General features: G+C 47.7%; 2 protein-coding genes across 7 annotated transcripts; one reads left to right on the plus strand and one right to left on the minus strand.

Annotated features, from left to right (window-relative positions):
• Positions 1-61,029: 61,029 nt before the first annotated feature.
• LOC119944472 (NACHT, LRR and PYD domains-containing protein 3-like) lies at positions 61,030-90,779 on the plus strand. The gene is made up of 10 exons (XM_038765422.1): positions 61,030-61,312; positions 68,221-68,319; positions 70,321-72,004; positions 78,553-78,723; positions 80,064-80,234; positions 83,471-83,641; positions 83,681-83,694; positions 85,242-85,246; positions 85,867-86,150; positions 90,611-90,779. The coding sequence occupies exons 1-10, from the start codon at positions 61,030-61,032 to the stop codon at positions 90,777-90,779; spliced, it is 3,051 nt and encodes a 1,016-aa protein (XP_038621350.1).
• On the minus strand, positions 71,585-108,886 carry CLEC2L (C-type lectin domain family 2 member L). 6 transcript variants are annotated; one of them, XR_005448447.1, is made up of 8 exons: positions 108,458-108,886; positions 103,257-103,331; positions 101,945-102,111; positions 101,209-101,309; positions 98,447-99,083; positions 85,842-86,079; positions 83,440-83,570; positions 82,117-82,713 (listed from the first exon to the last, which is right to left on the minus strand). XR_005448447.1 is itself a non-coding variant. In XM_038741216.1 (5 exons), the coding sequence occupies exons 1-5, from the start codon at positions 108,639-108,641 to the stop codon at positions 98,972-98,974; spliced, it is 639 nt and encodes a 212-aa protein (XP_038597144.1). In that variant the 5' UTR covers positions 108,642-108,886; the 3' UTR covers positions 97,886-98,971. The 6 variants fall into 6 exon arrangements, 1 of the variants encoding a protein (XP_038597144.1); XR_005448446.1 differs by lacking the exon at positions 82,117-82,713 and having other exon boundaries at positions 83,399-83,570; XR_005448449.1 differs by lacking the exons at positions 82,117-82,713; positions 83,440-83,570; positions 85,842-86,079 and adding an exon at positions 71,585-71,603.
• Between the last annotated feature and the right edge of the window lie 11,803 nt (positions 108,887-120,689).

A 120,689-nucleotide genomic window follows, 5' to 3' on the forward strand; every position in this document is an offset into this window, starting at 1 on the left:
CCTTAGCTGGTTTGCTTGTCTGCTTCCTGGCCAGTTTTCTCTTTGAAGGCTGCCCATTCCCAGGGCCCAAGACTCCTGCTTGCTCCCAGCCCCCATGTGCCCACCATTCTTGATGCTTCCAGTTCCCACACACCCACAACCCCTGCCTGCCCCTCCCTAGTGAGCGGTGGTCCCTGAGGCTGACAAATGTCCACGAGCTCCGGAGTACCAGCTGAGCCTCCCCAGCGGACCGCCTCCCGGCCAGTATCATCATCTCCGCCCAGTGCCTAGGGCACAGACCAGGCACACGGTCTCTGTGCCTCTCTTGGTCTGGGCTCCTTCATTCTGTACTCGGGGGACAGAGACCCCAATCACTCTCTAGACTGTGAGTTCATTGTTGGCAGGGAATGTGTGAAGCAGAGAAGCAGTGTGGCTTAATGAGAAAGAGCGTGGCTTAGTGAGAAACAGTGTGGCTTGGTGGAAAAAGCACGGGACTAGAAGTCAGAAGACATGGGTTCTAATTCTGACTCTGCCGCTCATCTGCTGTGTGATCTTGGACTAGTCACTTCTCAGCACTTAGAACAGTGCGTCAGCGCTTAGAACAATGCTTTGCACATAGTAAGTGCTTAATAAATGCCATCATTATCATTATTATTCTCTGTGCCTCAGTTACCTCATCTGTAAAATGGAGATTGAGACTGTGAACTCCACGTGGAACAACGTGGTTACCTTGAATCTACCCCAGTGCTTAGAATAGTATTTGGCACATAGTAAGCACTTAACAAATACCATGATTATTATTATTAGTCTGTTGTTGCATTTTACTCTCCAAAGTGCTTAGTATAGTGCTTTTCACACAGTAAGCACTTAAAAATGCAATTTAATGAATCACACTCCCCACCTGGCAGCTCCCAGCTCATTAATGAGGAGTATAGTTATGGAACACATGCTGAAGGCAGAGCACTGAACTGAGCCCTTCAACAAAGGGCTCAACAAACAAGACTGAGGGTCTTCAACAAAGAAGGTCCATGTTCCCTGCCCTCAGCCTGCAGAACACCAAGGAGAGGATCAGTCCCTTGCACTTCACTGATTGATTGATTGATTCATTCATTCATTCAATTGTATTTATTGAGTGCTTACTGTGTGCAGAGCACTGTACTGAGCGCTTGGAAAGTACAATTTGGCAATAGATGGAGACAGTCCCTTCCAAACAACAGGCTCATAGTCTAGAAGGGGGAGACAGCAAAACAAAGTGAGTAGACAGGTGTCAGTACCATCAGAATAGATAAATAGAATTATAGCTATATACAAATCACTAATAAAATAAATAGAATAATAAATATTTACAAATATACACAACTGCTGTGGGGAGGGGAAGTGGGTAGGGCAGAGGGAGGGAGTAGGGGGGATGTGGAGGGGAGGAGGAACAGAAGAAAAGGGGGGCTTAGTCTGGGAAGGCCTCCTGGAGGAGGTGAGCTCTCAGTAGGGCTTTGAAGCGAGGAAGAGAGCTAGTTTGGCGGATGGATGAGTGGAGGGAGAGCATTCCAGGCCAGAGGTAGGACATGAGCCAGAGGTCGATGGCAGGACAGGTGAAAACGAGGCACAGTGAGGAGGTTAGCAGCAGGGGAGTGGAGTTTGTGGGCTGGGCTGTATAAGGAGAGAAGGGAGGTGAGGTAGGAGGGGGCAAGGTGATAGAGACTGGCCTCAGAGCAAGAGGGGTGGAAACTGTTGACCATAATCGGCCTCATGCACAGGAGAGTGAAGTCACAGACCCCCTGGCACCAGAAGGAAAAACGGATCACTACCAGGTTCCTCGCTGATTCCACCCCACTCTGGTGGCTGGCCGGGACTGGACACCATCTTGGACATCTGGAGGAACTCAGCCGGGTAAGTCCACGGTGAGGGGAGGAGAGGAGCTCAGAGAGGGGTTGGGCTGGGGGACTAAGGGGCTGGGGGTTAGGGGCTGGGACACTGTGGGTCTGGAGATCTGTGAGGTTGTGGGGCTGGGCCTTTTGGACTTGGGTCTGCTAGGCTGGGAGACTAAGAGGCTGAGGAGCTGGGGAGCTGGGGAAACTGGATAATCTCAGGGGATGAGAAGCAGTGTTGCCTAGTGGAAAGAGCACAGACCTGGAAGTCAGAGAACATGGTTTCTGATCCTGTCTCTGCTATTTTCCTGCTTTATGAACACGGGCAATTCACTTAACTGCCTTGTGGTTCAATGTCCTCAACTGTAAAATGGGGATTCAATAAGTGTTCTCCTTCCTACTTAGCCTGTGAGCCCTGTGTGGGACAGGGATGGTTTCTGATCTGATTCGCTTGTATTTACCCCAGTGCTTGCCACATGCCATAAGAACTAAAATAATGAAGAGGGGTGTGGGGACAGTGGGGATGAAGAATCAGGCCTGGGTCCAGGAGCTCAGGAACCTGTGAGAGGTCAGAGTGGGGAGTGGCCCAGGGACCGGGGATAGATCACTGGACTGGGTGAACAAGTGAATGCTAGGTTCCAGAGGTCACCGGCCCCAGTTGGGGGAAGGGCTGAGACTCTGGTCTCAAGGGGTCGGGGGATGAGGACCCAGTCTTATTATTATTATTATTATTATGACATTTGTTAAGAGCTTAGCATAAGCTAGACACTGTACTAAGCACAGGGCTAGGTAGGAGATTATGAAGTTGGACCCTTTCTCTGTCCTATTCATTCATTCATTCATTCAATAGTGTTTATTGAGCACTTACTGTGTGCAGAGTACTGTACTAAGCACTTGGGAGAGTGAAATACAACAATAAACATACACATTCCCTGCCCTCAACGAGCTTACAGTCTCCCGTGGGATTTACAGTCTTAATCCCCATTTTACAGATGAGGTAACTGAGGCATAGAGAATTGAAGTGACTTGCCCAAGGTCACACAGGAGACAAGTGGTGGAGCCATGATTAGAACCCAGATCCTTCTGACATCCAGGCCCATACTCTATCCTCTAGGCCACAGTGCTTCTCTGTCTCCCCCTTCTAGACTGTGAGCCCACTGTTGGGTAGGGACCGTCTCTATATGTTGCCAACTTGTACTTCCCAAGCGCTTAGTACAGTGCTCTGCACACAGTAAGCACTCAATAAATGTGATTGAATGGATGAATGAATGAATGTCCTGAACAGGGAATGAGTGTACTGTTTGCGGGGCAGGAGATGAGTGTCCCTTTTGGGGGATATTTATTCATTCATTCAATCATATTTATTGAATGCTAACTAAGTGCAGAGCACTGTACAAAGCGCTTGAGAGAGTACAGTACAACAGTGAACAGACACATTCCAAGCCCACAATGAGTTTACAGTCTAGAGGGAAAAACAGACATTAATATAAATAAATAAATTACAGTCATGTACATCAGTGTTGTGGAGCAGGGTTGGGGTATGAATAAAGGGAGTAAGTCAGGGCAATGCAGTTGGGAGGGGAGAACGGGAAAGGAGGGCTTAGTCAGGGAAGGCCTCTTGGTGGAGATATGCCATCAAAAAGGCTTTAAAAGGGGAGAAAGTGATTGTCAGATTTGAGGTGGAATAGCATTCCAGGCTAGAAGCAGAAGACAGGTGAGACGTTGGTGGCAAGATAGATGAGATCGAGGTACAGTGAGAAGAATAGTATTAGAGGAGTGAACTGTGCGGGCTGGATTGTAGTAGGAGAGTAGCAAGGTATGGTAGGAGGAGGCCATGTGATAGAGTACTTTAAAGCCAACTGTGAGGAGTTTCTGTTTGATGCAGAGGTGAATGGGCAACCATTGGAGTTTCTTGAGGAGTTGGGAAAGATGGCCTGAACATTAGTAAAATAATGATACTGAGAGCTCACCTCCTCCAGGAGGCCTTCCCAGACTGAGCCCCTTCCTTCCTCTCCCCCTCATCCCCCTCGTCCCCCTCTCCATCCCCCCATCTTACCTTCTTCCCTTCCCCACAGCACCTGTATATATGTATATATGTTTGTACATATTTATTACTCTATTTATTTATTTATTTTACTTGTACATATCTATTCTATTTATTTTATTTTGTTGGTATGTTTGGTTTTGTTCTCTGTCTCCCCCTTTTAGACTGTGAGCCCACTGCTGGGTAGGGACTGTCTCTATATGTTACCAACTTGTACTTCCCAAGCGCTTAGTACAGTGCTCTGCACACTGTAAGCGCTCAATAAATACGATTGATGATGATGATGATGATGATGATTTGGGCAGCAGAGTGAAGAATGAACTGGAGTGGGGAGAGACAAGAGGCAGGGAGGTCAACAAGGAGGCTGGTACAGTATTCAAGGTGGGGTAGGATAAGTGATTGGATTAACATGGTAGCAGTTTGGATGGAGAGGAAAGGGTGGATTTTAGCGATGTTGTGAAGGTGCAACCAAAAGGATTTAGTGATGGATTGAATATGTGAGTTGAAGGAGAGAGAGGAGTCAAAGATAACACCAAGGTTACGGGCTTGTGGTGCCATCTAGTGATGGGAAAGCCAGGGGAAAGGCAGTGTTTGGATGGTAAAATAAGAAGTTCTGCTTCAGACATGTTAGGTTTGAGGTGACCGGAGGACATCCAAGTTGAGATGTCTCGAAGGCAGGAGGAAATGTGAGACTGCAGGAGAGATCAGGGCTGGAGAGATAGATTTTGTTGTCATCTGCATAGAGATGGTAGTTGAATGCATCTCAGTCTCTTTTGCAGGCTCCTCCTCCCCCTCCCATCCTCTTACTATGGGGGTTCCCCAAGGTTCAGTGCTTGGTCCCCTTAAATTCTCAATCTACACTCACTCCCTTGGTGACCTCATTCGCTCCCACGGCTTCAACTATCATCTCTACGCTGATGACACCCAGATCTCTGCCCCTGCTCTCTCCCCCTCCCTCCAGGCTCGCATCTCCTCCTGCCTTCAGGACATCTCCATCTGGATGTCCGCCCGCCACCTAAAGCTCAACATGTCGAAGACTGAGCTCCTTGTCTTCCCTCCCAAACCTTGTCCTCTCCCTGACTTTCCCATCTCTGTTGACGGCACTACCATCCTTCCCGTCTCACAAGCCCGCAAACTTGGTGTCATCCTCGACTCCGCTCTCTCATTCACCCCTCACATCCAAGCCGTCACCAAAACCTGCCGGTCTCAGCTCCGCAACATTGCCAAGATCCGCCCTTTCCTCTCCATCCAAACTGCTACCCTGCTCATTCAAGCTCTCATCCTATCCCGTCTGGACTACTGCACCAGCCTTCTCTCTGATCTCCCATCCTTGTGTCTCTCTCCACTTCAATCCATACTTCATGCTGCTGCCTGGATTATCTTTGTCCAGAAACGCTCTGGGCATATTACTCCCCTCCTCAAAAATCTCCAGTGGCTACCAATCAATCTGCGCATCAGGCAGAAACTCCTCACCCTGGGCTTCAAGACTCTCCATCACCTCGCCCCCTCCTACCTCACCTCCCTTCTCTCCTTCTACTGCCCAGCCCGCAACCTCCGCTCCTCCACTGCTAGTCTCCTCACTGTACCTCGTTCTCGCCTGTCCCGCCGTCGACCCCCAGCCCACGTCATCCCCCGGGCCTGGAATGCCCTCCCTCTCCCCCTCCACCAAGCTAGCTCTCTTCGTCCCTTCAAGGCCCTACTGAGAGCTCACCTCCTCCAGGAGGCCTTCCCAGACTGAGCCCCTTCCCTCCTCTCCCCCTCGTCCCCCTCTCCATCCCCCCATCTTACCTCCTTCCCTTCCCCACAGCACCTGTATATATGTATATATGGTTGTACATATTTATTACTCTATTTATTTATTTATTTATTTTACTTGTACATTTCTATCCTATTTATTTTATTTTGTTGGTATGTTTGGTTCTGTTCTCTGTCTCCACCTTTTAGACTGTGAGCCCACTGTTGGGTAGGGACTGTCTCTATGTGTTGCCAATTTGTACTTCCCAAGCGCATAGTACAGTGCTCTGCACATAGTAAGCGCTCAATAAATACGATTGATTGATTGATTGATTGATTGAATGAGTTCTCCCAGGAAGTGGGTGTAGATGGAGAATAGAAGGCGACCCAGAACTTAACCTTGAGGGACCTTCACAGTAAGGGAGTGGGAAGCAGAGGAGGAGCCTGTGAAAGAGACTTAGAATGAATGACCATAGAGATAGGAGGAGAACTAAGAGAGGGCCATGTCAGTGAAACCAAGGTCAGATATTTTTTCCAGGAGAAGAGGGTGGTCGACAGTGTCGAAGGCAGCTTAGTGGTCTAGGAGGATTAGACTGGAGTAGAGACCATTGGATTTGACAAGAAGGAGATCATTGGTGACCTTTGAGTCAGTCGTTTCTGTAAAGTGAAGGGGATGGAATTCAGATTAGAGGGAGTCAAGGCGGGAATTGGAGGAAAGGAACTTGAGGCAGCAGGTTTGGTTTATGAGCGCCGGATCTGGAGGGGTTGGGGGAGGGGCAACTGTTGAAAGAAGCCATGAGCAGGGTGGTGTCTCAGCCTGCAGTGGGGCCCAATGTGTGCTGGGCCGGGTAGTGTGTGTGTGTGTGTGGGGGGGCACTGTGCAGCTCTTCTGCAGGTCAGAGGGGTTGCGGGGGAGGGAACCCAGTCCTGGACCTGCAGGGAGCTGAGGGGTCAGGAGTAGGAACAAAGGGGAGGGGCTGGAGGGGCAGAGCAGAGAGGGGAGTGGGGAGAGGCTGGAGGGGAGGAACAAGGAGAGAGTTGGGGGAGGAGGCAGGAGAAGAGTTAGGGAGAGGTTAGAGGGAAGGAGCGGGAAAGGGGTAAGCCCCCAGCCAGATCCAATCCCCGGGGTCTCCGCTAGCAGTGAGCTGTGATAATGGGGTGTCTCTGCGCCCTCAGATCTCCCAGACCCAAGACCCTGCTCCTGGTGGTTCACATCGCAGTGACACTGACCACTAAGCTGCTGATGTCGATACTGGCCCTCGTTTTCGTTCTCAGTGAGTATGGACTCTGCCCGGCCCACCTTGGGGTGCCAGACCCTTACTCAGGTCACTGAGGGCTCAGGGCAGCTCCTCTCCCCAGTTGCCAGAGCCCAGGATATGCCCCATGCTCCATGGCCTGGAGCTGTGACTCTGACCCTGGGGCTGGGCCCTCATACACGTGGCCACGATTCTTGCCTTGGGGAGTTTCCCAAGGTCCTGTATGCTTCCTGGGGTCCTGGTGAAGTGTCTATCCCTGAGTTTCTGCCCTATGGGACACTCGCCAAACCTCTCTCCACTCCTCCCCTCCAGCCTCTCCCCACTCCTCAAGAACCTCCAGCAGTCTCTTCAAGAACCTCTAATGGTTGCCCATCCATCTCCGCATCCAACAAAAACTCCTTACTTTTGGCTTTAAAGTACTCAATCAACTTGCTCCCTCCTAACTCACCTTGCTACTTTCCTAATACAACCCAGCCCGTACACTTTGCTCATCCAATTCTAACTTTCTCACTGGATCTCTGTCTCATCTATCTTGCTGGTGAACGTATGCCCACATCCTGCCTCTGGCCTGCAGTGTCCTCCCTTTTCATATCTGACAGACAATTACTCTCCCTCCCTTCAACACCTAATTGAAAGCACAGCTCCTCCAAGTGGCCTTCCCTGACTAAGCTCTCCTTTCCTCTTCCCCTACTTCCTTCTGTGTAGCCCTGATTTATTCCTTCTACTCATCCCTGCTCCCAGCCCCACAGCACTTCCATACATATCTGTAATTTATTCATTTATATCAATGTCTGTCAGTCAGTCAATCTTATTTATTGATAATAATGATTATTATTAATAATAATGATAATAATTGTATTTATTAAGTGCTTACTTTGTGCCAGGCACTGTACTAAACACTGGGGCAGATACAAGCAAATTGGGTTGAACACAGTCCTTGTCCCTCGTGGGGATCACAATCTCCCTCCCCATTGTAAAGATGAGGTAACTGAAGCCCAGAGAAGTGAAGTGACTTGCCCAAGATCACACAGCGGACAGCTGGCTACCTGTATATATGTATATATGTTTGTGCATATTTATTACTCTATTTATTTTACTTGTACATATCTATTCTATTTATTTTATTTTGTTAGTGTGTTTGGTTTTGTTCTCTGTCTCCCCCTTTTAGACTGTGAGCCCACTGTTGGGTAGGGACTGTCTCTACATGTTGCCAACCTGTACTTCCCAAGCACTTAGTACAGTGCTCTGCACACAGTAAGCGCTCAATAGATACGATTTTTGATGATGAACTGGCAGAGCCAGGATTAGAACTCAAGACCTTCTGACTCCCAGGCCCGTGATCTATCCACTATGCCATGCTATCAATCAATCAATCAATCAATCGTATTTATTGAGTGCTTACTATGTGCAGAGCACTGTACTAAGCGCTTGGGAAGTACAAATTGGCATCACATAGAGACAGTCCCTACCCAACAGTGGGCTCACAGTCTAAAAGGGGGAGACAGAGAACAGAACCAAACATACCAACAAAATAAAATAAGTAGGATAGAAATGTACAAGTAAAATAAATAAATAAATAAATAAATAGAGTAATAAATATGTACAACCATATATACATATATACAGGTGCTGTGGGGAAGGGAAGGAGGTAAGACGGGGGGATGGAGAGGGGGACGAGGGGGAGAGGAAAGAAGGGGCTCAGTCTGGGAAGGCCTCCTGGAGGAGGTGAGCTCTCAGCAGGGCCTTGAAGGGAGGAAGAGAGCTAGCTTGTGCTACTTCTCTGTGCTTCTTTGCATACTTACTGTGTGCAGAACAATGTACTAAGCACTTGGGAGAGTACAGTAGAACAATAAAGCAGATATATTCCCTGCCCACAGCAAGCTTACAGTCTAGAGGGGGAGACAGACAGACATCCTCAGTGTCCCTGAAATGGGAGCATGAGGGGACCTGAGCTGATTCAGAGCTGGGGCAGAGCAGATCCCAGCCAGGAGTCCCGCTCTATCATAGAAATGAAGACTTCTCCTCCTCGAGCGCTTGGGCACAGAAAAGGGAAAATTCTCTGCAAATCCCATTCCGATGATGTGTCCTTCTCTCCTGTTCCTCTCTGCAACTCTACCAAACTCCCAGACCCAGACAGCTGCCACCAACCCCAACTCCACCAATATGACCACCCTGCCCTTCTGGACTCCCCAAACCAGCTAGACCTACTGGACCTCCCAGCCCCTCCAGACCACCCAGACCTCAGACTCCACCCCAGAAGGTAACTGTGGGAATCTCACTAAGAATCTGGTTTTAGCTAGAAGCCTAGAAATTTCTGACCAATCTGGAAATGTGATACCAGAGGCTGGACATCAGGAGCCTGAGGTCCCTATCTTGGTGGGGGTTTCTCTGTGGAGGGGAAGTATCTCCTAGGGCCGGAGGTTGCTCTGAATCCTGTTCCTGCCATGGCTCTCTCCTTCCTGCTCCTTTCTACGGTGCCAGGCCCCTCCCAGCACCCTGCAGATGTCAAGATACCCACACCCTCCGTGGCCACCTCAGGGAGTTTTCCTCGGAATGTGATTCGGTAGAGCAAGCAGGAGACTTAGACTATGTCAGTGTTCCAGATGAGGGTTTGGGTGACTGACTCAGGCTGATGGGGAATAATAATAATATTAATAATAATAATAATAATAATAGTATTTGTTAAACATGTAATATGTGCCAGGCACTGTACTAAGCTATGGGTTGGATAATTGGTTTGGTCACAGTCAGTCAGTCAGTTGTATTTATTGAATGCTTACCGTGTACAGAGAACTGTACTAAGCAGTGGGGAGAGACTGTGAGACCACTGTTGGGCAGGGACTGTCTCTATATGTTGCCAATTTGTACTTCCCAAGCGCTTAGTACAGTGCTCTGCACACAGTAAGCGCTCAATAAATACGATTGATGATGATGATGATGAGTGTACAATACAATAATAAATCAACACGTTCCCTTCCTGCAATGAGCTTACAGTCTTTAGGGGAAGACAGACATCAATATAAATAAATAAATTACAGATACAGACATGAGTGCTGTCAGCTGGTAGAGGGTATGAATAAATGGTACTTCTTAAGCACTTAATGTGTGCCAAGCACAGTTCTAAACACTGGGGTAGTTACAAGTTAATCAGGTTGGACACAGTCCCTGGCCCACATTGGACTCACACTCTTAATCCCCATTTTTCACAGATGAGGCAACTGAGGAGCAGAGAAGTTAAGGGACTTGCCCAAGTCACCCAGTAGACAAATGGCAGAGCTGGGATTATTAGAACCCATGACGTGTCTTAATGGAAAGAACATGGGCTTGGGAGTCAGAGATCGTGGGTTCTAATCCCGGCTCCACCACTTGTCAGCTTTGTAACTTTGGGCAAGTAACTTCACTTCTCTGTGCCTCAGTTATCTCATCTGTAAAATGGGGATTAAGACTGTGAGCCCCATGTGGGACAACTTGATAAACTTGCATCTACCCAGTGCTTAGAACAGTGCTTGGCAGTTAGTAAGCGCTTAACAAATACGATCATCATTATTATTATTATTATTATTATTGTCATTATTATTATTCTGACTCTCAGGCCAGTGCTCTATCCACTACGCCATGCTGCTTCTCTAATAAAGTGAGCAAGTCAGGGCAACTCAGAAGGGAGTGAGAGAAGAGGAAAAGAGAGCTTAGTCAGGGATGGCCACTTGGAGTAGATGTGCCTTCAATAAGGCTATGTAGGGGGAGAGAGTAATTGTCTTTAGGATTTGAGGAGAGAGGGTGTTCCCAGCCCGAAACATGAGGTAGGAAAGAGGTCGGTGGTGAGATAGACGAGATCAAGGAAAAGTGATAAGGTTAGCATTAAGACTGTGAGCCCTAAGTGCAACAGGGGCTGTGTCCAACCCGGTTTGTTTGTAGAATACTAGAATTATTATTATAGAAACATAGTGTGTGGGCTGGGTTGTAGTATTCATTCATTCATTCAATTGTATTTATTGAGCACTTACTGTGTGCAGAGCACTGTACCAAGCCCTTGGAAAGTATAATTCAACAATAACGAGAGACAATCCCTGCCCACACTGGGCTTACAGTCCATAAGGGGGGGAGAAAGACATCAAAACAAGTGAACAGGGATCAATATAAATAAATAGAATTATATACACCTCAAAACAAGTAAACAGGCATTAATATAAATAAATTGAATTATGGATGTGTACATATATATACAAGTGCTTTGGGGAAGGGGGGGTTAGAGCAAAGGGAGTGAGTCAGGGTGACGGGGAGGGGAGGGGAGCTGAGGAAAAGGGGGCTTAGTCTGGGAAGGCCTCTTGGAGGAGGTGAGCCTTCAGTAGGGCTTTCAAGGGGGGACGTGTGATTGTTTGGCAGATTTGAGGAGGGAGGGCATTCCAGGCCAGAGGTATGACGTGGGCCAGCTGTCGACGGGGGGACAGGGGAGAACAAGCCCAGTGAGGTTAGCATGAGAGGAGCGGCGTGTGCAGACTGGGATGTAGAAGGAGAGAAGAGAGGTGAGGTAAGAAGGGGCAAGGCGATAGCTTTGAAGCCAATAGTGAGAAGTTTTTACTAATACGGAGGGCAAGAACGAGGCACAGTGAGAAGGTTAGCACCAGAGGAGCAGAGTGTGCAGGCTGGGATGTAGAAGGAGAATAGCTAGGTGAGTTAGAAGGGGGCAAGGTGATTGAGTGCTTTAAAGCCACTGGTGAGGAAATTCTGTTTGATGCAGGGGTGGATGGGCAACCGCTGAAAGTTCTTTAAGAGTGGGGAAACATGGCCTGAACTTTTTTGTAGAAAAATGATTGGGGCAGCAGAGTGAAGTATGGCCCGGAGAGAGGAGAGACAGGAAGCAGGGAGGTCAGCAAGGAGGCTGATACAGTAATCAAGGTGAGATAGGATAAGTGATTAGATTAATGGTAGCAGTCTGGATGGAGAGGAAAGGGCAGATTTTGGTGATGTTGTGAAGGTGGAACGACAGGATTTAGTGATGGATTGAATATGTGGATTGAATGAGAATGAGGAGTCAAGGATAATACCAAGGTAATGTGCTTGTGAGACAGAAAGGATGGTGGTGCCATATACAGTGATGGGAAAGTCAGGGGGAGAGCAGTGTTTGGGTGGTAAAATAAGAAGTTCTGTTTTAGGCATATTAAGTTTGAGGTGATGGAAATGACAGAGAAGTCCCACATAGGGTTCACAGTCTTAATCACCATTTTGCAAATGAGATAGAAAAGTCACACAGCAGACAAGTGGTAGAACTTGGTTTAGAACCCAGGTCCTCTGACTCCCAGGCCTGAGCTCTTTCCACTAGGCCATGCTGCTTCCCAGAATGGTGGGGGTGGGGAGGCCCACAGATGCCACAGGCTTCTCTCAGGCTCTGACAGGGTGGAGAGGAGACGCTCACAATCCTGGGATCCAGTTCACTGGTCAAACATCAATTATTAGTATTTATTGAGTGTTTACTGTTTACAAAGCACTGTATTAAGTGCTTGAGAAAGTACAGTCCAACAGAGTAGGTGGATATGATCCCTGTCCATAAGGAGCTTTTAGTCTAGACCGGAGAAGAACATTAAAATAAATCACAGGTGGATATGTAGATAAGTGCTCTGTGGGGGGAAGGTAAAAATCAAAGTGCTTAAGAATTACAAAACCAAGTGAAAAAGCAACACAGAAGTGAAGGCAGATAGGGGAAATGTTGCAGAAGGGAGGGCAAATGGGGAAATGAGGACGTAGTCAGGGAAGGCCTCGCCTAGGAAGTGTGATTTTAGTAGGGCTTTTAAGGTGGGGAGAGTGGTGGATTGTCAAATATGAAGCAGGAGGATGTTTCAAGCCAGAGGGAGGGTGTGGGCAAGGGGTCACCAGCAAAACAGATGAGAAAGAGCTACAGAGAGTATGTTTGGCATTAGAGGAGTGAAGTGGGTGGGTTGGGTTGTAGCAGGAAATCAGCAAGGTAAGATAGATGGGGAGAGCAGATTAAATGTCTCAAAGGTGATGGTAAGGAATTTCTGTTTGTTGCTACTTATTGCAATAAGATGTGGAGATGTGGAGAAGGATGGGTAGCCATTCGAGGTGTCTGAGGAGTGGGGAGATGTGGGCTGAACAGTTTTTTAGAAAAATGATCAGTGAGCACAGTAAGGCAGGGAGGTCAGCGAGGAGGCTGATGCATAGTCAATCAATCAATCAATCATATTTATTGAGTGCTTACAGTGTGCAGAGCACTGTACTAAGCGCTTGGGAAGTACAAGTTGGCAACATATAGAGACGGTCCCTACCGAACAGTGGGCTCACAGTCTAGAAGGGGAAGACAGAGAATGAAACCAAACATATTAACAAAATAAAATAAATAGAATAGATATGTACAAATAAAATAAATAAATAGAGTAAGAAATATGTACAAACATATATACATATATACAGGTGCTGTGGGGAAGGGAAGGAGGTAAGGCGGGGGGGATGGAGGGGGGGGGGAGGGGGGATGGAGAGGGGGAGGAGCGGGCAAGGCAGATTAGGAGAAGTGCTTGGAGGAGCAGGAGCCAGAGATCCCAGGCATCACATTTCTTGGCCTAGAGGCCTGATGATGATGATAGTGGCATTTGTTAAGCACTTACTATGTACCAGGCCCTGTACTTAGTGCTGGGGTGGAGACAAGAATATTGAGTTATTAAGCCTGGTGTGGGCAGGGATTGTCTCTCTTTATTGCTGAATTGTACTTTCCAAGCGCTTAGTAAACTCTGCACACAGTAAGTGCTCAATAAATACAATTGAATGAATGAACGAATTTATGGAGTGCTTTCTGTGTGCAAAGCACTGTACTAAGTGCTTGGTAGAATACAATATAACAGTAAACAGACATATTCCCTGCCCACAACAAGCTTACAGACTAGAAGGAGAGACAGGCATTAATATGAATAAATAAATGAATAAATTACAGATACGTACATAAGTTCTGTGGGTCTGACACCGTCCCTGTCCCACAACTGGCTCACAGTCTCGATCCCCATTTTACAGATGCAGGAACTGAGGCACAGAGAAGTGATATGACTTGCCCAAGGTCCAACAGCAGACAAGTGGCAGAGCGGGGATTAGAACCCAGATCCTTCCGACTCCCAGGCCCATGATCTATATACTAGGCCATGGTGCTTCTTTACTGTAACTTCCATTTCTATTCATTCAGTCATATTTATTGAGCACTTACTGTGTGCAGAGCACTGCACTAAGCACTTGGGAAGTACAAGTTGGCAACATATAGAGACGGTCCCTATCTAACAGCGGGCTCACAGTCTAGAAGAGGGAGACAGACAACAAAACAAAACACATTAACAAAATAAAATAAATAGAATAAATATGTACAAGTAAAATAAATAAATAGAATAATAAATACGTACAAACATATATACATATATATAGGTGCTGTGGGGAGGGGAAGGAGGTAAGGCAGGGGGATGGGAAGGGGGAGGAGGGGGAGAGGAAGGAGGGGGCTCAGTCTGGGCAGGCCTCCAGGAGGAGGTGAACTCTCATTTGGGCTTTGAAGGGAGGAAGAGAGCTAGCTTGGCAGATGTGCGGAGGGAGGGCATTCCAGGCCAGGGGGAGGACGTAGGCCAGGGGGAGGACGTGGGCCTGGGGTTGATGGCGGGACAGGCGAGAACAAGGCACAGTGAGGAGATTAGCGGCAGAGGAGTGGAGGGTGCGGGCCGAGCTGTAGAAGGAGAGAAGGGAGGTGAGGTAGGAGGGGGCGAGGTGATGGAGAGCCTTGAAGCCAAGGGTGAGGAGTTTTTGCCTGATTCATTCATTCATTCATTCAATTGTATTTATTGAGTGCTTACTGTGTGCAGAGCACTGTACTAAGCACTTGGGAAGTACAAGTTGGCAACATATAGAGACGATCCCTACCCAACAGTAGGCTCACGGTCTAGAAGGGGAGGACAGACAACAGAACAAAACATATTAACAAAATAAAATAAATAGAATAAATATTTACAAGTAAAATAAATAAATAGAGTAATAAATACATACAAACATATATACATATATACAGGTGCTGTGGGGTGGGGAAGGAGGTAAGGCAGGGGGGGATGGAGAGGGGGAGGAGGGGGAACACATAGAGCCGGTCCCTACCCAACAGTGGGCTCACAGTCTAGAAGGGGAGGACAGACAACAAAACAAAACATATTAACAAAATAAAATAAATAGACTAAATATGTACAAGTAAAATAAATAAATAAATAAATAGAGTAATTAATACATACAAACAAATATACATATATACAGATGCTGTGGGGAGGGGAAGGAGGTAAGGCCGGGGGGGATGGGGAGGAGGGGGGGAACATAGTCATTCATTCAGTCATTCAATCGTATTTATTTATTTATTTATTTATGTATTGACTTCCCACTAACTACAAGGCACTGTGGGAAATGAAATGCAGTGACAAGAAGTGACAAGATCCCTGCCTTCAAGGTACTGTCCTTCTAAAGAAGGAAGCAGACATGAAAATACTTACAACTAATCAAATGTATAATTGACGAAGCCAGTACATTTGTACTGAGGCAGGCTAGAGCATGGCCTGGAAGCCAAAAGGTCACGGGTTCTAATCCCAGATCCACCACATGTCTGCCGTGTGACTTTGAGTAAGTCAGTTAACTTTTCTGGGCCTCAATTCCATCATCTGTAAAATGTGGATTAAAACTGTGAACCCTATGTGGGAAAGGGACTGTGTTCACCCCAATTGTCTTGTATTGACCCCAGTACTTAGAAGAGTGCCCCGTACATAGTAGATGCCTAACAAATACCACTGTCTTGCTTTATGCTGTGGAGTCATCTCCGACTCATACAGACACCATGGACACATCTCTTCCAGTAAGAGATACAGGTGTCCCACTTCCATCTGCAGTCGTTCTGGTAGTGGATCCAGAGAGTTTCCGTGGAAAAATATGCAAAAGTGGTTTACCATTGTCTCCTTCTGCAGAGTAAGCTTGAGTCTCCACCCTCGATTCTCTCCCATGCTGCTGCTGCCCAACACAGGTGAGTTTATTATTATTGTTGTTGTTATTAATAATAATAATAATAATAAATACAATTGAATGAATGAATGCAAGGTTCTGGAAGTCACTGGTCTCAGAAGGTAGAAGGGCTGAGCCTCCAGTCTAGGGGGGTTTGGGGAAGAGTACCCAATCCAGGAGCTGGGGGATTATCATTATTATTAACATGGTTTTTGTTAAGTGCTTACTGTATGCCAGGCACTTTAACTAAGCACCAAGGTAGATACAAGATAATCAGGTTGGAGACAATCCCTGTCCTACATGGGGTTCACAGTCTAATTCCCCATTTTAGGGTCAGTTCTTGGGCCCCTTCTGTTCTCTATCTACACTGACTCCCTTGGTGAACTCATTCACTCCCACGGCTTCAACTATCATCTCTACGCTGATGACACCCAAATCTACATCTCCACTCCTGCTCTCTCTCCTCCCTCCAGGCTTGTATCTCCTCCTGCCTTCAGGATATCTCCATCTGGATGTCTGCCCACCATCTAAAACTCAATATGTCCAAGACTGAACTCCTTAACTTCCCTCCCAAATCCTGTCCTCTCCCTGACTTTCCTGTCATTGTAGATGGCACTGCCATCCTTCCTATCTCACAGACCCGCAACCCTGGGGTCATCCTCGACTCTGCTCTCTCATTCACCCCACATATCCAATCCGTCACCAAAACTTGCCGGTCTCCTCTCCACAGCATCACCAAGATCTGTCCTTTCCTCTCCATCCAAATCGCTACCTTTCTGGTTCAATCTCTCATCCTAGCCCCACTGGATTACTGCATCAGCCGCCTCTCTGATCTCCCATCGTCCTGTCTCTCCCCACTTCAGTCTCTACTTCACTCTGCTGCCCAGATTATCTTTGTACAGAAACTCTCTGGGCATGTCACTCCCCTCCTCAAAAATCTCCAGTGATTACCTGTCAACATACGAATCAAGCAAAAACTCCTCACTCTTGGCTTCAAGGCTTTCCATCACCTCACCCCCTCCTACCTCACCTCCCTTCTCTCCTTCTACAGCCCAGCCCGCACCCTCCGCTCCTCTGCCGCTAACCTCCTTACTGTGCCTCTTTCTCGTCTGTCCGGCTGTCGACCACCGGCCCACATCCTTCCCCTGGCCTGGAATGCCCTCCCTCCCCAGATCCACCAAATTAGCCCTCTTCCTCCCTTCAAAGCCCTACTGAGAGCTCACCTCCTCCAGGGCGCCTTCCCAGACTGAGCCCCCTTTTTCCTCTCCTCCTCTCCATCCCCCCACCACCCTACCTCCTTCCCCTCCCCACAACACTTGTACATATTTGTATAGATTTATTACTCTATTTATTTTACTTGTACATATTTACTATTCTATTTATTTTGTTAATGATGTGCATATAGCTATAATTCTATTTCTTCTGACGATTTTGACACCTGCCTACATGTTTCGTTTTGTTGTCTGTCTTCCCCTTCTAGACTGTGAGCCCACTGTTGGGTAGGGACCATCTCTATATGTTGTTGACTTGTACTTCCCAAACGCTTCGTACAGTGCTCTGCACACAGTAAGCGTTCAATAAATACGATTGAATGAATGAATCTACCAGTCCTGCAGAGGAAACCATGAAAGTTTAAGGACCCCAGTGGCCAGCTCCAGTGGTTAAGAAGCTGTTTTGTTGTTGTTCTTGAAAATAATAATAATAATAACAATAATGGTATTTGTTAAGCACTTTACTATGTGCAAAACACTGTATTGAGTGCTGGGGTAAGTACAAAAAAACAGGTCTCATATGGGGCTTACAGTCTAAGTAGAAGGGAGAACAGGCATTGAATCCCCACTTTGCTGATGAGGGAACAAAGACTGTGAGAAGTTAAATTACTCGCCCAAGGTCACAAAGCAGTTAAGTAATGAAGCCGATATTTGAACCCAGGTCCTTTGACTCCCAGGCCTGTGCTCTTTCAACAAGGCCATGCTGCTTGACGGACCGCTGACCACGATGCACTGTGAGAAATGCAACACACTGGGGAAATTACACAAAGAAGAAGTGACAAGATCCCTGCCTTTAAGGAACCGATACTCTAAAGGAGGAAGCTGCTATAAAAATACTTACAACTGGAGCAATCAAACGTAAAATTGATTAAGCCATTACACCAGGGCTGAGGCTGGCTATAAATTAATAGATCAATGCTGGAAAGGGCTAGTGTACTCTTGAAGCACTTTATATTCACCCCTCCCTCAACTCCACAGTATCCTAATTCTCTCTCATTTCCCCTATCAATCAATCAATCAATCAATCGTATTTATTGAGCGCTTACTATGTGCAGAGCACTGTACTAAGCGCTTGGGAAGTACTATCTTTATTTTACTCCCGTCTTCTCTAGACTGTGAGTTTCTTGTGGATAGAGAGCATATCTACAGTGCTCTGCACATAGTAAGTGCTCAGCATGGCTCAGTGGGAAGAGCGAGGCTTGGGAGTATATATTATTAATTATTAATATAATTATATTAATATAATATACAGTGGGCTCACAGTCTAGAGTAGGAAGACAGACAACAAAATGAAACATGCAGGCAGGTGTCAAAATCGTCAGAACAAATAGAATTATAGCTATATGCACATATAATATAATAATATATTAATTATTAATATATTATTAATACATATATACCTGTATATATGTTTGTGCATATTTGTTACTCTATTTATTTATTTATTTTACTTGTACATATCTATTCTATTTATTTTATTTTGTTAGTGTGTTTGGTTTTGTTCTCTGTCTCCCCCTTTTAGACTGTGAGCCCACTGTTGGGTAGGGACTGTCTCTATATGTTGCCAACTTGTACTTCCCAAGCGCTTAGTACAGTGCTCTGCACACAGTAAGCACTCAATAAATACGATTGATGATGATGATGAGTCAGAGATCTGGGTTCGAATCCCCGCTCCGCCACTTGTCAGCTGTGTGACCTTGGGCAAGCCACTTAACTTCTCTGTGCCTCTGTTACCTGATCTGTAAAATGGGGATTAAGATGATGAGCCCCATGTGGGACAACCTGATCACCTTGTATCCCCCCAGTGCTTAGAACAGTGCTTCACACATAGTAAGTGCTTAACAAATACCATCATTATTATTAATGATTAGACAGTGAGTCCCATATGGGACAGGGACTGTGTCCGACCTGATTATCAACATACCAACAAAATAAAATAAGTAGGATAGAAATGTACAAGTAAAATAAATAAACAAATAAATAGAGTAATAAATATGTACAAACATATATACATATATACAGGTGCTGTGGGGAAGGAAAGGAGGTAAGACGGGGGGATGGAGAGGGGGACGAGGGGGAGGAAAAGAAGGGGCTCAGTCTGGGAAGGCCTCCTGGAGAAGGTGAGCTCTCAGCAGGGCCTTGAAGGGAGGAAGAGAGCTAGCTTGGCGGAGGGGCAGAGGGAGGGCATTCCAGGTCCAGGGGATGACGTGGGCCGGGGGTCGACGGCGGGACAGGCGAGAACGAGGCACAGTGAGGAGATTAGCGGTGGAGGAGCGGAGGGTGCGGGCTGGGCAGTAGAAGGAGAGAAGGGAGGTGAAGTAGGAGGGGGCGAGGTGATGGAGAGCCTTGAAGCCCAGGGTGAGGAGTTTCTGCCTGATGCGCAGATTGATCGGTAGCCATTGGAGGTTTTTGAGGAGGGGAGTAATATGTCCAGAGCATTTCTGGACAAAGATAATCCGAGCAGCAGCATGAAGTATGGATTGAAGTGGAGAGAGACACAAGGATGGGAGATCAGAGGGAAGGCTGGTGCAGTAGTCCAGACGGGATAGGATGAGAGCTTGAATGAGCAGGGTAGTGGTATGGATGGAGAGGAAAGGGCGGATCTTGGCAATGTTGCGGAGCTGAGCCCGGTAGGTTTTGGTGACGGCTTGGATGTGAGGGGTGAATGAGAGAGCTGAGTCGAGGATGACACCAAGGTTGCTGGCTTGTGAGATGGGAAGGATGGTAGTGCCGTCAACAGAGATGGGAAAGTCAGGGAGAGGGCAGGCTTTGGGAGGGAAGACAAGGAGTTCAGTCTTCGACATGTTGAGCTTTAGGTGGTGGACATCCAGATGGAGATGTCCTGAAGGCAGGAGGAGATGCGAGCTTGGAGGGAGGGGGAGAGAGCAGGGGCAGAGATGTAGATCTGGGTGTGTATCTACCCCAGTACTTAATACAGTGCTTGGCACATAGTAAGCGCTGTTGTATTCTGTTGTATTGTACTCTCCCATGCATTTAGAGCAGTGCTTTGCACATAGTAGGTGCTCAATAAATACCACTGATTGATTGATTTGTTAGTGGGCTTGTACAGCTGGGCCTTTGTGGATTGAATGAGGAAGGATTAATGCAGGAGGTGGGATTGTAGTGACACTGGGGATCTAGAGAGGGCTTCCTCCTACTTGAAACTGATTTCATTGTCTCTCTCCCATTTAGGTTGTAGGCCCCTGAAGGCAGAAATCCTGCTTACTAGCCCTATCAAACTTTCCCAATCACTTAATTCACTGGCTCTGGACACTGTAGGTACTCCATACTATTAATTGATAGATTAATTGGTACTTTTACCTGGGAGAAGAAAACATTGGTGCCCTTAATAAGATTCTTCTCCATTGCATGACAGTGTCCACCCCAAAATCTGGTCCACAGAAGCCCCTGGAACCGTGCCCATTCAACGGGAAGTCCCCAAATGTCATAATAATAATAATAGTACTTATTAAGCAATTACTATTGTTGGGCAGATCCGGCTGAGCCACTGTCCACAACTGAAATCAGAGGCTCCATTTTGAGAGGCTCTGCTCCTCTCAGGTGGGCTAGGGTGATGAAATGGAGGCAGCAACTGCCTAATAAGGGTATCAATCGCTGGTTGGACTAGGTTTTGCACAAGCGGGAACAGTCGGGTGTCAAGTGAGAAGAGAAGCAGCGTGGCTCAGTGGAAAGAGCCCGGGCTTTGGAGTCAGAGGTCATGGGTTCAAATCCCAGCTCTGCCACTTGTCAGCTGTGTGACTTTGGGCAAGTCACTTCACTTCTCTGAGCCTCAGTTCCCTCATCTGGAAAATGGGGATGAAGACTGTGAGCCCCCACGTGGGACAACCTGATCACCCTGTAACCTCCGCAGCGCTTAGAACAGTGCTTTGCACATAGTAAGCGCTTAACAAATGTCATCATTATTATTATTAAGTGATGTATTCGGGTGTTACCAAATAAGGGAAAACTACCTCATAACACCATCTCATTGGCTGCTCGGTGCTCCTTACCTCTAATAAAGCCCAGAAGTGAGCGAAGCTCCGGGCTGTTTTATCACTCGTACTGCATCCTGGGGTGAAGGAGCAGGCAGCCACCTTTCCTGCTTTTGTTGATCTACGACTCACTGTTTTCGAGTCGTTTCTGATGCAATCATGAGTACGAACCCTTGCCTCATTCCGTAGTTATCACCCAGCTACGGTTGGTCTTGCAGACCTTTTATTCCCAACACTATGTGCCAAACACTATTCTAGGTGCTGGGGTTGATACAAACTAATCAGGTTGGATACAGCCCCTGTCCCACAATGGGCTTATACTCTTTAATCCCCATTTTACAGACGAGGTAATTGAGGCCCATAATAATAATAATAATAATAATAATAATAATGGCATTTGTTAAGCGCTTACTATGTTCAAAGCACTGGCTGTTCTAAGCGCTGGGAGGATACAAGGTGATCAGGTTGTCCCACGTGGGGCTCACAGTCATCATCCCCATTTTACAGATGAGGTAACTGAGGCTTCGAGAAGTGAAGTGACTTGCCCAAGGTCACACAGCAGACATGTGGTGGTGCTGGGATTCGAACCCATGACCTCTGACTCCAGAGCCTGAGCTCTTTCCACTGAGCCACGCTGCTTCTCTGCTTCTCTGCTTCTCTTCTGCTTCTCAGAAGTTAAGTGACTTACTCCAGGTCACACAGGAGACATGTGGCATTGCTGGGATTGTAACCCAGGCCCTTCTGACTCCCAGGCCAGTGCTCTATCCATTACGCCACACTGCTTTTCCAAACAGGGGACCCATCTCTAACCCCAACGAGCCCCTGTTTGAAGAACCAGATGCAGTCAATTCCTTGTGAGGAAGTTATGACCAGAACCTGACCACAGAGCCACAGGGGTGGAAATTCTAGAACAAATTTGTCCTCGTGCCCAGGACAGGGAAGCCACAGATGCCCGGCTATCGGACAGGTAAAAAGATCACCCCAAGACTCACTGCTGATTCCACCTCATCCTGCCATCTGGACACCAGCTCAGACAGCTGGAGGGACCCAGAGAGTGAGTCCAAGGGGAGGGGATGAGCACTCAGAGAAGGGTTGGGAGGCTGAGGGGTGAGGGGTGGCAAGCAGGCAGGGGCGGAGGGCTGTGGGGCTGGGGTCTAGAGAACTGGCGGATTAGTCCGGGGGGCTGGAGGCGTGGGGACTGGGGGACTTGGAGGCTGGGGGAATTGACTGATCTGAGGGAATGAGAAGCCTAGTGGAAAGACAACAGGCCTGGGAGTCAGTGGACCTGGGTTCTAATCCAGTTCTGCCAATTGCCTGCTTTGAGCTCTTGGGTATACCACTTCACTTCTCTGTGCCTCAGTTTCCTCAACTGTAAAATGGGGCTTCAATAACAGTTCTCATTCACTCATTCATTCAATCGTATTTATTGAGCACTTACTGTGCAGAGCACTGTAATAAATAATTGGGAAGTACAATTCAGCAACAAAGAGAGACACTCCCTGCCACAATGGGCTTACAGTCTAGCAGGGGGGAGACAGACATCAAAACAAGTAAACAGGCATTAGTAGAATCATTACAAATAAACAGAATTAGAATTATTCCTATTTAGACTGTGAGCCCCATGTGGGACAGGAACTGTATCTGATTTTATTAACTTGTTTTTACCCCATTGCTTAGAACTGTGCTTGACATAATTGTAATATTATTAATGAGGGGCTTGGGGACAGCAGGAGGAGTGGTGTTAGGCCACTCCAGCAGGAGTTAGGCCTGGGCCCTGGAGCTAAGGAACCTGAGAGAGGGAAGTGGTCCAAGGACTGAGGACAGATCACTGGACCAGGTGGACAAGGGATTTCAGGGTTCCAAGAAATCACTGGCCTCAGGATAGAGAGAGAGCTGAGCCTCTGCTCTGCGAGGGTCCCCATCCTAAAAAAGCCCTCTCTTGACCCCACTGCCCCTTCCAGTTATCACCCTATCTCCCTCCCTATCTGCCCACTGAGAGTCATCTACACTCCCTGCCTCTAATTCCTCAACTCCAACTCTCTCCTGGACCCCCTCCAATCTGGCTTCCATCCCCTCCAGTCCACCGAAACTGCCCTCTGAAGGGTCACCAATGACCTCCTTGCCAAATCCAATGACTCCTACTCTATCCTAATCCTCCTCGACCTCTCAGCTGCCTTTGACACTGTCGACCATCCCCTTCTCCTCAAAATGTTGTCCAACCTTGGCTTAACGAACTCCATCTTCTCCTGGATTTCCTATCTCTCTGGCCGTACATTCTCAGTCTCCTTTGTGGGCTCCTCCTCACCCTCCCATCCCCTAACTATAGGGGTTGCTCAAGGGTCAGTTCTTGGTCCCCTTCTGTTCTCCATCTATACTCACTCCCTTGGTGAACTCATTCACTCCCACGGCTTCAACTATCATCTCTACACAGATGACACCCAAATCTACATCTCCTCCCCTGTTCTCCCTCCGTCCAGGCACATATCTCCTCCTGCCTTCAGGACATCTCCACCTGGATTCATTCATTCATTCAATTGTATTTATTGAGTGCTTACTGTGTGCAGAGCACTGTACTAAGCGCTTGGGAAGTACAAATTGGATGTCCTCCCACCACCTAAAACTCAACATGTCCAAGACTGAGCTCCTTATCTTCTCTCCCAAACCCTGTCCTCTCCCTGACTTTCCCGTCACTGTGGATGACACTACCATCCTTCCCGTGTCACAAGACTGCAACGTTGGTGTCATCCTTGACTCTACTCTGTCATTCACCCCACATATCCAATCTGTCACCCAAACCTGCCAGTCTCACCTTCACAACATCACCAAAATCTGCCCTTCCCTCTCCATCCAAACCACTGCCTTGTTGGTACAATCTCTCATCCTATCCCATCTGGATTACTGCATCAGCCTCCTTTCTGATCTCCCATCCTCCTGTCTCTCCCTGCTTCAGTCTATACTTCACTCTGCTGCCCGGATTGTCTTTCTAAAGAAGCACTCTAGGCATGTCACGCCCCTCCTCAAAAATCAGCACTTAGAACAGTGCTTTGCACATAGTATGTGCTTAATAAATGCCATTATTATTATTATTATTTTTATCTCCAGTGGTTGCCTGTCAACCTTTGTATAAAGCAAAAACTCCTCACTTCAAAGCTCACTTCACTACTCCTCATTTGACTTCAAAGCTCTCCATCACCTTGCCCCCTTCTACCTCACCTCCCTTCTCTCCATCTACAGCCCAGCCCGCATACTACACTCCTCTGCTGGTAACCTCCTCACTGTGCCTCGTTCTCACCTGTTCCGCTGTCGACCCCTGGCCCACGTCCTACCTCTGGTCTGCCCTCCCTTCTCACATCAACCAAACTAGCTCTCCTCCCCTTTCCAAAGTCCTACTGAGAGCTCACTTCCTCCAGGAGGCCTTCCCAGACTGAGTCCCCCCCTTTCCTCCGCTCCTCCTCCCCTCCCCATTCCCCCAACACCCTCCCTCTGCTCTACCCCCTTCCCCTCCCCACAGCACTTGTGTATATTTGTACATATTTATTACACTATTTATTAATGATGTGTATAAAGCTATAATTCTATTTTGATGGTGTTGACGCCTGTCTACTTGTTTTGTTGTCTGCCCCTTCTAGACTGTGAGCTTGTTGTTGGGTAGGGATTGTCTCTATCTGTTGCCAAATTGTACTTTCCAAGCGCTTAGTGCAGTGCTCTGCACATAGTAAGCATTCAGTAAATACGATTGAATGAATGAGTGAATGAGCAGAGGGAAGAGTGGGGAGAGGCTGGAGTGTAGGAAGTGGGAGAAGAGTGGGGAGAGACTGGAGGGAGGAGAGGGAGGAGAAGTGAGGAGACGCTGGATGATGATGGCATTTAATAAAATGCTGGAGGGGAGAAGCAGCGAAAGGAGTGGGATGAGGGTGGAGGGGAGGAGCCAGAAACAGATAGGCCTGAGCAGGAGTGGTTCCTGGGGGCCCTTCCAGTCCCACAGAGAGCCCAGGCTCCGTGGATACATATCACCATGGTAACAGAATGTTTCTGCCTCCCCCTATTCTCTAGATATCCGTGAACCATGACTGTGCACCTGGTGGTTTACATTTCGGTGACATTGACCATTAAGCTGTTGATGTCCACGCTACTGGTCTGTAACTGTGAGTATGGCCCTGGCCAGACTTGCCCCTCTGTGTTGGATACTACGGGACATCAAGGGCTCAGGGTGGCTCCTCTCCCCAGCTGCCAGACCCCAGGATCCGCCCTGTGCTCCAAAGCCTGGGGCTGTGACCTCTGACCTTGGGGCTGGGCCCTCACACACATGGCCATGATTCCTGTTTCAGGATATTACCCAAGGTCCTAGGCTTCCTCTGGCCATGGGGTCCCGGGAAGGTGTTTTTCCCTGAGTTTCTGTCCCTCCTTGTGGGACACGGCCATACTCCTCTATCCTCTCCTCCCTTCCAGCCTCTCCCCACTCTATGCTAAGCACTAAGTACACTAGGAAGCATAAGGCACCCTCAGCCCTGCCTTCCTTGAGATTGTAGTCCAGCAGGGGACTCGGGCAGAAACAACATGAGAAGCAACATGGGCTAGTGCTTAGAGCATGGGCCTTGGAGTCAGAATGACCTGGCTTCTAATCCCAGCTCCAATACTTGTCTGCTGTGTAACCTTGGACAAGTCACTGAATTTCTCTGTGCCTCAGTTGCCTCATCTGTAAAATAAGGATTTAGACTGTGAGCCCCATTTGGCACATGGACTGTGACCAACCTGGTAAGCTTCTATGTTTTCCAATGCTTAGTTCAATGCCTAGTACATAATAAGAGCTGAATTTATTCTGCCCCTCCTGAAAAAAAAATCTGATTTAGGAGGAAAACGAAAGCAGCAATATGTACAAGTGAACGAATGATAATAACAATAATGATGATAATAATGGTATTAAGCACTTACTATGTATTAGGCACCATTCTAAGTGCTGGGGTAGATATATGGTAATCGGGTTGGATACAGTCCCTGTCCCACATAGGTCTCACAATCTTAATCTTCTAGACTGTGAGCCCACTGTTGGGCAGGGACTGTCTCTATATGTTGCCAACTTGTACTTCCCAAGCGCTTAGTACAGTGCTCTGCACACAGTAAGCGCTCAATAAATACGATTGATTGATTAATCCCCATTTTACAAATGAGGGAACTGAGACACAGAGAAGTTAAGTGACTTTCCTAAAGTTACACAGCAGACAAGTGGTGGAGCCTGGATTAGAAGCCATGACTTTCTGACCCCCTCCTTCCTCTCCCCCTCCCCCCTCCTTCCTCTCCCCCTCCCCCCTCCTTCCTCTCCCCCTCCTCCCCCCTCCATCTCCCCCACCTTACCTCCTTCCCTTCCCCACAGCACCTGTATATATGTATATATGTTTGTACGTATTTATTACTCTATTTATTTATTTTACTTGTATATATCTGTTCTATTTATTTTATTTTGTTAATATGTTTTGTTTTGTTCTCTGTCTCCCCCCTTCTAGACTGTGAGCCCACTGTTGGGTAGGGACCGTCTCTATATGTTGCCAACTTGTACTTCCCAAGCGCTTAGTACAGTGCTCTGCACACAGTAAGCACTCAATAAATACAATTGATTGATTGATTGATTGATTCTGACTCCCAAGCCCATGCTCTATCCACTAGGCAATGAAGAGATGGAAAAGGGAATAATAATAATAATAATAATGATGGTATTTGTTAAGCACTTACTATGTGCAAAGCACTGTTCTAAGCACTGGGGGGATCAGATTGTCTCGTGGGGCTCACAGTCGTAATCCCCATTTTGCAGATGAGGGAACTGAGGCACAGAGAAGTTAAGTGACTTACCCGAAGTCACACAGCTGACAATTGGTGGTAGGGATTTGAACCCATGACCTCTGACTCCAAAACCTGTGCTCTTTCCACTGAGCCACACTGCTTCTGTAATAGATAAGATTATAGGTGTTTATAAGGCACGGAGTGTAATAAACAATACATTCATGAATACTACCTATGGTTGTGAGTGAAAATGTCATGAGTGGGAAGTTGGAAGAATGTGCCCGGTCAAAGTCCAGTGTGGGCAGGGATTGCCTCTCTTTACTGCTGAATTGTACTTTCCTAGCACTTAGTACAGTGCTCTGCATACAGTAAGCACTCAATAAACAGGTAGGAAGGAAGGAAGGAAGGCAGGGAAGGAAGGAAGGAAGACAGGGAGGGAAGAACAGAAGGAAGGAGGGAAGGAAGGAAGACATAATCAGGGAAGGCCTCTTGGTGTGGGTGGGTTTTCAGGAGTCTTTGAAGATGTGGAGAGCTGTAGTCTGGTGATTAGGGAGAGTGGCCCAGTGATCCAGGCTCAGGGAAACGGTGGGCAGGGGGGTAGGGAGGTTGATGGGATAGGTGAGAGTGAGGTCAGGGTAGGGAGGTTTGTGGGATAGGTGAGAGTGAGGTCAGGGTGAGGATTTGGAGGAGGGGAGAGCAGAGGCTGGGAAGAGAGGGTCAAGGGGCAGGTGAGAAAGCAGAAGGGAGCAGGTGGAGCTGGAGCTGTCCCTGCCCCTGGATTGCCCTGTTCCCCTCATCCTCTGTGTCGGCAGCAGGACCAGACACCCCGCTGTTCCCCACTCCCCCATCCGCCCTCCAACTTCCCCCCTCCTGCCTCTATCAATTAATCATATTTATTGAGCACTTACTGTATGCAGAGCACTGTTCTAAGTGCTTGGGAGAGTGTAATATAACAGGGTTGGTAGACAGGTTCCCTGCCCACAAGGAGCTTCCAGCCTCCCCCCACCATTGTCTCTCCACCCTTTTTCTTCCCCCCTTCACCCTCTAGCCTTTTCTCTTCAGCCTCAACCTCCAGCCTCCAGTCTCCACCTTTCCTCTCAAATCTCCATTGTCCCCGCCCTCCCACTTCCATCCTCTCCACTCCACCTCCACCATATAAACATAATAATGATGGCATTTGTTAAGTGCTTACTATGCGCAAAGCACTGTTCTAAGCGCTGAAAAACGTTGGTATTTGTTAAGTGCTTACTATGTGCCAAGCACTGTTCTAAGTGCTAGGGAAGTTACAGGGTGATCAGGTTGTCCCACGGGGGGCTAACAGTCTTCACCCCCATTTTACAGATGAGGTAATTGAGGCACAGAGAAGTTAAGTGACTTGCTCAAGGTCACACAGCTGACAAGCGGTGGACCTGGGATTAGAACCCATGACTTCTGACTTCCAAGCCCGGGCTCTTTCCACTAAGCATGCTCCAGGCTCAAGTCCTAGAACAGAGTTCTGAATTTCCTTTCAGACTATCTACAACTGAGAAATAGTAATGGAATGGGTGTATTTATATGAGTGACTGTGTAGGTTTGTAGTCTTGTAGGTTTGGAACAGGAGGGGCCCCAGGCTGACTCTAGGCTGGGACAGAGCGGATCCCAGCCAGGAGCCCCACTCTCTCAGGAGACAAAGACGTTCCCTCTGGAGCATCCCCTCAGGAGGAGGAAAGGGAAAATTATCTTCAAATCCCATTTCATTCATTCATTCAATTGTATTTATTGAGCACTTACTATGTGCAGATCACTGTATTAAGCACTTGGAAAGTACAGTTCGGCAACAAATAGAGACAATCCTTACCCAACAAGGGGCTCACAGTCTAGAACAATCACAGTTGGTTGATGTCTCTCTCTCTCTCTGGTTCCTCCCTGCAGTTCTCGGGAACTCTCACCACCTGACAGCTGCCACCAAGCCCAACACCACCAACCTGGCCACCCCGAATCCCTGGAGCGCCCTGACCACCTGGACCACCTGGACCTTCTGGCACCTCTCCACCACTCAGAAGCCCTGGACTCCCTGGCACCCCCAGACCACCCAGACCACCTGGACCTCCAGGAGCCCTTGGCTCCCCTCGACTACTCAGATCCCTGGATCCCCTCATACCCCCAGATAACCTGGAGCCCCTCGTAACCGCAGACCACCCGAACACCTGAACTCCCTGAATCACCTGACACCTTCAGACCACCCAGATCACCCAGAGTCCCTGGCACATCTGGCACCACCAGACCAAATAACAGCCACTACCTTCAACTCCTCCAATCTGACTACCCCATCCACCTGAATCACCCCAATGACCTGGTCCCCCAGACCACCTGAACCCCCTTGAGTCCCTGGCACCCCCAGATCTCCCAGGCCACCTGGACCCCCTGGAATCCCCAGACCACCTGGAGCCTCTGAAGCCCTTGGCACTCCTAGATCACTCAGACCACCTGAACTCCCTGGAGCCCCTGGCACCCCAGGACCACCCTGACCACTTGGATCCCCTGGAGCCCCTGGAACACCTGGGCCATCCAGACCTCCTGGACCCCCTGGAGCCTCTTGACCACCCAAACAACAGCTACCAACATGAAGTCCACCAATCTGACCACACCAGCCACCTGAATCACTCTGATGACCCAGGCTCCCAGAACACGCAGATCACCCGGAAAACATCCACCCAAAATCTAAACCCAACTCCAATAATCAGATCACCCAAACCATCTGCACCACCCCGACCACCCGGGCCCCCTGGACCACCCAGATCACCTGTCCCCCTGGACCTCCCAGACAACAGCCACCACTCCAGGAGGTAACTGGGAGATTCTCTCTCAGGATCCAGTTTCAGTCCAAAGCTCAGAAATTTCTGACCAATCTAGAAATTTGATTCATGGGGCTGGACATCAAGAGCCAAAGGTCCTTCTATGTGGGGGGACACTGTGCCCCAGGAAGAGTGCCCTTGGGCTGGAAGTTGCACTGAATCCCAGTCCCATTGTGTCTCTCTCCTTCTGGCTCCTCTCTGCAGTTCCTAGTCCCTCCCAGCCCCCAATTGATGTCAAGACCCCCACATTGCCCGTGGCCACCTCAAGGAGTCTCCCATGGAGCCTGACCTCAGCAGAGTGAACAGGAGGCTCAGACCATGACAGTGCTGTGGATGAGGGTTTGGATGACTGACGGGCTGATGGGGGATGGTTAGGGCCCCTTCCGCCTCCCCAAAATGGGGAGCGCTTACTGTGTGCAGAGCACTGTGCTAAGCACTTGGGAAGGACAAGTTGGCAACATATCATTACTGTCTGCAATGTGTTGTACTAAACGCTTGAGAACAGTACGACTCAACCTTGCAGGAGAGACCCCCCAAAGGAGCAGGTATCGTACTCATGTGTGGGATTCAGTCCTCCAGGGGAGAAACCAAAGGAGTGGGTATCTTACCCTTATCTGGGACTCCATCCTTTCCTTGTCCTTCCTGGGGCTCAGTGCTGCCACTCACAGTCCCTGGCATCTAGACTCTTGTCCCTGTTCCCTCCCCCCAGCTCCTCCTCCTTTTCCTCAGCCCAGCAGAGTTCCACCACCCAGCCCCTCCAGCCCTTCAACCCCTCAGCCTGACCTTGCTCGACTTGAAGTACAGTGCTCCGCACACAGTAAGCACTCAATAAATACGATTGAATAAATGACTCCCCACAGCACATATGTATCTATCTGTAGATATCTGTAATTGATTGTTTTATCTATTTGTATTAATGTCTGTCTCCCCCTCTAGACCGTGAGCTCATTGTTGGGTAGGGACCGTCTCTATATGTTGCCAACTTGTACTTCCCAAGCACTTCGTACAGTGCTCCACACACAGTAAGTACTCAATAAATATGATTGAATGAAAGAATTTTCCAACTTGTACTTCCCAAGCGCTTAGTACAGTGCTCTGCACACAGTAAGCGCTCAATAAAAACGATTGAATGAATGAATGGAGTTGGTAGATATGATCCCTGCTTACAAGGTGCTGGGGAGAAAGACTTTAAAATAAATTATGCATGGATATGTTCATAAGTGACAAGGAAGTAGGGTGAAAATCAAAGTGCTTAAGAGTTACAAAAACCAAGTGCCTCAGCAAAGCAGAAGAAAAGGCAGATAGAGGAAAGGGCTTCGAAGGTAGGGAGAGTGGTGTTTGGTCAGCTAGGAAGGAGAGAGAGTTCCAGGCCAGATGGAAGATGTGGGCAAGGGGTCGATGGCAAAATAGATGAGATTGAGGTATAGTGCTACTCCTATTATCTGATTCCCCTATTTGTCTCCCCTCTCAGGGTACAAATTCTGAGCACTGTCTGTGGTGAGGCCACAACAAGCTGCCTTACTAGTGACTGTTTGTGATCTGGTGAACAACATGAAAGAGACTGTCAAAGGCACTGATGTGCTCGACTTGAGACAGGTGATTGTGGCCTGTAAGGTTAGAATATGGAGGGAGGCCTAGCCTTCTCTCCCTGCTCTACCAGGTAACGGGCTTGGACCAATCAGTGACTGCTAGAGCCACAGCTGCAATGCCTAAGGCAGATAAAAAGTGGTCACTTTGAATTGATAGGAAGTATGCGGAGAGCAGCAAGCAGAAGTAGCAAGCAAAAGCAGAAGTAACAAGCAAAAGCAGGAGAGACAGTTGAGCAGCACTTGAAAGCATGCAGAGGGCAAGCATTAAGGAAAGAAGCATGTGGAGAGAAGCACGGAGGGAGCAAGCATTGAAGGAGGAACACAAGGAAGCCAGTGAGGCAGGAACACCACTCGGAAGTAGAGTGGAAGCAGTGTTTGAGGGAAGTGGCGTGCAGAGGAGGGGGCTTGAAGCATCAGTAGTCCATGTCACCAGGAACTTCTCCAGACCTTCCACCATGGGATCGGCAGAACGGGCTCCATTGGTGGAGTGAGAGTGTGTATGTGGCATTCCCTTGCACGATGGTAAAAGTAAGAAACCTTTCCACTGTTACCTGGGTGGTGTGGTCTGACTCTACATGTCACTGAGGCTACCCCAGTCCAGGAAAAACCAGGTTGGTATGAGCCATAGTGGTCTAGTGACACTGTCATACTTAAAGCACTAGGGGATGACCTTCAGAGTCCGTCTCCTTCGCTCTTGTACACAAATCGCAGGGCACTACTGGTGGAAATCAAAATATCAGGGTGACTTTGTCCACTTCAAGTCTATCCATGTAAGCTATAACTGCTTTTTCCTCTCCCTGGCAAAATTATTTCTCCATCCTTATTGAAACCATGCCCATTGCCTTCACCAGTTGTCCAAACCCCTGTCCCTCCAAATCCCCCATCCCTTGCCCCTAATGGCCACCTATTTTATTAAGAAAATTGACACTATCAGGTGTGATTTCCCTAAAATCTCCCCTACTTCTCTCCAGTCCCTCCTGCTTCCTGACCCTTCTTCAACTCTCAACACTTCTGTCTTTCCCAGGAGTATCTCTAGAGGAGATCTCCTGCCTTCTCTAAAAATCCACCCCCTCCACCTGTACATCTGATCCCACTGAGCGCAGCTCAGTGGAAAGAGCATGGGCTTTGGAGTCAGGTTATGGGTTCAAATCCTGGCTCTGACGATTGTCAGCTGTGTGACTCTGGGCAAGTCACTTAACTTCTCTGGGACTCAGTTCCCTCATCTGTAAAATGGGGATGAAGACTGTGAGCCCCCCATGGGACAACCTGATCACCTTGTAACCTCCCCAGCACTTAGAACAGTGCTTTGCACATAGTAAGCACTTAATAAATGCCATCATCATCATCATCATCATTCCCTTGCCGCTTCTCAAAGCACTTGTCCCTTCCCTTCTTCCCTTCGTAACTGCCATCTTCAACTATTCACTCTCCAATAGCTTCTTCCCCATTTGCTTTCAAACATGCCCATGTCTTACTTATCCTAAAAACACCCTTCCATGAACCCACAGCTCCCTCCAGTTATCACCCCATTTCACTCCAACCATTACTCTCCAAACTACTTGAGCGAGTTGTCTACACCAGCTGTCTCAAGTTACTCTCCTCCAATTCTCTCCTTGACCCCCTCCAATCTGGCTTCCATCCCCTTCACTTCACAGAAACCACCCTCTCAAAGATCACTAATGATCTCCTTGCCAAATCCAACGTCCTCTACTCCGTCCTAATCCTCCTCGATCTTTCAGCTGCCTTTGACACTGTTGACCACCCCTTTCTTCTGGAAACATTATCCAACCTCGGCGTCACTGACTGTCTAGTGTGGCCGAATGAATAGAGCACAGGCCTAGGAGTCAGAAAGACCTGGATTCTAATCCTGGCTCCACCACTTGTCTGCTGTGTGACCCTGGACAAGTCATTTAACTTCTCTGGGCCTCAGTTCCCTCATCTGTAAAATGAGGATTCATTCATTCATTCAATTGTATTTATTCAGCGCTTACTGTGTGCAGAGCACTGTACTAAGGATTGAGACTGGGAGTCCCATGTGGGACAGGAACTGTATCCAACATGATTACTTTCTATATACCCCAACACTTAGTACAGTGCTTGGTACATAGTAAGTGCTTAACATGATTATTGTCATTATTATTATTCTCCGTGCCTCATTTATCTCATTTTTAAAATGGGCATTAAGACTGAGCCCCATGTGGGGACAGGGACTGTGTTTAACCTAATTAGCTTGTGTCTATCCAAGTTCTTAAAACAGTACTTGACTCATAGTGGGCACTTAATAAATAACATCATTATCATCATCTTGGTTCTCCTCACCTCTCTCTGGCCACTCATTCTCAGTCTTTCACATGCTCCTATTCTGTATCCCACCCCCTAACTGTGGTTGTCCCTCAAGGTTCAGTTCTGAGTCCCCTTCTCTTCTCCATCTACACCCACTCCTTTGGAGAACTCATTCGCTCACATGGCTACAACCACACCTATATGTGAATGATACCCAAATCTATATCTCCAGCCCTGTCTTCTCTCTCCCTCTCTCTCTGCAGTTTCACTCATTCATTCATTCAATCATATTTATTGAGCACTTACTGTGTGCAGAGCACTGTACTAAGCACTTGAGAAGTACAAGTTGGCAACATATAGAGACGGTCCCTACGCAACAGCAGGCTCACAGTCTAGAAGATTTCACATTTCATTCATTCATTCATTCATTCAATTGCATTTATTGAGTGCTTACTGTGTGCAGAGCACTGTACTAAGCGCTTGGGATGTAGAAGTTGGCAACATATAGAGACGGTCCCTACCCAACAGCGGGCTCACAGTCTAGAAGGGGGAGACAGACAACAAAACAAAACATATTAACAAAATAAAATAAATAGAATAAAAATGTACGAGTAAAATAGAGTAATAAATATGTACAAACATACATATATACAGGTGCTGTGGGGAAGGGAAGGAGGTAAGGCGGGGGGATGGGGATAGGGGGAGGAGGGGAATGGGGGATGGGAAGGAGAGGGAGAAGGAGGGGGCTCAGTCTGGGCAGGCCTCCTGGAGGAGGTGAGCTCTCAGTAGGGCTTTGAAGGGAGGAAGAAAGCTAGCTTGGCAGACGTGCAGAGGGAGGGCATTCCAGGCCAGGGGGATGACGTGGGCCAGGGGTTGACAGCGGGACAGGCGAGAACGAGGCACAGTGAGGAGATTAACAACAGAGGAGCGGAGGGTGCGGGCTGGGCTTGCCGGTAAACATGGCGCAGAAATAGTCATTGCGGGCTGCCAGCACAATCCGGTGAGCAGGGAAGTCTTTCTGCTCCACTCTCAATGTCACCTCACAGAGGGTGTTGCTCTTGTGGAGAGAGTTCCTCGAATTGAGGATGGACTTTGCACGGGAGTTGGTCATGATGTCTTTGGGGGCCACAGTGCCTCCTGCTAGGCTGGGGGAGACACAGTTGGTGGACACCCCAGGATTCTGAACCTCAGGAGAGCTGCCGAGCGCAGCCGGCGGGGCCTTGTCAGGGCGGTCCGAGGGCCCCAAACAGCCGCCGTCAGGAGCCCCAGACAGGGAACTGTAATTTTAGTTTAGGGTCCACCTCCCCTGGTAGCATGTAAGACGCTTTAAGGCAGGGATCATGTCTACCAGCCCTGTTGAAGACTCCCAAGCTCTTAGTATAGTGGTCTGCTCCGATCCTGCCGATTTCTTCCTCCCAGACCTGAGACTGATTTGTCTGGTAACAGACATGGTTCTCAGCTTTTTCCAGAGGGCAGGATGGGAGACCCAGGATCTCGGGATCGGTAATCCTGTCATCTCTCCAGATCAGTTCCATGGCTCTAGATGAGGATTCCTGCTGAAGCTGGTGGTGAGTCATGAGTTCTTCTCTTTCTCCCTGGGATTTCCTCCTGCCTAAGACATCTCTACTTGGATGTCCTCCCATCACCTCAAACTTAATATGTCTAAAATGGAATTTTTCTTCCCACCCAAACCCTCTCCTCCCCCTGACTTTCTCATTACTGAAGATGGCACCACCATCCTTCCTACTTCACAAGCCCATAACGTTGGCATTATCCTTGACTCCTCTCTCTCATTCAACCCATATATTCAATCCATCACTAAATTCTGGCAGTTCCACCGTCACATCACCAAAATGCACCTTTTTCTCTCCAACCAAACTGCTGCTATGTTAATCCAATCACTTTTCCTATCCCACCTTGATTACTGCATCAGCCTCCTTGCTGACCTCCGAACCTCCTGTCTCTTCCCACTCCAGTCCATACTTCACTCAGCTGCCAGATCATTTTTCTATAAAAAAAATCAGATCATGTTTTCCCACTCCTCAAGAACCTCCAGTGGTTGGTTGTCCATCCACCTCTGCATCAAATGAAAACTCCTCACCACTGGCTTTATAGCATTTAATCACCTTGCTCCCTCCTACCTCACCTCGCTACTCTCCTACTACATCCCAGCCTGCACACTGAACTCCTCTAATGCTTTCTCACTGTACCTCGATCTCATCTATCTCACCGCTGACCTCTTGCCCGTTTCCTGCCTCTGGTCTAGAATGCTCTCCCTCCTCATATATGACAGATAATTACTCTCCCCTCCTTCAAAGTCGTATTGAAAGCACATCTCCTCCAAGAGGTTTTTGCTAAGCCCTCCTTTCCTCTTCTCCCACTCCTTTCTGTGCCACCCTGCCTTGTTCTCTCTGTTCATCTTTCCCAGCCCCACGGCAGTACCCAGCACTTAAAACAGTGCTCGGCACATAGTAAGCATTTAACAAATACCATAATTATTATTATTATATGCATATCTGTAATTTATTTATTTGTATTCATGTCTATCCCCACCCAAACTGTAAACTTGTAAGCAGGGAATGTGTCTGTTATTGTATTGTGTTCTCCAAAGCGCTTAGTACAGTGTTCTGCACTCAATAAATATGATTGAATGAATGAATGATCCCTCACTCCACCTCTGAATCCATAACCCTTACCTCCTTAACAGATCTTCATACTCTATTTCTTACCCTTTCCTCTAATTTATGTTAGTGTCTGTCTCCCCTGCTGGATTCTAAACTTGTCCAATTTATAACCCTGTATCTGCCCAAATGCTTAGCATAGTGCTTGGTAAAGAGTAAGCACTTAACAAATACCACCATTAGTACTACTACTGAGGACAGGGATTATGTCCCCTGTCAATCAATCAATCAATCATATTTATTGAGCTCTTACTGTGTGCAGAGCACTGTACTAAGCGCTTGGGAAGTACAAGTTGGCAACATATAGAGACAGTCCCTACCCAACAGTGGGCTCACAGTCTAGAAGGGGGAGACAGCGAACAAAACAAAACATATTAACAAAATAAAATAAATAGAATAAATATATACAAATAAAATAAATAAATAAGTAGAGTAATAAGTACGTACAAACATATATACATATATACAGGTGCCGTGGGGAGGGGAAGGAGGTAAGGCGGTAGGGATGGGGAGGGAGAGAATGGGGAGAGGAAGGATGGGGCTCAGTCTGGGAAGGCCTTCTGGAGGAGGTGAGCTCTCAGTAGGGCTTTGAAGGGAGGAAGAGAGCTAATGGATAAGCCTGGGCCAGGGAAGGACACTGGGTTCTAATCCCAGCTCCACCACTTGTCTGCTGTGGGTACTTGGGAAAGTCACTTCACTTCTCTGTGCTTCAGTTCCCTCATCAAAAAACTGTTATCTTCATAGTACTTGTTTCCATATTTGTCTTCACCCACTAATGTACCGATCCACACATCATTTACCCTGAGCAGTTGCAGGAGTTATCCTCAGAGCCCCCCGTGGCCGCCGACCTGCTGTTGCCCCCACCACAGAACCTGCACCAGCTCCATCTTGGAGCTTATTATTATCTTATAATAATAATTATTATATTATTAATTATTAATAATAATTATTATCTTATAATAATACTGTATCAGCCTCCTCTCCGATCTCCCATCCTCCTGTCTCTCCCCACTTCAATCCATACTTCACGCCACTGTCCGGATTGTCTTTGTCCAGAAACGCTCTGGGCATGTTACTCCCCTCCTCAAAAATCTCCAGTGGCTACCAATCAATCTGCGCATCAGGCAGAAACTCTTCACCCTGGGCTTCAAGGCTGTCCATCACCTCACCCCCTCCTACCTCACCTCCCTTCTCTCCTTCTACAGCCCAGCCCGCACCCTCCGCTCCTCTGCCGCTAATCTCCTCACCGTGCCTCGTTCTGGCCTGTCCCGCCGTCGACCCCCGGCCCACGTCATCCCCCGGGCCTGGAATGCCCTCCCTCCCAACATCCACCAAGCTAGCTCTCTTCCTCCCTTCAAGGCCCTACTGGGAGCTCACCTCCTCCAGGAGGCCTTCCCAGACTGAGCCCTCTCGTCCCCCCTCCACCCCCTGTCTTACCTCCTTCCCTTCCCCACAGCACCTGTATATATGTATATATGTTTGTACATATTCATTACTCTATTTTACTTGTACATATCTATTCTACTTATTTTATTTTGTTAATGTGTTTGGTTTTGTTCTCTGTCTCCCCCTTCTGGACTGTGAGCCCACTGTTGGGTAGGGACCATCTCTATATGTTGCCAACTTGTACTTCCCAAGCACTTAGTACAGTGCTCTGCACACAGTAAGCACTCAATAAATACAATTGATTGATTGATTAATAATAATGGCATTTATTAAGCACTTACTATGTGCAAAGCACTATTCTAAGCGTTCTGATGTTCTTTCCCAAGTGTCTTGGACAGTGTGTAATGCAAAATGGGATTTTGAGGTAAGGCAGGAGATCTACTTTTGAAAAACTACTGGGAATGACTGGAGAGTTGAACAAGTGGCAGAACAGGGGAGGGACAGGGGAGATTTTAGGGAGATAACATCTGATGGGTTTAATTTTCTCAATACAGTGTGGGGGCAAGGGATGGGAGAGGTGGGGGGACAGGACGTTTGATGAAGGAGGTAAACGTCTGGAGCAATGGGAGAGGGCAATGGGCGTGTGGGTCAATAAGGATGAAGAAATATTTTTTCCAGGCAGAGGAGAGGGCAGAGTTCATTCATTCATTCAATCGCATTTATTGAGTGCTTACTGTGTGCAGAGCACTGTACTAAGCGCTTGGGAAGTACAAGTTGGAAACATACAGAGATGGTCCCTACCCAACAACGAGCTCACAGTCTAGAGGGGGAGACAGACATTAATACAGATAGATAAAACAATCAATTACAGATATCTACAGATAGATACATATGTGCTGTGGGGAGTCATTCATTCAGTTGTATTTATCAAGCGCTTACTGTGTGTGGAGCACTGTACTAAGCGTTTGGGAAGTACAATTTGGCAACGCATAGAGACGGTCCCTACCCAACAACGAGCTCACGGTCTAGAGGGGGAGACAGACATTAAATTTAAAGCATGCAGTTCTTAGTAACGTGTGTGTGTGTGTGTGTGTGTGTGTGCGGGCGCGCCCCTCCCTTTAGGTTGGAAAATCGGTTTTGGGTGAAAGGAAGAAGTGTTCCTGAAATGAAAAGAAATGATGTCGTCTGCATCATCCCACCTACACTTGCTACCCAACCCCCGGATAACTCTCAGCCTCAGAAGAACAGCTGCAGTTCCAGGCTGCAGTTAGAAGGCTGGAGCAGCAATCAATCAATCAATCAATCAATCAATCGTATTTATTGAGCACTTACTGTGTGCAGAGCACTGTCCTAAGCGCTTGGGAAGTACAAGTTGGCAACATATAGAGACAGTCCCTACCCAACAGTGGGCTCACAGTCTAAAAGGGGGAGACAGAGAACAAAACCAAACATACTAACAAAATCTGGCAGTTGGTGCCGGGAGCGTCTCGGGCGGCCGCTACAGCGGCGGCCCTACAGGGTGACCCCGCCCGGGACGGCTGCAACTGCACCGATTGGCCGGAAGGCGGCGCCAGAGCCTGTTGTGCCAACCCCTGCCGCGGACCCCCAATCCAGGCTCCTACCTTAAAAACACCGTCGGATTTCTGTCCTCGAATCGAGCGAGGTCCTCTCACTGCTCTCCCTCAGCCTCCTACTTGTGTTCTGAAGATTTTGCTGTTGTAGATGTGGGATCTCCCACTGTACTAACCAGGGGTTCTCGCTTAAATTCCCCTCTTAATAATAAGTAATGCCATCATCATGCCATCATAGCTCTCATCCTATCCCGTCTGGACTACTGCATCAGCCTTCTCTCTGATCTCCCATCCTCGTGTCTCTCTCCACTTTAATCCATACTTCATGCTGCTGCCCGGATTATCTTTGTCCAGAAACGCTCTGGGCATATTACTCCCCTCCTCAAAAATCTCCAGTGGCTACCAATCAACCTGTGCATCAGGCAGAAACTCCTCACCCTGGGCTTCAAGGCTGTCCATCCCCTCGCCCCCTCCTACCTCACCTCCCTTCTCTCCTTATCCAGCCCAGCCCGCACCCTCCGCTCCTCCGCCGCTAACCTCCTCACCGTGTCTCGTTCTCGCCTGTCCCGCCGTCGACCCCCGGCCCACGTCATCCCCCGGGCCTGGAATGCCCTCCCTCTGCCCATCCGCCAAGGTAGCTCTCTTCCTCCCTTCAAGGCCCTGCTGAGAGCTCACCTCCTCCAGGAGGCCTTCCCAGACTGAGCCCCTTCCTTCCTCTCCCCCTCGTCCCCCTCTCCATCCCCCCATCTTACCTCCTTCCCTTCCCCACACCTGTATATATGTATATATGTTTGTACACATTTATTACTCTATTTATTTATTTATTTTACTTGTACATAGCTATTCTATTTATTTTATTTTGTTAGTATGTTTGGTTTTGTTCTCTGTCTCCCCCTTTTAGACTGTGAGCCCACTGTTGGGTAGGGACTGTCTCTATATGTTGCCAATTTGTACTTCCCAAGCGCTTAGTACACTGCTCTGCACATAGTAAGCGCTCAATAAATACGATTGATGATGATGATGATCATTTTTATTATTAGTATTTATTAAGCACCTACTATGTGTAAAGCACTGTCCTAAGCGCTGGGGAGGTTACAAGGTGATCAGGTTGTCCCACGGGGGCCTCACAGTCTTAATCCCCATTTTACAGACGAGGTAACTGAGTCACAGAGAAATTAAGTGACGACCAAAGTCACAGAGCTGGTAAGTGGAGGAGTCAGGATTAGAACCCATGACCTCTGACTTCCAAGCCCATGCTCTTTCCACTAATCCACGCTGCTTCCCGAACAGTACCATAGTTATTACTTAACTACTCTTTCGGTGAAACTGAGGAGGCGCTTACAATGTTGTCATCCACAGCCTGACACTGTGACATCACTGTCACATGGGAGCCTTCGAATTCCCTGGTCCTGCAGAGGCTCACAGACTACATATAAAAGGGAAGAGAGGGGTTCAGCAGCAGACACATAAAGTGAGATGAAACAATAAAAATACTAGAACAACCTAAGAGAAGTGAAAACAAACAGAACAAAACAAAAGAAGTAGGGACAGTGGCAGGAGAAGCAGAGATCCACACCCTTTATGTCTCAGACTCCACGGTCGCAACCTCAGGTCACATCACTGCTCCAGCTAGGGCAGCCACCACAGCATTCCCAGGGCTCCAGGTTTAGAGGAGTTCTCATGCTGCTATTGCCTCAGCCTCTCCTGCTGCTGAGGTGCAAGGCAGGATGGGATAATAATAATAATGGGATAATAATATTTATGGTATTTGTTAAGCACTTACTATGTGCCCTGCACTGTTCTAAGCTCTGGGGTAGATACAAGGTAATCAGGTTGTCCCACGTGGGGCTTACAGCCTTACTCTCCATCAACCTACACATCAGGCAGAAACTCCTCACTCTGGGCTTCAAGGCTGTCCATCACCTCGCCCCCTCTTACCTCACCTCCCTTCTCTCCTTCTATAGCCCAGCCCGCACCCTCCGCTCCTCTGCCGCTAATCTCCTCACTGTGCCTCGTTCTCGCCTGTCCCACCGTCGACCCCCAGCCCACGTCATCCCCCTGGCCTGGAATGCCCTCCCTCTGCACATCCACCAAGCTAGCTCTCTTCCCCCCTTCAAGGCCCTACTGAGAGCTCACCTCCTCCAGGAGGCCTTCCCACACTGAGCCCCCTCTTTCCTCTCCCCCTCCTCCCCCTCCGCCTTACCTCCTTCCCTACCCCACCGCACCTATATATATATGTATATACGTTTGTTCGTATTTATTACTTTATTTATTTATTTATTCTACTTGTACATATCTATTCTATTTATTTTATTTTGTTAAGTTTTGTTTTGTTCTTTGTCTCCCCTTCTAGACTGTGAGCCTACTATTGGGTAGGGACCGTCTCTATATGTTGCCAACTTGTACTTCCCAAGAGCTTAGTACAGTGCTCTGCACACAGTAAGCGCTCAATAAATACGATTGATTGATTGATTGATTGATTAAAAGGGTCTGGAGAAAGGCGTAGTAAGTCTGTCTGCCCCTCTAGACTGTAAGCTCATTGTGGGCAGGGAATGTGTCAGTTATATTTCTCCCCCTTTTAGACTGTGAGCCCACTGTTGGGTAGGGACTGTCTCTATATGTTGCCAATTTGTATTTCCCAAGCGCTTAGTGCAGTGCTCTGCACATGGTAAGCGCTCAATAAATACGATTGATGATGATGATGATGATGATATTGTTATTGTATACTCTCCTAAGTGCTTAGTACAGTGCTCTACACATAGTAAGCATTCAGTACAATTGACTGACACAGATGGCTAAGCAGGCACCTCCTACGTATTCAACCAACATAAAACAATTACAAACCTGTATGTTCCCTTTCCTAAATGGGCTCTAACTCCGGGGAATGACCTCCTCCTAAACCAAGGACCTGCCTCTTTACTCTCCTGGCTGCTCATTGTTTCCTCCACCTCCCAGCTTCAGGCCTGTGTTAGCCTTTCCAGTGCTCCAGGGCGATAGGAATTTGTGTGCCCTGTATGACAGTGATGTCACCATGTCAGGTTGTGTGTGAGGTCATTGGGAGTGTCTCCCCAATTTCATTGATTTGAGACCTGGCTCTGAGCCTGCCCATCCCCACCCTGGCTCCTTCACACACTCTCCCAAGCCTGGTGGGAACTGATCACTCAGTTCTAGATTATGAGATCATTGTGGACAAGGAATGTGTCAGCTAACTCTGTTCTATTGTACTCTCTCAAATGCTTGTTACAGTGCTCTGCCCATAGTAAGCACTCAGTAAGTACCATCAATGAATCGATTGATTGTATTTATTCATTCATTCATTCAATTGTATTTATTGAGTGCTTACTGTGTGCAGAGCACTGTACTAAGCGCTTGGAAAGTACAAGTTGGTAACATATAGAGACGGTCCCTACCCAATAGCGGGCTCACAGTCTAGAAGACTCACAGTCTATATGCCCTCCCCTACTCATGCTCATGAACAATCACTAGTCCCCCTCCCATTATCAGCTGTTAATAGATCGATTACTTTCTAAAGAGGTCATTAGGTAATGTTAATGGATGGGGCAATTGGTTTCTGCCACTGGGGCTATTAGGTAATGTTAATGGTAGGGCTACTGGGCTTGCCAATGGGACTATTAGGTAATGATAATAGTGGGGCTATTAGCTTTTGCCAATTGGGCTATTAGGTAATTGGAGAAGCAGCATGGCTTAATGGAAAGAGCACAGGTTTGAGAGTCAAAGGATGTGGGTTATAATCCTGGCTCCACCACTTGTCTGCTGTGTGACTTTGGTCAAGTCACAACTTCTCTGTGCCTCAGTTATCTCATCTGTGAAATGGGGATTAAGACTGAGCCCCACGTGGGGCAACCTGATTACCTTGAATCTACTCCAGCGTTTGGAACAGTGCTTGGCACATAGTAAGCACTTAACAAATACCATTATTATAATTAGTAGTAGTAGTACTAATGGCTGGGGCTATGAGCTTCTGCCAATTGGACTATTAGGTAATGCTAATGGTTGGGGCTGTTAGCTTCTGCCAATGGGACTATTAGGTAAAGCTAATAGTTGGGGCTACTAGGTTATGCCAATGGACTATTAGCATTTTGACTTCCAGGCTGAGGTTATCTTGGCAGCCTAGGGTTTTGGGGGCAGAGGGAAGGGGAGGATAGAACAGGTTAAGCGTGTGACCCCCTGCCCCTGTGTCTGCCCCTGCATGTTTGGGGGCTCTTGTCCCTTCCTGACTCACTAAAGCTGCACTGGGGGAAAAAAAATCTATCAGTGGGAGGTCAATGGTGAGACAGATAAGATCGAGGTACAGAGAGTAGGTTAGCATTAAAGGAGCCAACCTACTTCACCTCACTACACTCCTATTATAACCCAACACACAATGTTTTAAGGATTTGAGGGAATACAATAGAGTTAGTAGACACAAACCCTGCTGTCAAAGATCTTATAGCTGAGCTGTGGGAGACAGACAGGTAAAAGGGGAAACCTCAGTTCTGGCTTTCCCATCACTGTAGATAGCATCACTGTCCTTCCTGTCTCATGAGCCCGTAACCTTGGTGTTATCCTTGACTCCTCTCTCTCATTCAGTAGAAGCAGCGTGGCTCAGTAGAAGCAGCGTGGCTCAGTAGAAGCAGTGTGGCTCAGTGAAAAGAGCACGGGCTTTGGAGTCAGAGGTCATGGGCTTGAATCCTGACTCCACCACATGATAGCTGTGTGACCTTGGGCAAGTCACTTAACTTCTCTGAGCCTCAGTTACCTCATCTGTAAAATGGGGATTGATTGTGAGCCCCACGTGGGGCAATCTGATCACCTTGTATCCCCCCCACCGCTTAGAACAGTGCTCTGCACATAGGAAGCACTTAACAAATGCCATTATTATTATTATTATTATTAAACCTACATATTCAATTCATCACTAAATCCGGTCAGTTTGACCTTCACAGCATCTCTAAAATTTACCCTTTCCTCTCCATCTAAACTGCTACCACTTTAATCCAAGTACTTATCCTACCCCACCTTGATTATGGTATCGACCTCCTTGCTGACCTCCCAGGCTCCTGTCTCTTCCCACTCCAGCCCATATTTCACTCTGCTACCCAGATCATTTCTCAACAAATACATATGTACATGTCTTTATAGTCTGCCATTTCCCCTGTCTGTAATTTGTGTTAATGTCTGACTCCCCGTCTGGACTATAAATTCCTTCTGGGAAGGGATCATGTCTACCAACTCTATTTTACTGTGCTCTCCCAAGCACTTAGTACAGTGCTCTGCACACAGTAAGTGCTGAATAAATCCCAGTGATTAATAGACAGGATGGATGGATGGGGGAGAGGCTGAAAGTGGGCAGAATGGTGTGGAGGCTGAATGAACAGTTTAAATATGATATGATGAGAGCCAGGGCCAGGGTGGTGGCTGTGAGGTTGGACAGAAAGGGGGCAGAAGAGACAGATCCAGAGTAGAGAGGTTGAGTGAAACCCACAGCCTACAAAGCCTTACTGGCTGGGAGGTCACAGTTTGGGAGGCTCCAGACTTCCCACAGGTCCATCACCCCCAGGTCTCCTCTCTCCTTTCCCTTCAGGTCCAGATGGTTCAGATTCATGTGGCTGACAAGAGCAGAGAGATCCTGGCAGCAGGCAGCACTGAGGTGGCAGCCCCATGTCTGAGACTCAGCCTTGCAGGAGGGCCCCCCACAAAGGAGCAGGTATCGTACTCATGTGTGGGATTCAATCTTCCAGGAGAGAAACCAAAGGGGTGGGTATCTTACCCTTATCTGGGACTCCATCCTTTCCTTGTCCTCCCTGGAGCTCAATGCTGCCACTCACGGTCCCTGGCATCTAGACTCTTGTCCCTGTTCCCTCCCCCCAGCTCCTCCTCCTTTTCCTCAGCCCAGCAGAGTTCCACCACCCAGCCCCTCCAGCCCTTCAACCCCTCAGCCTGACCTTGCTCGACTTGAAGTACAGTGCTCCGCACACAGTAAGCACTCAATAAATACGATTGAATAAATGACTCCCCACAGCACATATGTATCTATCTGTAGATATCTGTAATTGATTGTTTTATCTATTTGTATTAATGTCTGTCTCCCCCTCTAGACCGTGAGCTCATTGTTGGGTAGGGACCGTCTCTATATGTTGCCAACTTGTACTTCCCAAGCGCTTAGTACAGTGCTCTGCACACAGTTAGTGCTCAATAAATACGATTGAATGAATGACTCCCCGCAGCACATATGTATCTGTCTGTAGATATCTGTAATTGATTGTTTTATCTATTTGTATTAATGTCTGTCTCCCCCTCTAGACCGTGAGCTCGTTGTTGGGTAGGAACTGTCCCTATATGTTGCCAACTTGTACTTCCCAAGTGCTTAGTCCAGTGCTCTGCACACAGTAAGCGCTCAATAAATACGATTGAATGAATGAATAAATGAAAAAACAGGGCATTGTTGTTGCAAGCAGCTGGGGAACACAGGAACCTCCATCTCCTGTGCCTGTGGATGGCTTTCAGGTGGCCTCCCTCTCCCTGGACAGAAGCTGCCACACAGCCACTCCACACTACTGCAGGGGACTATCCTGAAAGAAAACCAGAACAACCTGATTGTCTTATATTTCCCCAGCACTTAGGACAGTGCTCTCTGATCTCCTGATCTCCCTGATCTCCCATCCTCGTGTCTCTCTCCACTTCAATCCATACTTCATGCTGCTGCCCAGATTATCCTTGTCCAGAAACGCTTTGGGCATATCACTCCCCTCCTCAAAAATCTCCAGTGGCTACCAATCAATCTGCGCATCAGGCAGAAACTCCTCACCCTTGGCTTCAAGGCTGTCCATCACCTTGCCCCCTCTTACCTCACCTCCCTTCTCTCCTTCTACTGCCCAGCCCGCACCCTCCGCTCCTCCACCGCTGATCTCCTCACCGTACCTCACTCTCGCCTGTCCCGCCATCGACCCCCGGCCCACGTCATCCCCCGGGCCTGGAATGCCCTCCCTCTGCCCATCCGCCAAGCTAGCTCTCTTCCTCCCTTCAAGGCCCTGCTGAGAGCTCACCTCCTCCAGGAGGCCTTCCCAGACTGAGCCCCTTCCTTCCTCTCCCCCTCGTCCCCCTCTCCATCCCCCCCATCTTACCTCCTTCCCTTCCCCACAGCACCTGTATATATGTATATATGTTTGTACATATTTTTTTTACTCTATTTATTTATTTATTTTATTTGTACATATCTATTCTATTTATTTTATTTTGTTAGTATGTTTGGTTTTGTTCTCTGTCTCCCCCTTTTAGACTGTGAGCCCACTGTTGGGTAGGGACTGTCTCTATTTGTTGCCAATTTGTACTTCCCAAGCGCTTAGTACAGTGCTCTGCACATAGTAAGCGCTCAATAAATATGATTGATGATGATGATGATGATGGCAGTACTTGGAACATAGTAAGTGCTTAACAAATACCACAGTTATTATTATAATAATAATTATTATATGCATAGGTGAAAAGAGGGAAAAAGTAAAATGAGGGGTAAGTCATGGAAGGCCACCTAGAGGAGATGTAATTGTAGGTGGGCTTTGAAGGTGGGAAGAGGGATGTTCTGTCAGACATGAAAGAGGAGGGAGTTCCAGAACAAAGGAGGGATGTGGACAAGGGGTCAGTGGTGCTGTAGATGAGATTGAGGTACAGCAAGTAGGTTGGTGTTAGAGGAGTGAAGTGTTCAGGCTGGGTTTTAGTAGGAATCAGTAAGGGAAGGTAGAAGTGAGCAAGGCGATTGTGTTTCTTAAAGCCAACAGTGAGAAGTTTCTGTGTGATTAATTGATTGATTGATTGATTGATTTACACTTAGGGAAGCAGTGTAACCTAATGGAAAGAGCATGGGCCTGGGATTTAGAGGACTTGGATTCTCATCCCATCTCCACCATTTACCCACTGTGTGACACTGGGCAAGCGACTTTGATTCTCTGTGTCACAGTTCCCTCATCTGCAAAATGGAATTCTAGTAACTGCTCTCCTTCCTACTTAATTTGTGAGCCTCTTATGGAGCCTGATTATCCAATATCTACCCCAACACTTAGTTTGGTGTGTGGCATATAGTAAAAGCACTGAATAAATACCACAATTACTTACACTTATGGGCCTGGAAACAGATCGAGGGGTGGACTTGTCTGTGTTGCTCTGATCCGAACATCCTCGTCAGGGGTATAAATCAATCATTCAATCAATCCATGGTATTTTTTGAACATATACTGTGTGCCGAGCACTGTACTAAAACCTTGGGAGAGTTACAATACAACATTCATTCATTCATTTAATTGTATTTATTGAGTGCTTACTGTGTGCAGAGCACTGTACTAAGCGCTTGGAAAGTACAAGTCGGCAACATATAGAGACAGTCCCTACCCAACAATGGGCTCACAGTCTAGAAGGGGGAGACAGACAACAAAACAAAACATGTATACAGTTGTCAAAATTGTCAGAACAAATAGAATTAAAGCTATATGTACATCATTAACAAAATAAATAGAATAGTAAATATGTACAAGTAAAATAAATAGAGTAATAAATCTGTACAAATATATACAAGTGCTTTGGGGAGGGGAAGGAGGTAGGGTGGGGGTGATGGGGAGGAGGAAAGGAAAAGGGGGGCTCAGTCTGGGAAGGCCTCCTGAAGAAGGTGAGCTCTCAGTAGGGCTTTGAAGGGAGGAAGACAGCTAGCTTGACGGATGTGTGGAGGGAGGGCATTCCAGGCTAGGGGAAGGATGTGGGCTGGGGGTTGATGGCGGGACAGACAAGAACGAGTGAGGAGGTTAGTGGCCGAGGAGCGGAGGGTGCGGGCTGGGCTGTAGAAGGAGAGAAAGGAGGTGAGGTAGGAGTTGGTAGTCACATTCCCTGCTCAAAATTTAAATTAAATTATGGATATATACCTAAGTGCTATGAGGCTAAGGGAGGAGTGAATAAAGGATGCAAAACCAAGGACAAGGGTGATGCAGAAGGGAGAAGGAGAAGGAGAAATGAGGGCTTAGTCAGGGAAAGCCTCTTGGAGGAGATGTGTTTTTAATAAGGCTTTGAAGGTGAGTAGAGTGGTTGACTGTCGAATTTGAGGAGGGAGGGAGTCCTCCTTTCCTCTTCTCCCACTCCACTCTGTGTTGCCTTGACTTGCTCTCTTTATTCATCCCCTGCCCACCAGCTCCACAGCATTTAAGAATAATAATAATAATAATGGCACTTGTTAAGTGCTTACTATATGTAAAGCACTGTTCTAAGGGCTGGGGTACATACACGGAGATCAGGTTGTCCCACGTGTGGCTCACGGTTTTCATCCCCATTTTACAGATGAGGTAGCTGAGGCACAGAGAAGTTAAGTGACTTGCCCAAAGCCACACAGCTGACGATTGGCAGAGCCAGGATTTGAACCCATGACCTCTGACTCCCAAGCCCGGGCTCCTTCCATTGAGCCATGCTGCTTATTTACATATCTGAAATTTATTTAGTTATATTAATGTCTGTCTCCCCCTCTAGACTGTAAGCTCATTGTGGGCAGGAAATGGGTCTGTTTATTGTTATACTCTACTCTCCCAAGCACTTAGTACAGTGCTCTGCACACAGTAAGCGTCAATAAATATGATTGAATGAATGAATGAATGAATGAGAATGGGGAAGAGCCACTTGAGGTCTGGCAAACAGCCACCCCGCCCTCGGGGGAGAGTTATCAAAGATAATACCGAGTGCTGCGGAACATTGGACTTAGTGCTTGCGTGAGTGTAATACAGTTGGTAGACCTGATCCCTGCCTTAAGGAGCCTACAATGGTACTTGTCTTCTGTGTGACCTTGGGCAAGTCATTTCATTTTTCTGTGCCTCAGTTACCTTAACTGTAAAATGGGGATTAATATTGTGAGCCTCGTGTGGGAATGAGACTGTGTCTAACCTGATTTGCTTGCATCCACCCCAGTGCTTAGAACAGTGCCTGGCACATAGTAAGCACTTAACAAATGCCACAATTATTATTATTGAAATCTAGGTGGGAACCCAGACATTCAACACATTAGAGACAATAGGGGAAGAAACATGTGGGACAGGGACTGATTATCTCTAACCTGATTATCTTGTCCAATCTGATTATCTTGTATTTTCCCCAGAGTTTAGTGCAGTGCTTGGCACATAGTAAGCAGTAACAAGTAACATGTTCAGCAAAGAATGAGGATATGAACTTAAGTGCCCTGGGAGTGGGGAGGGGTGAGTATCAAAGTACTTAAAGAGGATAGACACACACGTATAGGTGACATCAGAAGGAAGGAAAATGGGGTGGGGAGATGACAGATTAGTCAGAACAGGCTGCAGATTTCATCAGGAAAGGTCCCAGCTCCTTGACAAACTGATCGGTAACCATTAAGTTAGAACTCTAATCACTGCTTAGGATTTTCCCATAATGCTGGCAAGGCCATGTCTGTTCACTGGCTATGTGACTTTGGGCACGTCATTCACTTCTCTGTCTCTCAGTTCCCTCATCTGTAATATTTCATTCATTCATTCAATCATATTTATTGAGTGCTTACTGTGTGCAGAGCACTGTGCTAAGCACTTGGAAAGTATAATTCGGCAACAAATGGAGACAATCCCCACCCAACAAGGGGCTCACAGTCTAGAAGGTGGGGGACAAATTACAAAACCAAAACAAAACAAGTAGACAGGCATCAATAGCATCAATATAAATAGAATTATAGATATATACACATCATTAATAAATGAATAGAATAATAAATATGTACAAATATACACGAGTGCTGAGGGGAGGGGAAGGGGGTAAGAGCAGAGAGAGGGAGTTTGGGCGATGGTGAGGGGAGGAGGAGAAGAGGAAAAGGGGTGCTCAGTCTGAGAAGATCTCCTGGAGGAGGTGAGCTTTCAGGTAGGACTTTGAAGGGGGAAAATGGGCTAGTTTGGCAGATGTGAGGAGGGAGGTCATTCCAGGCCAGAGGTAAGAAGTGGGCCAGGTGTCAACAGTGGGATAGGCGAGAACGAGGCACAGTGAGGAGGTTAGCGGCAGAGGAGCAGAGGGTGTGGGCTGGGCTGGAGAAGGAGAGAAGGGAGATGAGGTAGGAGGGGGCAAGGTGATGGAGAGCTTTGAAGCCAATAGTGGGAAGTTTTTGCTTGATATGAAGGTTGATAGGCAACCACTGGAGATTTTTGAGGAGTCGGGGTGATATGCCCAGAGCATTTCTGGGCAGCAGAGTGAAACATAGACTGAAGAGGGGAGAGACAGGAGGCAATGCCTGTTCTCCCTCCTATTTAGACTGCGAGCCCCATGTGGAGACTGATTATCTTGTTTCTACCCCAGCTCACATGGCTTCAACTACAACCTCTATGTGGATGATAGCCAAATCTACACCTCCAGCCCTGATCTTGCTCCCTGTCTGTGGTCTCACATTTCCTCCTGCCTTCAAGACATCTCTACTTGGATGTTCTGCCATCACCTCAAACTTAACATGTCTAAAACAGAATTCCTTATCTTCCCATCTAAACCCTGTCCTCCCCCGACTTTCCCATCACCATAATACAGTAACAATAATAACTGTGGTATTTATTAAGCACTTACTATTTACCAGGCACTCTACCTAGAGCTGGGGTGGATATAAGCAAATCAGGTTGGACATGGTCCCTGTCCCACATAGGGCTCACAGTCTCAATCTCCATTTTACAGATGAGGTAACTGAGGCACAGAGAAGTGAAGTGACTTGGCCAAGGTCACACAGCAGACAAGTGGCAGAGCAGAGATTAGAACCCATGACCTTCCAACTCCCAGGCCTGTTCCTAATCCACTACCCAATGCTGCTTCTCTTGCAGCCCCACCATCCTTCCTGTCTCACAAGCCTGTAAACTTTGCATTACCTTTGACTCTTTTCTTTCTTTCATTCATTCATTCATTCATTCATTCAATCATTTTTATTAATCACTTACTATGTGTAGAGCACTGTACTAAGCTCTTGGGAAAGAATAATACAACAATAAACAGTGTCATTCCCTTCCCACAGTGAGCTCACAGTCTAGTGGGGGGAAACAGGCAGCAATACAAATAAATAAAATTACAGATATGTACATAACTGCTGTGGGTCTAGGAGTGAGGGAGGAGCAAAGGGAGTACATCAGAGTGATGCAGAAGGGAGTGGGAGATGAGAAACAGTTGGGCTTATTCTGGGAAGGCCTCTTGGTGGAGATGTGCCTTCAATAAGGCTTTGAAGAAGGGGAGAGTAATTGTCTGGCGGATTTGAGGAGAAAGGGTGTTCCAGGCCAGAGGGAGGACAAGGGCTGGGGGTAGGTGGCTAGACAGGCGACCAGGGGCACAGTGAGAAGGTTAGCACTAGAGGAGCGAAGTATGCAGGCTGGGTTGTAGAAAGAGAGAAGTGAGGTGAGGTAGGAGGGGGCAAGGTGATGGAGTGATTAAAAACCAATTGTAAGAAATTTTTGTTTGATATGGAAGTGGATAGGCTACCACTGGAGATTTTTGAGGGGTGAGGGGAGTGACAGTGACATGTTCTGAACATTTTTGTAGAAAGATGATCCAGGCAGCAGAGTGAAGTATGGACTGGAGTGGGGAGAGACAGGAGGTTGGGAGGTCAGCAAAGAGGCTGATTCAGTAATCCAGGCAGGATAAGATAGGATAGGATATGGTAGCAGTTCAGATGGAGAGCAAAGGGAGGATCTTAGCAATATTGTGATGGTGAGACTGATGGGATTTGGTGACAAATTGAATATATGGTTTGAATGAGATGAATCAAGGATAACAGCAAGGTTACGGGCTTGTGAGATGGGAAGGATGGTGGTGCCATCTACTGTGATGGGAAAGTCAAGGAGAGAACAGGATTTGGGTGGGAAGATAAGGAGCTCTGTTTTGGATATGTTAAGTTTGAGGTGATAGGGGGCACATCCAAGTAGAAATGTCTTGAAGGCAGGGGGAGATGCAAGCCTGGAGAGAGGGAGAGAGATCAGGGGAGGAGATGCAGGTGTCACCTGCAAAGAGATGGTAGTTGAAGCCACAGGAGCGAATGAGTTCCCCCAGGGAGTGGGTGTAGATGGAGAATAGAAGGGGACCCAGAACTGAACCTTGAGGTACCCCCACAGTTAAAGGGTGGGAGGTAGAGGAGGAGCCCATGAAGGAGACTGAGAATGAATTGGCAGAGAGATGAGGAGAACCAGGAGAGGACAGAGGCAGTGAAGCCAAGCCCAATGTTGGGTAGGGACCGTTTCTATATGCTGCCAACTTGTACTTCCCAAGCACTTAGTACAGTGCTGTGCACACAGTAAGCACTCAATAAATATGATTGAATGAATGAATGAATTGGATAAGGTTTCCAGAAGCGGGTGGTCCAGGAGAAAGGGGTGGTCCACAGTGTCGAAGTGGTCCACATTCAACCCACATATTTAATCCATCACTAAATCCTGTTGGTTGGACCTTCACGACATTGGTAAGATCCACTAAAATCAGCCCTTTCCTCTCCATCCAAACTGCTACAATGTTAATCCAATCATTTAACCTATCCCACTTTGATTACTGTATCAACCTTTTTGCTGACCTCCCAGACTCCTGTTTCTTCCCATTCCAGTCCATACTTCACTCTGCTGCCCAGATCATTTTTCTATAAAAATGTTCAGGCCATGTTTCCCCATTTCTCAAGAACCTCCAGTGATTGCCCATCCACCTCCACATCAAACAAAATCTCCTTACCATTGGCTTTAAAGCACTCAATCACCTTGCCCCCTCCTCCCTCACCTCACTGCTCTCTTATTACAACTCACCCCGCACACATCACTCTCTAATGCTAACCTCACTTTACCTCAATCTCATCTATCTCACCTCTTCTCCATGTCCTGCCCCTGGCCTGGGATGCCTTCCCTCCTCATATCTGACAGACCATTGCTCTTCCCACCTTCAAGGCCTTATTGAAGGTGCATCTCTTCCAAGGGGACTTCCCTGACTAAGTCTTCTTTTCCTTTTCTTCCACTCCCTTCTGCATCAATCAATCAATCAATCAATCAATCAATCGTATTTATTGAGCACTTACTGTGTGCAAAGCACTGTACTAAGCGCTTGGGAAGTACAAGTTGGCAATATATAGAGACAGTCCCTACCCAACTGGCTTGTTTCCTTTATTCATCCCCTCTCCCAGTCTCAAAGCACTTATGTACTTATCTATAATTAATTTAATTTATATTCATGTCTGTCTCCTCCTCTAGACTGTAAGCTAGTTGTGGGCAGGGAATTTGTTTGTTATATTGTTATACTGTACTTTCCCAAGTGCTTAGTACAAGGCTCTGCACACAGAAAATGCTCAATAATTATGATTGACTCTTAGTACAGTGTTTGGCACATAGTAAATATTTAACAATACCACCATAAATATATATTGTTGTATATTAAGTATCTATCTATATATGTATATATATATATATATATATATATACAATATATTTGTATATACAGAAAGAGACTATATGTATATACAGTGTGGCTCAATGGAAAGAGCATGGGCTTTAGAGTCAGAGGTCATGGGTTCAAATCCCAGCTCTGCCAATTGTTAGCTGTGTGACTTTGGGCAAGTCACTTAACTTCTCTGTGACTCAGTTACCTCATCTGTAAAATGGGGATGAAGACTGTGAGCCCCCCCGTGGGCAACCTGATCACCTTGTAACCTCCCCAGCCCTTAGAACAGTGCTTTGCACATAGTAAGCACTTGATAAATGCCACCATTATTATTATTCTTATATACATATGAACGTATATATATGAGAAGCAGCATGATTTACTGGAAACAGCACCGACTTGGGAGTCGGAGGACATGGGTTCTAATTCCTGCTCCACCACTTGTCCGCCATCGACCCCCGGCCCACGTCATTTCCCGGGCCTGGAATGCCCTCCCTCTGCCCATCCACCAAGCTAGCTCTCTTCCTCCCTTCAAGGCCCTACTGAGAGCTCACTTCCTCCAGGAGGCCTTCCCAAACTGAGCCCCTTCCTTCCTCTCCCCCTCGTCCCCCTCTCCATCCCCCCATCTTACCTCCTTCCCTTCCCCACAGCACCTGTATATATGTCTATATGTTTGTACATATTTATTACTCTATTTATTTATTTATTTATTTATGTATCTTACTTGTACATATCTCTTCTATTTATTTTATTTTGTTAGTATGTTTGGTTATGTTCTCTGTCTCCCCCTTCTAGACTGTGAGCCCACTGTTGGGTAGGGACTGTCTCTATGTGTTGCCAATTTGTACTTCCCAAGTGCTTAGTACAGTGCTCTGCACATAGTAAGCGCTCAATAAATACGATTGATTGATTGATTGATTCTTCCCTTCACCACAGCACCTGTATATATGTATATATGTTTGTACATATTTATTACTCTATTTATTTTACTTGTACATATCTATTCTATTTATTTTATTCTGTTAGTATGTTTGGTTTTGTTCTCTGTCTCCCCCTTCTAGACTGTGAGCCCACTGTTGGGTAGGGACTGTCTCTATATGTTGCCAACTTGTACTTCCCAAGCGCTTAGTACAGTGTTCTGCACACAGTAAGTGCTCAATAAATACGATTGATTGATTGATTGATTGATGATTGATTGATTGCTGTGTGACAGTGGGCAAGCCACTTAACTTCTCAATGCCTCAGTTACCTCATCTGTAAAATGGGGATTAAAACTGTGAGCCCCACATGGGACAACCTGATTGCCCTGTATCTACCCCAGTGCTTAGAACAGTGCTTGGCACATAGTAAGCACTTAGCAAATACCATACTTGTTATTATTATAAACAGAGACTATATATAAATATACACATATAGTCTCTGTTTTTGAGCCTGCCTCTTGGCATGTTGGTGTCTCTGTAGCCTTAACACCTTTCCTGGCTGGTGCCTGCTGGGTGGTCTATATGCTACAGTGTTTTGGGTTTTTTGTTTATGGTATTTTTTAAGTGCTTACTATCTTCCAGGCTCTGTTCTAAGTACTGGTTTCCCAGGAGCCCTTCTGTTGGTCATCTTCTTTGAGACTGTGTTTCTCCACGCCTTTTAATTTTTTATTCTGCCCTGTCCTGAGTGTGCCCCATCCAGTTGGCCCTCTGGTAGCAGCTGCCTGAGTGTTCCTCTGATTGCCATCCATTCATCTCAAATATCTGTCCCAGTGAGGCCTGGCTGCTGGGACTATATATAGTGTGACCTACCCTTCCAGTCTCCACCTTCCACCTCAGTTGCCCTTTGGACTCCTTTCCCCTGATTCGGATCAGTCCTCACTCAGCTTCAGGGAGTGGCTCTTGGCAGACGGAGCAGTGGAGACTCTTGGGGAGCTGGGCTACGCTGCCCGGTAAGTCACCCCCCACCCCCCAGCCCCCCGTGGTTGGCGGGTTTCGGGGGGGGAGGGGGAGGAACAGACATAACTAATCAAGCAATCAATCAATAAGTGCTTTTGATCCCCTTTTCCAGATTGTAAGCTCTATGTGGACAGGGAATTTGTTTGCCAACTCTGTTGTACTTTTCCAAGCTCTTAGTACAGTGCTCTTCCCATAGTAAGCACTCAGTAAATACCACTGATGATGATGATGATTATGATGATCAATCAATCATATTTATTGAGCACTTACTACAGGCAGAGCACTGAACTAAGCACTTGGGGGAGTACACTATAACAGTATAACTGACCACAACAAGTTCACAGTCTAGAGGATGATCAGAGTACTCTACTGAGTCTTGGGAGAGAACAAAGAAGAAGGTAGACCTTATCCCTGACCTCAAGAAGTTTACAATGTAGCTGGGGAGACAGACACTCTAAGACATTACAGACAAGAGGAAGTTATAGAGCATAGTGGTGCCTTCAGAAGTGTTATGAAAGTGAAGAAGTGAAGGGATGAGTACCCAAGTGCCCAGGTTGAAGTAGCTGTGGCAGGCGTATAAAATTGGGAGATCAGAGGATAATGGAGGAAGGCATTCTGTGGAGATGGGATTTTAGAAGGGCTTTGAAGATGGGGAGAGCAGTGGTCTGCCAATTTAGAAAGGGAAGGACATTCTAGGCCAGAAGAATGGTGTGAACATGGGGTCGGCAGGGGGAGAGATGAGTTGAGAGTGAGTAGGTTGACCTGAGAGGAGTGAAGCCATGTAAGTTGGGATTTAGTGGCCAAGGGCTGAAAAGGAGAAGTGGGGAGATGTTGCTGGTTGAGTGACTTTGAGCCATTGCACCTCACAGGAGTTTCTGTTTGATGTGGAGAGCATCAACAGTGATCCACAGAGATTTTTGAGAAGTGGAACAATGTGCATGATACAACAATTTAGAAACATGATCTGGGCAACAGAGTGAATGTGGAATAGAGAGGGGAGAGACTGGAGGCAAGGATGTTTGCGAGATCCCCGATGCAGTCATAGAGATGGACTATAACCAGCAGCTGGACCAGCGTGGTGACAGATTGGTCGGAGGGGAAGGAGGCAGGTCCTGACAGTGCTGTAGAGGAAGAACTAGCAGGATTTGGTAACAGACTGATTATGAGGACTTAAAGATAGAGAGGAGTCAAGGGCACTTCCAAAGTTGTTTCTTGAGAGGGGAGGGTGGTGTTGTCTACAGTGATGGGAAAATCAGGAGGAGGAGAAGATCTGGGAGGGAAGGCAAGGAGTTTGGTTTTGGATTTGAGACTGAAAGCTCACTGTCAGCAGGGAATGTGTCTGTTATATTGTTATGCTGTACTCTTCCAAGAACTCTGTAAAGTGAACTTCACACAAAGTGTTCTATACATACTATTGACTGATTGGTTGGTTGGACTTGGGTACCAGTGGGACAACTGTGTGGTGATGTTCTGGAGGTTTTGGTAGATGTGATGTTGCAGAGAAAGAGAGTGGTTGGGGCTGTTGATCCAGTATGGGGAGGTGGGATAGAGAGGGTGGTGAGGGTGGGAGGCTTGGTCAACATCAGTAAAAGCAAATGGGAGACTGACAGTCACCTAGAATGCAGAAACAAAGAACATGACCCAGAATGCCTGAGCCAGAGTGAGGGAGGCTACTGGGTAACAGGCAGTAAGCCGGACTCGGGGATCTGGCAGGGCTCGGAAGTAGTGGGGATTGTAGCCAAACTCAGAAGGTAGAAGCAGATTGGTGGTAGAGGGACTGCTTGTTCTGCAACAATCACTCATTCAGTCAATGGTTTTCATTGAGCACTTACTGTGTGCTGAGCACTATACTAAGCATTTGGGAGAGTACAATACAGTCAGTAGACACTTTTCTCAAGGAGCTTACGGTCTAAGGGGAGAAACAGATGTTAAAATAGAATTCAGGTGGGGAGAGCAGCTGAGCGTAAAGATCAGTCAATCATATTTATTGACGTCTTACTGTGTGGAGAGCACTGTACTAGGTGCTTGGGAGAGTACAATACAACAATAAATTACACATTCTCTGCCCACAATGAGCTTACAGTCTAGAAAGGGAGAGACACATATCAATACAAATAAATTAAATTACAGATATTTACATAAGTGCTGTGGGGCTGGGAGAGGGGAAGAGCAAAAGGAGCAAGTCTGGGCAACATAAGGGAGTGGGAGATGAGGATAGGTGGGGTTTAGTCTGAGAAGACATCCTGGAGGAGATGTGTCTTCAATAAGGCTTTGAAGTCAGGGGGAGCAATTTTCTGTTGGATTTGAGGAGGGAGGGCATTCCAGGCCACAGGCAGGATGTGGATGAGGGGTTGGGGGCAAGGTAGACAAGATTGAGGCACAGTGAGAAGGTTAGCACTAGAGAAGTGAAGAGTGCAGACTGGGCTGTAGAAGGAGAAAAATTAGGTGAGGTGGGAGGGGGCAAGGTGGTGGAGAGCTTTAAAGCCAAATGGTGAGGAGTATTGCGGCGGTGGATGGGCAACCACTGGAGGTTTTTGAGGAGCAGGATGACATGTCTTGAACGTTTTTGTAGAAAAATGATCTGGGTAGCAGAGTGAAGTATGGACTGGAGTGACGAGAGACAGGAGGCTGGAAGGTCAGCAAGGAGGGTGATGCATTTATCCAGGCAGGACAGGATAAGTGATTATATTAATGTGGTAGCAGTTTGGATGGAGAGGAAAGGGTGTATTTTCGATATGTCGTGAAGTGGGACCAACTGGATTTAGTGATGGATTGAATATGTGGGTTGAATGACAGAGAGGGTGACAGTGATGGGAAAGTCATGGAGAAGACAGGATTTGAGTGGGAATATAAGGAGTTCTGTTTTGGACATTTTAAGTTTGAGGTGATGGAAGGACATCCAAATAGATATGTTTTGAAGGCAGGAGGAGATGCAAGACTGCAGAGAGGGAGCGAGATCAGGGCTGGAGATGTAGATCATCAATCGTATTTATTGAGCGCTTACTGTGTGCAGAGCACTGTACTAAGCACTTGGGAAGTACAAGTTGGCAACATATAGAGACAGTCCCTACCCAACAGTGGGCTCACAGTCTAAAAGGGGGAGACAGAGAACAAAACCAAACATACTAACAAAATAAAATACATAGAATAGATATGTACAAATAAAATAAATAAACAGAGTAACAAATATGTACAAACATATATACATATATACAGGTGCAGTGGGGAAGGGAAGGAGGTAAGATGGGGGGGATGGAGAGGGGGACGAGGGGGAGAGGAAGGAAGGGGCTCAGTCTGGGAAGGCCTCCTGGAGTAGGTGAGCTCTCAGTAGGGCCTTGAAGGGAGATGATTTGGGTATCATCTGCATAGAGGTGGGAGTTGAAGCCATGTGAGTGAATGAGTTCTCCCAGGGAGTGGGTGCGGATGGAGATTAGAAGCGGACCCCGAACTAAGCCTTGAGGTACCCCCATAGTTAGGGGGTGGGAGGCAGGTGAGGAGCCCATGAGGAAGACTGAGAATGAATGGCCAGAGAGATAAGAGGAGAAGCAGGAGAGGACAGAGTCAGTGAAGGCAAGGTTGGATAACGTTTCCAAGTGCGGGGGCGGTCCACGGTGTTGAAGGCAGCTGAGAAGTCGAGGAGGATTACGATGGAGTAGAGGCCATTGAATTTGGCAAGAAGGAGATCATTGGCAACATTTGAGAGGGAGGTTTCTGTGGAGTGAAGGGGATGGAAGTCAGACTGGAGGGCATCAAGGAGAGAATCGCTGAACAAATACCATCATTATTATAAATGCACCACCCCCGTAAACACATATGCCCATACACAGGCATGGCACATGCACACATATTTCCACCACCTACCCACACTCAGACACGCATATGCACCAACCCCACTTGCCTGCATGCACGCACCACTGGCTCACACATTCTCTTGTGGAACTTGGACTGGGCAGGGCTGGGTGGCTGGGGAGGGTAGGAAGCAGTGAGTGAGCAGGGGAGATTAGTTTTGAAAACTCACCCAAGGCAGACATAGCTTTGGTCTCTCTCTTCTCACCCCCATGGAACAGTGTGATTGACAGACCCCAGGTGCTGCTGGGAGCTGTAGTGTGGAGTCCCCAACTTACAGCTAACCTACAGAATGTATGGACACAGATGTATCCTGGGGTAGAGACAGGCTGGGGAAAGGACCCACCCATCTGCCCCACAACACATCTTCTCTGAGCTCCAGCTCTCTGGTTTGTGACTAGTCTGTGGTGGGAAGTGGTGTGGACTCCTAAGAAGCAGTGTGGCCTAGTGGAAAGAGCCTGGACCTAGGAGTCAGAAGATCTTAGTTCTAATCCTGACACGATCATTTTTCTTGCTGTGTGATCTTGGGCAAGTCACTTAACTTCTCTGTGCCTCAGTTTCCTCAACTGTAAAATGGGGATTAAATACCAATTCTCCCTCCTACTTAGACCTTAAACTCCATGTGGGCCCGGGACTGTGTCCACCCTAATTAAGTTGTAACTACCTCAGGTCTTAGAACAGAACTTGAAACATAGTAAATGCTTAGTAAATACTATAAAAATATAAACAAAAACAGCCAAACCTTATTTTCTCCATTCAACCAGGACAGCCCAGAGGGACACTCCAAGGTGTGCGAGAGTGTGTGTGTTTGTGTGTGTGTGTGTGTGTGAGAGAGAGAGAGAGAGAGAGAGAGAGAGAGAGTTTGTAAACGTGTATGTATGCATGCTGTGGGTGTGGGCCTATGTGTGCCTGTTGGGATGGAGAAGAGATAGGTGATCCATCATGGAGTAGGGAACATGAGAATGGAGGGGAAATTCTTGTTCATATCCTGGGTCTGACAATAGGCACTCAGTCAGAGAAGAGAGCGGTTGGATGGGGTGATTGAAGCGGATGGAACAGAAAAGTTGATTGGCCTTTGAAGTTGATGGAACAGAAGATTCAAGGAGTCCCATTTGGGGAAGGAGAATGGGTCGGGGGAGGGTGAGAGGGGCAGGAAGCTGGAGAGGCTGGGGGCCTAGGCAATGGGGTGGTGGGGACGGAGATTTGAGAGGGAGTCAGAAAGGGAGAAGTGAGGGGAAGAGGAAAGGAGGAAAGGTAGAGTAGCAGGGGAGCACTGTGGGAGAGAGGGCAGTGGGCTATGGCTGTGGTTAGAGAGGAGCTGGGGTTTGAGGGAACTGCAGACAACACAGAGGTCTGGGCGCGCTGGACTCCGTCTCACAGTTTCCAGCCCAGCACTGAGCCCCAAGACGGGGCTGTGCCACGCTGTGGGGTGGAGGGAGCAGTAGGGGGGGGGGAGTAATGGTAAGACAGAGAGAAGGAAGATGTGGAAGTGAGGGGAGAGGAGAATAATTGACTCCCCTGACCTCCCTTCTCTTCTCTTATTCTTCCCACAATGGCCATCCAAGAGCCCGACCTGGCCGGAAATGGCCCCGCCAATCCGCTGCAGGCTGGCCCGGCACCTGGAGGAACTTCGAGAAGATGAGATGAAGAAGTTCAAGCTGTACCTGGAGGAATACCCCACTGGAGGGCAGGGGAGCTCCTCGATCCCCCGGGGCCAGATGGAGAAAGCAAAGTCTATGGAGCTGGCCTCACTCATGGTTGAGCATCACGGGGAGCAGGGGGCATGGGAGATGGCCATCACCATCCTGGACGCTTTGCCTCTGAAATTCTTGAGCAAGAGGATGGTTGACGAGGGCCCACAGCTGGGTAAGAGGGGGAGAAGCTCCCCATCCCCTAACATTCCAACCTCCCGCAGCTCGGCCCTTGGGACTCTCTAAGAGCAAGATCTCCGGGAGATGTGAGGGCAGGGTCTGAGGCTATTCAAATAGAGATCCTGGGGAGTCTGGTCTGGTTTGGGTGGAGGACCTCAGGTGGAAGAGGGGCAGGGAGTCTGGGATGGGCCATGTTGATAGAGACTCTGGGGATGGGTTTCAGAAGTGGTCGCATCTGGGTAGAGGTCTATAGGTGGTGGGGGCAGGGGACAGGGGGATAGAGTTCCTGGGGGTGGGTTTGAGGAGGGTATGGTCTGGGTGGAGGTCTCTAGGTGGTGGGGTGGTGCAAGAGGCAGAGAGGCCACAGATAGAGAAGTAGCATGGCGTAGTTGATAGAACACAAACCTGGGAGCCAGAAGATCATGGGTTCTAATCCCAGCTCCATTACTTGTCTGCTGTGTGACCTTGGGCAAGTCACTTCCTTCTCTGTCACTGAGTTACCTCATCTGTAAAATGAGAATTGAGATTGTGAGCCCCATGTGGGACAAGGGACTGTGTCCAACCCGATTTGCTTGTATCCACCCCAGCACTTAGTACAGTGCCTGGCACATAGTAAGCACTTACAAATACCATTATTATTATTACTGTTATTAATGGCCAAGAACCATCAATCATTAGTATTTATTGAGCACCTACTGAAAGCAGGGCACTGTAATAATAATAATTGCAGTATTTGTTAAGGGCTTATTATATGTCAAGCACTGTACTAAGTGCTAGGGTAATAATAATAATGATATATTAAGCACTTACTATGTGCTAAGCACTCTACTAAGCACTGGGGTAGATGTAAGATAATCAGGTCAGACACAGTCCCTGTCCCACATGTCTTAATCCTCATTTTACAGGTGAGGAAACTGAGGCACAGAGAAACTGAGTGACTTGCCCAAGGTCACACAGCAGACAAGTGACAGAGCTGGGTTTAGAATCCAGGTCCTCTGACTCCCAGTCCCATGCTCTTTCCACTAGGCCACACTGCTTTGGCTCACAGTCTAAGTAGGAGGGAAAACAGGGATTGAATCCCCATTTTGCACACTTCATTCACCGCTTCCTCTGTACCATGACACTTAAATACATATCCATAATTTTATTTATTTATTTACATTTTATTTATTTATTTATTCATTTATTTTTATGGTATTTGTTAAGTCCTTACTATGTGCCAGGCACTATACTAAGCGCTGCAGTAAATACAAGATAATTGGGATGGACACAGTCCATGTCCCACATGGTGCTCAATCAATCAATTAATCATATTTATTGAGTGCTTACTGTGCGCAGGGCACTGTACCAAGCACTTGGAAGGGTACAATACAACAGTATAACAGACACATTCCTTGCCCACAATGAATTTATAGTCTAGAGGGAGAGAATCCCCATTTTGCAATGAGGCAACTGAGGCACAAATAAATTATGTGACTTGTCCAAGGTTGCACCACAGACAAGTGGCAGAGCAGGGATTAGAACCAAGTCTTCTGACTCTCAGGCCTGGGATCTTTCCACTAGGCCACGCTGCTCCTCACTATGCTAAGACTGTAGCTCTAGACTGTGAGCTCACTGTGGGCAGGGAATGTATCTGTTTATTGTTCTATTGTACTCTCCCAAGCTCTTAATACAGTGCTCTTCACACAGTAAGTTCTCAATAAACACTATTGAATGAATGGATGAATAAATGAATAAGTGCTTCAGGGTTTCACCTTGAGCCATGTCATTCTTTCAGCCAATTCTAGCACTAATGAATTTACATTCTCTTTAGTGCTCATGTAATAATAATGATGGTACTTGTTAAGCACTTACTATGTGCCAAGCACTGTTCTAAGCACTAGGGAGATACAAGGTAATCAGGTTGTCCTACATGGGGCTCACAGTCTTAATCCCTATTTTACAGATGAGGTAACTGAGGCACAGAGAAGGTAAGTGACTTGATCAAAGTCACACAGCTGACAAGTGGAGAAGTAGGGATTAGAACCCATGACCTCTGACTCCCAAACCCATGCTCTTTCCACTGGGCCACACTGGATCTCCTATATATACATATGTACATATGTGTCAGTATGGCCTATTGGAAAAAAGCACAGGCCTGGGCCTCAGAGGACCTGGGTTCTAATCTTGGCTTGGACATTTTTCTGCTATGGGACTTTGGGCAAGTCACTTCACTTCTCTGTGCCTCACTTCCCTCATCTTCCAAATGGGGATTAAATTCCTGTTCTCCCTACTTGGACTGTGAGCCCAATGTGAGACTTCATTATCTTGTACCTATCCCGGTGCTTAGTACAGTGCTTGGCACACAGGAAGCACTTAACAAATACTGTTATTATTATCATGATTATTTTAGCTCTACTCATTTATTTTAACATCCTAGTTGTAAATACTTCTAAGTTTGCCAATCCTCATTGGAGGGTAAACATCAGGGAACAGGTCTACCAACTCTGTTATATTGTACTCTCTCAAGAGCTTAGTACAGTAAGTGTTCGATAAATACCATTGACAGATTGATCCTAGTGGCCAGAGAAAAAATCACTTCATTTTTCTGGGCTTCCCAAGTGGCTAGTACAGTTCATTGCACTCATATGTGAGCTTAATAAACAATACTACTATAAATCAATCAGTAATAGGTATTGAGCACTTATTCTATGCAGAACCCTGTACTATTTGGGAGAGTACAATATAATTAGTAGACACGATCAGTGATCTAAATGAACTTACAGTGTGCTTTATGCAGAGTACTGTTCTGCGCAGTTGGGAGAGAACGATAGGGTTAGTAGACACGATCCCTGCTCTAAAGGATTTTACAGTCTGTTATGTGCAGAGCAAAGTACTAAGCCCTTGAGCAAAAACATTACAGCTTCTAAGTAGAATCCCTGTTCTCAAAAATGCTTACAATCCAATGGAGGAGACAGACTCTAAAATAAATTACAGGTAGGGGTTGACAGAATTTAAAGCATTGACCAGATTATTTTTCTAAAAACAATTTAGTCCTCATCTCCCCACTCTAAAAGAACCTCACTGCTGCTATGTTGATTCAAGAACTTATATCTCGCCTTTATGACTGCATTAGCCTCCTCACTGACCTTCCAGCCTTCTGTCTCTCCCAATCAATCAATCAATGGTATTTATTGAGTGCTTACTGTCTGCAGAGTACTATACTAAGTGCTTGGTCGAGTGGAATACAACAGAATTGGTAGACACATTCCCTGCACTCAATGATCTTGTAGTCCAAAGTGAGAAACATTAAAATGAATTACTGATATGTACATCAGTGCTATGGAGATGAAGGTGGGGTGAACATCAAGTGGTGAAAAGGTACGTGCATAGGCAGTGCAGAAGGGGGAGGGAGTAGGGGAGGTGAGGCATTAGTTGGGGAGGGCCTCTTGGAGAAGATGTGATTTTAATAAAGCTTCGAAGGTGGCAAGAGTGATCACATGTCAGATATGAAGGGGAGGGGAGTTGCAGACTAGAGGGAGGATGTGGGCTAGGGGTTGAAGGCACGATAGCTAAGATCGAGGTATGATGATTAAATTACCATTACAGAAAAGAAGAGAAGTGTGCTGCCTGGGTTGTAGCAGGAAATCAATGAGATAGATGAGAGCAGGAGAGCTGATTGAGTGATTTAAAGCCACCCATAAGGAGCTTCTCTTTTATGTGAGGCAGATGAGCAACCACTGGAGGTTCTTGAAGACCAGAGAAATGTGGATTTAATTTTTTTTTAGGAAAATGATCCAGTAAGCAGAATGAAGTATGGACTGGAGTGGGAAGAAATAGGAGGCAGGGAGATCAGCAAGGAGGCTGATACAACAGTCAAGGCAGAATAGGATGAGTGCTTGGATCCTCTAGGCTGCAAGCTCCTCGGAAAAAGGGAACATGCCTACTAATGCTGATATATTGTACTTTCTCAAACGTTTGGTACAGTTCTCTGCACACAGTAAGTGCTCAATAAATGCCATTGATTGATCAGTGTAATAGCAATTTGGATAGAGAGGAAAGGACAGATTTTAGCAATGTTGTGCAGGTAAAACTGACTGGATTTATTGATAAATTGAATATGGGGGTTAAATGGACGAGATGAGTCAAGGAAATACAAAGGTTGGGGGCTTGTGAGATAAGGAGGATGGTGGAGCTATCTACAAATGATGGAAAAGTCGGGGGTTAAGGGTCAGGGTTTGGGTGGGATTATGAGGAGTTCTGTTTCAGACATGTTAAATTTGAGGTGTTGGTGGGACATCCAAGTAGAGATGTTTTTAAGGCAGGAGGAAAGGTGAGACTGCAGAGAGGGAGAGAAATCAGGGCTGGAGATGTATATTTGGGTATCATTTGCATAGAGGTGGTAGTTAAAGCCATATGAGCAAATGAGTTCTCCAAGTGAATTTAGAAGGACAATAGAAGAGAACTCAGAACTGAACTTTGAGGTACCCCCAGAGTTAGGGGGTGGGATGCAGAGGAGGAGCCCATAAAATAGACTGAGAATGAGGGGCCAGAAAAATAGGAGGAAAACCAGGAGAGGAAGGTGTCAGTGAAGATTAGGTTGGATAATGTTACTAGGAGAAGCAGGTGGTTGACAGTGTCAAAAGCAGCTGAGCAGTCAAGGTGGATTAGGATGGAGATGATCTTGGATCTGCCAAGAAGGAGGTCACTGGTGACCTTTCAAAAGGGGGTTTCTATGGAATGAAGGGGACAGAAGCCAGATTGGGGTGGAGGTGGTGCGGGGGGATAAAGGCAAGAATTGGAGGAGAGAAACTTGAGACAGTGGCTGTAGACAACACACTCAAGGAGTCTGGAGAGGAATGGCAGGAGGGAGATAGGGCAATAATTTTAGGGAGCTGTGGGGTCAAGGGAGGGATTTTTTAGGATAGCGGAGACATGGACATGTCCAAAAGCAGCAGGGAAGAAGCCACTGGAAAGCCATTCAAAGATGGCAGGCAGGGAGGGAAGAAGGGAGGGGGCCAGGGTTTTGATAAGATGCAAAGCGATGGGGGCAGATGTGCAGGTGGAGGGGGTGGATTTTGAGAAAAGGCAGATTTCCTCTAGAGATAATGATGAATAAATGGAAGAGTTGAAAAAAGGGCAGGAGAGGTGAGGGGCTAGGGAGGGGCAGGGGAGATTTTAGGGAGATCACATCTGATGGTTTAAATTTTTTCAATAAACTATGTAGCCAGGTCATTAGGGGCAAGGGTTGGGGGAGACAGGGGGACAGGCAGCTTCAGAGGGGCATTAAACATCTGGAACAACTGGTGAGGGCAAAGGGCATGGGTGTCAGTAAGAATGGAGATATAATTTTGCCAGGCAGAGGAGAGGGCAGAGTTGAAGCATGCAAGAATAAATTTGAAGTGGATGAAGTCGGTCTCATAGCTAGATTTCCACCAGCAGCACTCTGCGGCTCATGCATATGAGCGAAGCAGGTAGACTGCGTAGGTGATCCAGGGCTGTGGGTTAGTGGTACGAGATCAATGAAGGGATAGGGGAGTGAGTTAGTTGAGTTCAGTAGAGAGGGTGGTATTGAGGATGTCAACTTGGTCATCCAGGGAAGTATGGCAATGAAGGCTAAATGGGGCACATTGAGTTGAGAAAATTGGATGAGGTCGAAAGATCAGAGATCTCTGTGGGGGAACAGCACAGATTTGTGGGGAGAAGGTTTGTGGGAAAGAAGGCAGGTGAGGAAGTTATGGTCAGATAGGGGAATTTCAGAGGTGGTGGGGGTAGAAATTGTGCAGTGGCTAGAGATGATGGGATCGAGTGTGTATTCAAGTTGGTGAGTGGGTGAGTGGAGTTGAGCAGAAGATCACTGGACTTGAGGAGTGATAGAAAGCGGGCAGTGGAAGGGTCGTGAGGAACTTCTATGTAGATGTTGAAGTCCTCAAGAATCACTGTAGGGATGGAAAAAGAAGGAATGTGAGAAAGCATTCAAAATGGTTAAAAGAGTTGGAGGTGGGACCTGGGGGGTGAGTGGATGGTAGAGGTGATGATATGGGTTTCAAAGTAAGGGAAAGAAAGGGATGGGAAGGTGGAATGGTGTAAAAGTGGCATTGGGGTGCGAGAAGGAAGCCAACACCTCTTCCCTTCCCAGTGAGTCTGGGAGAGTGAGTGAAGATCAGATGCTCTCTGGAGAGAGCAGCAGGGGAGACCGTATCATCTGGGGAGAGACATTTTTCGGTGATGTGAGGAGGAGCAGTTACTGGATCAGGAAGAGTACAAGGATAAATAATACTAACAGTGGTATTTATTAAGTGCTTACTATGTGCCAAGCACTGTTCTTAGCACTGGGGTAGTACAAGGTAATCAGGTTGTCCCCAATTGGGGCTCACAGTATTAATCCCCATTTTACAGATGAGGTAACTGAGGCACAGAGAAGTTAAGTGACTTGCCGAAGGTCACATAGCTAACAAGTGGCAGAGCCAGGATTAGACCCCGCATCCTCCCACTCCCAAGCCTATGCCCTTGCCACTAAGCCACGCTGCTTAGGGAAGCTTCCCCATGATGGAGAGGGGGTTCCAAAGGCTGCACATGATTGAGGCTGTGGGGTGTGTTCTGGGGGAGGGAACAGTGCGAGGGGTGGGGAGGGGTTGGATGGGAGTGAGTTAATGGGGGCCGGCACGGGGGAAGGGAGACAAAGAATGGCGCAAGGACAGTTTGACGGGGATGGGGTGGGGCTGATGCAAGCCGTGAGGAGGGGTTGGATGGAGAAGGGGGATGGGGAGGTGTGGTGGGAGAGGAGGACTGGGATGGGCTGACTGGAGGAGGCAGATTGAGGGGTCATGGTGGGGTCAGTGAAGTTTAAGCACTGTAGGTGAGGTAATCGACAGCAATAACTAATTAATCCAGTGATAACCTGAGATGGTTGAATTGTTGCAGATCACTGGGTCCTTGAGAATAACCTTTACCCCAGGCAGAGAAGTCGCCGTGCAGCCCTACTGGATCTTCCTCACCCAGCTGTCTCTGGACATAAAGGAGGTACCCCTACCCTTTCCACTTGTTTCTAACTGCCCTAGGAGACTGCCTCCTCTAGCTAGAACCCCGAGGGGCTCTCACAGGACCCCACACTTCCCCACAAAAGCAACTGCTCCACCTGACTTTCCCATCTTGGTTGATAACACCATCTTCTTCCCTGTCCCAGAAGCCCACTAACTTGATGTCTTAGTGGGAAGCAATGTGGCCTAGTGGATAAAGCCCAGGATGGAGAGGCAGAGGACCTGGGCTCTAATCTAATCTAATCTCCTCCACTTGCCTGCTGTGCTACCTTTTGCAAATCACTTAACTTTTCTCTGCCTTTGTTTTCTCATCTGAAAAATGAGGGTTCAATACCTGTAGTCCCCCCTACTGAGACTGTGAGCCTTATATGGGATAGGGACTTTGTCCAACTTGATTATCTATCCCAGTGCTTGAGACATAGTAAGCACTTAACACGTCTGGCCTGGAAAGCCCTCCCTCCTCATATCCAACAGACAGTGACTCTTCCCCACAGCAAAGCCTTACTAAAGGCACACCTCCACTAAGAGGCCTTCCCTGACTAAACCTTCCTTTCCTCTTTTCCTTCTCCCTTCTGCATCACCCTGACTTGTTCTCTGTATTCATCCCCTCCTCCAGCCCCACAGCACTTAAGTATGTATCTCTAATTTATTTATTTATATTAATGTCTGTCTCCCCCTCTAGACTGTAAGATCGTTGTGGGCAGGGAATGTGTCTGTATTTGGTGCACTGTACTGTATCTGTTGCATATTATTATATATTATTGCATGCGATATACTTGTATTTTGTTGTACTGTACTCTCCCAAGTGCTTAGTATTGTGCCCTACACACAGTAAGTGCTCAATAAATACAGTTGACTGACTGACAACAAGTATCATAAGAAAACAGGAAGCAGGGAGGTCAGCAAGGAGGCTGATGCAGTAATCAAGATGGGAAATTAGTGTTTGGATCAGCAGGGTAGCAATAGGGTTAGAGGGGAAGAAGCAGATTCTAGAGATTTGTGATCAGCCTTCTCTCTGATCTCCCATCCTCATGTCTCTCTCCACTTCAATCCATACTTCATGCTGCTGCCCGGATTATCTTTGTCCAGAAACGCTCTGGGCATATCACTCCCCTCCTCAAAAATCTCCAGTGGCTACCAATCAACCTACGCATCAGGCAGAAACTCCTCACCCTCGGCTTCAAGGCTGTCCATCACCTCGCCCCCTCCTACCTCACCTCCCTTCTGTCCTTCTCCAGCCCAGCCCGCACCCTCCGCTCCTCCGCCACTAATCTCCTCACCGTACCTCGTTCTCGCCTGTCCCGCCATCGAACCCTGGCCCATGTCATCCCCTGGGCCTGGAATGCCCTCCCTCTGCCCATCTGACAAGCTAGCTCTCTTCCTCCCTTCAAGGCCCTATTGAGAGCTCACCTCCTCCAGGAGGCCTTCCCAGACTGAGCCCCTTCCTTCCTCTCCCCCTCGTCCCCCTCTCCATCCCCCCCCATCTTACCTCCTTCCCTTCCCCACGGCACCTGTATATATGTATATATGTTTGTACATATTTATTACTCTATTTATTTATTTTACTTGAACATATCTATTCTATTTTATTTTGTTAGTATGTTTGCTTTTGTTCTCTGTCTTCCCCTTTTAGACCGTGAGCCCACTGTTGGGTAGGGACTGTCTCTATATGTTGCCAATTTGTACTTCCCAAGTGCTTAGTACAGTGCTCTGCACATAGTAAGCGCTCAATAAATACGATTGATGATGATGATGATGATGAAGGTAGAACTGACAGGATTTGGTTCCAGCCCCAATTTCTCTTTCTCCCCTCCCTCCACCTTTTCTTCTCTCCCCTCCTACCCTGCTCTATTGGAAATCCCACCAGCTGCTCTCTGCCTGAACCCTGCTCATGTCTCTGAGAGGTAGTTCTTATGGCAGGGTGAAATATTTCACCCATCTCTGGACTTTCTCCTGACCATCTCTGACCTGTTTCATCCCCCAGGCCCAGCAATCAGGGAAAGGTACCAAGCCCAAATGGGAGAGAAATTCAGAATCCTACGAGACCGCAATTCTCGTCCTGGTGAGAGTGAGGCCTTACGACACAGATTCACCCGGTTGCTGTGCCTCCCTGAACACCGTCAGAGGGAAGAGAAAGAACATGAGCTGCTGGCCACAGGAGTGGATCATGCCAGGGCCATGGAGATACAGGGGCAGTTTGTGGAGGTGAATGCTTTATTCGATCCTGATCAGGAGAGAAGATTCCAGCCCAAAACCGTTGTGCTGCAGGGAGCTGCTGGGATAGGGAAAACGGTGCTGGCAAGAAAGGTCATGTTGGACTGGGCCGAAGGAAACTTCTATGAAGACGCATTCCATTACGTTTTCTACCTAAACTGCAGAGAAATGAACATACTGAGCGAGAGGAGTTTGGCTGATTTGATTTCCGTACATCTGGGTGACTCACAGGTTCCCTTTGACAAGATTATGTCCCAGCCAGGCAAACTCCTGTTCATCGTGGATGGCTTTGATGAACTGAAATGGGTCTTTGAAGAGCAGGAATCTGACCTGTGTCATGACTGGAGGGAGTCACGGCCAGTGCCAGTCTTAGTGAGCAGTCTACTGAGGAAGATCCTGCTTCCTGAGGCCTACTTGCTGATCACCTCTAGACTCACCGCGCTGGACACCCTCAACCGCTTATTGCTACATCCACGCCATGTGGAGATTCTGGGATTTTCTGCAGCTGACAGGAAGGAGTATTTCCGCAAATATTTCAGAGATGAGAATCAAGCCACGCAAGCCTTCAGCTTGGTTGAAGATAATGAAACTCTGTTCACCATGTGCTTCGTCCCACTGGTATGCTGGATTGTCTGCACGTGCCTGAAGCAGCAGCTGAAGCGTGGAGAAGATCTCACACAGACCTCCCGGACCACCACGGCCCTGTACGTCAGCTACCTGACAGCACTGTTCCCTGCTTCCCAGGACCATCCCGGTCAGGACCATCCACCGGGACCAATCCTGCGGAGGCTGTGCCATCTGGCCGCAGAGGGACTCTGGACCCGGAAGATCCTATTTGATGGAGATGACCTCAGGAAGCACGGTTTGTATGTGTCCGATGTCTCTCCTTTCCTGCAGATGAGCATTTTTCAGAAGGACATCGACTGTGAAAACTGCTATAGTTTCATTCACTTGAGTATCCAAGAGTTTTTTGCAGCGATGTTCTACACACTGGGGCCAGAGGAGGGGAGGATGAACTGTCCAGACCCTGACTTTGGAGATGTGAAGAAGTTGCTAGAAAAATACCGGAAAAGCCATGAGACGGGGTTTTTAACATTAACGGTGCGTTTCCTATTTGGCCTCTTAAATGAAGAGAGGGTGAAAATGCTGGAGAATAAATTCAACTGCAAAATTTCCCAGGAAATAAAAAGGGAATTACTGCATTGGAGTCAAAACCAATGTGAGTTCTTACAACAGGGAACACTGTTTGAGTGTTTGTATGAAATTCAGGAGGAGGAATTTGTTGCAAAGGTGATGGACCATTTCCAGGAAGTAGATGTGTGTTTTTTCACCAAAATGACCTTCCTGGCTTCTTCCTTCTGCCTGAAACAATGCCAAAATCTGAAGAAAATCAAAATAACTGCTGTCTATGAAGAGGAATCAAGACAAGCTACAGAACCTCAAACTGATGATCCGTAAGTCACACCACTCTCTCCTCCCTTTATCCTTTCCCAATTCCAAGAAGCAGTGTGGCCTAACAGAAAAAGAGCAGCAGCATGGCCTAGTGGCAAGGGTACAGGCTTGGGAATCAGAGGATGTGGGTTCTAATCCCAGCTTCGCCACTTGTCTGCTGTGTGACCTTGGGCATGACACTTCATTTCTCTGTGCCTCAATTCCCTCATCTGTAAAATGGGTATTAAGACTGTTAGCCCCACGTGGGACAACCTGATTAGATTACCCTGTATCTATCCCAGCATTTAGAACAGTGCTTGGCACATAGTAAGTACTAACAAACACCATAATTATTGTTATTATTATCATTATTATTTGGTAAGCACTTACTATGTGCCAGGAATTGTTCAAAGTGCTGGGGTAGATACAAGACAATCATGTTGGACATAGTCCCACAGAGGGCTCACCGTCTTATCTCCATTTTACAGAAGAGGAAACTGAGGCTCAGGAACTTAAGTGACTCGCCCAAGGTCACACAACAAACAGATGTTGGAGCTAGAATTAGAACCCAGGTCCTTCTGACTTGCAGGCCCATACTCTATCCACTAAGCCTTGCTGCTTCTCTTCTGTACTGTACTTTATCAGCTTCCACTGTTCTCCTTGTCTCCAGATTCTCCCCATTCTGGTCTACATTCCACTGTGGCACAGGGGCCACCTTCCTGGAACATCATGTGGCTCTCGACACCTCAAAAGTTTATAATGCACAAACTCCATATCGTCAACCTTCGTCACCTTAATCCATCTTTCATGTTGACTCTCTGCACTCAGCGCTTAGTACAGTGCTCTGCACATAGTAAGCGCTCAATAAATACGATTGATTGATTGATTGCACTCACTGCTCCCAACCTTGCTTGTTGTGCTCCCCCTTCCTCCTGGGCCTTGCTTTGGGCTCTACCACCTCCATGTCTGACTCATGCTCTTCCCCAACCTGGAATTTCCCCTCTTCTCTTTTTCCCTCAAACACCCCCTGATCGGCCAGACGACGACACTCCCCAACTTCAAAGACCTCCTAAAAGCCCACCTCCTCCAGGAAGCATTCTCCCATTAATTAATTAATTAAGCATTCTCCCTCTCACAATAGCTCAATTGCATCAACTCAACCTTCACCTTTAGATATTTTGTTCCTAATCCCCAGGACTTTATAGGTATATATCTTATTTACCTATTTATATACTTATTTGTACATTCAATTATTGATTCACCTATTTCATCCTTGAGGAGGTTAGCATAGACTGAGGTTTTGATACGGGCAAAAGCTCAGCTCCCCAGATCATTCCAGCTCATGGCTTACTAAAAATTCTGGTATTTGCTAAGCGCGTAATATGTGCCAAGCACTGTACTACACACTGGGGTGAATACCAGCAAATCTGGTTGGACACATTCCCTGCCCCACGTGGGGCTCACAGTCTCCATCCCCATTTTACAGATGAGGTAACTGAGGCACAAAGAATAATAATAATGATGATAGTATTAAGCCCTTAATACATGCCAAGCACTCCTAAGCGCTGAGGTAGATGCAAGGTAATGAGGTTGTCCCACGTGGGGCTCACAGTCTTAATCCCCATTTTACAGATGAGGTAACTGAGGCACAGAGAAGTTAAGTGACTTGTCTAAAGTCACACAGCTGACAAGTGACAGAGTTGGGATTAGAACCCTTGGCCTCTGACTCCCAAGCCCGTTCTCTTTCCAGTAAGCCATGCTGCTTACTACCTTGCCCACCTCCTGCCAGGGTCCCAATGTGCCACCCACCAGTGAAAGCAGTGAAGGGAGCAAGAGGCACAGACCCCCATCATATGCCCTCTTCCCTGGGGTCTGATCCAGAAACCTCTCTCCCTTCCCCTTTCCACTTCTTGACCTTCCCTCTACTCCATTTCTGCCCTCTTCCCATTTCCTTTGAACACAGCAGTGTAGCCTAGTGGAAAAAGCCCCAGCCTAGAAAAGTCAGAGGACCTAGATTCTAATCCCAGGTCTGCCACATGTCTGCTTTGTGACCTTGGGCAATTCACTTCACTTCTGTATGCCTCAGTTCCCTCATCTGTACTGTGAGCTTCCCTTGGGACACAGAATGTATCCAACCTGTTTATCTTGCATCTGCCCCAGTGCTTAATACAGTGCTGGCCCAAAGTAAGCACTTAACAAATACCAGTTCTTAGTAGGAGGAGGAGGAGGAGGTAGAGGATGAGAAGGAGGAGGAGGAAGAGTGGCAGTAGTCTAAGTATTCAGTACACACTTGGTGTGGTCCATGACACTAGGCGCCTGGAAGTACAGAAAACTAGGTGACGTTTCTTGTGTACAAGAAGCTTCCGCTCTATCGGGGTGGTAGATGGAAGAAACTATAACAGGAGAGGTCAAAATTAATGAACAAAGCACCCATATATGTGAGTGCTGAGGAGGGTGTAAATAAACCCATAAGTGCTAGTTGGCTGAAGGGGTGATATGGGTCAGAGTGCTGGGAGAATAATCGGGAAAGGCTTTTTGGAGGAAGTGGGATTTTAAGAGAGATTTGAATGAAGACTGTAAGCTCCTTGTGAACAGGGATAGCGTCTACAAACCCTGTTGTATTGTACTTTCCCAAGCATTTAATACAGTACTCTGTACATAGTGAGCCCTCAATAAATATCATTGATTGATTGATTGATTGAGAGAGCTGTGATGTATTTGATGTGGGGAGGGAGTTCCAAGCTGGGAGAACGGTGTGAGTGAGGGAATAGATGTGGAAAAGTTGAGAATGAGGGACACCTAGAAGGTCAACTTGGAGGAGTAAAGTCAGATTGTTGGGGAATAGTAGTAGAGGAGAGCAGGTAGGTAAGGCCAGGCCACGTGGTGGAGAGCTTGGAAGTCAACTGTAAGGAGTTTCTGTATAATACAAAGAGTCACAGGAATCCAGTTGTAAGCTCTCTGAGGGCAAGGATTGTTTCTACTAACTGTGGTACTCTCCCAAGCACCTAGTACAGTGCTTTGCACATAGCGGGTGCTCATTAAATACTGGTAGAGTCTAATGGAGTCTCCATTTAGGAATGCCAAGTGAAATTCCAGGACTGAGAACCTGCATGAAAGGATTGATTCAAGGGTTAAGGTTTGTGTGGTCCCATGTCCCCTGCCCATTATGTTCTTGCTGCTCTTTGAAGCTCTAAATCCTGCAGATTGATGAATTGTAAAAGTTCTGTGTTTCATGGCAGTCTGCATTCCCTTGGATCGATTCCACTTTGGTATATCCCACCAACTGTCACCTGGGTTCTTTACCTCGATTTGCCTTTCACAGTGCAGGTTTTTGAAAGCCCTGCTCTTGTCTATGTCGATCAGTCCATCAGTGGTATTTACTGAGTACTTAATATGTGCAGTCAGTTGATTGATCAGTAATATTTATTGAGTGCTTAATGTGTGCAGAGAACTGTACTAAGCACTTGGGAGAGTCCACTACAGTTGGTAGACACAATCCCTGACCTTGATGAGCTTACAGATATTACAGATGGTGCAGTAGATAGATGTTTTGCAGCAAGGAAGTGTTTTATCTCTGAAGCCCCTGTGTCAGTCTGATGCTGGTGACTGCTGTTGCCTATCCTCAAGTTCTTAATGCTACCTGGAAGATGGGGTCACAGAGAAATGTCCATTTGCTCTTTGTGTTGGGGACTGTGCTTGGCATTTTGGGTTGCCAGTGGGCTGTTGTGCTGATGCTGCAGAACTTGTGTTGTAGACTGTAAGTGTTTTGTGGGCAGGGATCATGTCTACCAACTCCACCATATTGTACTCTCCCAAGAGCTCAGTAAGGTGCTCTGCAAAAAGTAAGCACTCAGTAAATATTAGAGAAGCAGCGTGGCTTAGTGAAAAGAACCCGGGCTTGGGAGTCAGAGGTCAAGGGTTAAAATCCTGGCTCTGACACTTATCTGCTGTATAACTTTGGGCAAGTCACCTAACTTCTCTGTGCCTCAGTTACCTCATCTGCAAAATGGGGTTTAATCAATCAATCGTATTTATTGAGCGCTTACTGTGTGCAGAGCACTGTACTAAGCGCTTGGGAAGTACAAGCTGGCAACATATAGAGACAGTCCCTACCCAACAGTGGTTTCACAGTCTAGAAGTGGGCTCACAGTCATTTAAGACTGTGAGCCCTACGTGTGACAACCTCCTTACCTTATATCTACCCCAGCACTTAGAACAGTGCTTGGAATATAGTAAGTGCTTAACATATACCATAATTATTACTATTATTATTGATGTATTGATTGATTGTGAGACTGCAGCAGCCAGGTGTTCCACCTGTTCTAGGTGTGGCTGCTCTGATCACATGGCTTCAACTACCACTTCAATGCAATTGAAAACCAAATCTACATTTCCAGTCCTGATAATAATAATAATAATGATAATAATAATAATAATAATAATAACTATTATTATTATTATTATTATGGTATTTGTTAATGGTTATGGTATAGCTACCTGGGGTAGCTATAATCAAATCAGGTTGGACACAGTACTGTCCCACGTGGGGCTTACAGTCTCAGTCCCCATTTTATAGATGAGGTAACTGAAGCTCAGAGAAGTAAAGTGACTTGCCTAGGGTCACACTGCAGGCAAGTGGCAGATCCGGTATTAGAACCCCTAAACTTCTGATTCCCAGGCTCATGCTTTTATCCACTACATCATGCTGTTTCTCCCTCACTGCATTCTCCCATTTCCTCTAGGCTTCAAAACATCTCTGCTTGAATGTCCACCTGTCACCTCAAGCTTAACATGACTAAAAGAGAACGCCTTATCTTCTCACCCAAATCCTGTCCTCCCCCTGACTTTCTCATCACTATAAACAGCACCACCATTCTTCCTGTCAAACCAACCCGTAGCCTTGGTGTCATCCTTGACTTCTCTTTCAACTCACATATTCAGTCCATCACTAAATCAAAACACAGCTAAAATTCACCCTTTCCTTTACATCTAAACTGCTTCCAAGTTAATACAATCACATCCTATCCCACCTGGACTACTGTATCAGCCTCCTTGCTGACCTTCTGCCTCTCCCCACTCCAGTCCACACTTCACTCTGCTGCCCAGATCATTTTTCTCCAAATCATTCAGGACATGTCACCCCGCTCCTCAAAAAACTCCAGTGGTTGCCCTTCCACCTCCACATCAAACAAAAGCTCCTCATGATTGGTTTTAAAGCACTCCATCACCTCATCCCATCCTACCTCACCTGCTTCTCTCTTTCTAAAATCAGGCCCATACACTAAGCTCCTCTAATGCTAACCTTCTCACTGGGCTGTGATCTCACCTGTCTCTCCACCAACCCCTAGCCCCTTTCCTGCCACTGGCCTGGAACGCCCTCCCTCCTCTAAGCTGACAGACAATTACTGCCTCCCCTTCAAAGCTTTATTGAAGGCACATCTCCTCCATAAGGCTTTCCCAGACTAAGCCATATGTTTTCTCATCTTGTACTCCCTTCTGTGTCACCCTGATTTTCTCCCTTTACTATTCCCCATTCTCAGCCCCACAGCAATTATGTACATATCTGTAATTGTATTTATTTGTACTGATGTCTGTCTCCCCGGCTGTAGACTGCAAACTCGGTGTGGGCAGGGAATGTCACTGTTTATTGTTGTATTGTACTTTCCCAAGCACTTAGTACTGTGTTCTGCACACAGTAAGCAATCAATAAATGATTGATTGAATGAATGAAGGAATACTGGTCTCCCAGCCTCCTGCCTCTCCCTAATCCAGTCCATACCCCATTCCAGTCCATACTTCACTCTGCTGCCCAGATAATTTTTCTACAAAATGTTCAGGACATGTTTCCCCACTCCTCAAACTCCAGTGGATGCTCATCTACCTCAAGAAAGAAAACTCTTCACCACCGGCTTTAAAGCACTTAATCACCTTGCTCCCTCCAACCTCACCCCGCTACTCTCCTACTACAACCCAACCCTCACACTTCGCTTCTATAATGCTAACCTTATCACTGTACCTCAATCTCATCCATCTCATGGCCGACCCCTCACCCACATCTTGCCTCTGTCCTGGAATGTCTCCCTTCCTCAAATCTGACAGATAATTATTACTCTCCCTGCCTTCAAGGCCTTATTGAAGGCACATCTCCTTCCAAGAGGTCTTCCCTGACTATGCCCTCTTTTCCTCTTCTTCCGCTACCTTCTGCATCTCCCTGACTTGTTCTCTTTTTTCATCTCCCCTCTCAGACCCACAGCACTTATGTACATACCTGTGATTTATTTATTAATATTAATGTCTCTCTCCCCCTCTAGCCTTTTAGCTTGTTATGGTCAGAGAATGTTTTCATTGTTATATTGTACTCTCCCAAACACTTAGGACTGTGCAGTGCACACAGTAAGTGCTCAATAAATACAAATTAAATGAATGATTAAATGATCTCTGCACAAGGTAGGCATCCTGTACAGTCTTGCACACAGTGTTGCCCAGGACAGGGCCCCATACACTGCCAGTATTCAGTCAGTTCTGATGTTGAGTACAGTGTTGATGATTTCTCTATCTTCCTCTCTTGCAGGGAGAACAAAAGTTCTTTCAACTTTACTTGCTGGACAAATCTTCTCTCTGTGCTCAGCACCAACCAGAGCCTGACAGAACTGAGCCTGCGTTTTCCTCAAATCGATGACTTGACAATGCTGGTTCTCTGTGATGGGCTGAAACAACCAAACTGCAGACTACAGAAACTGATGTGAGTGTGAGCCAGTTTTTCTCAGGCAGAAGCTGCCCTCTGACTTGGGGCTGGAGGCCAAAGGGCTGGGTATGGGAGAAAGTGACCAGTGTGCCTATTGGTGGGGTTTGTGTCTCCCATCCTGCCTGATTTTCTGTCCTCCACGTGGGAAGAACACTGTCCCCTGGCCTGCCCATCTTTGCCTCACAAAAAACAGGGTGACTTTAGGGATTCCCCTGCACTGCAGTGCAGTGAACCTGGGCATCCTACCCTCACTACACATACCTAGCTGTTTTCATATAATAATAATACTAATAACATGAAGAAGAATATTTAAGTGCTTACCACATGCTAAGCACTGTTCTAAGCACTAGGGTAGATACAAGGTTATCAGGTTGTAGAGTCCCTGTCCTCCATGGGTCTCACAGTCAAGGTAAGAGGCCATAGGATTTAATCCTCATTAGGTGAGGAAACTGAGGCTAAGAGAAGTTAAATCCCTTGACCAAGGGCATTCAGAGGACATATGGCAGAGCTGGGAATAGAACCCAGGTCCTCTGACTCCCAGTCCAGTGCTCTTTTCACTGGACCAAGCTGCTTCTCTCAAAGAAGTGAACACTGATGATGTTCCAGAACTCTACTGCCTGTGATCTCATCTTGCCATTTGCCATTGACTCTGGCCCATCAGCGACACTGGTGGAACTGGTGGAGGAGCTGGATGCGGTGTCAGTGTGGGGTCCAGGTCCCCCAGCAGGAGAGAAGCCTTCAGCCTTGATAACCTGGTAACAGCACTCCAGCTCAGGAGACCTTTAGTAGGCTCTGGGACCTGATACCACGCTGCTGCCACACTCTGTTTGACTGTCTTTCCGAGGATGAGCTGGCCTTCTTGATTCTCTTTCTGCCCAAGGGAGGCATTCAGTAAATACTACTGATTGATGAATTGTTAGGAAGAGTGAGGGGCCCAGAGCCCCTAGTCTTGCCTGGTCCCATCTCTGACATCCATCTCTGAGACCCCTGCGTGGCCCCCAGCTATGGCTCAGCTCTGCAGGGGGCCATGGACTGGGGCTGCCTCCCTTCTGCCCGTGGCCCCTTCTCCAGATCCAGGCCCAGTGCCCAGTGTCCCTCCATTCCCTGTGCGTGGGGGCTGGCAGCCCAGGGTTCCTTGCAGGGCAGCTGACTGGGATAGGGGCAGAGGAACGGATGCTGGGGTGGGAGAGGAGGCACTTGGGAAGTAGAGGGGGGACAGGGCGGACAGGAGGGTGAGGCTGTTGGGGTGAGGGTTAGAGTAATTCCTCAAGAGATTTTTGGACAGGAATGAGCCCTAGGGGCTGAATGCAGCATTTGGCTGGATGTGTTTCTTGCAGGTTGGAACGATGCCATCTCACTGCTGCCTGCTGTCCACATCTTGCCTCTGCTCTCATTAGAAACCAGAACCTGATTCATCTAGACCTGACAGGAAACAACCTGGGAGATGGAGGGGCCAAACTGGTGTTTGAGGCCCTGCGGCATGCAAACTGTCACCTGCAATCACTGCGGTAAGTTCCTCTGGTGTTCTTTTTATTATTATTATTATCGTTGATTATTATTAATAATAATAATGATAGTTGTATTTGTTAAGCACATACTATGTGCTATGCACTGTACTAAGCACTGGGGTAAATACAGTGCAATCAAATCAGACACAGTTTCTGCTCTTATGGGGCTCACAATCTAAGGGGGAAGGAGAACAGGTATTTCATCTCATTTTATAGAAGATAAAGAAACTGAGGCCCAGAGAAATTAAATAACTTGCCCAAGGTCACACAGCAGGCAAGTAGCAGAGCCAGGATTGGAACCCAGGTCTTCTGACCCCAGGCCTGTGCTCTCCCCGCTAGACCACTCTGCAGTCCTACATATGATTGTACTGTGGCGGTAGGGTAGCCTCTGTCTGTGGGGAGAGAGATTAGCTGAGAGTAGATAGTAATCAGTCAGCCAGTCAATGGTATTTACTAAGCATTTACCGTGCGATGAGCACTGTACTAAGTGCTTAGGGGAGTATAATACAACAGTGTTGGTAGATGCCATCCCTGCTCACAAAGAGCTTACAGTGCTTAGTAGGCAATTATAATAATAATAATAATAATAATAATAATAACAATAGCAACAACAACAATGTTAAATAATAATAAAAGAGAAAATAAATAAATTCCAGACCTGAAAATAAATTACAAATGAATCTGCACATAAATTCTGTGGGGCTGCAGTTGTGGTGAACATTAAAGTGCTTCTGCTATATTGTTGTGTTTTACTCTCCCAAGCACATAGTATAATACCCTGCACACAGTAAGCACTCAATAAATACAATTGATTGATTGATAGGTGACACAGAAGGTGGGTGAATATGGGAAATGAGGGCTTACTCAGGGAAGACCTCTAGGGAAGGCTTCAAAACTCACCCCACCCCCAGCTGTAGACCACTTTTGTACGTATCCTTGTACTCTGTGATTTCTCCTATTTGTAATTTATTTCAGTGTCTGTCTCCAACTCTAGACTATATGTTCCTTTTGGGCAGGGATCATGCCCGCCAATTCTGGTGTATTATAATTAATGATAATGATTATGACACTTATTATGTGCTTACTACTACTACTACTAACAATAATAATAATACGTGCCAACCACTATACTGAGTGCTGATAAGAAAAGACAGTCCCTGTCCCAACTGGGACTCACAGTCTAAGGGAAGGGTGAACAGGTATTTAGATATGAGGAAATTGAGGCCCAGGGAAATGAAGTGACTCATCAAGAGACTTAAGTGTAAGTGTATTTTACTTTTCCAAGCACTTAGTACAGTGCTCTGCACACAATACATGCTCAATAAATGCCATTGGTTGATTAAGAAAAGCAAAAGATTGATGGATTAAGCAAAAGATCAGATAGTGACAATTATTGAGGTGTCTTCCAGCTCCCCATTGCAGATGAATTCCAAGCCAGAGTCCTCCTGATTAATTCTTAAAGGCTTTCATCATCGGGACGCTAGCAGAATCACCGTGTGGCTTCAGACTGCAGCGTGGCCCAGTGGCCACAATTTTTCCAGCACATCAGATCCACGAGAAATGCAGAGAAAGGCGCCAGAAGCTCTACACCACTGTCACAGAGCTTCCAAAAACATTTGATTTAATCAGTCTAGCTGGACTCTGGAAATCACTAAGCAAATTTGGCTCCCCTAAAAAGTTAATTGAGACTTTGAGACGGTGGCCTGGTGGCATGGTTGACTGGGTCAGATAGGCTAGAGGATGAAACAAGAGACCTCCACACACCTGTAGAATATACTATTATCAATCAATCAATCAATTATATTTATTGAGTGCTTACTGGGTGCACAGCACTGTACTTAGTGCTTGGGAGAGTACAATACAACAGCATTGGTAGACATGTTCCTTGCCCACAAGGAGCTTACACTGTAGGGGGGAGACAGACGTTAATAGAACTAAATAAATTAGTGTTATATCCATAAGTGTTATGGAACTGAAAGGGGGGTGAATATCAAATGCCCTCAGATACTGATCCAAGTGAGTAGACAATGAAGAATGGAGAGGGAGTCTGGGAAAAGAGGGCTTCATCTGCACATAATAAGTGCTCAACAAATTCCACTGGTCAACTGAGAATGTGAAGACTTCGTTGTCGGGAAGTTTAGCCTGCCCAGCCCCTTTCCTCTGTGAATATTATTAGAAAGGTACACTTAGTACTGATCCAATGAGCTTGGAGGGCCTGGCCGGGGTCAGAATCCACCTGTCCTTCCTGCCCCGGGAAATTCCCGAGTTTAGATCTTTCCAGGAACACTCCTGGGGCGTGGTCACTGTCCAGATTTCCGCCTTCCTGCTCTTGTCCTGTGAGCCAAACAGACGTTTGTTTCCTCACATGGGTACCTGGCACAGAGTCCAGATGGACTTTCAGTCTCTCCAGCAGCAACGTCTCTCTCCCGCTTTTGATCCTGATCCATCTGGTCAGAATCAGGCTTAGGCTGAGAGGCCACTGCTGGGCAGGGGGACAAAAGATGGGAAGGAGGAGGTGGGAAGAGAGTGGGGAAGGTTTGAGGCCATTATTATTAATAATAATTAAATAATAATAACAATAATAATAATGGTATTTGTTAAGCACCTACTATGTGCTAAGTGCTGGGATAGATACAAGGTAATCTGGTTGTCCCACATGGGGCACACAGTCTTAATCCCCATTTTCCAGATGTGGTAACTGAGGCACAGAGAAGTTAAGTGGCTTGCCCAAAGTCACACGGCAGATAAGTGGCAGAGCCAGGATTAGAACCCACGTCCTCTGACTCCCAAGCCTGTACTCCTTCCACTAAGCCACCCTGCTTCCATGTTACTGCTTGGGGCCCTGAGGGGTTGTGGTTGTCAGCACCACCTCAGGGAGCAGTGTGGCCTAGTGGAAAGAGCGTGGGCTTGGGAGATGGAAGACCTGGGTTTTAATCGTGGCTCTTCCACTTGACTGCTGTGCAGCCTTGAGCAAGTCACTTAACTTCTCTGTGCCTCACTTCCCTCTTCGGCAAAATGAGGATTCAATATCTGTTCTCCCTCCTACTTAGACTGTGAACCCCATGTTGGACAGGGTTATCTTGCATCTGCTGCCCCAGTGCTTGGCACAGTGCTTGGCACATAGTAGGTGCTTAACAAATACCACAGTTATTCTTAGTCTTATTTTTAGGGAGAAAGAGGGAAGGGTTGAGTCACAGCTACTGACCAGGCCTTCATTCCTCGGGGGTCTCCTACAGGTTGGAAGACTGCAGTCTCACAGCTGCCTGTTGTAGGGATCTCTGCTCCGCTCTCACCAGTAACAGGAACCTGATTTATTTGCACCTTGGAAGAAATGAGCTGGGGGACACAGGGGTGACGGCGCTGTGTGAAGCCTTGAAGACCCCGAGCTGCTCCCTGCGGTCACTGTGGTAAGTGTCTCCCCATGCCCCCACGGTTGGTTCCCCCAGTTTCCTGCCTGCAGGTAGGTCTCCTGATGGGCAGCTGTGAGGAGGACAGTATCTCCCGGGGCGGGGGACAGGATGGAAGCTGAGTGGAAACTGTGGGCCCAGCATTTTGGTGCCCATTACAGTACTATGCCTTCCAACCCCATCCACTGCTCTCAGACTTGCTCCCCAGACCAACCCTTCCCCCTCCCCCTCTCCACAGCAGCCAATTTTCTGACCCCTAGGAGGAAATAAAACTATAGAAACTTCAATTTCGAGGGGCGGGGCTGTGGGCTGAGGGAGTTGGTGTCTGTCCTCCTCTTCCTCTTCTTCCTTTCCTCTTCTGCCCCCTTCCTCAGCCTGGGCTACCCATTTTATCCATCAGCCCTCTTCACCCACAAGTCTCCATCTTGCTCTCTTTATTCTTGCCTAAGCCAACTTTCTAGCCACTTTCCCAACCAATTAATGGTATTTATTGAGTGCTCACTGTGTGCACAGCACTGTTCTAAGTGCTTGGGTAAGTACAATACAACAGTTGATAGACATGTTCCCTGTAAAAAGGAGCTTAGAGTCTACAGAGAGTTTACAATCCCACACTCCTAGTTCTCCCACCTCCATCCTCTCACTCCTGCTATCACTTTGGCCTAGAAGCCCACCCCCCACCCCCCCGCCCAACCCTACATCCAACAGCCCCCAGCCACAGTGAGCACTTATAGATTTGATTTTACCCTCCCTTAGCACCTCTGTACACCTGAGAAGTATTATAACCAAGTGAAACAAGCCTGGACCTGGGAGCCAGAAGATTTGGGTTCTAATTCCAACTCTGCTACTTGCCTGCTGGGTGACCTGGGGAAAGTCACTTCATTCCTTCATTCATTCAATCGTATTTATTAAGCGCTTACTGCATGCAGAGCACTGTACTAAGCGCTTGGGAAGTACAAGTTGGCAACATACAGAGACGGTCCCTACCCAACAACGGGCTCACAGTCTAGAACGGGGGGACAGACAACAAAACAAAACATGTGGACAGGTATCAAGTCATCAAAATAAATAGAAATAAAGCTAGATGCACATCATTAACAGAATAAATAGAATAGTGGACAAGTACAAGTAAAATAAATACAGTAATAAATCTGTTCTCTGGGCCTCAGTTTCCTCATCTGTAAAATAGGGATTCAGTACCTACTCTTCCTTTCACTTAGACAGTGGCCACATGTGGGACTGTAGCCAATTTGAAAACCTTGCATTTACCCCAACAGTTAGCACAGTGCTTGGTTTAACGAATATCATTATTCATATTAATTGTTGTGTAATCGATTGTCTGGTCAATTTATTTATTCTGACTACCCCACGTTTATGACTGTCTCCTCCATTCAAGGGGAACAGGCAAAGAACGAGGCTTGGGCTTCTGTTGGATTTTCTCAAGTGCTTTGGGTAGTGTGTTGCATCCAGTGGGAGCTTAGTACATACCTTTACTCCTCCTCCTCTTCTTCTTCCTCCTCCTCCTCCTCCTCCTCTGGCCAGGCCCAGTGGATTGGGGAGCCTCTGTGGCCCCAATCTGAGAACCTCCCACCCCTTTCCCAAGAGCTGGTGGGGTGGATAAGGTGTGGGGTGGGGATCATGTGGAGGAATGGGGCCCCCAGGGCATAGAGCCAGACAGGAAAGGAGAGAGGTCATGGGCAACTATGTTGACCGGCAGGCTGGAAGTGGTGGTAGCGGGGAGGGAGGCTGAAGCTAAGGGAGGGCCCATGGAGCCAGGGAAAGGGGCCCTTTTTGTTCTTGTTAGTATCCTGAGCCCTCCAACTCTGTACTCAGCTCTGAGGAAAGGCAGGGACCATTTATTCAGACAAAGTTCTGGCCCACTGGGGGCACCCAATCTAAAATTAGCTCTAGATCCATTGTGAAAGATGCAGCATAATAACTAAAGCAAAACAATACATTCTTGTCCAAAATAACAGTCCAGGTGCTGGACATTATGGCTAATGGATGTTTCCTGGTTTTGCTGTCTGTCCAGTCCAGCAAACATGACCACCACTCACCACCACCACCCCCGCCACGCACCCCCTCCCTCCCCCCACATGCAAACCTTTAGCACTTCTGCTAGAGACCAGCCCAGGGAACTGGACTTTCCTTGCAAAGGACTGTGGAGGGGAGAGAGGGGAGGAAGAAGCTCAGGGTCACTCACCAGCCCCTGGACCCCTATCGGGAAGGGCTGGGCCACGTGGCTACAGCTCCAGGTCACCGCCTCTGCCCAGGAGAGGAGGACCAGGCATGAACCAAGGAGACGAGTATGGTCACGGCCTCGCCGGGGTCTCTCTGTCAGGATGCAGGACTGCGGTCTCACTGACGCCTGTTGTCCGAATCTCGCATCTGTTCTGCGCTGCAACCAGAACCTGGTACAACTCAAACTGTGGGGAAATGACCTGAAAGACAGCGGGGTGGACATGCTCTCTGGAAGCTTGAGGGCCCCTCAATGCCGCCTCCAGGAACTGGGGTAAGACCTCCGAATGATCTTTCTTGTCCGACTGGTGGTGGAGTCCACAGCTCTCGCTCAGGTGCCTTTGTGGGGAAACTCTGCTGCCCCCTAGTGGCTGGGACCTGTGCTCCCGGATTGCTAGGTGAATCTAAGCTCTCCCACGCTCACTCACCAGCATCAATCATCATCATCATCATCAATGTAATTTATTGAGCGCTTAATGTGTGCAGAGCCCTGTACTAAGCGTTTGGGAGATTACAACAGAGCTGGTAGACAAGTTCCCTGCCCACAATCAGCTGGATGGAGTTATGATGACAAGTTCTGTGCCTGGGACTGTCAGTCAGTCACCTGCCCTCCGCCAGGACTTAGTGTCCCAGCTGAGCATCAGAGTGTGAAGTATGGGCCTTGGAGGGGAGAGGCTAAAAGCTGGGCTCAGTATGGATAGAGAGGGGAGAGATGCCTGATTACCATATCAGCTTCTTTGCTGACCTCCCAGCCTCTGTCTCTCCACATTCCAGTCAATACTTCACTCTGCTGCCCTGATCATTTGTCTACAAAAATGTTCAGGACATGTTTCCCCACTCCTCAAGAAACTCCAGTGATTTCCCATTCACTTCCACATCAAACAAAAACCCCTCGTTATTGGCTTTAAAGCACTCAATTACCTTGCCTCTCCTACCTTACCACTCTCCTACTACAACCCAGGCCACACACTTCACTCCTCTAATGCTAACCTTCTCATTATGCCTTGATCTCGTCTACCTCGATGCGATGACCCCTCACCCATGTCCTGCCTCTGACCTGGAACACCCTGCCTCCTCAAATCCAACAATGTCTCCCCTACTTCAAAGCCTTATTGAAGGCATAACTCCTCCAAAAGAACTTCCTTGACTAAGCCCCCTTTTCCTCTTCTCCACTGCCCTGACTTGCTCTTTTTGTCCCCCCTCCCAGTCCCAAAGCACCTATGTACATATCTGTAATTTTCTTATTTATATTAATTTCTGTCTCCCCCTCTCTAGACTGTAAACTCTATGTGGGCAGGGAATGTGTCTGTTTATTGTTGTTTTGTACTCTCCCAAGTGCTTAGAACAGTGCTCTACACACAGTAAATGATCAATAAATATGATTGATTGAATGAATGAATGAATGAATGAATGAATGAATGAGAGTCTGGGGGCCAGGTGCAGTATGGACTGAGAGAGGTGAGTCCAGGGGCCAGGTTCAGTATATACAGAGAAAGGAGAGTCTGTGGGCCAGGTGCATTTTGGATGGAGAAGGGGGAGTCTCAGGACTGGGTGCAGTATGGACTGGAGAGGGGAGAATCTGGGAGTAGGTATGAGGTCTGGTGAAGCTCTGAAACTCAGACAGGGGAACTGGGACAGAGGGAGGCCCCAAGAGAGGTGCATAATGAGGCCCAGATTGGGGCCAGGAGAAAGAGGCTCATAGTGAGGCCTAGAGCGTGGCCCCAAAATGAACCCTGTAGTAAGGCCCAAAGTGAGATCCCAGAGTGCAGCCCAGAGCAAGGCCCCAAATTGAGGCCCAACTGAGGCCCAGAGTGAGATCCCAGAGTGAGGCCCAGAGCACTGTCCTAAAATGAGGTCCAGAGAGAAATTAGAGCAAGGCCCAAAGTGAGGTCTCAAAATGAGACTCAGATTGAGACCCCAGAGTGAGATCCCAGAGCGAGGCCCAGAGCAAGGCCACAGAACAAGTTCCAGAGCAAGGTCCAAAACTGAGGCAGAGAGTGAGGTCACGGAACAAGGCCCAGAGTAAAGCCCAGAGAGAGACTCGAGAGTGAGGCCTCAGAATAAGACCCAGGGCAAGCCCCCAGAGTGAAACCCAGAGCAAGACTCCAGAGAAAGGCTGAGAGAGGCTCACAGCAGCTTTCCTACCTGCTAAAGCTTGATGCAGCTTACTTTCACCTCTGCATCTGTCCAGACAGAGTTCCAGGGATAGCCTGTAACGCCAATCCCAGTTTCTTGAATGCCTGCCATTTCCACATTCTGCTCAGGGAAGCTGGGTGACTTGGGAGGGACGTGCAACTGAGCTGAGGAACAACCTGTCCCTGATGCTGGGACCACCGCAGAGGAGGGAAGGGGAGAACCTCAGACTGCTGAGCTGGATAGGAAATGGAGAGGACTCTTTCCATTCCTCTTTCCTCCTGCCCTTTCCTCAACCCGACCCACTCACTTAACCATGATCTTGTCTATCTCACTGCCAACCTCTTGCCCACAACCTGCCTCTGTCCTGAAACACCCTCCCTCTTCATATGCAATAGATATGCAACTCAGCCCACCCTCAAAGGCTTACTGAAGGCACATCTCCTTCAAAATGCCTTCCCTGAATAGGCCCTCATTTCCTTTTCTCCCATTCCCTTTTGCATCACTCTAATTTGCTCCCTTTATTCACCTCCACCCCCCAGCCCCTAAGAAATTACGTACATATCTGTAATTTATTTATATTGATGTCTGTCTCCTCTTCTAGACTGTAAGCCCCTTGTGGACAGGCAGTGTGTCTGTCATATTATTATACCGTGCTCTCCCAAGCACTTAGTACACAGAGTAAGCACTCAATAAATACAATTGATTGACTGATTGATTGGACCACCCACTTTTCTTGGTAACATTTTCCAACCCTGGTTTCACTGACAATGTCCTCTCCTTGTTCTCCTTCTATCTCTCTGGCTGCTCATTCTCAGTCTCTTTCACGGGCTTCTCCTCTTCCTCCCTGTGGAAGTCCCTTAGTACTCAGTTCTGGGTCCCTTTCTATTCTCCAGCTACACCCACTCCCTCGGAGAATTCGCTGGCTTCCAAGTTTTCTACTGCCATCTCTATGTGAATGATTCCCAAATATACATCTCCAGCCCTGAACTCTCCTCTGCAGTTTCATGCAGTTTAGAGAAGCAGTGTGGCTCAATGGAAAGAGCCCGGGCTTTGGAGTCGGAGGTCATGGGTTCAAATCCCGGCTCCACCAATTGTCAGCTGTGTGACTTTGGGCAAGTCACTTAACTTCTCTGTGCCTCAGTTACCTCATCTGTAAAATGGGGATTAAGACTGTGAGCCCCCCTGGGGACAATCTGATCACCTTGTATACCCCAGTGCTTAGAACAGTGCTTTGCACATAGTAAGCACTTAACAAATACCATCATTATCATCATCATATTTCCCCCTGCCTTCAGGACATCTGTACTTCACTAACACCTGCAATTTAACATGTCCCAAACAGAACTCTTCTTCCCACCTGAACCCTGTCATTCTCCTGACTTTCCCATCACTGAAGACAGAACCAACATCCTCCTGTCTCAGTAACCGATAACGTTGGTATCTTTGACTTATCTCTCCCTTTCAACCCACATAGTCAATCAGTTACCAAATCCTGCTGGATCTACCTTCACAACATCACTAAAACCCATCCTTTCCTGTCCATCCAAACTGCTACCATGTTAAACCAAGGATTTATTCTATTCCACCTTGACTATTGCATCAGCTTCCTTGCTGACCTTGCCTCTTGCACTCCCCTCTCTGCTGCCTGGATCATTTTCCTACAGAAAGGTTAGGTTCATGCTTCCCCACTACTCAAGAACCTCCACTGGGGTTGCCTACCCGCCTCCACATCAAACAGAAATTCCTTACCATTGGCTTTGAAGCGTTTGATCACCTTGCTCTGTCCTATCATCAGTCATCATCATCAATCGTATTTATTGAGCACTTACTGTGTGCAGAGCACTGTACTAAGCGCTTGGGAAGTACAAGTTGGCAACATATAGAGACAGTCCCTACCCAACAGTGGGCTCACAGTACTTACCTCACTAATCTCCTACTACGAGCTCATTCACTTTGCTCCTTCAACACAAACATACTCTCTGTACCTCAATCTTGTCTGTCTCATTGCAGAGCTCTTGCCCATGGCCAGTGTCTGGCCTGGAACTCCCTCCCTCTTCTTATCCAACAGTTCACCACTCTCCCTACCTTCACAACCTTGTGAAAATGATATCTCCTCCACGAGGTCATCACTAAGCCCTAATTTGCCCAACTCCATCTCCCTTCTGTATCGCCCTTGCACTTGGATTTGTTCTCTTTATTCACCCCATGCCCAGCCCCACAGCAGTTATGAACATACCCATAATTTAATGTCTGGTTTCTCCTCTGGACTGCAAGTTCTCTGTGGCAAGGGGACATGTCATCCAACTTTGTTATATTGTACTATCCCAAGCACTTAGAACAGTGTTGACCACACAGAAAGGGCTCAGTGCATGCAATTGGTTGATTGATTGGGAAATGAGGCTGATGGGGTCTGGGGTCCATGACGCTGGGCACCGGGGGTTTTTCCCAGGAAGCAGCAGGAAATGCATGAAATAGCAGTAGTACTGCTGTAGTACAGTACAGTAGAACAGTACAGTACAGTACAGTACAGTATAGTACATTACAGTAGCAGTAGTATAGCAATACTGATAAGAATCTTGCCTCTCTGGCCTCCTACAGTTTGGGCAACTGTAAGCTCACAGATGCATGCTGTGAGAGGCTCTCCTCCGCTCTGGGCAGGAACCGGACGCTGATACACCTGGACCTGCAGTGTAACTTCCTGACTGAATCGGGGGTACAGCTGCTCCATGGCAACCTGAGGAACCTTTCCTGCACCCTGACGATCTGAGGTAAGAGCCCCACCCCCTCATCTAGCCAGGAGAGAGATCCCCAGAGTGTGTCGATGTGGGGGGGGGGGGGGCGGGGGGGCAGAGGGTTGGAGGAATGGGGTCTGTATGCTCATTATGGACAGGGAATGAGACTGTTTATTGTTATATTGTACTCTCCCCAGCACTTAATACAGTGCTCTGCACACAGTAAGCTCTTAATAAATAGGATTGACTGAATTGAATAAATAAGGCAATGAGGGGCAGCAGCAGCAGCAGCAGGGTCTAGGGCTCAACCTGCCCTGAGTTCTGGTTTCCCAAAGGGAACCTGCCCAGGGGTGGAGACAGCCTGGCCCGGGAGCAGGAAACAGACTAGGATGGAAAGAGAAACAGCTTGGCCTAATGGAAAGAGCACTGTGAGTCAGAAGGCTTGCAATCCTGGCCCTGGCACTTGTCTGCTGCGAGACTGTGGAGAAGTCACTTCACTTCTCTTTGTCTCATTTACCTCTTCTGGAAAATGGATAAAATGTCTCTTCTCCCTCCCTCTCAGATTATGAGTCCCAGGTTGGACAAGGACTATGTTTGACCTATAATCTTTTATCTATCCCAGTACTTACTATGGTGCTTGGCACACAGTAATGGCTTACATTCCACTATTATTTATTATTATTAGAGAGGACCTGATAGGCTACCTTACTGTCTGGCCAAGGGTAAAGTTGAAAAGACAGCCCTGTCCAGTGGGCACAGGAACCGCCACATGCAAGCTTGAAGACCTGCGTCCCCCTCTTCCCCTCTGTGTCCCCTGGGTGTCTCTGGGAGTAGAAGGAGATCTCAAGCAGAAGCAGCATGGCATAGTGGATAGAGCATGGGAGTCAGAGAACCTAGGTTCTAATCCCAGCTCCACCACTTGTCTGCCATGTGACTTTGGGCAAGTCATTTCACTTCTCTGTGCCTCAGTTGTCTCATCTGTAAAATGAGGATTTGAGACTGTGAGCCCCAAGTGGAACAGAGATCGTGTCCAACCTTATTTGTTTATATCCACCCCAGAGCTTAGTACAGTGCCTGACACTAATAAGTGCTTAACAAATACCACACTCATCATCATCACCGCAAGTTGGGGGCAGGGAAGCCAAGAACCAGGTGTGACCATATCCCCAGATGCTCCTTTGTGTTTCCCCAGGCTGAATCCAGGGTCTTTTTTATTTATGGTATTTGTTAAGCACTTACTATGTGCCAGGCACTGTTCTAAGCACTGGGGTAGATATAAGCTAATCAGGTTGGACATAGTCCATGTCCCACATGGGACTCACAGTTTTAATCCCTATTTTACAGTTGAGGTAACTGAAGTGCAGAGAAGTTAAGTGACTTGCCTAAGGTCACACAGCAGACAAGTGGAAGAGCCAGGATTAGAACTCAGATCCTCTGACTTCCAGACCCAGGCTCTTTCCACTAGGCAATGCTACTTCAGGGTTCAGGCTGTGATGTGGATGGGTGCCAGGGATGACTCCAAGGGTGCAGGCTTCTGGGACAGAGAAGATGCAGAGATGGGAAAGTTAGGAGGAGGAAAGATAAAAAACTTGGTTTTAGGCATTTTCAATTTGAGATGTTAGTGGGACATCCAGATTTACTCCTCCCCCCACAACCTTTCATTCCTGTAGAGAACCCCACTATCCACCCATTTCACCAGCCCGAACCTTACCATTATTCTTGATTCATCTCACTTCTTTATGCTGCATGTTCAGTGTGTCATGAAATCCATCCAGTTCTTCCTTCACAGCATCTACAAAATCCACCTCTTCTTTTCCATCTAAACTTCTACCTTGCTGGTCCAAACATTTGTAATATCCTGCCTCAAGCACGACATTAGCCTCCTCGCTGACCTCTAACCCATACTTCACTCTGCTACCCAGATCATCTTTCTAAAATTTTGTTCAGTACACATCTCCCCATTCCATAATAATCTCCATAGTCGATTGATTGATGACCGCCCATCCATCTCCACATCAAGCAGAAACTCCTGACCATCAACTTTAAGGCCTTCAATTGGCTCCTGCCACTCCTACCTGCCCTCACTCCTATCCCATTGCAATCCAGCCTGCATACTTTGTTTCTCTAACAACAACATACTCACTGTACCTTGATCTTGTGTCTCTCGCAGTTGATCCCTTCCCTGCTGTTACCAGTAGTCCAGAAGGCCACTGGGCCCATGATGTACCAGCTGCAGAATAATTACAGCAAGACACCTGAGCCCGCATCACTCCAGGATGGACAATCTGGTCAATCTCTGCAACTGCCCAAGGAGGAGGTTCACACATACTCTCATCAGAATAAAGACCTCTTCAGGAAAATGTTCCCGCACACCGTCAACAAAAGACAGAGGAATCAGTCCTATAGACATCATCAGGAGAGGAATTTCCTTTGACATTCCTGGAGGAATTTTCTTTGAGAAGAGATCAATCAATCAATTGAATTTATTGAGTGCTTACTGCGTGCACAGCACTGTACTCTTTGGGAGAGTACAATATAACAAACAGACATGTTCCCTGTCCATTACCTAACAGTCTAGGGGGGAGGCAGACACTAATAAAAATAAATAAATTACGGGTATGTACAGAAGTGCTATGGAGCTGAGGTGAGTGAATAAAGGGAGCAAATAGAGGTGACATAGAAGAGAGTGGGAGAAAAGGAAATAAGGATTTAGCCACGGAAGGCCTCTTGGAAATGTGCTTCCAATAAGGCTTTTAAAGTGGAGAGTAACTTTCAGTGGGATACTAAGAAAGAAGGTTAGCATTAGAGGAGTAAAGTGTATGAGCTGGGTTGTAGTGAGAGAGTAGGGAGGTGAGGTATGAGGGAGAAAGGTAGTTAAGTTCTTTAAAGCCAATGGTAAGGCATTTCTGTTGGTTGTGGAGGTGAATGGGAAACCACTGGAGGTTCCTGAAGAGTGGGGAAACATGGTCTGGACATTTTTGAAGAAAAATGATCTGGGCTGCAGAGTGAAGTATGGATTGGAGTGGGGAGAGACAGGAGTCTGGCAGGTCAGCAAGAAGGCTGATATGGTAATCGAGGTAGGATAGGATAAGTGCTTGAATTAACATGGCAGCAGTTTGGATGGAGAGGAAGGATGGGTTTCAGCAAGGTCATAAAGGTTAAATGGATTGCATACTATCAGCAAAAGAAACAAGGAAGGTGCTCGGCAAGCAGGACTCTTTTATGGACTGGAACTAAGCGGAGGAGCTTGGGAAGTATTTGGATTTCTTTGGCTGGAAAGTTGTGCTGGGGTGGTGTCCACTGGCACATGAGGCCAGTGAGTCACTGTAAATAAAGGGGACCTGTGGAAAGTCGTGATCCTGATAATAATAATAATAATAATAATAATAATAATAATAATAATAATAATGGCATTTATTAAGCGCTTACTATGTTCAAAGCACTGTTCTAAGCACTGGGGAGTTTACAAGGTGATCACGTTATCCCACGGGGGGCTCACAGTCTTAATCCCCATTTTTACAGATGAGGGAACTGAGGCCCAGAGAAGTGAAGTGACTTGCCCAAAGTCACACAGCTGACAAGTGGCAGAGCTGGGATTTGAACCCGTGACCTCTGACTCCAAAGCCTGTGCTTTTTCTACTAGGCCAGGCTGCTGAAGACTGGGAGCACTATGTGGGACAGGGGTATTCACCCCAACACTTAGTAGAGCACCTGGCACATAGTGCTTAACAAATTCCATAATTATTATTATTACTAACTCAATTATACGCTCCCAAGCGAGTTGCTCTGTGTGCTGTGTGCCCAGTAAGCGCTCGATAAATACCATCGATTATCACCCCCACCCTTACTAGCCCAGTCCGGTGGGCACTGCCCATTTTCATTCTTGTGCCCTGTGCTCCCATTAACAATCCCTGGTGGCCTGCTCTGGTGGGGCCACTGGTCATCAATAATGGGGCTATTTGCATTTCAGCCCTGCACAGTCACTTCCTCTAGGAACAGCCTGTGCTGCCCTGCCCCTCTCCCATCAGCTCCCTCACAGCATGGGGATTTGGGGGTCAAGGGAAGGGGAAGAAGGGCAGGAGAAGGGATGATCCCCCCACCCTCACCTCTCTCCCTTCAGGACTAGGGGTTCTCTTCCTTCCCCAGCTTATGAGGGCAAAGCAGTGTCTTCTGATCCGGGTGGACCTCTCTGGAGTCCAGGCTGCAGGCTGTGCTTCAAGGTAGCATTTATGGGGAGAACTAAATCATCTTTTCCCTCCCTCCTGCCTCCCCCCTTTTCCCCCAGTTCCTTTTCCCCTCTGTTTTGTCTTCTCACTTAGATCTGTGACCTTTGAACATTTGATGTTCACCCCACCCTCAACCCCACATCACTTATGTATCTATTACTTATATCATAAATGATTGAATTATAAATTGATGCCTGTCTCTTCCTCTAGACTGTGGCTTCATTGTGGGCAGGGAATATGTTTACCACCTCTATTGTATTGTACTCTCCCAGGTGTTTACTACAGTGCTCTGCATGCAGTAAGCACTCAATAAATATCATTAATGTTATTTATAACTCAACAGTATAAAATCTATCCTCAGTATATTCACTTGTATATTCACATATTTATTGCTTCTTTTCAGATTTCACCGACACTTGTTCTACGACCTACATTTTCCTTGTTATTTCTCCTGCTCCCATGATTTGTATATAATTGCAGCTGTCTGCCTACCCCATTAGCCTGTGAAAGCACATATGAACTTTTTTCTAATGGTATTTGTTGAGCACTTTCTATGTGCCAGGCACTGTACAAGGCACTGAGGTAGATACAAGCTAATCAGGTTGGACACAGTCCATGTTCCATATGGGGCTCACAGTCTTAATCTCTATTTTACAGATGCCATCACTGAGGTCACAGAGGAGTTAAGTGATTTGCCCAAGGTTACACAGCAGGCATGTGGTGGAGCCAGGATTGGAACCCAGGTCCTCAGACTCCCAGGCCCAGGCTCTATCCTCTAGGCAACACTGACTCTCTATATCCTCCAACCAATTCCAGTGCCACATCCACAGCTGCCCCCAGCCTGAGAGGGGGCCTCAGACTCACAAGAGGATTCTGTGGCCTAAGCAGGTCCAGCGCCTAGTTTCCAGGTCTCAGCACAACAAAGAAATGTAGGTTTCTTGATCTCTCCAGGTCACCATTCCTGGGGCTACTAATCATGGGGCCACCAACCATGGGACTGCCAGCCACAGGGGTTGCCGAACACCGGCCATGAGGACTCTCACCATGGAACCACTAACCATGGGACTACTATCCAGGGGACCCCCTCACAGCCAGCCTTGGGTCCACCAACTGGCCATAAGGGCCTCCCAGCCGCTGGGCTATGGTGTTCTGAGTCTGGTTCCAGGGTCTGAACTCTCAACCCAGCCCAAGCTGGACACTTGCTTCCAGAAATGGGAGAGGGGCCGGTTCACAGCAATCACAGCAGCAGCAGTCATTATTGGTGGCAATTCCTTGGGAAACTTTATTAGAACTTGGGGTGAAACACAAACATAATAAGTTAATCAGGAGGGTCAGTGCAAGCAGGGTGGGTGGGGACATGAGGAGGGCAAGCACTCCACAGATACTGCTCTCTCATTCATTCATTCAATTGTATTTATCGAGCACTTACTGTGTGCAGAGCACTGTACTAAGCACTTGGGAAGTACACGTCGGCATCATATAGAGACGGTCCCTACCCAACAATGGGTAATGGTCACCAATGATCTCCTTCTTGCCAAATCAAATGACCTCTAATCCATCCTAATCCTCCTAAACCTCTCAGCTGCCTTCGACACTGCTGACCATCCCCTTCTCCTGGAAACATTATCCAACCTCAGTTTCACTGACACTGTCCTCTGCTGATTCTCTTCCTATCTCTCTGACTGCTCATTCCCAGTCTCTTTAACAGGCTCCACATCATTCATTCACTCATTCATTCATTTATTTAATCGTATTTATTCAGTGCCTACTTTATGCAGAGCACTGTACTAAGCGCTTGGAAAGTACAATTCGGCAACAGAGACAATCCCTACCCAACAACAGGCACACAGTCTAGAACAGGGGAGACAGACAAAATTAAATGTCTGCCTCCCATGTGGAGGTGCCTCAAGGTACAGTTCTGGATCCCCTTCTGCTCAACTACACCCACTCCCTTGGAGAACTCATTTGCTTCCAAGGCTTCAGCTGCCATTTCTATGTGGATGATTCAACAGTCTACATCTCCAGCCCTGATCTCTCTCCTCTGCAGGCTCACATTTCCTCCTGCCTTCGGGACATCTCTATTTGGATGTCCCACCAATACCTCAAATTTAACATGTCCAAAACTCCTTATCTTCCCACACAAACCCTGACCTCCCCCTGACTTTCCCATCACTATAGAAAGCACCACCATCCTCCCTGTCTCACAAGCTCATTACCTTGGTGTTATTCTCAACCTATTGCTCTCATTCAACCCAGATATTCAGTCTGTCACCAAGTCCTGTAGGTTCAACCTTCACATCTCTAAAATCCACCTTTTCCTCTCATCCAAACTGCTACCATGGTAATCTAAGCACTTATCCTATCCTATCAGCCTCCTTGCTGAATGATAGGAAACCATTAAGTCTATATTTCCCCATTCTTCAAGAACCTCCAGTGGTTGCCCATCCACCTCTGCATCAAAGAGAAACTCCATATCATCAGCTTTCAAGTTCCCAATCACCTTGCCCCTCCAACCCTGCCTCTTTGACTTTCTACTACAACCCACCCTGCACACTTCTCTCTTAATCTCAACTTACTCACTCTACTTGTCTTGTCTATCTTGCCACTGACTGCTGACTGCTCATTCACATCCTACCTCTGGCCTGGAACATTTTCCCTCTTCATAGCCATTAGACAATTACTCTCTCCACCTTCAAAGCCTTATCTTCTCCAAGAGGCCTTTCCCAACTAAGCCTTCATTTCTTCTTCTTCCATTCCCTTCTGCATTGCCTTTGCACTTGATTTACACCATTTATTCACTCCTCCCTCAGTCCCGCAGCATTTATGTACATAATCCACAATTTATTTATAGTAATGTGTCTCCCCCTCTATACTATAAGCTTTTTGTGGGCAGGGAATGCATTTACTATCTCTGTTAAATTATACTCTCCCAAGCACTTAGTACAGTGCTCTGCATCCAGTAAGCACTCAATAAGTATGATTGATAGACTGGTATATAAATGGTAGCAAGAGGTAGAAAGGGGAAGAGGATGGATGGAGCAAGGAGGATAGTCCGCTCTATTCATGGCACTGGGTAGGACAGGCCAAAGGCAGAGAGAACAGTCCCCCACTGCTTACAGTCATTACAGCAAGGGAGAGGGTCTAAGAAGCTTTGGGGCATGGATTTGTCCGAATGTTTCTTTCCTGGGAAGTGGAAGTCCACCTCACAGATGGACCTACAGCCCCATTCCTTGATGTGCAGGTCAGAATTGCCCCCAAGTAGCCATGGAGCATCACCTGGTAATCAAGACCAGGCCAGCAGGGCAGGGAGGGGGCTGAGGTCCATGGGATAGGGAGGAAGCTGAGGCCCACCGGGCAGGGAGGCGGCTGGGCCTAAGGGGCAAGGAGGGGGCCAAGCCTGCAACTCCCTGCCCTTGTGGACGGCAGGGACTGAGCCCCTCCTTGTCAAGGACCACCCAGGGGGCAGTCCTACCTACCATGGCAGGGCCTGAATGGGTTGATTGAAAGATGAAGTCTCGGAAGGAAAGTTCAGCAGTCGAGGAGGGTGGGTTTGATGAGGTAGAAACACAAAAACTTCAGCCAAGGTAGAGCCTCCAAGGGGGCCGCCAGTGGGAAAGGCCGGAGCTGAGCCTCATCCACTCCTTAGCTCAGGTCCAACCCCATGGCCAGGTGTGTTCCAGGCTCGGGCTCAGGCCAGTGACGGAACCAATGATGGGGCTGGTGATGGAGGGGTGGCGGGATAATGTGACTTGCCCAGGCAGGAGCAGTGGGCTGGCTGGGGGTGGCGGGGAAAGAAACCAGGCACCCTGGGTCCCGACGCTTAGGCTGGGGATTAGATGGGGTTGGCCGCAGGCTGCTTTGCTGGGTCTCGATACCCGCTGGTCAACCCCATCCCTGAGGCCCAGATGGTCAGCCTCGTCCCTGAAGTCTGGACAGTCAGCCCTGTCCCTGCAGGCGTTCGCTAAGCCCCACCCCTGCAGCCATAAATCCCACGCCGTCCCTCAGGTGTACGCGGCCTTGCTGCACACCCAAGGCCTCGTCAGCAGGCAGCCGGATGCCAGCAGGCGGGTCGGCTCCACAAAGACGCATTCGCCGTGGCCACCTATGGAGAACCTGCGGGCAGAGAAAGGCCCTGCTGGACCGCACAGCCTCCCCTCAGCCTCTCCAAAGCCTCTACCCAGCCTCCCTGAAGTCTCCATCTAGCCTCTCTGCAACCTGCCGCAGCCTTTGGCATGTTGCCAACTTGTACTTCCCAAGCGCTTAGTACAGTGCTCTGCACGCAGCAAGCGCTCATTAAATACGATTGATTGATTGATTTACTCAGCCACCCCATAGTCTCTCTGCAGCCTGCACCCAGCTTCTACGCAGCCTTCCTATAGCCTCCATCCAGCCTCTCCACAGTCTTCTCTAACCCTAGGGGAAGCAGTGTGGCTCAGTGGAAAGAGCACGGGCTTTGGAGTCAGAAGTCATGGGTTCAACTCCCGATCCACCAACTGTCGGTTGTGTGACTTGGGGCAAGTCACTTAACTTCTCTGCGCCTCAGTTACCTCATCTGTAAAAATGGGGATTAAGACTATGAGCCTCCCGTGGGACAACCTGATCACCTTGTAACCTCCCCAGCACTTAGAACAGTGCATTGCACATAGTAAGTGCTTAATAAATGCCATCATTATTATTATTCTCCACCCAGCTTCCCTGCCATGTTATAGGAGGGCCCACAACATAACAGGGAGCCAGGGCTTGACAGGTAGTGGGGTTCAGGGCACTGACTCTGGGCCAAGCACTGGGTCAAGCACTTGACCCAGTGCTTGTGGGCAGTGTAGGTAGTGAGGGAGGAGAAGCAGGAGGAGGAAGGTAAGGACAAGGAAAAGGATGAGGACAAGGGAGGGTTTGGAGAAACTCCACTTCTTCTCCACTCCTTCCCATCTATTCTCCACCACCACCACTGCCTCCTCACCCAGCACCCCTAACTTTGCTACTGGGGGAAAACCAGGACAGTGGAATGTGGGGAGACCAATGTGGAATAGTGGATAGAACATGGGCCTGGAAGTCAGAAGATCCCGGGATATAATCCCAGGCTCCGCCACTTGTCTGCTGTGTGACCGTGGGCAAGTCATTTCACTGCTCTGTGTCTCAGTTCCCTCATCTGTAAAATGGGGATTGAGACTGTGAGCCTCATGTGGGACAAGGACTCTGTCCAACTTGATTACCTTATATCTACCTCAACACTTAGTACAGTGCCTGGCACAGAGTAGCACTAAACAAATACAACAATTATTATTATTATTCCTGAGGGAAACTGGAGCCATGGGGGAAACTGTGAGGATTGAGGATATAGGAAACAGGGTCAGCAGGGGGTGGGGAGACCAAGAGGGTTGGGGGTGGGAAACTGGGGCAGCAGGGGGTGGGGGGACCAAGAGGGTTGGGGGTGGGAAACTGGGGCAGCAGGGGGTGGGGAGACAGGGAGGGTGGTGGCCAGCTCTGGATCACAGAGAGGGTTAGGCTAAATGCCTGGGGGAGCCGGGGTGGGCAGGGAACGTGGCAGGGCAGGGTTGGGTGGGGGTGGGTCAGCAAACCCTCCTCCTGGTGATGCTGGTTAGAAAGCCAAGAATCGTACTGTGGTGGCTCCTCCCCCACAGAAGCAGAAAATCAGCCTTGCCCCTTCCCCAGGGACCAGCAGGTGCCCTGGGGCAGCGGGTCCCAGCACTGCCTTGGGGAACTGTGTTCTGCCCTGCATCCTTTTGTTTCTCCCTCAGGGTCTCCTCAGGCTCCCTAGGAGCTGAACATGTTCTGCCCCACTCCCTTCTGGGCCTAACTGAGGGCCTCCCCAGACTCCCTTGGAGCTGAGTGTTCTGCCCCACATTCTAGGTTCCCTCAGAGTTGAACCTCTCCAGTGATCTGGGGCCTCCCTCCCCCAGAGCTTGACTGGAAATTTTCCCAGTTTATAGCACAGTTCCTCACCCGCAGGAGGTGCTCAGCCCTTATCACTGCAGCTGCTGCTACCACTGCCATCTGATCTCTGGCCCCATCCAAGCTGCCCTCCCTTCACCTCCCTTCCCCATGCAGCAGCAGCAGAAGGAGGAGGAGAAGGTAAGGGTCGGGGGAGGAGGACGGACTGCCTCAGCCAAGTGCCCGCCAGGGGCCCCAGACTGCCCGAGCACTTGGCACTGTACCCAGGGACCTGGGGAGTGAAGCTGGGACTGTTGAGAAGGAAGGGGGAGAGTAGAAATGCTCTTACGCGTCGGGGTCGAAGGGGGCCCCGTTCACCCAGTGAAACTCATCCCCAACTCGCCGCAGACCGATCCAGGGCTCCCTCCTGGTGAACTTGAACAGGAAGTCCTGCCGGGGAAAAAAGGCCCACTTCCAGATCAGACCCCCCACCCTCCCAGCCCCTCTGGCCACTGCCGTTAAAGGCCATCCATCCACCTCCATCCTTCTGCCAGAGCAGGGGGATGCTGCCCCTTCTGGGGGTGGTGGGCACAAGAAGTTCATTCATTCATTCATTCATTCATTCATTCATTCATTCAATCGTATTTATTGAGCGCTTACTGTGTGCAGAGCACTTTACTAAGCACTTGGGAAGTACAAGTTGGCAACATATAGAGACGGCCCCTACCCAACAGTGGGCTCACAGTCTAGAAGGGGGAGACAGAGAACAAAACATATTAACAAAATAAAATAAATAGAATAAATATGTACAAATAAAATAAATAGAGTAATAAATACATACAAACATATATACATATATGCAGGTGCTGTGGAGAGGAGAAGAAGGTAAGGCAGGGGGGATGGAGAGGGGGTGGAGGGGGAGAGTTGGTGAGCGTGGGGCTAGGCAGGGGTGCCAGGGGGTGCTGGCAGGTGGTCCACCAACTCCCCTTGCCCATGACCCCCTACCTCTCTATGCCTCCCATACCCTCACATCCATGACTGCCGACCTCCTTGGGCCCACTGGCCTCTGCCATCCCAGCACCTACCAGCTCCTTCTGGCTCTCGACCACGGCCAGGGCAGCCTCGCGTGTGTGGCAGTACTGGCGGCCTGTGTTCCAGTCCCTTGAGTCATCCGAGAAGAAGTAGCATTTCCGTCCATAGAGCAGCCAATCCTCAGGGCATGGGGCCTGGCAATTGATGCAGCCCTTGGATGCTGTAAAGGGAGAATGTGGGTCGGGTCTGGCCAGAGGCCCAGCATCCTGAAGGCCAGGTAGTAAGGTCCGGCCCAGAGTTACCTCAGCCTCCCTGGTTGCTCCAGCCTTCCCACCTGTCCCTGCCCAGTGCTGCCCCAGCCCCCATCTTTCTATGTAGAGAGAAGCCAGTCAGGGTGACCTGTCCTCCTGCCGGGGTCAGGGCTGAACCAGATTTTTCCAGGAAGGGTCCCCAGAGAAGCAGTGGAAGAGTCAGGACTCAGGCCAGCTCTCACCATCTTGTCCTGCTCTGCACCCAGATTATGTTCCCCCAGGGGGATGTTCCCCGGTCACGTCCCCCAGGGTGGTACCCCAGGGACACATCCCCCAGGTGGTGCCCCCAGGTCATATCCTCAAGGATGAGGCTCCTAGGCCATGTCCCTCATTCACTCATTCATTCATTCAATCGTATTTATTGAGCGCTTACTGTGTGCAGAGCACTGTACTAAGCGCTTGGGAAGTACAAGTTGGCAACATATAGAGACGGTCCCTACCCAACAGTGGGCTCACAGTCTAGAAGGGGGAGACAGACAACAAGACAAAACATATTAACAAAATAAAATAAATAGAATAAATATGTACAAATAAAATAAATAAATAAATAGAGTAATAAATACATACAAACATATATACATATGTACATATACACAGGTGGTGTGGGGAGGGGAAGGAGGTAAGGCGGGGGGATGGGGAGGGGGAGGAGGGGGAGAGGAAAGAGGGGGCTCAGTCTGGGAAGGCCTCCTGTGGGATACCCTCAAGATGGTATCCCCAGGACAGCTCCTCCAGGTGGTACCCCAAAGCCATGTACCCCAAGGATGATCCCCCACTTCTAGACTGTGAGCCCACTGTTGGGTAGGGATCATCTCTATATGTTGTCAACTTGTACTTCCCAAGTGCTTAGTACAGTGCTCTGCACACAGTAAGTGCTCAATAAATATGATTAAATGAATGAATGAATGATAGTACCCCAGGCCATGGTCCCCTGGGGTGATGCCCCCAAAGGGAAGAGCCCACAAGACAGTACCCCCAGGTCATTGTCCCTAAGGGTGATGCCCCATGGGCAGGGAGGGTACTGTGCCCTCGGATGGCAGCACCCATCCTCACTCACCCAAGATGCTCATCACCACCAGAATAGCAAAGAGCAGAACAGATATGGCTCCCAGCAGGAGTCGGGTTGTCGTGTCTGGGAAGGAAGAAAGAAAGGGGATCAGTTCCTGACCCGGGGGGTCCCCAAGAACCGGACAGCTGGGGCAGGACTTCAGCCCCTGACCCCAGGGGTCCCTAAGGGCTGGATGACAGAGGCAGGGGTTCAGTTCCTGACCATAGGGGTCCCTGAGGACTGACTGGCATCATCAATCATATTTATTGAGCACTTACTATGTGCAGAGCACTGTACTAAGCGCTTGGGAAGTACAAATTGGCAACATATAGAGACAGTTCCTACCCTGGCAGGGGCAAGACCGTGGGGAGGGTCCCTGAGGACTGGACGGCAGGAGGAGGGCTTCAGCTCTTGATCCTAGTAGTGGCAGTAGGAGCACAAGGGCTGGCTTGGGCAGCATTCAGAGCATGATGGATGGTGGGGGCAGTGCTCAGAGCATGGGAGATGGAGGGGGCAGCCTTTGCGGCATGGTGGCTGGTGGGGGTAGCGCTCAGAGATGGGGAATGGTAGGGGTGGTGCTTGGAGCATGGGGAGCAGCAGGGATGGTGCTCAGGGCATGGAGGACGGAGGGGCAGGACTCAGAGCGTAGGGGTTGGTAGAGGCAGCTCTCAGAACGATGAGGGGAAACCAGAGAGGACAGGTTCCCTAGGCAGGAGATTCAGGAGCCAGAGTGATTGTTCAAGCTGGAGGAGAGAAGACATTCATTGACATCCCTGAGGGTTGAGGCAGTGGTTAAAATAGACATCGATGGCTCTACGAACAGGGAGCCAACCCAGGGAGACAGGGTCCCTGAGCCCAAGGAATGGTCATTTTATAGAGGATGAAGGGGCTGCTGGTCTCTAGCTGGCCAGGTTTCTGGCTGGCCAGGTCAAAGTCAGGACAAATATGTAGTAAGTACTGTACTGTTCCCCCAGAGGCCTTCAATCTTTGACCTGCATCAACTTTCCTAAGTCATCCTGCCCCATTTAGTCTCCATGCCCAAAACTGCCTTCCCTTGACAAGTAAATTAGCACCTTCACTACCACCATCTCCACTAAACTCAACTCAATCCCCTATCCCTTTGCCAATCCCATACCGCTCACCCAGAGACCTCGATCACCTCCACAGTCCCCTTCCTTCGCTCCTGTGCATGAGCTGCAGAGCGCTGCAGGGGAAATTCAGATAACAAGCCAGTCTCATCCAACTTAATTTAATCCTTGCCTGTTTTAACTCTACCAACTCCTCTGCCCAGCATCCTCCATTACTTCCTCTATCCTTACTGACTCCCATGCCCAGTGCCCTCACCAGTTTTTTTTTTAAATAATATTTGTTAAGAGCATACTATGTGCTGGACACTGTACTAAGCCCCGAGGTAGATACAAGCTAATGGGTTGGACACAATCCATGTCCCAAATGGGGTTCACAGTCTAAAGCCCTCTTTTTCTCAGGTAGCTCTTCCTTCTGCATTGTCTATGCACTTGGATCTATGGCCTTTGGACATTTGATATTTGCCTCACCCACAACCCCACAGCACTTATGAACATATTTTTAAATTATACATTATAAATTACTTACTTATTCATATTAATGTCTGTCTCCCCCTCTAGACTGTAAGGTCATTATGGGCAGGGAATGGGTCTGCTAATTCTGTTGCATTATACTCTACCAAGCACCTAGTGCAGTGCTCTACACACAGTAAGCACTCAGTAAATACCGTTGCTTGATTAATCCCCATTTTTACATATGAGGCAACTGAGTCATAGAGAAGTTAAGTGACTTGTCCAAGGTCACACAGCAGATAAATAGCGGAGCCAGGATTAGAACCCAGATCCTCTGACTTCCAGGCCCATACCCTTTCCATTAGGCAACACTGCTTCTCAGTTGTTTCAAACATTTAACTCCCCTCCTCAAACCCCCTGTCCCCCATCTCCCCCTGTCTTTTGCCTCTAATGACCTGGCCACATACTTTATTGAGAAAGTTGAAATGGTTAGGCTCTTAGGTGTCCCTAAAAGCTCCTCCCACCTCCAGTCCTTCTTTGACCCTCCCATCTTTCCCAGCAGTATCTGAAGAGGAGACTGCCTACCTTCTCTAAAAATCTACCCACTCCAACTGCACATCTGACCCCATCCTTTCACATCTCATCAAAACACTTGCCCCCTCCCTTCTTCCCTCCCTGATATCATCTTCAGCTGTTCTCTCTCCAATGGCTTCTTCTCCAACGTTTTCAAACATCCTCATGTCTTTCCTATCCTAAAAAAAAACCCTCCCTTGACCCCATGGCTCCCTTCAGTTATTTCCTCATCTCTGTACCATTTCTCTCTAAACTCTTTGAGTAAGTTGTTTACACCTGCTCTCTCCAGTTCCTCTCCTCCAATTCTCTCCTTTACCATGATCTCCAATCTGGCTTCAGCTCCCTATCCTCCCGAGAAACTGACCTCTCAGAGGTCACCAATGATCTCCTTGACAAATCCAACGGCCTCTACTCCATCCTACTCCTCCTCAACCTTCTACACTTGTCAACCACCCCCTTCTCCTGGAGACATTATTCAACCTTGGCTTTACTGACACTATCCTGTCCTGGTTCTCCTATCTCTCTGATGGTTCATTCTCAGTCTCTTTTATAGGCTCGTACTCTGCCTCCCATCCTCTAACTGTGGATGTCCTTCAGGTTTCAGTTCTGGGTCCCCTTCTATTTTCCATGTACACCCACTCCCTTGGAGAACTCATTCGCTCCCATGGCTTCAATTACCATCTCTATGTGGATGATTCCCAAGTTTGTATCTCCAGCCCTGATCTCTCTCCCTCTCTGCAGTCTCCTATTTTCTCCTGCCTTCAGGTCATTGCCACTTGTTATGTCCCACTGATATCTCAGAGTTAACGCAAAACAGTCCATCTCATCTTCCCACTCAAATCCTGTCCTCCTCCTGATTTTCCCATCACTATAGACAGCACCACCATCATCCCTGTGTCACCTTGGTGTTATCCTTGAATCATCTCTGTCATTAAGCCCACATATTCAATCTGTCAACAAATCCTACTGGGTCAACCTTCATAATAAGGGCAAAATTCACCCTTTTCTCTCCATCCAAACTGGTACCACATGAATCTAAGTACTTATCCTATTCCGCTTTCATTGTTGCATCAGTCTCTTTGCTGACATCCCTACCTGCTGTCTCTCCCCACTCCGTTCCATACTTTACTCTGCTGCCTGGATCACTTTTCTACAAAAACTTTATTATTAGTAGTAATATAAAGAATAATAACAATAAGATATTTGTTATATGCATGGGGCTCACAATCCAAGTGGGAGGGAACACAGATATTTAATCCCCATTTTATAGTTGAGGAAACTGGGGCACAGAGAAGTTAAGTGACTTGCCCAAGATCACAAAGCAAGCAATAGGCAGAGCCACATTTAAGAACCCAGGTCCTCTGACTCCTAGGCACATTCTTTTTCCACTAAGCCATGCATAATGCAGATAATAGTGATTTTGTGAGGTAGATGAGGCAGGGATCTAGAGGGTCCTGGGGAGGGGAGTTGACTCAATGATGGTCCTGGGGAGAGAGTTGGGGCTCAAAGGCTCCTGGAGAGGGACACCCACTCAGGGATGGTCCTGGGGAAAGTGGGGGAGAATGGGGGACCAGAGAGTCCTGGAGAGGGGATTCCACTCAGGGGTTGGTCCTGGGGTGAGGAACCCAGACGCTCCTGGGGAGGGAAGCCCACTCAGGGATTCATTCATTCATTCAGTCGTATTTATTGAGCGCTTACTGTGTGCAGAGCACTGTACTAAGCACTTGGGAAGTACAAGTCAGCAACATATAGAGACAGTCCCTACCCAACAACGGGCTTACAGTCTAGAAGGGGGAAACAGACAACAAAACAAAACATGTAGACAGGTGTCAAAATCGTTACTGAGGAGAGAGATCAGGGGCCCAGAGGGTCCTGAGGAGTGAAACCCACTCAGGGATGGCCCTAGGGAGGGTTTGGAGGAAGTGGGGGCCCAGAGGGTCCTGGGGAGGGAAGCCCACTCAGGGATAGTCCTGGGGAGGGAGGGAGGGGGAGACGGAGGAGCCCAGAGGGTCCTGGGGAGTGAAGCCCACTCAGGGATGGCCCTGGGTAGGGTGTGGAGGAAGTGGGGACCCAGGAGGTCCTGGGGAGGGGAGCCCATTCAGGGATGGTCCTGGGGAATGTCGGGGAGAGTGGAGTCCCAGAGGGTCGTGGGGAGGTGATTCCACTCAGGGATAGTCTTCGGGTGGGAAGCCCACTAAGGGATTGTCCTGGGGAGAGTGGGGAGCCCAGAGGGTCCTGGGGAGAGAGCAGGGACCCAGAGACTCCTGGGGAGGAAGCCCACTCAGGGACGGTCCTGGGGAGGGTGGGGAGGAAGTGGGGTCCCAGAGGGTCCTGGGGTGAATGGGGAGAGAGCAGGGGTCCAGAGGGTCCTGAGGAGGAAAGCTCACATAGGGAAAATAGAGAAGCAGCATGGCACGGCCGCCCGAGTCAGAAGGTCACGGTTTCTAATCTCACCTCTGCCACTTGTCTGCCGTGTGGCCTTGGGCAAGTTATTTCATTTCTCTGTGCCTCAGTTCCCTCATCTGCAAAATGGGGGACTGTGGTAGAGGGACTGGTCCATGGTACAGGGACTGTGTCCAACCCGATTTGCTTGTAACCACTCAAGCGCTTAGTACAGTGCCCGTACTCCTCCTCCTCCTCCCAATTATCATTAGTATCGTTAGGGTCCTGAGAAGGGTGGGTTGGGGGGGGGGGGTCCCAGAGGGTCCTGGGGGGAGTCTCGGGGGTAGAGTGTTCTGCGGAGCGGTGGTCAGCCCGGCTTGGGCCCCGCGCTGCCCCTCCGGCCTTGGCAGGGCGCGGTGAGGCCGGGCAGAGGGGAAGGGGCTGCGGCGCTGTATGCGTCCCCGCCTCCCGGCTCCCTGGGCACCGCAGTGACCCCGTCGGAGGAGGCGGCCCGCGCCGACCCCCGACCCCCACCCATCCAGCCCCGCGCCGCCCGCTCCGGATCGGGGAGTGGCTCAAGGTGACCCCAGCCGCCGCCGGACGGAACCCAGGAATCCGGGCCAGAAATGCGGGGCGCGGGGGCAGGAATCAGGGATTGGGGCAGGGGAGCGTGCGGGGGGGGGGGGGGGATGCAGGGTGGGTGGGGTGCCCCCTTACCCTCCAACGCCGCCTTCCAGCTGGTGCTGCCCTCGTAGCCGGAGCCGGACCTCCGGAGCAGCGGGTCCTGGGCCGGAGGGTCCCGGCCGGCCGGGCTACGGATGCTCACCTCCCCGGGAGACAGGGCTCCCGCGCCCGGCTGCGGGGGGCGGCTCCGCCCGGGGCCCGAGCCGCTGGCCTCCATCCGCGGGGACCCTCCCTCCACGGCCGCACTGAGCCCCTCGGATACACCGCGTCCCGCGGCCACACCGCGCCCCCCTGCCCCGCTACCGGCGCAGGGCGAGAGGCGATTCGTCCGGGCCCCGATCCCGCAGCGCTGCGGGACACATCTGGGCTCGGAGGCCGGGGGACGCCCGGGGAGGCCGGGGGAGGCCGGGGGAGGCCCGACCCTCCGTGCAGCCTCGGCCGGTCCTTCCCGGGGTCCCGGCGGGGTCGGAGGGATGAAGGGAGGGAGGGAGGGACGGAGGGATGGAGGGATGGAAGGATGGAGGAATGGAGGGAGGGCGGAATGGATGGAGGTCGGGGGTCCAGCTATCGCGCCCACTGCGGGCAAGTTTGCGCAGCTCTCCCCTGGGCGGGGCGACGCTGGGAGGGGGCGGGCCTCTGGAAGGAGTCAATCAATCAATCAATCAATCGTATTTATTGAGCGCTTACCGTGTGCAGTGCACTGGACTAAGCGCTTGGGAAGTCCATGTTGGCAACATATAGAGACGGTCCCTACCCATCAGTGGGCTCACAGTCTAAAAGGGGGAGAGGGAGAACAAAACCAAACATACTAACAAAATAAAATAAATAGAATAGATATGTACAAGTAAAACAAATAAATAAATAAATAAATAGAGTAATAAATATTGAGCGCTTACTGTGTGCAGAGCACTGTATTAAGCGCTTGGGAAGTACAAATCGGCAACATATAGAGATGGTCCCTACCCAACAACGGGCTAAACAGACAACAAAATAAAACAAGTAGACAGGCGTCAATACCATCAGAATAGATAAAATTATAGCTATATACATATCATTAATAAAATAGAGTAATAAATATGTCAAATACACACAAGTGCTGTGGGGAGGGGAAGGGGGGTAGGGCAGAGGGAGGAGGAGCAGAGGAAAAGATGAGGGTTCTGCATACCGAAGCAGCATGGCTTAGTGGATAGAGCACGGGCTTGGGAGTCACAAGGACCTGGGTCTTAATGCGGACTCTGCTTCTTGTATGCTGTGTGACCTTGGGCCAGGCACTTCACTTCTCTGGGCCTAAATTGCCTCAACTGTAAAATGGGGATTGAGAATGTGAGCCCCATGTGAGACAGGGACGGTGTCCAAACTGATTAAGTTGTATCTACCCCAGCGCTTAGAACAGTGCTTGGCACATAGTAACTGCTTAACAAGTACCATAATCATCATCGTTTTACCGAAGGTGACCCACACATAGGTGCTCTCAATGTTACATGTTTCCAGGATACGCCCCATCCCTCTCCATCTAAACTGCTAACAGGTTAATCCAGCACTCATCACTTCCCACCTCGACTACTACTGCATCAGCCTCCTCACTGACCTCCCTGTCTCTAGCCGCTCCTCTCTTGACTCCATTCTGCTCCCTGTATCATTTTCCTAAAATGTGGTTCTGCACACACTGCCCCACTCCTCAAAAAGCACCAATAGTTGCCCATTCTTTTCCACATCAAGCATATCAGTATAATAATAATAATGATATTTGTAAAGTGCTTAAGATATGACAAGCACTAAGTGCTGGGGTAGGTACAAAATAATCAGATTGGACACAGTCCCTGTCCTACATGGGGATCACATTCTAAATAGAAGGGAGAACCAATCTCCAAGTACCTCATTCTTGCCTGTCCCACCATGGACCCCTGTCCCACGTCCTCCCCCTGGCCTGGAATGCCCTCCCTCCACACATCCTCCAAGCTAGCTCTCTTCCTCCCTTCAAAGCCCTACTGAGAGCTCACCTCCTTCAAGAGGCCTTCCCAGACTGACCCCCCTTTTCCCTCTCCTCCTCCCCATCCCCTTGCCCTACCTCCTTCCCCTCCCCACAGCACCTGTATATGTTTGTACAGATTTATTACTCTATTTATTTTACTTGTACATATTTACTATTCTATTTATTTTGTTAATGATGTGCATTTAGCTTTAATTCTATTTGTTCTGACAACTTGACACCTGTCCACATGTTTTATTTTATTGTCTGTCTCCCCCTTCTAGACTGTGAGCCAGTTGTTGGGTAGGGACTGTCTCTATATGTTGCCAACTTGTACTTCCCAAGCGCTTAGTACAGTGCTATGTGCACAGTAAGCACTCAATAAATACGATTGAATGAATGAATGAATGAACTGACATTGAATCCCCATTTGATGGATGAGGAAACTGAAGCTCAGAGAAGTTAATAACAATAATAATAATATTAATAATGGTATTTGTTAAGTGATTAGTATGTGCCAGGCACTGTACTAAGCTCTGGGGTGGATACAAGTAAATGTGGCTGGACACAGCCCCTGTCCCTCTAGATGGGGGAACTGAGGCACAGAGAAGTGAAGTGACTTGTCCAAGGTCACACAGCAGACAGGTGGTGGCAGAGCTGAGATTAGAGCCCAGATCCTCTGACTCCTAGGCCTGGGCTCTTTCCACTAGGCCACATTGCTTCTCATCTAAGGTACTCAATCAGCTCGCTCTCTCTGTGCTACTTATCTTTGCCCCTCTTCCACTACACCCCAGTTTTCACTCTTCACTCCTCTGAGGCCCACCTTCTCACCCTGCCTTATTCCTGGTCCTACTACTGCAAAGTCCCTTTTCCCTCCCTAGAACCCCCTCCCCCCGACTGGAACCCCCTCCCCCTTCCAATCCAACAGACTTCAGTGTTCCCTCTCTCTAGACTGTTCTGAAATTCCATCTCCTCCAGGAAGCCTTCTAACTCCCCAGTTGATAGCTCCCTCAACTTCCACCCTGTAGTCCTCCCTTGCCTCCTAAGCACTTAACATACTCACAGTCTCCCACTGCATTTACACACAACTCTCACATTCCCTATTACTTAGTCCCCAACTCAAGGCCATCTCCCCTTTTTCTTCTTCCTCCTTGCAGAAATGTATCTTAGTATCTCTCTCCCCTTGTTAGGAACAGTGTGGCCTAGTAAAAAGAGTTTAGGCCTGGGAATCAGCTCTGCCATGTGCCTGCTGTGTGACCTTGGTCAAGTTGCTTAACTTCTCTTTGCCTCAGTTCCATCAACTATAAAATGAGGATTCAAGACCTGTATTCCACCCTACTTAGATTGCGGGCCCTATATGGGACAGGGACTATGTCTGACCTGATTACCTTGTATCTTCCCCAGGGCTTAGAACAGTGCTCGATACATAGTAAGTGCTTAACAAATATCACTAGTGTTATTATTATTGTTATTATTCATATTATTATTACTCTAACCTCTTTGAGGACTCCTTACCATTGACTTTAAAGCAGTCAATCACCTTGCCCCCTCCTACCTTTCCTCACTGTTTTCCTACTACAAACCTGGATGCACACTTTGTTCCTCTAATGTCAACCTACTCACTGTACCACAATCTCATCTATCTTGCCACCAACCTCTTGCCCACATCCTGCCACTGGCCTGGAACTCCCTCCCTCTTCATATTTGACAGACAATCACTCTACCCACCTTCAAAGCCTCATTTAAAGCACATCTTCTCTAAGGGTCTTTCCTTAACTAAGCCCTCATTTCCTCTTCTTCCACTCCCTCCTATGCTGCCCTTGCATTTGGATTCGCACCTTTTATTCACTCCTACATCAGCCACACAGCACTTATGTCCATATCCATAATTGATTTATATTAATGTCTGTTTCCCCCTCTAGACTGTAAGCTCATTATGGGCAAGGAACGTCTGCCAACTCTGTTATATTGTAATAATAAAGATAAGAATTGTGGTATTTGTTAAGTGCTGACTATGTGCCAGGCACTGTACTTACTAAGTGCTGGGGTGGATACAAGCAAATTGGGTTGGACACAGTCCTGGCCCAACGAGGGGTTCAGAGTCTCAATCTCCATTTTATAGATGAAGTAACAGGCACAGAGAAGTGAAGTGATTTGCCCAAGGTCACACAGCAGACAAATGGTGGAGTCAGGATTAGAACCCGTGACCTTCTGACTCCTAGGCCCATGCTCTATCCACTACACCATGTACTGTCCCAAGCACTTAGTACATTGCTCTGCATACCGTAACCACTCAATAATTATGATCAATTGATTGATTGTTGGGGGTCATGTAGATTAATTCTGTTGCCCTCTCCCAAACCCTTAGTACAGTGCTCTGCCCCCAGCAGGGACTCAGTAAGTACTGTTGATTGATAAAATGATCGGAATCCAGGTCGACCAATTTGGAGAGCTTTGAACTCTAACTCCTCACAGTTGTCTTAGTACAATGCTCTGCACCCAGCAGGGACTTAATAAATACTGTTGATTGATAGACTGATTGGAGCCCAGGTCACCCGATTCAGGGAGCTTCAAACTCAAACTCCTCAAAATTGGTATTTGGATTGTCTGCCTTCTGGCCACACCTCACATATCCTCTCTTCACCCCCTATTTCCTAACATTCTGTCTTTGGTTCTCCTCACTCTCCACTCTTCCACATCCATTCCCTCACTCACATTTGTTTCCCTCCAGCTTGAAACTCCCTCCCTCCCCGCATCACACAGCCCTCAACTCTCCTCACATCCATAGCCCTCCCAGTGGAAAGAACACAAACCTGGGTTTTAATCAAGGCTCTGCCACTTATCTGCTGTGACCCAGACCAAGTCACTTCACTTTTCTATGTCTCCATTCCTTCATTTACAAAATGGGGACTCAACACCTGCTCTCCAGCCTCCTTAGACTGTGAACCCCATGTGGGACCTCATTATCTTGTGTGTACCCTTGTGTGTATGCTTAGCACAGGGCTTGGCACCTACTCAGTGTTTAACAAGTACCACAATTATTATTATTATTATTATTACTACTATATCATCCCTTAAAGCAACTCTAGCTCTTATGACCTTATTTATAACCTCCTTAGCAATCATTTGCATTTGCAAATTCAATTATTTATTTTAATCAGTCCAGTTGTAATATATTTATGTTTGTTTCACCTGTTAAAGTGTAAGCTCCTTGTCGGCAGGGAATGCATTGTTTTTATTCTGTACTTTCCAAGCATTTAGTACAGTGGGTGCACAATAAATATTGCTACTAATAGCAACTAGCATGGCTTAATGGAAAGAGCCTGGGCTTGGGAGTCAAAGGTTTTGGGTTCTAATCCCGGCTCCGCCACTTGTCAGCTGGGTGACTTGGGGCCAGTCATTTCACTTCTCCAGGCCTCAGTTCCCTCATTTATAAAATGAGGATGAAGACTGTGAGCCCCACATGGGACAACCTGATGACCTTGTATCTACCCCAGTGCTTAGAACAGTGCTTGGCACCTAGTAAGCGCTTAACAAATGCCAACTTTTATGAGAAGCAGCGTGGCTCAGTGGAAAGAGCATGGGCTTTGGAGTCAGAGGTCATAGGTTCAAAGCCCGGCTCAACCAAATGTCAGCTGTGTGACTTTGGGCAAGTCACAACCTCTCTGGGCCTCAGTTACCTCATCTGTAAAATGGGGATTAAAGTCTGTGAGGCCCCCCGTGGGACACACAGCCTCCCCAGTGCTTAGAACGTGCTTTGCACATAGTAAGCGCTTAATAAATGCCATCATTATTATTATTAGTGCTACTCCATGCCACTACCCAGATCATCTTTGTGCAGAAATGCTCTGGGCATGTTAATCCTCTCCTCAAAAATCTCCAGTGGCTACCAATCAACCTATGCATCAGGCAAAAACTCCTTACCCTCGGCTTCAAGGCTCTCTATCACCTAGCCCCCTCCTACCTCACCTCCCTTCTTTCCTTCTACAGCCCAGCCCGCACCATCTGCTCCTCTGCCATTAATCTCCTCACTGTGCCTCATTCTCACCTGTCCCGCCGTCGACCCTCAGCCCACACCTTCCCCCTGGCCTGGAATGCCCTCCCTCCGCACATCTCCCAAGCTAGCTCTCTTCCTCCCTTCAAAGCCCTACTGAGAGCTCACTTCCTCCAGGAGGCCTTCCCAGACTGAGCTCCCTCCTTCCTCTCCCCCTCCTCCCCTCCCCATTCCCATCCCCTCGTCTTACCTCCTTCCCCTCCCCACAGCACCTGTATATGTGTATATATGTTTGTACGTATTTATTACTCTATTTATTTATTTATTTTACTTGTACAAATTTATTCTATTTATTTTATTTTGTTAATATGTTCTGTTTTTTTGCCTGTCTCCCCCTTCTAGACTGTGAGCCCGCTGTTGGGTAGGGACCGTCTCTGTATGTTGCCAACTTGTACTTCCCAAGCCCTTAATACAGTGCTCTGCACACAGTAAGTGCTCAATAAATACGATTGAATGAATGAATGAATGAATACTCCTACTAGTGCTACTACGGGAAGCATCGTGGCTCAGTGTAAAGAGCCCGAGCTTTGGAGTCAGAGGTCATGGGTTCAAATCCCAGCTCTGCCCCTTGTCAGCTGTGTGACTTTGGGCAAGTCACTTCACTTCTCTGTGCCTCAGTTACCTCATCTGTAAAATGGGGATGAAGACTGTGAGTCCGCCATGGGACAACCTGATCACCTTGTAACCTCCCCAGTGCTTAGAGCAGTGCTTTGCACATAGTAAGCGCTTAATAAATGCCATCATTATTATTACTAGTAGTACTATTCATTCATTCAATTAAGTACATCATATTTATTGAGTGCTTACTATGTGCAGAGCACTTGGAAAGTACAGTTCAGCAATGAAGAGAGACAATCCCTGCCCACACCAGGTTTACAGTCTAGAAGGCGGGGGAGAGACATCAAAACAAGTAAATGGGCATTAATAAAAATAAATAGAATTATAATATGTACATATACACACAAATAATAATAATAATGGTGGTATTTGTTAAACGCTTACTATGTGCAAAGCACTGTTCTAAGCACTGGGGGAATACAGGGTGATCAGGTTGTCCCACATGGGGCTCACAGTCTTAATCCCCATTTCACAGATGAGGTAACTGAGGCACAGAGAAGATAAGTGACTTGCCCAAAGTCACACAGCTGACAAGTGGTGGAGCCTGGATTTGAACCCATGACCTCTGACTCCAAAGTCCATGCTCTTTCCGCTGAGTCACTCTGCTTCCACAAATGCTGTGGGGCGGGGGAGGGTAGAGCAAAGGGAGTGAGTCGGGGTGATGCAGAGGGGAGGGAGAGCTGAGGAAAGGCAGGGCTTAGTCTGGAAAGGCTTCTTGGAGGAGGTGAGCCTTCAGTGGGGCTTTGGAGGGAGGAAATGTGGTCGTTTGGTGGATTTGAAGAGGCAGGGTGTTCCAGGCCATAGGTAGTACGTGGACCAGGGGTCAATAGCGGGACAGGCAAATACGAGGCACAGTGAGAAGGTTAGCAGCAGAGGAGCAGAGTGCGCGAGCTGGCATGTACAATTACAATAACACACAAGGATGAAACAACAATAGCTGGATGTACAGGTAAGTATATAAAATAATACATATATATAAAATATAAAGAGTTAGTTATATATACAGAAGTACTGAAGAAAGGATTAAAATACACAAGTGCTAAGGGTAGGTGTTGGCTTCAGGAAAGACAAATAAAAATATTTACAACTAGAGGAATCAAAATCAATAAATAAAGCAGATACATATACATTATTAAGGGCCGTCAAGTTGCTTCTGATTCATAGAGACTCCATGGATGTACTTTCTCCAGAATGTCCTATCCTCTGCCGTAATCCACAAACTTTCTAACGGTTCTTCCATTATCGTTGTTACGGTTTCTTAGAACATTGCTTGGCACATAGTAAGTGCCTAGCAAATACCATCATTATTATTATTATCTAGCTGCCTGTCTGCCTCTTCCAATAATGATGGTATTTGTTAAGTGCCTACTATATGCCAAGCACTGTTCTAAGCACTGGAGGAGATACAGGGTAATCAGGTTGTCCCACATGGGGCTCACAGTCTTAATCCCCATTTTGCAGATGAGGTAATTTAGGCACAGAGAAGTTAAGTGATTTGCCCAAAGTCGCACAGCAGACAAGTGGCGGAGCCAGGACCTCTGACTCCCAAGCCCGTGCTCTTTCCACTGACCCACCCTGCTTCTCATTAGTGTCTTAGCATTACTGTCTTCTCCAGAGACTTAGTCCTCCTGATTATATGTCCAAACTATGCTAATGTAAGTCGAGTTTTGGGCCTTCCAAAGACCACTTTGGCTTAATTTGCTTTAAAATCCATTTGCTTATTTTTCAGGCAGTCCATGGTATTCACAAAAGCCTTCTCCAACACCACATTTCAAAATAATCGATGTTCTATCCTGTTTTTTCACTGTCCAGCTTTCGGGTCCATACATTGTCATAGAAAACACCATTGAATTGACAATTTGTATTTTTGTGGCAACTTTTACATCAGCACGTTTTATGGACTTTTTTGGCTCTTCATAGCAAGTCTTCCTAACATTAATTTTCGGTGTATTTCTTGACTACTAGTTCCTTCATTACTGATAATCGATCCCAGGAGAGAAAAATTGTCAACTCTTTCAATCTTCTCTCCATCCACTACAAATGTGTTAAAACTTCCAGTTATCATGATCTTTGTTTTCTTGACATTCAAATGTTGGCCATCTCTTTTTTCTGTTCCTTAACTTTTAATAATAAGCCCTTCAAATCTTCTTCACTTTCTGCTAGTAAGATAGTATCATCAGCTTAACGAAGGTTGTTTATATTCCTTCCTCCAATCTTTACTTCGTCTTCATCCAATCCGGCTTCTCTCATTAGGTATTCATCATCATCATCATCATCAATCGTATTTATTGAGTGCTTACTGTGTGCAGAGCACTGTACTAAGCGCTTGGGAAGTACAAATTGGTAACATATAGAGACAGTCCCTACCCAACAGTGGGCTCACAGTCTAAAAGTGGGCTCACAGTCTATTCAGTGTAAAGGATGAACAGATAAGGCGATAAGATACATCTTTTTCTTACATTCATTCATTCAATCACATTTATTGAGCACTTACTGTGTGCAGAGCACTGTACTAAGCCCTTGGGAAATACAAGTTGGAAACATACAGAGACGGTCCCTACCCAACAATGGGCTCACAGTCTTCACCCTTACTAATGGGAAACCAGCCAGTTTCTCCATATTCTGCTCTTATTGTAGTCTCCAGTTCATCATACGTTCAGTACTAATGATGATGATGATGATGATATTTGTTAAGCGCTTACTATGTGCCAAGCACTGTTCTAAGCGCTGGGGTAGATACAAGGTCATCAGGTTGTCCCACATGGGGCTCACAGTCTTAATCCCCGTTTTACAGATGAGGTAACTGAGGCACAGAGAAGTAAAGTGAAGAAGAAGTAACATGGCTCAGTGGAAAGAGCACAGGCTTTGGAGTTAGAGGTCATGGGTTCAAATCCTGCTCCGCCATTTAGCTGTGTGACTTTGAGCAAGTCACTTAACTTCTCTGTGCCTCAGTTACCCCATCTGTAAAATGGGGATTAAGACTGTGAGCCCCCTGTGGGACAACCTGATCACCTTGTAACCTCCCCAGTGCTTAGAAAAGTGCTTTGCACATACTAAGTGCTTAATAAATGCAATCATTAGTATTATTAAAGTGACTTGCCCAAGGTCACACAGCAGATAAGTGGCGGAGCCGGGATTAGAACCCCTGTCCTTTGATTCCCAAGCCCGGGCTCTTGCCATTAAGTCACGCTGCTTCTCCAATTATGCATTAATTTAATGCAATTTAATGCGATTAAATGGTCCAGCATGCCCATTTTCCTTAATGTGCTCCAGAGTAAGGAGGGTGTAAATAAGCTAATAAATGCTAGTGTTGGCTGAAGGGATCAATCAATCAATTAATGGTATTTATTGAGCACTTCCTGTACACACAGCACTGTACTAAGTGCTTAGTACAAATAACAGAGTTGGTAGACACATTCTCTGCCCACAAGGAGCTTACAATCTGGAGGAGGAGACAGACATTGATATAAATGATAAACTATGGTTATAGATGTAACCATTCATCTGAGAGTGTGGTGAACATCAAGTCCTTAAAGGGTATAGATCCAAGTGCAACAGTGACGCAGAAGGGAGAGTGAGTTGAGTACAGACATTCCTCTTTACCTCAAGCAAAATCTTCTGTTCATTGGTGTAATAAGAATGATGAGAATGATAACAGTAACAATAATAATATTGCCTAGCACTGTAATAAGTGTTGAGATAGATATAAAATAATCAAGTTTTATATGAGGCTAAGTAGGAGGGAGAACAGGTATTGAATCCTCTTTGCCTCAGTTCCCTCATCTGTAAAATGGGGATGAAGACTGTGAGCCCTATGGGGGACTGGAACTATGTTCAGCCCAATTACCTTGTATCTACCTCAGCTCTTAGAATAGTGCTTGGCACATAGTAAGTGCTTAACAAATACCATTGTTACCCTTCCCCTCCTCAGGCTTGTGCCCTGCATCAGAAGAGGTGAGCGCCACCTGAGCGCCACCTGATCTCTAACCCAGAGCCCCATGCATACAGCCTTTGCTGCCTCATGGCATCACCAGGCCACTTCTACTGCAGAGCCCAGCCTAAAGGCTGTTTTTCCTCATTGTTCCTTCCCCTCCCTGGCTCCAAACCTTTTTCTGGCTTGGGCTCCGCTGACATGAGGGGAGGGGGATTCAAGCTTTGTCCCCCCCACCATCCAAGGTGGCCCTACATCATAATAATAATAATAATAATAATAATAATAATAATGGCATTTATTAAGTGCTTACTATGTGCAGAGCACTGTTCTAAGCGCTGGGGAGGTTACAAGGCAATCATGTTGTCCCACAGGGGCTCACAGTCTTAATCCCCATTTTACAGATGAGGTAACTGAGGCACAGAGAAGTTAAGTAGCTTGCCCAAAGTCACATAGCTGACAAGTGACAGAGCTGGGATTTGAACCCCTGACCTCTGCCTCCAAAGCCCATGCTCTTTCCACTGAGCCATGCTGCTTCTCTACATCATAGAGAGGGGACTCCCCCCACCCCGAGGCCACATAGTGGAGAAGCAGTGTGGCTCAGTGGAAAGAGCATGGGCTTGGGAGTCTGAGGTAATGGGTTCTAATTCCGACTCCTCCACTTGTCAGCTGTGAGACTTTGGGCAAGTCACTTAACTTCTCTGTGCCTCAGTCGCCTCATCTGTAAAATGGGGATTTTTTTAAATGGCATTTATTAAGCGCTTACTATGTGCAAAGCACTGTTCTAAGCGCTGCGGAAGTTACAAGGTGATCAGGTTGTCCCACGGGGGGCTCACAGTCTTCATCCCCATTTTACAGATGAGGTAACTGAGGCCCAGAGAAGTGAAGTGACTTGCCCAAAGTCACACAGCTGACAATTGGCAGAGCTGGGATTCGAACCCATGACCTCTGACTCCAAAGCCTGGGCTCTTTCCACTGCGCCACACTGCTTCTGTGATTAAGACCGTGAGCCCCATGTGGGACAACCTGATTACTTTGTATCCCCCCAGTGCTTAGAACAGTGCTTGGCACATAGTAAGCGATTAAGAAATGCCATCATTATTATTTATTGTTATTATAGTTCTAAGATGGCAAATAGGGCCACGATGTGGAGATCAATGGACCATTGGAGGTGGGACTAAAAGCAGTGAATGGAAACCATTGGAGAACAAAGGATGTCAACTTCATGCTCGACCGCCAATGAAAGGCCCCGGGTCCTGCTGGACAGCACAGGGACTAATGAGGGTTCATTCTTTTGGGACCATCTTCGGGAGGGCCAAGGTGGGCTGCCTGGGTCAACCAGGGGTGGTCTTAAAGGATGTGTTAAAAACCCCCCCGTGTGAGCGGCCCGTGCTCAGTATGGAGGCTGCTTGTTTGAGGTTAGCTCTCTGCCTGGAATGGTGGTCGTGTGTTGAGCCACTCCCTGGAAGGAGTGGAATTAAAGGTGCCTGACTTGGAGCAAGCTGTGGTGTTTGTCATCTTTATGCTACCCCTTATCAAGAGGCCTTCCCAGAATGAGCCCCCTTTTTCCTCTCCTCCTCCTCATCCCCCCAGCCCTACCTCCTTCCCTTCCCCATAGCACCTGTATATATGTTTGTACAGATTTATTTTACTTGTACATATTCTATTTATTTTGTTAATGATGTGCATCTAG

Source organism: Tachyglossus aculeatus, chromosome 2, assembly GCF_015852505.1.
Source record: "Tachyglossus aculeatus isolate mTacAcu1 chromosome 2, mTacAcu1.pri, whole genome shotgun sequence".
NCBI classification, from domain to species: Eukaryota; Metazoa; Chordata; class Mammalia; order Monotremata; family Tachyglossidae; genus Tachyglossus; species Tachyglossus aculeatus.

Excerpts from the sequence above, each read along its gene's own strand:
- LOC119944472 (XM_038765422.1), top strand. The coding sequence starts at position 61,030 with ATGGCCCCGCCAATCCGCTGCAGGCTGGCCCGGCACCTGGAGGAACTT. Across the intron at positions 72,005-78,552 it reads GAACCTCAAACTGATGATCC|GGAGAACAAAAGTTCTTTCA; the intron begins GTAAGTCACACC and ends CCTCTCTTGCAG. Across the intron at positions 80,235-83,470 it reads TGTCACCTGCAATCACTGCG|GTTGGAAGACTGCAGTCTCA; the intron begins GTAAGTTCCTCT and ends GGTCTCCTACAG.
- CLEC2L (XM_038741216.1), bottom strand. The coding sequence starts at position 108,641 with ATGGAGGCCAGCGGCTCGGGCCCCGGGCGGAGCCGCCCCCCGCAGCCG. Across the intron at positions 103,332-108,457 it reads CTGGAAGGCGGCGTTGGAGG|ACACGACAACCCGACTCCTG; the intron begins GTAAGGGGGCAC and ends CTTCCTTCCCAG. Across the intron at positions 102,112-103,256 it reads GGTGGTGATGAGCATCTTGG|CATCCAAGGGCTGCATCAAT; the intron begins GTGAGTGAGGAT and ends CTCCCTTTACAG.